This window comes from Primulina tabacum, chromosome 5 (genome assembly GCF_025594145.1).
Source record: "Primulina tabacum isolate GXHZ01 chromosome 5, ASM2559414v2, whole genome shotgun sequence".
Taxonomy (NCBI): domain Eukaryota; kingdom Viridiplantae; phylum Streptophyta; class Magnoliopsida; order Lamiales; family Gesneriaceae; genus Primulina; species Primulina tabacum.
The window spans coordinates 18,717,908-18,862,086 of NC_134554.1; the positions used below are offsets into that span (position 1 = coordinate 18,717,908).

At 35.8% G+C, this 144,179-nt stretch overlaps 6 protein-coding genes and 1 long non-coding RNA gene across 7 annotated transcripts; 5 read left to right on the forward strand and 2 right to left on the reverse strand.

Moving 5' to 3' along the window:
- The first annotated feature begins 14,352 nt into the window (after positions 1–14,352).
- LOC142547212 (uncharacterized) lies at positions 14,353–16,321 on the forward strand. The gene is made up of 2 exons (XR_012820623.1): positions 14,353–14,548; positions 15,780–16,321. It is a non-coding gene; the product is annotated as an uncharacterized LOC142547212 (long non-coding RNA).
- Positions 16,322–27,293: 10,972 nt separating this feature from the next.
- On the forward strand, positions 27,294–28,271 carry LOC142544219 (uncharacterized). Its single transcript, XM_075651278.1, has one exon. The coding sequence runs from the start codon at positions 27,294–27,296 to the stop codon at positions 28,269–28,271; it is 978 nt and encodes a 325-aa protein (XP_075507393.1).
- A 26,103-nt stretch (positions 28,272–54,374) lies between these two features.
- LOC142547214 (uncharacterized) lies at positions 54,375–55,629 on the forward strand. Its single transcript, XM_075655382.1, has 2 exons — positions 54,375–54,701; positions 55,018–55,629. The coding sequence occupies exons 1-2, from the start codon at positions 54,528–54,530 to the stop codon at positions 55,459–55,461; spliced, it is 618 nt and encodes a 205-aa protein (XP_075511497.1). The 5' UTR covers positions 54,375–54,527; the 3' UTR covers positions 55,462–55,629.
- A 385-nt stretch (positions 55,630–56,014) lies between these two features.
- LOC142547213 (succinate dehydrogenase subunit 5, mitochondrial) lies at positions 56,015–58,303 on the reverse strand. The gene is made up of 4 exons (XM_075655381.1): positions 58,078–58,303; positions 56,892–57,202; positions 56,620–56,805; positions 56,015–56,309 (listed from the first exon to the last, which is right to left on the reverse strand). Exons 1-4 carry the CDS (start codon positions 58,229–58,231, stop codon positions 56,253–56,255), a joined length of 708 nt encoding a protein of 235 aa, XP_075511496.1. The 5' UTR covers positions 58,232–58,303; the 3' UTR covers positions 56,015–56,252.
- A 5,666-nt stretch (positions 58,304–63,969) lies between these two features.
- LOC142544910 (putative carboxylesterase 2) lies at positions 63,970–65,179 on the forward strand. Its single transcript, XM_075651933.1, has one exon. It carries the CDS (start codon positions 63,978–63,980, stop codon positions 65,007–65,009), a length of 1,032 nt encoding a protein of 343 aa, XP_075508048.1. The 5' UTR covers positions 63,970–63,977; the 3' UTR covers positions 65,010–65,179.
- A 35,477-nt stretch (positions 65,180–100,656) lies between these two features.
- On the reverse strand, positions 100,657–104,400 carry LOC142547215 (26S proteasome non-ATPase regulatory subunit 14 homolog). The gene is made up of 6 exons (XM_075655383.1): positions 104,169–104,400; positions 103,779–103,956; positions 102,465–102,546; positions 101,921–102,097; positions 101,680–101,847; positions 100,657–101,155 (listed from the first exon to the last, which is right to left on the reverse strand). The coding sequence occupies exons 1-6, from the start codon at positions 104,308–104,310 to the stop codon at positions 100,964–100,966; spliced, it is 939 nt and encodes a 312-aa protein (XP_075511498.1). The 5' UTR covers positions 104,311–104,400; the 3' UTR covers positions 100,657–100,963.
- Positions 104,401–115,049: 10,649 nt separating this feature from the next.
- Positions 115,050–132,924, forward strand: LOC142547217 (putative inactive heme oxygenase 2, chloroplastic). The gene is made up of 4 exons (XM_075655384.1): positions 115,050–115,664; positions 116,086–116,309; positions 132,484–132,591; positions 132,677–132,924. Exons 1-4 carry the CDS (start codon positions 115,076–115,078, stop codon positions 132,767–132,769), a joined length of 1,014 nt encoding a protein of 337 aa, XP_075511499.1. The 5' UTR covers positions 115,050–115,075; the 3' UTR covers positions 132,770–132,924.
- The last annotated feature ends 11,255 nt before the right edge of the window (positions 132,925–144,179 follow it).

A 144,179-nucleotide genomic window follows, 5' to 3' on the forward strand; every position in this document is an offset into this window, starting at 1 on the left:
GATATTCACAATAAAAAGTAATACTCTTAGCATGAAAAAGTAACTTTTTTTCATGGATGACCCAAATAAAAAATATGTCTCACAAAATACGACTTCTGATACCGTCTCACACAAATTTTTATCTTTACACACCTACTATCGAAAGTTAAGTCTCTAAAATTTAGTCCCATTGGCTAAAACATATTATTGGATTTTTACACTGTTTCACGGCAAAATCAATTTTTTTTAAGTTTCACCTTTTTTTTTTCTCCCGATCGATATATGGGTAAAAATGACCAATTATTTAGTTAATATGGTGATAGTTGTAACGTACGTATACTAAATTTTCATATAATTGGACCTTATTATAAAAAAATTCTAAGCAACTATGGCAACACAATTGCATAAATCTTGTTATATGTACGATGGAGGATAAGTTGAACTAGTTGACTCCACGTACGATGAGCAAATCCTTTTCCGATCTCATTTTAAATGTGAAAGGAAATATTAGTCTTAGTCTAAATTTTGACTAGTGAACAAACTGATACATCAACCGTCTAGTTTGGTTAGAATAATCGGATTTTAATGTCCTTGTACATATATAGTAATCATATATATTTTATTTATTCCATGATTTATACTGATGCAAACTCTACATATATCTCATGGAGTAATGAAATAAACATATATTGCGACTTTAGTAGGTTCCTTGTGAGACGGTCTCACAGATATTTATCCGTAAAATTGGACAACTCTACACATATTTATGATAAGCAATACTTTTGGTACAAAAAATAATGTTTTTCATTGTTGATCCGAATAAGATATTTATCTCACAAAATTTCCTAATTTAATATTTAGTTTTTTTTTTATTTTTATTTCTTTTTCAAAAAAGAATGTTGAAATTTCTTCAATTAATTTATATCAGTCGTGTCTTTGACTAATGACAAGAGGATTGGGCCACACACACGTAAACATGATAGTGCTTGGCTTGGAAAGTAAAATCTCAATCATAGAAGCATTATTAGATCGATCTTCTCCACAGAACCAAGGTAAGATAAGCGTAAGGAAAAGGGATATTGCAAAGTTCTTGTCTTATGTCACGTTGCTGGCTGGCTGACTGTCCAGTCTTCCTAACACTTTTTTTGTCTTCAAGAATATAACAACGACAATTCAAGTCCCTAATTGGAAAATTAGTAGGAAACCGAAAATGATTTCCTGCCGAGGAATTACCAGGGGTTATACATCGTACCGTATCGAAAACAATATTACCGTATGCTGTACCGAAAATTATTGTATAAGAATATATACGTAGATATAGTTCTGAAACTTCTGTATGGTATCGATATATATGGCGTTTTATATCGAAAAACACTTTATATAATTTTTTAAATTTATAACTTTATTATTTAAAAATATCACGTATTTTTTAATTTATATATATTGTTTCGATATTTCGATATTTCAGTGTATATCGAAATTTTTCATATTTCGTATAGTTATCATATCGAAAATTTCGATAATTAGGTATTTTTCGATATAATAACGTCGGTATATAAAAAATTTCGGTATTTTTGCACCTTTGTCAACGACGTTTGGAGTTTTTCTTAAAAAAAAAGATCATGCGGAAAAATATTTAAATTTTTTTTTAAATAATTCAGATAAAATATGTGTCGGTACATCCTAATATCCTATGTTGATTTGCTTCTTTTAATTAGCGGCCTCCAGTGCCAAACGGAAAATAATTAAAGAAAATATATAGGAGGTCCGATGTGCACGTGCAGAAACGCACACGTGTTCACACATTCACAGGGGGTGGAAAAAGTGGGCACGGGGGGGTTAGCTAGCTAGCTAAGCTAGCTACGAGGATTTTCATACGGCTGTCCAGTTTGAAGTTTCCAGCAGAAACTTTACGTGTATTATCATTCAAAACACTAATTACAAATATTCTATACATTGAGATCCAACATAAGAATGTATTTGATTTTAAATCGTATATTAGATAGATAAGATAATTTAACTCGATCGTTACTACTTCTTAGGTGATACTATAATAAATTAAATTTAAAAGATGACGTCTGAATCGTTTCCTCTGTTGAACGCGACTGTACAATGACACTTAAGTTGTTACATGCTTAAACTGTTAGATCATCTCGGACAAAATTACTTTATTTTACTGCTGCCAAAATTGACTTCTTGAAATATTTCTACACCAATCACTAAGCACACCTACTTTCAAAAAGAACATTCCCAGAAGATTTCTTATTATTTCATTGATAACAGTTATTATATTTCATATCATATTTATTTGTAAGTTTATTGGTACAAATACAACATAACTACTTAAATATTTTACATGGAATATTCATTCAGATTTCCGTCCGTATTCCTCGTTTATTACCTTGCTCTATGTGAAAATCCAAAATTAACGTTACCGATATGTTAGGTTAGCCTTTTAGGTGGTTGATCCCAGCAAACTCCATTGATTGACCCATAATTGTTAGTGAAGTTGATGTGGGGCATAATGTTGTTCATCTCACTCAATGGTATGTTATCTTTAGAATAATATCACCGTCGTAGACAGAGGCAAAGGCATATAAAGCTCGGGTGGTTCAATTTTTTTTTAAAAAAATTTATATGTAAATTTTGTATACTTTTAGAATAATATGATAGTAGCCCGGGTAGATCAATTTAAAATATTAAAAGACTCTAGAGTTTAAAATTCTAGTTCGGGTAGAGCCATATGCCACTGATGGTAGATCTGAATTTTTTTTAAAATTTTACCATGTAAGAACCATACTTTGGATATAGATCTAGTCCTAATAGTAGATTGAACAAAAATAGATTTTCCATTAATATGTTGATATTCCAGATATGCATGCAAGAAACAAGAAAAAGGAGAGAGAATTTGGGAAATATAATATTGTAGGCAGCTAAGCCACCTGTATCTCTTATATTGCTATATGTATGTAAATACCTTGTAGCCACGCTTGTTTGGCTCTGCTTCGGCGTGTTAGGTTGATTAGGACGCACAATTGGATGAGTGACTAGTAGATTTGATCCATTTATGCATGTGCTGAAATACATAGGAGTTCTCCTCAAAACCAAAAATAAATAAAAAACCAAAAAAAATACAAAAAAAAAAAAACCATACATACATAATCCCAATAACCAGAAATCACTAAGAAATGGGGTAGGTGTTTATTGATGGAAATGTGAGTTATCGATGGTAAAATGAGGTTGTTTCACCGACTAGATTCCTAAGCACGCATAAAATCATAAACATGAACGATAAAAGAGGACTGTAGGTGACCTCCAGTATATCTCTTTTGTCGCTCAAGTCAAATACTTCAAAATTATATTGTTAATGGAATTAGAATAAAATCACTTACCTCCCAATCTTGATATTGGCATCCTGTTTGTAGAGACAGAGAATTCCAGCCCCTAAGAGAATTCTTATTTTGATTATTCATGAGGTCAACGCCCTAGATCGGGAATCTTGCCTCTCTTCAACCTAGTAAGTCAATCAACTTATGAGATTCTATCATAATGGAAACGGGATAGAGGTCGAACATTGAATAGCTAGACCGACATTAGTCTCACTCGAGCACTAAGCTTATCTTTGGTGTTTCGCCTACCTTCCTCGAGAATCAGCCTTTACTCCTGCTAGCTAGGGACACTCATAAAGTCGGTTTCACTTACGTCCAAATAGTACATGAAACCTTCGGAGGTACTCGGATCATCTCTTGCCCGGATTTTAGGAAGTCGGGAAGCCAGGGAAGTAAGGAAAGGCACCGGGCTCTTAGCTAAGCCCGGGAAGTATGAGCTCATGTAGTATAAATAGTACGCAGTGCTCCACGTTTCGATCATCCACCCAAGCACCCCGGAACAGATGTCACTTCCGAGTCCACATGTATGAGATCCCATGTCTCGATAATCATTGAAAGGTCTGTCAGCGCACGTAAGGAGTGATGCGATGGCCTACCTATCTCGCCATAAATAGCAACTAGGCACTGAAAACAAGGTCATCATTGAATTTTCTCCTATAAAACCAGGTTTGCTTTACATTAATTGATTTAGATATTCTTTCACAAAAGAAAATACACAATCATTATACATTCCTTCGCATAAACACTTGACTGATTTAAGCGTAAGAGTGATCATGCCGGAAAACCTTCTGGTGCCCTACTAACTTTCTTTGCTCCCTTAAGTGTGCAGACTCTTTGTCTCAGGTAATTCTTATCCCAATTCCAGTTTTCCCGAGCCAGAATCTACCTGATCATGTGTAACAGTCCACCAAACTCAACCCGATTCACTCGGTCGACATAAGCACATATTGAATTCCCCCTTCCTTTATAAGCTTATCAGGCACATAAGCTCTTGAAACTAAGCTGATACGCTGCCATTTTTAGTTAAACCTTTTCAAGATGGGACATGCTGACCTTAAGAGCTTTATATCGCGAACTTTGTCCTTCATAGTTTGGTATCATAAGCGCAGGTGAGCGGGCAATCTCCAAGCAACTCCCTTTCAACGGGTTATCATTATCCCACTACTAAAGCTAACTCAGATGGATGACCGATCGGCTTTGGGCCTTGTGGACTGGCTCTGCTTTTTTTGGTCTTGGCATTGTGGGCCGAACTAATCCTAGGATCACCAATCTCCCTCAAAAAATTCGAATTGGACCAAGAAAATCAGAGGGATGCAGCAGAGAAGTTGAGAGTGTTTTGTTTGAGGCACTTTATGGATAGCCTAAGACCCACCATTATGAGAGATGTGATGTTGATGAGACCAAGAGAGTATGTGGCATCCACTGCTTATGCTTTTCAGGCAGAGCAAAAACTGAGGGATATAGATGTGGAGATGCAGAGGAAGAGGTATCAGGCACAGCAGAGCTCACATCCTAGTAAGAGGCAGTTCACAGGACCTCCCAGACACCCGAGGTAGCAGAAGCCTCAAGGCCAGTTCAAAAAGCCGAGGCAGCAGAAGCCCCTTCAGAATTTAGGTGCCCAGAGATAGGAGGAGAGGCAGCCATGCAATCAATGCAACCGTTTTCATTACGGTAAGTGTATGTGGGGGACATTCAAATGTTTTATCTGCAAAGAGGAAGGACACAAGGCCGTCGATTGCCCAAGGAACAAGGGGCCTACTACTGGTAGGGCTTATGTCATGCATGCAGAGGAGGCAGAAGCAGATCCAGACTCGACATTGATCACCGGTAACCTATTTGCTTAACATTTTTTTAATTGCCTTGATAAATGTTAAGTTGGTTAGTGGAATTACTTTTGGGATCAAAGACTTTGATGTTAATAGGTTGTATGCTCTAATTAGATGGATTTAAGGGTTGAAATGATTAATTTAAGAATTTTGGTTGGTTAAAATGTGTAATTTCAAGAATTATTAAGGATTTAATTGGAGAATTTTCGAGAATTATGGATTTATCGATAGAATTTCTCGAATTTATGAGGCTTGAACAGACTTGATGGTATATTTTGTCGCATTAAGGATATTTATTTCAGGTGTAGCCACATATGCACTGCTAGATTTAAGAGCTACACATTCATTTATATCCGAGACTTATGTCAAGTGACCAGGAATTGTACCTAGAGGCCATGGATTTGGGAGTTTTGATTCCTTCCGGGGATCAGATGTCTACTTCGAGTATAGTAAAGAATTTGGAACTTCGTTTGCAGAAGAATGTTGTTCAGGCAGATCTGATTGTGCTACCGATGACTGAGTTTGACATCATTCTAGGCATGGACTGACTTTTGTCGAATGGAGCTTTGACATATTTTCGGCAGAGGTCAGTTTCTGTTCAACCGCCCAGTGGGAAATCTTTCATTTTTTAGGCAACTAAGGAACAAGCAGATGTCGCACATCATTTCTTGTATCTGTGCAAGGAAAACTATGAAGAGAGACTGCCAAGCATTTCTGGCTAGTATTGTGTCAGTATCTGAGCCAGCCGGTCAGAGACTAGAGGATGTCGAGATTGTCAGAGATTTTCCTAGCGTCTTTCCTGAAGACATTTCTGGCATTCCACCAGATAGAAAGGTGGATTTTTCTATTGAACTGATGTCGGGTACAATGCCAATTTCTAAGGCACCCTATCGTCTAGCACCTGCTGAGATGAAAGAGTTGAAATATCAAATTAAGGACTTGCTGGACAAGGGTTTTATCCGCCGAGCTTTTCTCCATGGGGCGCACCGGTTCTGTTTTTGAAGAAGAAGAACGGCAGTATACCACTCTGCATCAATTATAGAGAGTTGAACAGAGTCACCGTCAAGAATAAGTATCCCCTGCCTAGAATTGAGGACTTATTTGATCAGCTGAAGAGAGCATCAGTGTTCTCAAAGATAGATATTTGTTAGGGATATCACCAGCTGAAGATGAGAGAGTCATATGTGCAAAAGACGGTTTCTAGGACTCGATATGGGCACTACGAGTTTATGGTGATGCCGTGCAGGTTGACTAATGCACCAACGATTTTAATGGATCTCATGAATCGCGTATTTCAGTCATATTTGGATCAGTTCGTCATAGTCTTTATAGATGACATACTGATCCATTCAAAGAGTAGGGAGGAGCACAGTCAGTACTTGAGAACTGCATTGCAGACATCAAAAGACCTACATTTATATGTCAAGTTCAGCAAGTGTGAGTTATGGCTAGACAGAGTGGCGTTCTTGGGCCACATTATTTCCAGAGGGAGTCGAGATTGGGGCTGGTGAAGATTTGGAGAATTTAGATTTAAGTTTAAGCTTTTATTTCAGTTGTAACGTTTCTGCATTAAATTATGTCTTTTTTCGGTTATTAGGTTGTAAAGACATTGTTATTTCTTTGGAATTTCTGATATAAACTGGATTTGGTTTATGCCGTTCTACGAGGCTGGTTGTTTTCTATTGTGTGATTGTTAAACAAAGCAAGTGTCGACTAACCCCTGTCCCGGGGCATGAAAGATCTAGCCTCGACTGTAGATGAAAAAATTGAGGTTTGTTTATTTTTGAACAAAAAGATCAGCCTATCTCCAAGAAATTGATACGATCTACGGGTACTTTTTCTGTAAATCTTGCAACCTGCATAATCTACATCTGAATATGCAATCAAGTTAAATGTTGATCTTTGGGGTACCGAAGACCCACACAAGGAATGCCTTTTAAATTCTTAGTAATTTTTTATCTGTTATGTAATGTTGTTGTTTAGTATTAGCTTGAAATCTAGCACATTAACATATATCAAACATAATGTCTAGCCGAATATCAATCAAATATAATAGTGATCCGATTAAGTCTTGATACATTGTTACCTCGACTGAGATTTATCTTCATCTTTGTCTATTTTGATTGATGAGCTTATGGGAGTGGTGACAACAACAAAATTTTTCATTCCAAACTTCTTTATCAGTTTTTTTTTTTTTTTTTTGCACTCGTCCTGGTTCGTGAATGTGTCATTGTCTGGCTATTTGACTTTCAATCCAAGAAAGAAAGTTATTTTTCCCATCATGCTCATTTCAAGCTTATCCTGCATTATCTTGGAGAATTTCTCACATAGCTTTGGGTTAGTAGAACCAAAGATAACATCATCAACATAAATTTGAGAAAGTAAAGTATGATAACATTTTGTAAACTTGAATAAATTTCATCTACAGTCTCAATGACAAAATCATGATCAGGGTCGAAACTATGTCCTAACATAAATTAGACAATGCATCTTACCAAGCTCGAGGAGCTTGCTTTAAATCATATAAATTTTTATCTAGTTAAAACATAATCATGATTCACATGACTAATAAATCTAGGTGGTTATTCAACATATACTTTCGTCGTTTAATAAGCCATTAAGGAAGGAAGATTTCATATCCATTTGATATACTTTTAAATCATTAAAGGAAACAAATTCTAGAAATCTTCTAATAGCATCAATTCTAGCTAGAAGAAAAAATTATTGATCAAAATCTATATTATCTTCATGTCTATAATTTTGATCTTCTAGTCTAGCTTTATTTCTTACTTCAGAGTCACCTTTATCCAGTTTGTTTCTAAATACTCATATAGTTCCAATTATATGTTGATTAGTAGGTCTCGGAATTATGTGATAAACTTTGTTTCTCTCAAACTGGTCAAGTTCATTTTACATAGCATCTATCCAGTTTGAGTATACTAGAGCATCATCAATATTTTTAGAATTGAGTTTTTATATGAATGCAACATGTATAAACTCATTTAATATTTGTCTCTAGTTCTAAGAGGTGTTGTAGAGTTACCAATGATCAGCTCGAGTTGATGATTCTTATTCCATCAGAGACTAGGTTCGAAGGGATTTGGATCTTGCTATTGATGAGGTTAATCATTATTGGTATCAGCAAGATTTTATTCTTGAATTATTTCCGTCTAATTATCATCTACCAGCTCAACTTCTTCTGGAATTGGATTGGTTGGAGTATCCTCACGTGCATCTAGACTAGTCTCAAGCCAGGTACTTTTTCAAATATATCTCATAGTTACTATCATAATCAATATTGGTATCATCCCATCTATTATTTAGATCATGCATTTTATCATTTTTACCATCTTGACATACCAAAGATTCATCAAATAAATGTGTACATATCTTCAATATATAGAGTTCTATTATTGTTAACCATTTATGTTCTACTAACATGTGAATATTTTAGAAACACACCAACATCATATTTAGCATCAAAGGAAGTCAAGTTGTTTTACCATTGTCGTGAATATATCACCTACAGCCAATATGATATATCATGTATAGTGTCATTCCAGATCTCATGTGGAGTCTTATTATGCTTCTTATTTATAATTAATCGATTCTGAGAGTGTTTTGTTTGTAAATTTAGTGTCTGTATCACTTCTTATCTTATATATCACAATGAATTTCTTATTTTGAAGATATTTTAAAATATTGACCAGCTCGACACTTGTCTGGTTTTTGTACAACAAAAATATCATTCAAGTAAACCTGGAATAATCATCTACCATCACTAAAATATATCTAATTCCCTTAAACTCTTTATTGGTATAGGACCAAATAGATCCATATATTGTGAATCCAAGCATTTGGTTGAAGATTTATACCCTTTATTTTTAAAATTAAATATTACTTTCTTACCCAGTTGGCATGCAGTACAGATCTTATTTTCAGTAACATTCATTATAAGCAATCCAAGTATCATTTTTTTCTTACTCAGATTGGCAATAGACTTGAAGTTTAGGTGTAAGGTCCAAAATTAAGATGACGTAATCCAACTACATGCAAATCTAGGAAATGGAAAATGAGTAATTAAATGATTTTAATGGCATGAATTAATTTTGATATGCATGATTACATGTTAAAATAGTATTTTTCTACTATAATGCATTAAACTGTATTTTTAAAAGATTATTCGAAATACGATCGAGGAACGGAGACTGAGGGCTGAAAAATGGAAAAAATTTTATTAAATAATTGTTTTTAATTATTTAAAATAAGGTTGATGCTATATGATATTTTTAAGATTAAGGAGTTTTGAGGTGATTTTATACCGAGACGTAATTTTTAACGGTATTCGATTTGCGACTAAAATATGAAATTTCCGACAACTTGGCTAATATTTTCACGAACTTTCCTAAACAAAATATTTTAAATATGCACTAATGGGCCTAATGAGCCTAGTATACCATACTGATGGGCCCAAGCTTACTCTACACCTTTTAATTAAAATAAATAAGCCTAAAACTCCAACCCCAAAACCCTTAAAGCACACGCCCCATTTCCCTAAACCACACAAATTCTTTTCCATCAATAACAACACGACACACACGAATTCTTCAAGGGAAAAGCTTCAGTTTTTGCAAGGAAAATTTAGCCTAGGTTATACGTCGCCATTCTTCGAATCGTCACAATATTTTCGTGCGTAATATATGCAAATGCACGTCTTAACTATTTTTTTCTCATCTATCACACCATAATATTGTTTTGAATTACGTTTGCATAAAAAACATGATTTTCCTTATTAATATTTTCGTTTTTATGGTTGTGGTGTCATGAAAGCATGATTTTATGTTCCAAAAACTTATTTTATTATTGCGTGAATGGGCTGCCATGTTAAAGGATCATAGGGGAACATTTTTACACGAGTTTAAGGGCCACACGGTGCATAGTTAAGGCAGCGTACGAAACTAGACCAAGCTGGAACGAATTGTTGCATGTTTAAGCACTAGGGTTCAGTTAAGGGGAACCACGGCTCAGGGATCAGCCTGGTAGGACCAGGGTTCGGGCCAGGTGTGGTTGAGTGTGAGGAAGAGTCCTAGCCACTGCTAGGACTCAAGCACTGCGGCTGGGAAGGAGTCCTTGCATGATAGGACTCTTCCCGAGCCAAACACGTGTAGCTGCTGAGGGTAGGAGTCACGGCTCGGCCAGGGTGGTCAGGGCTGGATAGGTTAGGTCTGGTGATGGTTCACAGGGGGCTGGGCTCGGTAGTGGCTCAAGGGTAGGAGTCCTAGGCGCATGCATGGAGGGGCTCGCGCATGATCTTGTCTACGTGTAGGAACGTGCAGCAAGCTAGGGGCTGGTTCAAGGGGTCATGGCTGGTTAGTAGGGTCCATAAATGGTTTGGGAAGGGCTTGGCTCGGGCTTGGCTCGAAGAAAAAGTAAGATTGCTCGAGGGTTTGCTAGGGATGGTTCGGTTTTAGGGTTTAAATGGCTAAGGGTTGAACCGTGGGTCCACGTGGGTGGCTCATGGCCCATAAAGGTATTTTAGGCAATAAAAAGTCTATGTTTAAAATTTGGAAATTCAATAGTAAAATTTAAATTAATTCGGGATTAAAATGCACTACGATTTATAATTACAAAATAAATAAAAAGCCATGAATTTAAGCTAAATAAAAATGTAAGAAAGCTTAAATAATTATTTTTGGGATGGTCTAGTGTCAACGAAAGTAAGAAAAAGTCAAAATCAAGAAATTTTACGTCTAGGGGTAAAACAGTCATTTTACACCTGAAAATAGTAAACGTCATGACAGTGCCCTGAATGCTGTAAAATATGTTAATATTTTTATTTTAAACATTTATGAAATTTTATGATGAAACGTTAACGCTAAAAGATATGTTGCATGTTTGGTTTTAAAAAAATTGATTATTATATCCATGAATTTTATAAAGTGATGAAAATATGAAATGTTGAAGGAAGTGAAGTAATTGTGACTAATACGATGATATGAAAGGCCAAGGCTCAGTTGACGGGTGAGAGTGTCGCTGATGTCCCCGCCGCCCAGTACTCTGGTTATACGTAGATGGATCGCTCGACCTTCAGCTAATACGAAAGTCACAATTAATGATCTGAATTCAACGAAAAGGAAAACGTATACGTATATGATGAAAAGGTAATATGTTTATGAAAAAGGAAAATGTTTATGTTTATCCATGCTCATGAAACGTATGTTATGTAAAAGTATTTTGACTGTAGTATGTGATTGTATACATATTTCTCGTTTTCATGGTTATGATTTGCTGAATCAATAGACTCACTAGATGTGTTCGATGCAGGTGAGAATGATGTTGATGTTGTTGAGGACTTGATGGTTGATCTTATTGGACTGAAGGTACACATAACCCGATGTCCAGCGCTAGTTTTCCGCATTTATGATTTAAAGTTTACGTTATAGATTTTTAATATTTTTATGATTCTTTTTGAGTGGCTTTGGAGTGGGTGTTAGAGTTAGCTCTATTTCGAATTATTGCTAAGTTAGGTTTGGTAACGATTGACGATTTTATGTTTCGAATTATTTTCCTTTGGTTTTTCAAATATAGTTAGTTGTTTTATTTTTAAAATTGTACAAAGTTATTTTAAATATACATATATATATATATATGTGTGTGTGTGTGTGTGTGTGTGTGTGCGCGCGTGTGTGTGTGCGCGTGTGTGTGTGTGCGTGTGTGTGTGTGCGCGTGTGTGTGTGTGCGTGTGTGTGTGTTGGTTCATTCAGCCGAAATTATTAGATAGAAAAGAAAAAAATAGTATTTTTTAAGAAAAACGAGTAGTAGACGCTTCATTAGGTAATTCAATCGTATTTGCCACAAGTTCTTATTACCTTTAAAGCAATAAAACATGTAGGATCGTGTTTTTTTTATCTTAATATACTCAACAAGATATCACCATTAACATATTTGACAGTGCATGTGTGTTTTTGAAACTCAATAGAATATCAATTATCACATAACTGACTAATGTTGATCAAGTTTTAACAAAGATTTTCAACTAGCAGCACATCTGTAATGATAAACTTGTCATTGGTAATTTTACTCTTACCCAAAAATTTACCCTGTTAGAATCATTTCCAAAAGTGATTCTTGGTCATTTGCATCCAGTGACTGCTGAAAGCAGCTTGACATTGCCAATCATTTTTCCAGAATAGCCACTGTCTAGATACTAGATGGATTCTTTAATTAGTAGCTGCAATAATTGAAATAAACATTTGGTACCCAAATCTAGTTGGGTCCTGATCAGATTAACCCTTTTGAGAGCCACATTTGAATTAGCCTTTGGCCTACTCGAGTGTGTATCAAAAGAATGTGAGATTGTGCATAATCATGTGTAGTAGAATTATGTGTTCTATGTATCTCCATATTTTGTTAAGGCATTTCATCATTGCCATTCATTTTATATCTCTTTTGACCAACTGAGCCTTGTCTACATTTGAGCCATGTTCAGCTGGACTTGGAACTCTCAAGTTAGCCTATTCCTCTATTCCTAGCCTTGTTGTCATAAGATACAGTCTAAATGGTTTGTGCTTCAGGCTTATCATGTTCATATATCGTGTTGGACCTAACAAAGTGTATCATTTTAGACTTACCTTTATCCAGACAAGATTGAGTACTTGCTTAAGAGGAACTGCGTTTATTGTTGCTAAAACCCAAGACAGTTCTATCACCATCTGGTTTTTGCATCTCATGCATTTTCCCAATGGAAGCAGAAGACTTGTTCCAAGAATCATCTAGCTGATTTAATTGTTTATTTTCAATAATAGTTTCTTGGAACTCTCTTTTCAAGTCATTATTCTCAGTAGCTAGCAGATTGAGTTTACCTTAAAACTATCAAGCTCATTTGCTTCATACAGCTAAGTCACTAGACTTGTATGATAAGCTTTAACTCATATGCAATGCAGTGATAAGATATTCTCGTGTAAATTCACTAGATCTGAAATCAAATACCATGTCATCGACAGTATCTCGCTCAACATTTTCAATTTCCAACTCAACATCAGCCATCAAGCACTGGACTTGCTCTTCCTCACTCTCGCTGGATGAGATACTGAACTGGATGGATCTAAATATGAATTTTCCCATTTCTTTTCTTTCCTTAGCAACAAGTACATTCTAGTCCTTCTTCTTGAGTTATCTCTTGTCATCCCTGGACCTTCTGTTCCCAAACAAGTTCTTTTCATCTTTCTTTAGCATGTTAAAATCTGCAATGAAATGACCGTATTTTCCATATTTAAAAAAATCTTTACTATCATCATCTTTATCCATTTTAAGATAAGAATCAAACTTAGGTTGATTTGTTCTCATAAATATGCTGAATTTCTTAACAAAAAAAGATATAGCTTCATTTCTTATCTGGTCAACATATTTTCTGCTATATGCATGACTCTTCACCAGTTGTTGATGTGGGGACAGTAGCAACCAAAGCTTTGGTTGGTTGAGGGTCAAAGGTTCTTCTTCTGTCCGGATCCCCAGCTCGAATTCATAGGTTTTTATGTTTACTAATAGATCACGCAGCTCGAGCTTGTTGAGGCCTTTAGACTCTCTCATTGCCATTGTCTTCACATCTCATTTCATGAGCAATGCCCTCGTAACCTTTAAATCAAGTTTACAGTTATAATATTATTTGTCAAGTTAAGCAAGTTCAATAACAATGCTACTGAAACATTATTCATATTTATTTAATTTTTCGCCGACTTTCTCATAGAATTCTCAAATTTTTTTAATTGCAAGAGTGAGCTTATTTTTCTCATTCTGGTTCTTTCTTTCGCATAATTGAGTTAATTTTTTTGCATATCACTTTATCAGTTGTACACATTCTATCTTATAAAACATATTTTTATGAAGATTTTTGTAAAAAATATCCTTAGTCACATTTTCAAGATTGACTTTCTTTTTCTTTGTAGTGAACCACTCTTACCGGTGCTTTTCAACTATTTGAGGTGCACCTCAGAGACATCTGCAGTAGTATTGGATTTCAATATCTTCATTTGACCCTCAGGTATATATATATATATATATATATATATATAGTTTAGATGGAGATGGATAAAATCTTAAAAATTTCTATAAATTAGAGTTGATAGCAATAGTTTTCTACTGAAATTCAAATGGATTATTTTCTGCCAGCCTCTTAGGGTCACAATTTAAGTTTATAATAAATTTTTTTTTAAAAAAAAAGAAAGAGCATTTTTCCCCAAAAGAAAAGTATATGTATTTGTTTAGGAAAAAAGGTTATGTAATTTCCGGCAACTGTTTCGCACAACTCACCCGAGTCAGCTCCTTGCTACACTCCGATCGTCGTTTTTCTCAAAGGTTCTTTTTTCGCTCTTTTAGATTTCCATCGCTTAAGCTGCGATTAATTAAATAATCTAGTTCAATCAGTGTAATATATATTAAGTGATTTTGTAATTTGCATTCACCCAATTTGATCTCTTAATTGTTGATACTTTTATTTTTACACCAGCTCGAAAACACACTTTGTTTTTCATTCGCGTATCTGGAAACAAAGATAAATTCATCGTAAAGACCTGATTTGTCTGGTTATTTTTGACGGGTTTTATTTTTGGATTTCAAGATTCAAGTCGCCTGATGTAATTGGAGAAATCCATTTTCTTGCTTATGTGTTTTAGCTATTGATTTGCTTATTCTCTGTTACTTGTCATGAATGAAAATATTAACTGTCTCCTTACTCCGTACCAGAATGAAATTTATTTTTAAATGCTAAGATTAAAATTGAGATTCCATTTTCCATGTAAAATGCTCAAGTCCTTTACCTTTGCTTGTGTGTAGTTTCAATGGAGGGCTTCAAATGAAATAATGTCAGATATTGGTTGTATTTTCTCATTTGTTTACTTGTTCTTTTGACAAGATTTCTTACTTGAAGATTATGTTTCTTCATGTATAAAGGACTGTTTGCAATTATTTTTAAAAAGTGATTACTGGCTTTTGGTTTAAAAAATAAGTTATGGGGTTTCTTAAACTCGGATTTTGTGTTAGTTTATGCATGATTTAATAGAAATCCAGAAGTTGATGGAATTCTAATTCTGCTTTTACAAAAAATGATTCTTGTAAATTGTTAGTATTAGAATCACTTATTTGTGAAACGTTACCCACTTCTTCTTTTCAGTTTTTCAATTTTTTTTCAAATACTACCTACTTGTGATTTTTCTTTTATTTATTAATCTCTAAATTTAACCACTTCTTTAAAAATAGAAATTGTTGCAAACACTCCCTCGGTACTTTTGCAATATTCGAAATGGTAGAAAAAAAGCATGGCTTGTTGTAACTTTGTAAGCTTGGTGAGAAAGAGGTGTTTCATTTCTTGGAGACTGGCACTTAATTGGTTCTTCACATCAATTAACATGAGCCTATCGGTAACGCGGTTCTGCGTGTTTATTTCTTCTGATCAGTGGTAACATATTGTAAATTAAGTGTGTGAATAGTTAGAAAAATAAATTGTTTGGGAATCTACTGGATTTTGCATGGATGTTGGCCGTAACGAATTCTTGAATGCTCATTTGCATATTGGGAATTGGTTAATTAGCAAAAGCAGTATAAAGCATGAAAATGGGTTGTCGAGAGAAGTCACATTGGAGTGTATTTGATGGCGTGAAATCCATTTCCACATCTCCGGAGGCACTGATGGCTGATATCAACTCTGCACTCACATCTCTCGAGCATGCCCGTGCTAGTGCTTTTTTACAGTCACCTGAACCTGTTTCAAAGGACAAAAACATTAACAAGAGATCGAATTCTCAGTATGATGCTCGAATGGCTGATGAAGCATACAAGGCAGGTTTGGCATCCATGGCTGCAGGGAAGCTGGATGATGCTGTCAACTCCTTGAACAATGCCCTCTCCAAGTGCCCACCAGACAAGACTTCGGCTGTTGCTAAGCTTCAGTCTCTTATTTCTCTTACATCACAGCAGCTCCAAAAGTCTTCTGATTGATCCAAGTGGTACACATACTACTCAGTTTATTTTGATATCATAATGATTTCTTGTCGTACTTCTTCACAGAAATATTCTCTCCTTTTTCATCTACAATTTGTGAATGTTTCCTGTTAAGTGGAGCACTTTTTTTCATTCCCAATATGTCGGAGTAAATCGAAATCAGACGTTGTTTCACGATCACAAAATCATAAAACAACAAGTCTCGTAGTACAGTTTACAACCAAACTAGTCTTTTCATAAAAAATAAACATTGACGTTCGTTTCACGATCACAAAATCATAAAACAACAAGTCTCGTAGTACAGTTTACAACCAAACCAGTCTTTTCATAAAAAATAAACATTGTCTTTAAAATGATACAGAAATTAAATACAAACGGTGCGGAAGCGAATTGCAATCGAAATAAAGTAAATTAAAACAGAATTTCAGTATTTATCACAATCCCCAAAACATCTCTTGTTCCACATCGTCGAGTTTCTTCTCGTTCTTATTCGGGGGATGAGTAAGGGATAATATTTTGGGAAATAGTAAGTAAATGAGGATCAATCGATCATAATAATAACAACAAAAATAAATATATTTATATAATTCGAAGAATAACATGTCAAAATCAATGTTGAACAAAATGACACTGAAAACCATATCATTTTTCATAGTTTACTGATCAGTCCTCCCTAATTTTTAACCTTCTAAGAGGTGAGGTCATGCTCTCAGTTTTATATCACACCGGATCAGAGCCATAACAATTCAAATATCAAAGGTCGGAAATTCCTTTACCATTTCAAATGAAAATCATAACGACACCTTTAAATAATTTCAAACATGTTTTCGAATATAACTATTATATTGAAGTGAAATGAAGCAAAGAAATCATCTATCAATTTGAATGAACATATCATGTCGATCGAATTTTCAAAATATACATACATTTTAAAGCATAAGTTCACTAACAGTAATTGTTCAAATGTGAAAGAAGACTTGATGTTGGTTGCTCGAAAATAGCTGGAACTTGGACAAAATGTTATACGAATATGTTAAGATGTTCTAATAATTTTTTTCGGTGATTTCATTAGAAATGAAGGGCGTGAATTTGTAGACGGAAAAGGAATCTAAATTACGTCGCCTTATTCCATTATTTAATTATTGTTTCATCTCATTTAAAGCAGACTATCTTGATAATATAAATATATTATCACCTTTAACCTTTTCGATTTAACACGTTTGCATTACCTGATTTCAATTATTAAAGACAAATCATGTTGCAGTCTCTGAATTCTTATGTCTTAAACGAGTCTTCATCAAATGCAAAGTGTCTGTATTACTGTATATTCTCATTTATTACAATTCAGTGTATGAATTTATGACGTAGAAATTGGTCAATGTCCTCCAAAATTAAAGTAGCTTTAATTTTTCATGTAACAGGCTTTAATGCTAACTATGAAAATGTTGTGTAGTTTTTGTGGTCTTTACATTCTTCTCTCCTTTTTAGGAAGTTACTTCCTATCAAGAGCGGTCATGTTTCAAAAACATGAATTGTATAAGAAATTTAATTCCTCAATTGAGATACGTTAAATATATTATGAATCCTTGACATATCTATTGACAATGCTAGTCGGTATGTTAGTGTTCTCACTCTTTCTAAGATTTTGAAAAGTCTTACGTATCGGTGATTTAATTTCCCAGTTTTACTGAATCAGATAACTCCTTCCATTAAGGAACTTTTACGTAAGCATTTTCTCTAATTATGAACCCTACTGGTCTCCTCTTTAGGTCAACCCAATTGTTCTGTTGATCATGAGTGGCCTTGAGTCTTTCTTTGATGATTGCTACCTTGTCCACCATGTCTTGAACAAGTTCAGTCCCGGTGATGATTTTCTCTCCTAAGTCATCCTAGTATAGAGGCAATCGATACTTTCGTCCATACATGAAATAGTTGTTATTGTACGAGTATTCAAGTAAAGGTATATGTTTATTCCAATTACCACTTAATATTAAAACACATGCTGAAAACATATCTCCAAGGGTTTGTATTGTTCTTTCTTTTTTGCCATCAATTTGAGGGTGATAATCAGTACTGATAGTAACCTTAGTTCTCACAGCTTGTTGAAAACTTTTCCAAAAACCTTATACAAATTTTTGGATCCCTAAAAGACAAAATAATTACCGAAACTTCATGTAACCACTCATCCCAGTATAGAGGCAATCGATACTTTCGTCCGTACAGGACTTCGTATGGAGCAATTCAAATACTGCTATGATAGTTGTTGTTGTAAGAGTTCAAGTAAAGGTATATGTTCATTCCAATTACCACTTAATATTAAGACACATTCTCACAACACATATCTAAGGGTTTGTATTGTTCTTTTTGTTTGGTCATCAATTTGAGGGTGATAAGCAGTACTGAGAGTAACTTTAGTTCTCATATCTTGTTGAAAAAATTTCAAAAAACATTATACATATCGTTGGATCCCTATCAGACAAGATAATTACTGAAACTTCATGTGACCGCACAACATTGTCCATATACAGAATATTCAGCTTGTCAAAACTGTAGTTCATGTGGAGGATAGAAAGTGCACAAATTTTGTGAGTCTATCAAGGATTACCCATAACCCATCATGACTTTGTCCAAACTTGGTAAACATACTACAAAACCCATAGAGATATGCTCTCATTTCCATTTCGGAATTTCTACAGGTTTAAGAAGTCCTCCGAGTCGTTGGTGTTTGGCTTTGAGTTGCTGACATACTTGACACTCAGAGACGAACTCTACAACATTTTTCTTCATTTCACTCCACCATAAATTTTTTCTATAAGTCTATGTACATATGTGTACTATCAGGATGGACTAAAAATTTTGGCTTATGTTCTTCATAAATTACTTCTTGTTGAAGGTTATCGATGTCTTGTATCATAATCATTCCTTCATCCATAAAACTCATTTTCCATCTATTTGAAGGTCTTGCGACTTTCCTTATTTGACTTTATTTTAGTTTTGTCAAAGTGGTGTCTTGGTTTTGACTTATTTTGATTGTTTATCAAAAGCATGGTTTTGCAGAGAGTGAAACTAGGATCATCTTGCTCATATTTTTCCAACTTAATGAATCAACTACCTTATTTGTGTAACCATGGTGATAACTTATTGTTAAGTCATAATATTTTAATGTTCAATCAATTGTCTTTGTCTCATGTTTAGATCATTCTATGTGAACGGATACTTGAGGTTTTGATGGTCTGTGAAGATCTCACACATAGAGCCGTAAAGATAATGCCTCCAAATTTTTAAGGCAAAAACTACCGCAGCTAATTCAAGGTGGTGAGTAGGATAATTTTGCTCGTACGACTTTTGTTTTCTTGATGCATACGCGACTACTCTTCCTTCTTGCATGAATACATATCATAAACCTTCTTTTGATGTGCCACTGTAAATGGTAAAGCTTTTATCTTCAGTGGGTAGAAGTAATACTTGTTTAGACTCAAGCTTCTCTTTTAGCGTTTGGAATCTCTTTTCTCACTTTTCACTCTAGTTGAATTTGGATTTCTTTTGTGTGAGTTTTATAAGAGGTGTAGCTATTTAAGAGAAGCTTCAACAAATTTTGATAGTAACTGCCAACCCTAAAAAGCTTTGGATTTCAGTTACTTTCTTTGGCCTCAACTAGTCAGATATTGGTTCCACTTTCTTGGGGTCAACAGATATTCCTTTTTCTGAAATGATATGGCCCAAGAAATTCACGCTGCTCAGCCAAAATTCACATTTCTTGAACTTGGCATACAAGTCTTTTCTCTTAATGTTTGGAGATTTAGTCGGATGTGTTATTTGTGGTCTTATTCACTTAGTAAGTATATAAGGATATCATCGATAAACATTACCACAATTTTTTCGAGAAACGGCTTGTTCATGAGATCCAAGAATTCTGTTGAAATATTTGTCAATCCAAAAGGCATTACCGTGAACTCATAATGTCCATATCTTATCCTGGAGGCTATTTTTCAAATGTCTTCTGCTTTGACCTTTAGTTGATGATAACACGTTCTCAAATTAAGTTTGGAAAATATTGTAGCTCATTTGAGTTGACCAAAAATATTTCTATCCTTGGAAGATGATATTTGTTCTTGATTGTGGTCTTATTGAGTTCTCTATAATCGATACATAATCTCATACTTTCATCCTTCTTCTTTACAAATAAAACTGAAGTTCTTCATGGAGAGACACTTTTTTTATTTGTTTCTTGTATAACAACTCTTGGAATTTTTCTTTTAACTCATTAAGTTTTGTTGAAGCCATTCGGTGGGGTGCCTTTGACATTGGTGCATAACCTAGTACTAAATTTTTCTCGAACTCTACTTCGCGATTTGGAACCATTCCAAATAATTTTTCCGAAAAATTATCTGGAAATTCTTGCACAACTGTATATCTTCTATCTTGAGATCGATTTCAGTCTTTTACATCATTAACCATTGCTAGATAGACTTCCTCATCAGACTTCATGAATTTCCAGGTCTGGGAAGCAGAAATGAGGGATTTCCGGTCCATAGTATTGTCATGGTGTATGATTTCTTCTTGGTTTGGGGTTCGAAGTTTGACATTATTGTACCGAAAACCTATTATTAAATTATTTCTAGCTAACCAATCCATTCCCAGAATGGCGTCGAACTCCATCATGTAAATTTGAATAAACTCGACTTGGAATATATGTTCGTTGATACAAACTTTGCAGCTTTGATGGATCTTATGTGTTTCAATTATTTTACTAGTGGGAGTGGCTAGTCTAAAGGGTTGAACTAATATATCAGGTGTAAGCCCTTACTTCTTAGTGAATATTTTAGATATAAATTGAATGAGTGACACAACTATCAAACAATACATAAGCTGACAATTGGTTGATTAGAATGCTATCTGCCTCGACATCGTTTGTTCCGTCTGCCTCTTTTTGAGTTATGGCAAACATGTGATCATTTGGTTTATTCTCATTTGGCTTGTTGTTTGTAGCATCAATGCTTGATCATGTTCTTTTCTTTAACGGCTCAAGACAATCAGCTACACAATGTCCTAACTTTTCACAATTAAAGCATGCTCCAGTCTTCCTATGACATTCTCGAACATGAAGTGGGTGGAAAGTAGGGCATGGTTTTATTAGAATAAATATTAACCTAACGCTTCCCTTGTTAGGAAATAATCCCTTGAACAAGGGAGGTCCATAGGATAGTCATAATATAGTCTTTCACAATGCAATAAAGTTACGCATGTCCGTTTTTCTTTGCGAAAGGGGTATCTCTGGATCGTCCTCTTGACTGATTTGGTCGCTTGAACTTTTGTCCACCTTGAGAAAGTTGGCCATTTAAGGGGCGTTTGTTCTAGTTCTCCTTGTCCCGGCAATGGATGCTATTTGAATTTTTTCGTTTGTACATATCCAGGACCAATTGAATTCTACTGCTCAGAACTTCTTGTAGCAATGCATTTTCATGGTGTCGTTTCCCATGATAGTAGGTGCATAAATTCCGAGATCATTGAATTTTGAATTGTACTTCACCACCGACATGTTCGGAGTTTGTGTAAAGTTTTAAAACTCACTTAACTTTTGGAGTCGAAACTTAGCTGGATAATAATGCTTTAACAAGTTTTTTAGGAATTGTGGCCATGTAATTGGTCTAGCTTCTTCGATGGCTGGTGAAATTGTCTCCCACCATTTGCTTGCTTTATCCTCCAAGAATGACGTCACCACATCTTTCTTAAGTGCTTTTGGAACTTCAAGTAATCGGAGTTGTGTTTCAATAATCTTGAGCCAGTTTCGACCAACTTCTGGGTCAAGATTTCCGTCAAATTTTTGGACTTTGTTCCTCCAAATGGATCATAATGACATTTGGATTTGTTCGGTGGTAGAGGTGGCGGTGGCAGATTGGTATTAGGATTTACCAATCCTTGCAATGTTATTGCCACTATATGGCTATGACCATTAGATCTACTCGGTTAAAGATGAAAACTGGTGGTGGTGGCGATGGTCCATCCATGTCATTTTCATTGTTGTCGTCGCAAATATGAAATAAATCAATGGATAGATCAAACAAAACGTTATTGATTTCAAATAAAAAGGAAGAAATACAAATAAAAGTTGGACAATGATGACCGAGAAAAATGGATTGTAAATCCTTATTACAAGAGTCATGATACTATATATCTAATCTAGTCGTCTAAAACTTCTCCATCTCTTACTGCTTCTTCCGTGGTCTCTACTTCATGTTGTTCCTCGGGATCCTCTCCACATTGATAACAACCATCATTTGATGGTGCTCAATATGGTCTTTGTTGCATATTTTCCGCTCGCAAGCATACGGTTGTCAAGTTTTAATATAAGAGAGTAAAGTATCGTTCCCACGGGAAGTGTATATATAAAATTATATCAGTGTTTGTAATTAAAATAGTCACGACTTTATTTAGAAGAATCGATAAAAGTTTGGTCTATTTAACACAAATTAATTGCAAATAAATAGTAATCAAATCACCGAATTGAGAAAATATCAATGGGAGAAAATATCTAGAGGAGTGACTTCACTTAGTTTCCATAGTAACTATTCCCGATTGCCTTTATATTCATGAATTCCAGTTGTTTAATAGCCAAGAACACTTAATTATTTTATTCCTCATTTCCCAAGTGACGAATAAAGTGTATCATTCAGATTTCGATTCAAACATTCCTAATAAGAATCTAAGTTCATATGATATATATAAAAGATGATCTTACCAAAGCCTCGCTAAAGTTATATACCTTCCGAAGAATATAAATATTTAAGGATGTGTCCCTAAAAATCCATAATTCTATTCCATCTCCTGGGTTGTAGAATTAATTAGATAACAAACATTTTATGGCCAGTAAATTGAAAGCGATAAGAACTAGAAAACACAATTAAATCAAAAGAGAATTCAAACATATGAAAAACTGAGTCAAAATTATCGTGTCAACAAAGCTACGTCGTCATCTAGAATGTAAAAGTTAGTTCATGATGAAATCTAAACAAAAACAATACATGTTTGAAAGTTTAGACATTTCAACATGAGAAATATAAAAAAAGCGAAAGATTAAATAGCAAATCAGAAGTGGCATCTTTGTCCTCAGATTCGTCGTTCTTCGTCGTTGCGATCAATCCTTATGCTCCATATTGTCTCCAAGCGTGTGCTCTCGTCTCTCACGTTTTTGCAGTTTTTTCTCTGCAAAAACGGCTCTCTTCCTTTTTTATAGGTTTCTCTTCTTTTTATACACGATCGGCGGCTCTAAGTGTGTTTCTGCATGCCTCTTGCACGCGGGTGCATGTGATCCAGCGCTACCGTGCGCATGCTTCTGGAGTTGTGCGTTTGCCCTGCAAGCGCTAGTGAGCATGAACTGGCCGTGCCTTTCTACTGCAACTCTGCACGCGCGGGTGCGCGCGATCTGGCATGGGTGCACGGTAGCTCTGACCGCATAATTCTTCTCTGTGCGCACAGCTGCACGTGATCTGGCGTGGGTGCACGTGCTCTTCTGTATTTTCCTTGCATCATTGTGGCTTCATGTACATCTTTTTCTCCATCCCTGTATTGACATTCAAAATAACCCAAAAGCGCATAATTGCGTTCGAAACTAACACAATTAAAATTGATTCTCGTATAAATTGAGTGCAATTCTTGCACTTATCAGTTTTGCAGAACATCATAATGGTTTTTGAGTACCTCATTAGTGTTCTGTAATTCATGGATTGAATTTTAGTATGCTCACGATATTGGGTATGATGGTTCATGAATTGATCTTCATGATTTCTAAGTGACTGAATTTCCTTATTTAAGTTGTCTCAAAGGTCCGCGAGTTCGATGACTAACTTCTTGATATGCCTCAAATTCTTCCTTGGTCTTAATATACAGTTGTTCTGCCTCATGCAGGTAATAAGAAAATCCTCGAATTTGTTTTCTTTCCCTCTCTAATTCGAGTTTTTTTCTTCAATTCTTTGTATTTAAAATCTTTGCCTAAAATTTGATCTTGATATTTTTGTTTCTCTTTTTTCAAATTCTTGATAATCTCCAAGGGTTCCTCCTTCTCATCTTCTTCAATAGTGAGTTCCCACTCTAGGCCTTTTAATGATTTCATCATTGTCGATGGTAATGGCTCTCTGTTGCATAAAGATTGTGGTTTGTGCACGGGTATGAGGGACTGTCATTTCTTAAAATAATACAAAATAAAATGCTCAGAATATCTCATAATGATGATAGCAATAAACGAGAGGTAGTAATTAGATAGTTCAAGTAATTTAAACAAAGTAATAGGTCGAATGATATTTTGCGATGAAATTTTAAAAAATGTAAAGTTCGAAAATTTTGACATAGATGGAAAGTCTATGTCAATAGGTTTCCGGAATATTTTTCGGAATCGAATTCCAAGTTTTCTACCAAAGTTATGGATTTTACAATATTCAAAAAATTTGGTCGGAGTTTAGGCGGTGAGAATCCGGGAAGGTGGCGCTAAGGCACCGATGCTACGAATTTTCGATGCGGAGGTGACTTCTGATTGGCGCTAGGGCACCTGTTCTACACAGATTTGGGCTGAAATGGTGCTAAGGCATCTATCTAGGATATGAGATGCCTGTTTAATGTATTTGCCAAACAATTTTGGCACCTCAATATCATCTAGATTATTAACCTAGTGGCTATCACAACTGGATTATGAAATTGGTGGCTATCCCAACTGGATTATTAACGTGGTGACTAAACCAACCAGATTATGAATCTGGTGGGCTCTGGTACCACTTAAAAGTTCGCCATGAGATCGGAGTGAGTCGCCATCCAACGTTGTTTCACAATCACACAATCATAAACAACAAATCTCTTAGTATAATGTACCATCAAACCAATGTTTATCATAAAAAGTAAACATTGTCTTTGCAATGATACGAAAATTAATACAAACGGTGCGGAAACGAATTACAATCAAAATAAAGTAAATTAAAAGAGAACTTCGATATTTATCATCATCCCCAAAACATCTCATAATCCACATCGTCAAGTTTATCCTCATTCTTATCTGGAAAGGGTGAGTAAAGAATGAGTATTTTGAGAAATACTAGTAAATGGGTCGATAAATCATAATAATAACAAACGAGGCCTATTCTCATCCAGTTCTTAGTTTCTAAGCTACTGATAAATCTAACTATGAGGGATTCCTCATCTCATACAACAGGATCGAAATGAAAGAAATATATATATTTATATGATTCGAAGAATAGCATGTCAAAATCAAAGATGAACAAAACAATGATACTGAAAGTCATATTATTGTTCATTGTTTGCTGATCAGTCTCTAATTTTTAATCTTCTAAGGGACGAGTTCTTGTTATCGACTATTATATCTCACCGCATCAGGGTCATAACAAATCAAACACCAAAAGTTGGAAATTCATTTACCATTTCAAATGCAAATCATAACATCGACTTTAAATAATTTCAAGCATTCTTTAAAATATAACGATTATATTGAATCGAAACGAAATAAAGAAATCATGTATCAATTTGAATGAATATATAATGTTCACTGAATTTTCAAAAACTAAGCTCACTTACAGTAAATGATCAAACGTAAAAGAAAACTTGATGTTGGTTGCTCGAAAATAGCTGAAACTTGGACATAATGTTATTCAAATTTGTTGAGAGGTTTTGAGAATTTTCTTCGATGATTTCATTAGAAATGAATGACGTGAATTTATAGAGTGAAAAATAATCTAAATTATGATGTCTTATCCCATAATTTACGCTGAAATATTGTTTCGTCTCATTTAAAACTGGCTAACGTGCAGAGGAGGATTCACTGTAGGACCAGGCACTCCCAAATTTTTTTTTAAAAATTATTACTATATAAGATATATTTTATTATTTAGTATATATATTATTTGACCCATCAAAAAAATAAAGTATCTATAATTAGTCTAATGGTTAAAGACTTTCAAGGTTTACACATGTGATCCGCGTTCCATTCTTCTTAGGCGTTTTTTGAATTGCTCTGCAATTTTTTTTTTTTTTTGAAAACCTAAATAACAGGCCTTTGTACTTAAAACCTTCATAATTGGTTAACAAAAACACAATAAAAAAACTCATTTGAGGTAATAACCTAACCTTATGCAAAACATCTGCTATATTGCCGACTAAAGAGTGAATTATTGTGGGACGCGAGTTCGGAGACACGGGATGGAAAGACGGATTCTTGGAATTTTTTCTGGCGTTCGGGAATTGGGCAGTGGAGAGGTAAAATTGTTGCAAATTTTCTGCTTCATGTTTTATATGGTAAAAGATTTAAATGAAAAAAGGTTTTTAAATTTTAAAATCAATACATTATATCTTATGGGTAAGCTTTTCTTTCTCCTATTTTTTATCTCGAATTAACTGTGATTACATGGTTGAAGTACCTTATGGATAAGCTTTTCTTATGATTATTTTATACTATTATCTGTAATTCTTAATGATTTTGTTATATTATAGCATTTTGGTTATAAAAATGACTTTTGACTAATGTTAAAATTATATGAGAAAATGCACAAGACTTCTTCTGAAGCAAAGCACTGGGAAGAGGACATATACTGATTTTAGAATTATATGAGCACCTTGCAAGTTTGAATTTTATGAGCTTGAAAAGATTTTAATAGTTAAAATTCGACTATTTCATTGTCACAGGCTTCATATACTTCAATGGGAAAATCAGTTACAATTGATAAGTTTTTTCAAAGGAAGAGAATAAATGAATTAGATACAGCTACTATTTTGACCTCATCAACAAGTTCAAATAACAATGATCTTCAATCTGAATTTCTTCTAAAAGATTCAAAAATACATAAATTGAGGAGATTGATCAGTGATTCAGGATTGCGTCGAAACAAATTTGGGAATATCATCATAACCAACATGAAGAGATTCGTCGAACTTATTTGAATCTAAAGGCATATCAACCTATTCTTGGAGTATATCCACTAAATAAAAATATTAAGCACCCTCAAAGATTTCAGTCTGCTTGGTACGATAAATTTCCTTTGTTGGAGTATTCACCCGCTAAAGATAAGGTATATTGCTTTCCATGTTTTATCTTCAACAAGCCATCACGATGCTCAAATCAAAATGCATTTACTGTTATGGGTTTGATAATTGGAAGAAAGTTAGAAATGGAAAACCTTGTGCTTTCTTAGGTCATATAGGGAAAGACAATGTATCTTCACTCCATCGTAATGTTGAAAAGGCATGTGATGATTTGATGAACCAACCGCAACATATCTCAAGGAGATTCGACAATTTTAACGCTGAACAAGTTGCAACTAATCGTCTTCGGTTAAAAGCTCACATACATGTTGTAAGATTACTTGCACTTCAAGGAATTCCATTTAGAGATCATGATAAGAAATCTAGTTCGTCTAATCGTGGTAATTTTCTTGAATTCTTGGATGTCCTAACCATGTACAATGATGATCTTTCAAAGGCAATTGCGAGAGCTCCAAAGAATGCCAAGTATACAAGTCATGATATTAAAAAACAAATACTTCATGTGCTTTCAATGAGAGTGAAAAATGCAATTCGTAAACAAATTGGAGTTGTAAAGTATTGCATAATTGTTGATGAAGCCCGAGATGAGTCAAAAAGAGAGCAAATGTCTATAGTATTGAGGTTCGTGGATACTAATGGATTCATTCAAGAACGTTTTTTTGGACTTGTTCACGTATCTGATACTGCTACTTTGACTTTAAAGAATGCTGTATATACTGTTTTGGGTCACTACAATTTGGATGTTCAAAATATTAGAGGTCAAGGTTATGATGGTGCTAGTAATATGAGGGGTGAGTTTAATGGATTACAAGCTTTGATTGTAAAAGATTGTAAAAGTGCTTATTATGTTCATTGCTTTGGTCATCGGTCACAACTGGCTTTAGTTGCAGCATCAAAAAATGTGACATCTATTCGTCAATTTTTTGATAAATTAACTTTTATAGTTAATATTGTTGGTTCTTCATGTAAACGCAATGATGAATTGAAGAATGCTCATGCGGATGATATTGCACATTTGATTGCTATTAATGAACTTGAGACATGACGTGGACTTAATCAGATAGGTACTTTACAGCGAGCTACTGATACACGTTGGAGTTCTCATTTGAGATCACTAGCAGGCCTAATTAAGATGTTTAGTGCATCGTGTACGGTATTGCTTAATGTTATGGAGGATGGACTTCCTTCTCAACTAGCAGATGCTACATTTGTATATGATTAAATGACTTCTTTTGATTTTGCATTTATCTTGCATCTTATGAAAGAGATTATGGGGATCACAGATATCCTTTGTCAGGCTTTACAAAGTGAGACTGATATAATAAATGCAATGGCACTTGTAATATCCACCAAGAATTTACTTCAACATATGGGGATAACAAGTGGGATGATTTTCTGGGAAAAGTGAAGTCTTTTTGTGAAGTTCGAAATATTGATATTCTTGATTTCAGTGCTCCGTATATTGACAGACGAGTTTGAGTCCGTCTTCGTCAAGAAAATTTCACCATTGAGCATCATTATCAGGTAGACCTCTTTTATGGTGCGATATATTCAAGTTGCAAGAAATTAATAGGCGCTTTAGTGATGATGCTATGGAGTTGCTCATTCTGAGTAATGGCTTAAATCCTAAAAATACAGTAGAGTCTTTCAGAATTGCAAATATATGTAAATTAATTGAAAAATTTTATGCATAAGATTTTACAAGAGATGAAAAAGAGCAATTGGAGATTCAGTTGAAGCATTACGAGTATAATATCGTCAAAGGGTCTGACTATAAAAGTCTTTCAACCATTTCAGAGTTATGTCAATGGTTGAGGAAGACTAACAAGTCTGTGACATACCACCTCATTTTTCGAGTGATCGTACTTGTGCTTATTCTTCCGGTTTCCACTGCTACTACAGAACGATCATTTTCTGCGATGAATATTGTGAAAACAAGACTTCGAAGCAAATGGAGGATGATTTTCTCTCGGACGCATTAATGATATATATTGAGAAAGAAATTGCTAGAAATGTGAGCATACAAGATATCATTAAAGATTTTGAAATTTTAAAAGAACGTCGAATTCCTTTTAATTAAAAAATTGTACTTGATACTTAATTGAGTATATCTTTTAAGAAACTTTGGCTTCCATCTTTTTGTAATATGCTAATATTACTCTTTTAAATATTCTGTTTATTTTTTAATTATTGTATTCTTATTCAACGAATTATAGATAATTAATGATTTATATGATTTGAAAACAAAAAGACTTTTGCTTTTCTATAATATTTATATTATTTATAATTTTATATTTATATTATAAAAATTATTGTTTTAATCAATTAAATATCTTATCTTCAAACAACAACAAAAATAAGAAAGACTTTTTGATTTACATTCGTTGTTGTTTTATATTTTATTTTCCCAACTAAAAACTCTCGACTCTTCCACAATGCATTGAAATTATATGCAAACATATAATAATTATTTTCCTATTTTTGTATGTGTGGGATGGGCCGGCCCCCAAAATATAATCTTGGATCCGCCTCTGCTAACATGATAATATAAATTATCACCTTTCACTTTTTCAATTTAACACGTTTGTATTTTCTGATTTTAAATATTAAGACAAATCATGTTGTGGTCTCTGAATTATTTTGTCTTAAAGGAGTCGCGTCATCAGAATAAAGTGTCTGTGATGGGTAATAACTCAATTTAATTATTCAATTTATTATTGAGGCCCAAATTAATTATAAAAGCCCAAACCCACAATTAATTATAAAAAACCTAAGCCCATTATACACTCCAAAAAACTCTATAAATGGGAGATGATTGTTTTATGCTTAAACTTTTTAGCTCTCAATTAACATCTTTGAATTATTTTCTGACTTGAGCGTCAGAGTGTCTACGCCGAGCAAACCCCGGCGCCTCTAACGTTTGTTTGTGACGCACGTGATAAGCCACAAAGATTTTATCTGCACCAGCTACTTGGGCCCGTTTACGAACCAGCAGAATAATTCGAATAATCACAGTTTTTGGCTTCATCAGTCTGTATTATTGTATATCCTAATTTATTACAATTCAGTATATGAATTCACGACTTAAAAATTGGTCGATGTCCTCTAAAATTAAAATAACTTTAATTTCTCAGCTAACAGGCTTTAATGATAACGGTGAAATTGTTGGGTGGTTCTTCTGGATCTTCACACGATACGAAGCTTTTTTTCTCCGAGTTAATAGATTCTCGTGTATCCCAAGAATTATCTTGGATCAAGGAAATGTTTGGTAAAACGAAAGATGTTATCTTGGATGAAGCAGATGTTTTGTAAAACGAAAGCTGTTTTGGATCAAGGAGATGTTTTCAATATTTCAGCTTGCTTCGCAATTTTTTATCTGCATTGCCCTAGTATGATTCATGTTTTATTGTGATCGAGTGAATTCGTTTCTCACAGTGTTTCCTTTTCTTTTCATCTGATAACAAATCATTTGATTACCAAATTGCGAGGGAAAGGCTAATGAATCGTGATAAGTTTAAAACCAAAAATAAATAAGAAACAATAATTTAGTCTGGTTTGGAGCTACATTTTGTTAAAGAGGAATTGAATGGAATCATGGCAATCCTTGTGATACTTGTTTATGATTCTGATTTCAAATTGTACTACATGTTAGAGTAGATGTCCGGCAAGCCAACTTGTTGCTCGAGCTTTATTGACTCTAATGTAAAATAATTTTTATTTTAATAATATTTTACGATTTATTCGATTATGGCATTATACTTTATTCTCTATACACATGCAAGCTGCATAGATAAAGTCCTTGAATATACAATAGATACAATGAGGTCTGCCTCTCAACATAAGACCATGAAACTCATTAGGAAGTGTACCATTTATTCTAAAGAGGTTCCTAGTCGAATCAGCCGCCTAAAACAAGGATATAGATGATAATATGATGATGCACTGAACAACCCTCCCTCTAACTATCCAAGTGGTTCTCACTTATCGAGTGGAATAGTCCGTAGTTATGGTTGTACACCATTATTCCTTTGACCCGGGACAATGTAGAGGCTATACGTACTAGCATGCATTTGATCCGTTTACCGACTCCATTGAGGGTCATCAGGTGGCGAGGTTGGGTGTAATTTCGAATTACGTAGGAGTAAATGCATTGTTATCGGGGATTCACCGTTCACCTATGGGTGAAGATATCATATGTGATCTAATGAGTTAATAGTGCAAGGTGTCTCTGGCCAGAGCAAGAAATGTGCTTTAGGGAAATGTGTTTTCTAATTGCACATACCATGCCACTATTAATACTCAAAGATAAATCGAATCGTTATCGAATTCATATATAACTCTCGATATACCAATGGTTGCAGATTCAATCGGGATATATGTGTTGAAGGAACCGTACTGTACGCTAACCATAACTAAAGATTCTTGCGCGCACTATCAGTGATACCTAGAGGATCATGAGGCGATGCTACTAAACGCTCTTACCATGATCCGATGAGTGCAATCAGAAATGAGTTCTGAAATTCTTGATCAAATTGTTGAAAAGAATGTGGCTAACTAGGGTAAGCCCGGATAAGAATAAATGTTATCCTGAATCACATGAAGATGTGAACCCACGACTAGCTGTATCTCTGAACCATTGAGGGTCACACAAGTATCTGATTCTGTGTTCCTGTTGAGATAGTCAAATTTCAAGGAGTTGGAATTTGGCGACTATAATTTAATGGAGATCAAACAAGAAGCTTATAGAAGAGTTTATGAGCAGATTCCGTATGATGGAAGAAATAGAAGTTAGCATGATTGCTAAATAAGGAAATAGAGTGGAACTGCCTGTTTTGTGAATGAGTTCACTAAAACTGGCAGCTGCCATATATGATAACTACCATATATGGTAAGTTCTAAATTTGGTAAGTGAAAATTTTGATCTTCGAAATTTTCGATTTTCAATATATGAACAAGATTTGTATCCTTGGTATATCGGCGCTCTGAGATCGTCGATCGTGGTTATAATGAGTTCGAAATCATTTTTTTGTGAATTTGAAATTTACTAATAAATTGATTGTGCTGGTATGATGAAAAACTTAATTTTTGCACACAAAAGTCAAAAATTCCTTTGCTTTTCTCCCTTAAAAGTCATGGCCATCACCTTAAGGAAAATAGGAAGAAAATTTTGGAAAAGAGCAAATTAGATTTGCTTAATTATAAGAATCCATAATATTGATTAAGAATCAATAAGCACAAAATTAAATAAAAATTTTCCAATTTAAAAGGCAAAGCCACGGCCACCTTGTAGGGATTTTGTGTGTGAAAATTTCGGCCACTTTTTATCTTCCTCGCCGTGCCACTTCGTCTCCGGATTTTGGAAATTCGGAGCTACAGTCTCAACTCATAAATCGTTTGAATTTTTAGTGCAAACCAAACGAGGAAAACAGTCTTTGATTGTTGACCTAATTAGACGATCAAAGTTGAAGATCCGTTCGTAGGAAATTACAAAAAGTGCTATATCCGCCTAAACACCAGAATAGTTTGGAGTCAAGCGTTGAAAACACAAAGATATAATTTTAAACGCCCTATGAATGAAGTTTCTAAACACACGACGTCCAAGAACAAAAAATTTTAACTTTCGATGCGTCTTGGATGCGAGAATAAGATGTCCCAACACTACCAAGATATACTTCTATTATCCATTGTGTATTCATGAATTCAGTCAAAGTCTTAGGATTATGGGATATCTATCTGGGCAATAGATTTTTCTTTACAAGAACTTGTTCGAGACAATAGAAAAGAGCAATTGGAGATTCGTTGAAGCATTACGATGTAAAATATCGTCAAAGGGTCTGACTATAAAAGTCTTTCAACCATTTCAGAGTTATTGTCAATGGTTGAGGAAGACTAACAAGTCTGTGACATACCACCTCATTTTTCGAGTGATCGTACTGGCCTTACTCTTCGGTTTCCACTGCTACTACAGAACAGATCATTTTCTGCGATGAATATTGTGAAAACAAGACTTCGGAGCAAATGGAGGATGATTTCTCTCGGACGCATTAATGATATATATTGAGAAAGAAATTGCTAGAAATGTGAGCATACAAGATATCATTAAAGATTTTGAAATTTTAAAAGAACGTCGAATTCTTTTTAGTTAAAAAATTGTACTTGATACTTAATTGAGTATATCTTTTAAGAAACTTTGGCTTCCATCTTTTTGTAATATGCTAATATTACTCTTTTAAATATTCTGTTTATTTTTTTAATTATTGTATTCTTATTCAACGAATTATAGATAATTAATGATTTATATGATTTGAAAACAAAAAGACTTTTGCTTTTCTATAATATTTATATTATTTATAATTTTATATTTATATTATAAAAATTATTGTTTTAATCAATTAAATATCTTATCTTCAAACAACAACAAAAATAAGAAAGACTTTTTGATTTACATTCGTTGTTGTTTTATATTTTATTTTCCCAACTAAAACTCTCGACTCTTCCACAATGCATTGAAATTATATGCAAACATATAATAATTATTTTCCTATTTTTGTATGTGTGGGGTGGGCCGGCCCCCAAAATATAATCTTGGATCCGCCTCTGCTAACATGATAATATAAATTATCACCTTTCATTTTTTCAATTTAACACGTTTGTATTTTCTGATTTTAAATATTAAGACAAATCATGTTGTGGTCTCTGAATTATTTTGTCTTAAAGGAGTCGCGTCATCAGAATAAAGTGTCTGTGATGGGTAATAACTCAATTTAATTATTCAATTTATTATTGAGACCCAAATTAGTTATAAAAGCCCAAACCCACAATTAATTATAAAAAACCTAAGCCCATTATACACTCCAAAAAACTCTATAAATGGGAGATGATTGTTTTATGCTTAAACTTTTTATCTCTCAATTACATCTTTGAATTATTTTCTGACTTGAGCGTCAGAGTGTCTACGCCGAGCAAACCCCGGCGCCTCTAACGTTTGTTTGTGACGCACGTGATAAGCCACAAAGATTTTATCTGCACCAGCTACTTGGGCCCGTTTACGAACCAGCAGAATAATTCGAATAATCACAGTTTTTGGCTTCATCAGTCTGTATTATTGTATATCCTCATTTATTACAATTCAGTATATGAATTCACGACTTAAAAATTGGTCGATGTCCTCTAAAATTAAAATAACTTTAATTTCTCAGCTACAGGCTTTAATGATAACGGTGAAATTGTTGGGTGGTTCTTCTGGATCTTCACACGATACGAAGCTTTTTTTCTCCGAGTTAATAGATTCTCGTGTATCCCAAGAATTATCTTGGATCAAGGAAATGTTTGGTAAAACGAAAGATGTTATCTTGGATGAAGCAGATGTTTTGTAAAACGAAAGCTGTTTTGGATCAAGGAGATGTTTTTCAATATTTTCAGCTTGCTTCGCAATTTTTTATCTGCATTGCCCTAGTATGATTCATGTTTTATTGTGATCGAGTGAATTCGTTTCTCACAGTGTTTCCTTTTCTTTTCATCTGATAACAAATCATTTGATTACCAAATTGCGAGGGAAAGGCTAATGAATCGTGATAAGTTTAAAACCAAAAATAAATAAGAAACAATAATTTAGTCTGGTTTGGAGCTGCATTTTGTTAAAGAGGAATTGAATGGAATCATGGCAATCCTTGTGATACTTGTTTATGATTCTGATTTCAAATTGTACTACATGTTAGAGTAGATGTCCGGCAAGCCAACTTGTTGCTCGAGCTTTATTGACTCTAATGTAAAATAATTTTTATTTTAATAATATTTTACGATTTATTCGATTATGGCATTATACTTTATTCTCTATACACATGCAAGCTGCATAGATAAGTCCTTGAATATACAATAGATACAATGAGGTCTGCCTCTCAACATAAGACCATGAACTCATTAGGAAGTGTACCATTATTCTAAAGAGGTTCCTAGTCGAATCAGCCGCCTAAAACAAGGATATAGATGATAATATGATGATGCACTGAACAACCCTCCCTCGAACTATCCAAGCGGTTCTCACTTATCGAGTGGAATAGTCCGTAGTTATGGTTGTACACCATTATTCCTTTGACCCGGGACAATGTAGAGGCTATACGTACTAGCATGCATTTGATCCGTTTACCGACTCCATTGAGGGTCATCATGTGGCGAGGTTGGGTGTAATTTCGAATTACGTAGGAGTAAATGCATTGTTATCGGGGATTCACCGTTCACCTATGGGTGAAGATATCATATGTGATCTGATGAGTTAATAGTGCAAGGTGTCTCTGGCCAGAGCAAGAAATGTGCTTTAGGGAAATGTGTTTTCCTAATTGCACATACCATGCCACTATTAATACTCAAAGATAAATCGAATCGTTATCGAATTCATATATAACTCTCGATATACCAATGGTTGCAGATTCAATCGGGATATATGTGTTGAAGGAACCGTACTGTACGCTAACCATAACTAAAGATTCTTGCGCGCACTATCAGTGATACCTAGAGGATCATGAGGCGATGCTACTAAACGCTCTTACCATGATCCGATGGGTGCAATCAGAAATGAGTTCTGAAATTCTTGATCAAATTGTTGAAAAGAATGTGGCTAACTAGGGTAAGCCCGAATAAGAATAAATGTTATCCTGAATCACATGAAGATGTGAACCACGGCTAGCTGTATCTCTGAACCATTGAGGGTCACACAAGTATCTGATTCTGTGTTCCTGTTGAGATAGTCAATTTCAAGGAGTTGGAATTTGGCGACTATAATTTAATGGAGATCAAACAAGAAGCTTATAGAAGAGTTTATGAGCAGATTCCGTATGATGGAAGAAATAGAAGTTAGCATGATTGCTAAATAAGGAAATAGAGTGGAACTGCTTGTTTTGTGAATGAGTTCACTAAAACTGGCAGCTGTCATATATGATAACTACCATATATGGTAAGTTCTAAATTTGGTAAGTGAAAATTTGATCTTCGAAATTTTCGATTTTCAATATATGAACAAGATTTGTATCCTTGGTATATCGGCGCTCTGGGATCGTCGATCGTGGTTATAATGAGTTCGAAATCATTTTTTTGTGAATTTGAAATTTACTAATAAATTGATTGTGCTGGTATGATGAAAAACTTAATTTTTGCACACAAAAGTCAAAAATTCCTTTGCTTTCTCCCTTAAAAGTCATGGCCATCACCTTAAGGAAAATAGGAAGAAAATTTTGGAAAAGAGCAAATTAGATTTGCTTAATTATAAGAATCCATAATATTGATTAAGAATCAATAAGCACAAAATTAAATAAAAATTTTCCAATTTAAAAGGCAAAGCCACGGCCACCTTGTAGGGATTTTGTGTGTGAAAATTTCGGCCACTTTTTATCTTCCTCGCCGTGCCACTTCGTCTCCGGATTTTGGAAATTCGGAGCTACAGTCTCAACTCATAAATCGTTTGAATTTTTTAGTGCAAACCAAACGAGGAAAAAAGTCTTTGATTGTTGACCTAATTAGACGATCAAAGTTGAAGATCCGTTCGTAGGAAATTACAAAAAGTGCTATATCCGCCTAAACACCGGAATAGTTTGGAGTCAAGCGTTGAAAACACAAGATATAATTTTAAACGCCCTATGAATGAAGTTTCTAAACACACGACGTCCAAGAACAAAAAATTTTAACTTTCAATGCGTCTTGGATGCGAGAATAAGATGTCCCAACACTACCAAGATATACTTCTATTATCCATTGTGTATTCATGAATTCAGTCAAAGTCTTAGGATTATGGGATATCTATCTGGGCAATAGATTTTTTCTTTACAAGAACTTGTTCGAGACAATAGAAAAAGAGCAATTGGAGATTCAGTTGAAGCATTACGAGTAAAATATCGTCAAAGGGTCTGACTATAAAAGTCTTTCAACCATTTCAGAGTTATGTCAATGGTTGAGGAAGACTAACAAGTCTGTGACATACCACCTCATTTTTCGAGTGATCGTACTTGTGCTTACTCTTCCGGTTTCCACTGCTACTACAGAACGATCATTTTCTGCGATGAATATTGTGAAAACAAGACTTCGGAGCAAATGGAGGATGATTTTCTCTCGGACGCATTAATGATATATATTGAGAAAGAAATTGCTAGAAATGTGAGCATACAAGATATCATTAAAGATTTTGAAATTTTAAAAGAACGTCGAATTCTTTTTAGTTAAAAAATTGTACTTGATACTTAATTGAGTATATCTTTAAGAAACTTTGGCTTCCATCTTTTTGTAATATGCTAATATTACTCTTTTAAATATTCTGTTTATTTTTTTAATTATTGTATTCTTATTCAACGAATTATAGATAATTAATGATTTATATGATTTGAAAACAAAAAGACTTTTGCTTTTCTATAATATTTATATTATTTATAATTTTATATTTATATTATAAAAATTATTGTTTTAATCAATTAAATATCTTATCTTCAAACAACAACAAAAATAAGAAAGACTTTTTGATTTACATTCGTTGTTGTTTTATATTTTATTTTCCCAACTAAAAACTCTCGACTCTTCCACAATGCATTGAAATTATATGCAAACATATAATAATTATTTTCCTATTTTTGTATGTGTGGGGTGGGCCGGCCCCCAAAATATAATCTTGGATCCGCCTCTGCTAACATGATAATATAAATTATCACCTTTCATTTTTTCAATTTAACACGTTTGTATTTTCTGATTTTAAATATTAAGACAAATCATGTTGTGGTCTCTGAATTATTTTGTCTTAAAGGAGTCGCGTCATCAGAATAAAGTGTCTGTGATGGGTAATAACTCAATTTAATTATTCAATTTATTATTGAGACCCAAATTAGTTATAAAAGCCCAAACCCACAATTAATTATAAAAAACCTAAGCCCATTATACACTCCAAAAAACTCTATAAATGGGAGATGATTGTTTTATGCTTAAACTTTTTAGCTCTCAATTAACATCTTTGAATTATTTTCTGACTTGAGCGTCAGAGTGTCTACGCCGAGCAAACCCCGGCGCCTCTAACGTTTGTTTGTGACGCACGTGATAAGCCACAAAGATTTTATCTGCACCAGCTACTTGGGCCCGTTTACGAACCAGCAGAATAATTCGAATAATCACAGTTTTTGGCTTCATCAGTCTGTATTATTGTATATCCTCATTTATTACAATTCAGTATATGAATTCACGACTTAAAAATTGGTCGATGTCCTCTAAAATTAAAATAACTTTAATTTCTCAGCTAACAGGCTTTAATGATAACGGTGAAATTGTTGGGTGGTTCTTCTGGATCTTCACACGATACGAAGCTTTTTTCTCCGAGTTAATAGATTCTCGTGTATCCCAAGAATTATCTTGGATCAAGGAAATGTTTGGTAAAACGAAAGATGTTATCTTGGATGAAGCAGATGTTTTGTAAAACGAAAGCTGTTTTGGATCAAGGAGATGTTTTCAATATTTTCAGCTTGCTTCGCAATTTTTTATCTGCATTGCCCTAGTATGATTCATGTTTTATTGTGATCGAGTGAATTCGTTTCTCACAGTGTTTCCTTTTCTTTTCATCTGATAACAAATCATTTGATTACCAAATTGCGAGGGAAAGGCTAATGAATCGTGATAAGTTTAAAACCAAAAATAAATAAGAAACAATAATTTAGTCTGGTTTGGAGCTGCATTTTGTTAAAGAGGAATTGAATGGAATCATGGCAATCCTTGTGATACTTGTTTATGATTCTGATTTCAAATTGTACTACATGTTAGAGTAGATGTCCGGCAAGCAACTTGTTGCTCGAGCTTTATTGACTCTAATGTAAAATAATTTTTATTTTAATAATATTTTACGATTTATTCGATTATGGCATTATACTTTATTCTCTATACACATGCAAGCTGCATAGATAAAGTCCTTGAATATACAATAGATACAATGAGGTCTGCCTCTCAACATAAGACCATGAAACTCATTAGGAAGTGTACCATTTATTCTAAAGAGGTTCCTAGTCGAATCAGCCGCCTAAAACAAGGATATAGATGATAATATGATGATGCACTGAACAACCCTCCCTCGAACTATCCAAGCGGTTCTCACTTATCGAGTGGAATAGTCCGTAGTTATGGTTGTACACCATTATTCCTTTGACCCGGGACAATGTAGAGGCTATACGTACTAGCATGCATTTGATCCGTTTACCGACTCCATTGAGGGTCATCATGTGGCGAGGTTGGGTGTAATTTCGAATTACGTAGGAGTAAATGCATTGTTATCGGGGATTCACCGTTCACCTATGGGTGAAGATATCATATGTGATCTGATGAGTTAATAGTGCAAGGTGTCTCTGGCCAGAGCAAGAAATGTGCTTTAGGGAAATGTGTTTTCCTAATTGCACATACCATGCCACTATTAATACTCAAAGATAAATCGAATCGTTATCGAATTCATATATAACTCTCGATATACCAATGGTTGCAGATTCAATCGGGATATATGTGTTGAAGGAACCGTACTGTACGCTAACCATAACTAAAGATTCTTGCGCGCACTATCAGTGATACCTAGAGGATCATGAGGCGATGCTACTAAACGCTCTTACCATGATCCGATGGGTGCAATCAGAAATGAGTTCTGAAATTCTTGATCAAATTGTTGAAAAGAATGTGGCTAACTAGGGTAAGCCCGAATAAGAATAAATGTTATCCTGAATCACATGAAGATGTGAACCCACGGCTAGCTGTATCTCTGAACCATTGAGGGTCACACAAGTATCTGATTCTGTGTTCCTGTTGAGATAGTCAAATTTCAAGGAGTTGGAATTTGGCGACTATAATTTAATGGAGATCAAACAAGAAGCTTATAGAAGAGTTTATGAGCAGATTCCGTATGATGGAAGAAATAGAAGTTAGCATGATTGCTAAATAAGGAAATAGAGTGGAACTGCTTGTTTTGTGAATGAGTTCACTAAAACTGGCAGCTGTCATATATGATAACTACCATATATGGTAAGTTCTAAATTTGGTAAGTGAAAATTTTGATCTTCGAAATTTTCGATTTTCAATATATGAACAAGATTTGTATCCTTGGTATATCGGCGCTCTGGGATCGTCGATCGTGGTTATAATGAGTTTCGAAATCATTTTTTTTGTGAATTTGAAATTTACTAATAAATTGATTGTGCTGGTATGATGAAAAACTTAATTTTTGCACACAAAAGTCAAAAATTCCTTTGCTTTTCTCCCTTAAAAGTCATGGCCATCACCTTAAGGAAAATAGGAAGAAAATTTTGGAAAAGAGCAAATTAGATTTGCTTAATTATAAGAATCCATAATATTGATTAAGAATCAATAAGCACAAAATTAAATAAAATTTTCCAATTTAAAAGGCAAAGCCACGGCCACCTTGTAGGGATTTTGTGTGTGAAAATTTCGGCCACTTTTTATCTTCCTCGCCGTGCCACTTCGTCTCCGGATTTTGGAAATTCGGAGCTACAGTCTCAACTCATAAATCGTTTGAATTTTTAGTGCAAACCAAACGAGGAAAAAAGTCTTTGATTGTTGACCTAATTAGACGATCAAAGTTGAAGATCCGTTCGTAGGAAATTACAAAAAGTGCTATATCCGCCTAAACACCGGAATAGTTTGGAGTCAAGCGTTGAAAACACAAAGATATAATTTTAAACGCCCTATGAATGAAGTTTCTAAACACACGACGTCCAAGAACAAAAAATTTTAACTTTCAATGCGTCTTGGATGCGAGAATAAGATGTCCCAACACTACCAAGATATACTTCTATTATCCATTGTGTATTCATGAATTCAGTCAAAGTCTTAGGATTATGGGATATCTATCTGGGCAATAGATTTTTTCTTTACAAGAACTTGTTCGAGACAATAGAAAAAGAGCAATTGGAGATTCAGTTGAAGCATTACGAGTAAAATATCGTCAAAGGGTCTGACTATAAAAGTCTTTCAACCATTTCAGAGTTATGTCAATGGTTGAGGAAGACTAACAAGTCTGTGACATACCACCTCATTTTTCGAGTGATCGTACTTGTGCTTACTCTTCCGGTTTCCACTGCTACTACAGAACGATCATTTTCTGCGATGAATATTGTGAAAACAAGACTTCGGAGCAAATGGAGGATGATTTTCTCTCGGACGCATTAATGATATATATTGAGAAAGAAATTGCTAGAAATGTGAGCATACAAGATATCATTAAAGATTTTGAAATTTTAAAAGAACGTCGAATTCTTTTTAGTTAAAAAATTGTACTTGATACTTAATTGAGTATATCTTTTAAGAAACTTTGGCTTCCATCTTTTTGTAATATGCTAATATTACTCTTTTAAATATTCTGTTTATTTTTTTAATTATTGTATTCTTATTCAACGAATTATAGATAATTAATGATTTATATGATTTGAAAACAAAAGACTTTTGCTTTTCTATAATATTTATATTATTTATAATTTTATATTTATATTATAAAAATTATTGTTTTAATCAATTAAATATCTTATCTTCAAACAACAACAAAAATAAGAAAGACTTTTTGATTTACATTCGTTGTTGTTTTATATTTTATTTTCCCAACTAAAAACTCTCGACTCTTCCACAATGCATTGAAATTATATGCAAACATATAATAATTATTTTCCTATTTTTGTATGTGTGGGGTGGGCCGGCCCCCAAAATATAATCTTGGATCCGCCTCTGCTAACATGATAATATAAATTATCACCTTTCATTTTTTCAATTTAACACGTTTGTATTTTCTGATTTTAAATATTAAGACAAATCATGTTGTGGTCTCTGAATTATTTTGTCTTAAAGGAGTCGCGTCATCAGAATAAAGTGTCTGTGATGGGTAATAACTCAATTTAATTATTCAATTTATTATTGAGACCCAAATTAGTTATAAAAGCCCAAACCCACAATTAATTATAAAAAACCTAAGCCATTATACACTCCAAAAAACTCTATAAATGGGAGATGATTGTTTTATGCTTAAACTTTTTAGCTCTCAATTAACATCTTTGAATTATTTTCTGACTTGAGCGTCAGAGTGTCTACGCCGAGCAAACCCCGGCGCCTCTAACGTTTGTTTGTGACGCACGTGATAAGCCACAAAGATTTATCTGCACCAGCTACTTGGGCCCGTTTACGAACCAGCAGAATAATTCGAATAATCACAGTTTTTGGCTTCATCAGTCTGTATTATTGTATATCCTCATTTATTACAATTCAGTATATGAATTCACGACTTAAAAATTGGTCGATGTCCTCTAAAATTAAAATAACTTTAATTTCTCAGCTAACAGGCTTTAATGATAACGGTGAAATTGTTGGGTGGTTCTTCTGGATCTTCACACGATACGAAGCTTTTTTTCTCCGAGTTAATAGATTCTCGTGTATCCCAAGAATTATCTTGGATCAAGGAAATGTTTGGTAAAACGAAAGATGTTATCTTGGATGAAGCAGATGTTTTGTAAAACGAAAGCTGTTTTGGATCAAGGAGATGTTTTCAATATTTTCAGCTTGCTTCGCAATTTTTTATCTGCATTGCCCTAGTATGATTCATGTTTTATTGTGATCGAGTGAATTCGTTTCTCACAGTGTTTCCTTTTCTTTTCATCTGATAACAAATCATTTGATTACCAAATTGCGAGGGAAAGGCTAATGAATCGTGATAAGTTTAAAACCAAAAATAAATAAGAAACAATAATTTAGTCTGGTTTGGAGCTGCATTTTGTTAAAGAGGAATTGAATGGAATCATGGCAATCCTTGTGATACTTGTTTATGATTCTGATTTCAAATTGTACTACATGTTAGAGTAGATGTCCGGCAAGCCAACTTGTTGCTCGAGCTTTATTGACTCTAATGTAAAATAATTTTTATTTTAATAATATTTTACGATTTATTCGATTATGGCATTATACTTTATTCTCTATACACATGCAAGCTGCATAGATAAAGTCCTTGAATATACAATAGATACAATGAGGTCTGCCTCTCAACATAAGACCATGAAACTCATTAGGAAGTGTACCATTTATTCTAAAGAGGTTCCTAGTCGAATCAGCCGCCTAAAACAAGGATATAGATGATAATATGATGATGCACTGAACAACCCTCCCTCGAACTATCCAAGCGGTTCTCACTTATCGAGTGGAATAGTCCGTAGTTATGGTTGTACACCATTATTCCTTTGACCCGGGACAATGTAGAGGCTATACGTACTAGCATGCATTTGATCCGTTTACCGACTCCATTGAGGGTCATCATGTGGCGAGGTTGGGTGTAATTTCGAATTACGTAGGAGTAAATGCATTGTTATCGGGGATTCACCGTTCACCTATGGGTGAAGATATCATATGTGATCTGATGAGTTAATAGTGCAAGGTGTCTCTGGCCAGAGCAAGAAATGTGCTTTAGGGAAATGTGTTTTCCTAATTGCACATACCATGCCACTATTAATACTCAAAGATAATCGAATCGTTATCGAATTCATATATAACTCTCGATATACCAATGGTTGCAGATTCAATCGGGATATATGTGTTGAAGGAACCGTACTGTACGCTAACCATAACTAAAGATTCTTGCGCGCACTATCAGTGATACCTAGAGGATCATGAGGCGATGCTACTAAACGCTCTTACCATGATCCGATGGGTGCAATCAGAAATGAGTTCTGAAATTCTTGATCAAATTGTTGAAAAGAATGTGGCTAACTAGGGTAAGCCCGAATAAGAATAAATGTTATCCTGAATCACATGAAGATGTGAACCCACGGCTAGCTGTATCTCTGAACCATTGAGGGTCACACAAGTATCTGATTCTGTGTTCCTGTTGAGATAGTCAAATTTCAAGGAGTTGGAATTTGGCGACTATAATTTAATGGAGATCAAACAAGAAGCTTATAGAAGAGTTTATGAGCAGATTCCGTATGATGGAAGAAATAGAAGTTAGCATGATTGCTAAATAAGGAAATAGAGTGGAACTGCTTGTTTTGTGAATGAGTTCACTAAAACTGGCAGCTGTCATATATGATAACTACCATATATGGTAAGTTCTAAATTTGGTAAGTGAAAATTTTGATCTTCGAAATTTTCGATTTTCAATATATGAACAAGATTTGTATCCTTGGTATATCGGCGCTCTGGGATCGTCGATCGTGGTTATAATGAGTTTGAAATCATTTTTTTGTGAATTTGAAATTTACTAATAAATTGATTGTGCTGGTATGATGAAAAACTTAATTTTTGCACACAAAAGTCAAAAATTCCTTTGCTTTTCTCCCTTAAAAGTCATGGCCATCACCTTAAGGAAAATAGGAAGAAAATTTTGGAAAAGAGCAAATTAGATTTGCTTAATTATAAGAATCCATAATATTGATTAAGAATCAATAAGCACAAAATTAAATAAAAATTTTCCAATTTAAAAGGCAAAGCCACGGCCACCTTGTAGGGATTTTGTGTGTGAAAATTTCGGCCACTTTTTATCTTCCTCGCCGTGCCACTTCGTCTCCGGATTTTGGAAATTCGGAGCTACAGTCTCAACTCATAAATCGTTTGAATTTTTTAGTGCAAACCAAACGAGGAAAAAAGTCTTTGATTGTTGACCTAATTAGACGATCAAAGTTGAAGATCCGTTCGTAGGAAATTACAAAAAGTGCTATATCCGCCTAAACACCGGAATAGTTTGGAGTCAAGCGTTGAAAACACAAAGATATAATTTTAAACGCCCTATGAATGAAGTTTCTAAACACACGACGTCCAAGAACAAAAAATTTTAACTTTCAATGCGTCTTGGATGCGAGAATAAGATGTCCCAACACTACCAAGATATACTTCTATTATCCATTGTGTATTCATGAATTCAGTCAAAGTCTTAGGATTATGGGATATCTATCTGGGCAATAGATTTTTTCTTTACAAGAACTTGTTCGAGACAATAGAAAAAGAGCAATTGGAGATTCAGTTGAAGCATTACGAGTAAAATATCGTCAAAGGGTCTGACTATAAAAGTCTTTCAACCATTTCAGAGTTATGTCAATGGTTGAGGAAGACTAACAAGTCTGTGACATACCACCTCATTTTTCGAGTGATCGTACTTGTGCTTACTCTTCCGGTTTCCACTGCTACTACAGAACGATCATTTTCTGCGATGAATATTGTGAAAACAAGACTTCGGAGCAAATGGAGGATGATTTTCTCTCGGACGCATTAATGATATATATTGAGAAAGAAATTGCTAGAAATGTGAGCATACAAGATATCATTAAAGATTTTGAAATTTTAAAAGAACGTCGAATTCTTTTTAGTTAAAAAATTGTACTTGATACTTAATTGAGTATATCTTTTAAGAAACTTTGGCTTCCATCTTTTTGTAATATGCTAATATTACTCTTTTAAATATTCTGTTTATTTTTTTAATTATTGTATTCTTATTCAACGAATTATAGATAATTAATGATTTATATGATTTGAAAACAAAAAGACTTTTGCTTTTCTATAATATTTATATTATTTATAATTTTATATTTATATTATAAAAATTATTGTTTTAATCAATTAAATATCTTATCTTCAAACAACAACAAAAATAAGAAAGACTTTTTGATTTACATTCGTTGTTGTTTTATATTTTATTTTCCCAACTAAAAACTCTCGACTCTTCCACAATGCATTGAAATTATATGCAAACATATAATAATTATTTTCCTATTTTTGTATGTGTGGGGTGGGCCGGCCCCCAAAATATAATCTTGGATCCGCCTCTGCTAACATGATAATATAAATTATCACCTTTCATTTTTTCAATTTAACACGTTTGTATTTTCTGATTTTAAATATTAAGACAAATCATGTTGTGGTCTCTGAATTATTTTGTCTTAAAGGAGTCGCGTCATCAGAATAAAGTGTCTGTGATGGGTAATAACTCAATTTAATTATTCAATTTATTATTGAGACCCAAATTAGTTATAAAAGCCCAAACCCACAATTAATTATAAAAAACCTAAGCCCATTATACACTCCAAAAAACTCTATAAATGGGAGATGATTGTTTTATGCTTAAACTTTTTAGCTCTCAATTAACATCTTTGAATTATTTTCTGACTTGAGCGTCAGAGTGTCTACGCCGAGCAAACCCCGGCGCCTCTAACGTTTGTTTGTGACGCACGTGATAAGCCACAAAGATTTTATCTGCACCAGCTACTTGGGCCCGTTTACGAACCAGCAGAATAATTCGAATAATCACAGTTTTTGGCTTCATCAGTCTGTATTATTGTATATCCTCATTTATTACAATTCAGTATATGAATTCACGACTTAAAAATTGGTCGATGTCCTCTAAAATTAAAATAACTTTAATTTCTCAGCTAACAGGCTTTAATGATAACGGTGAAATTGTTGGGTGGTTCTTCTGGATCTTCACACGATACGAAGCTTTTTTTCTCCGAGTTAATAGATTCTCGTGTATCCCAAGAATTATCTTGGATCAAGGAAATGTTTGGTAAAACGAAAGATGTTATCTTGGATGAAGCAGATGTTTTGTAAAACGAAAGCTGTTTTGGATCAAGGAGATGTTTTCAATATTTTCAGCTTGCTTCGCAATTTTTTATCTGCATTGCCCTAGTATGATTCATGTTTTATTGTGATCGAGTGAATTCGTTTCTCACAGTGTTTCCTTTTCTTTTCATCTGATAACAAATCATTTGATTACCAAATTGCGAGGGAAAGGCTAATGAATCGTGATAAGTTTAAAACCAAAAATAAATAAGAAACAATAATTTAGTCTGGTTTGGAGCTGCATTTTGTTAAAGAGGAATTGAATGGAATCATGGCAATCCTTGTGATACTTGTTTATGATTCTGATTTCAAATTGTACTACATGTTAGAGTAGATGTCCGGCAAGCCAACTTGTTGCTCGAGCTTTATTGACTCTAATGTAAAATAATTTTTATTTTAATAATATTTTACGATTTATTCGATTATGGCATTATACTTTATTCTCTATACACATGCAAGCTGCATAGATAAAGTCCTTGAATATACAATAGATACAATGAGGTCTGCCTCTCAACATAAGACCATGAAACTCATTAGGAAGTGTACCATTTATTCTAAAGAGGTTCCTAGTCGAATCAGCCGCCTAAAACAAGGATATAGATGATAATATGATGATGCACTGAACAACCCTCCCTCGAACTATCCAAGCGGTTCTCACTTATCGAGTGGAATAGTCCGTAGTTATGGTTGTACACCATTATTCCTTTGACCCGGGACAATGTAGAGGCTATACGTACTAGCATGCATTTGATCCGTTTACCGACTCCATTGAGGGTCATCATGTGGCGAGGTTGGGTGTAATTTCGAATTACGTAGGAGTAAATGCATTGTTATCGGGGATTCACCGTTCACCTATGGGTGAAGATATCATATGTGATCTGATGAGTTAATAGTGCAAGGTGTCTCTGGCCAGAGCAAGAAATGTGCTTTAGGGAAATGTGTTTTCCTAATTGCACATACCATGCCACTATTAATACTCAAAGATAAATCGAATCGTTATCGAATTCATATATAACTCTCGATATACCAATGGTTGCAGATTCAATCGGGATATATGTGTTGAAGGAACCGTACTGTACGCTAACCATAACTAAAGATTCTTGCGCGCACTATCAGTGATACCTAGAGGATCATGAGGCGATGCTACTAAACGCTCTTACCATGATCCGATGGGTGCAATCAGAAATGAGTTCTGAAATTCTTGATCAAATTGTTGAAAAGAATGTGGCTAACTAGGGTAAGCCCGAATAAGAATAAATGTTATCCTGAATCACATGAAGATGTGAACCCACGGCTAGCTGTATCTCTGAACCATTGAGGGTCACACAAGTATCTGATTCTGTGTTCCTGTTGAGATAGTCAAATTTCAAGGAGTTGGAATTTGGCGACTATAATTTAATGGAGATCAAACAAGAAGCTTATAGAAGAGTTTATGAGCAGATTCCGTATGATGGAAGAAATAGAAGTTAGCATGATTGCTAAATAAGGAAATAGAGTGGAACTGCTTGTTTTGTGAATGAGTTCACTAAAACTGGCAGCTGTCATATATGATAACTACCATATATGGTAAGTTCTAAATTTGGTAAGTGAAAATTTTGATCTTCGAAATTTCGATTTTCAATATATGAACAAGATTTGTATCCTTGGTATATCGGCGCTCTGGGATCGTCGATCGTGGTTATAATGAGTTCGAAATCATTTTTTTGTGAATTTGAAATTTACTAATAAATTGATTGTGCTGGTATGATGAAAAACTTAATTTTTGCACACAAAAGTCAAAAATTCCTTTGCTTTTCTCCCTTAAAAGTCATGGCCATCACCTTAAGGAAAATAGGAAGAAAATTTTGGAAAAGAGCAAATTAGATTTGCTTAATTATAAGAATCCATAATATTGATTAAGAATCAATAAGCACAAAATTAAATAAAAATTTTCCAATTTAAAAGGCAAAGCCACGGCCACCTTGTAGGGATTTTGTGTGTGAAAATTTCGGCCACTTTTTATCTTCCTCGCCGTGCCACTTCGTCTCCGGATTTTGGAAATTCGGAGCTACAGTCTCAACTCATAAATCGTTTGAATTTTTTAGTGCAAACCAAACGAGGAAAAAAGTCTTTGATTGTTGACCTAATTAGACGATCAAAGTTGAAGATCCGTTCGTAGGAAATTACAAAAAGTGCTATATCCGCCTAAACACCGGAATAGTTTGGAGTCAAGCGTTGAAAACACAAAGATATAATTTTAAACGCCCTATGAATGAAGTTTCTAAACACACGACGTCCAAGAACAAAAAATTTTAACTTTCAATGCGTCTTGGATGCGAGAATAAGATGTCCCAACACTACCAAGATATACTTCTATTATCCATTGTGTATTCATGAATTCAGTCAAAGTCTTAGGATTATGGGATATCTATCTGGGCAATAGATTTTTTCTTTACAAGAACTTGTTCGAGACAATAGAAAAAGAGCAATTGGAGATTCAGTTGAAGCATTACGAGTAAAATATCGTCAAAGGGTCTGACTATAAAAGTCTTTCAACCATTTCAGAGTTATGTCAATGGTTGAGGAAGACTAACAAGTCTGTGACATACCACCTCATTTTTCGAGTGATCGTACTTGTGCTTACTCTTCCGGTTTCCACTGCTACTACAGAACGATCATTTTCTGCGATGAATATTGTGAAAACAAGACTTCGAGCAAATGGAGGATGATTTTCTCTCGGACGCATTAATGATATATATTGAGAAAGAAATTGCTAGAAATGTGAGCATACAAGATATCATTAAAGATTTTGAAATTTTAAAAGAACGTCGAATTCTTTTTAAGTTAAAAAATTGTACTTGATACTTAATTGAGTATATCTTTTAAGAAACTTTGGCTTCCATCTTTTTGTAATATGCTAATATTACTCTTTTAAATATTCTGTTTATTTTTTAATTATTGTATTCTTATTCAACGAATTATAGATAATTAATGATTTATATGATTTGAAAACAAAAAGACTTTTGCTTTTCTATAATATTTATATTATTTATAATTTTATATTTATATTATAAAAATTATTGTTTTAATCAATTAAATATCTTATCTTCAAACAACAACAAAAATAAGAAAGACTTTTTGATTTACATTCGTTGTTGTTTTATATTTTATTTTCCCAACTAAAAACTCTCGACTCTTCCACAATGCATTGAAATTATATGCAAACATATAATAATTATTTTCCTATTTTTGTATGTGTGGGGATGGGCCGGCCCCCAAAATATAATCTTGGATCCGCCTCTGCTAACATGATAATATAAATTATCACCTTTCACTTTTTCAATTTAACACGTTTGTATTTTCTGATTTTAAATATTAAGACAAATCATGTTGTGGTCTCTGAATTATTTTGTCTTAAAGGAGTCGCGTCATCAGAATAAAGTGTCTGTGATGGGTAATAACTCAATTTAATTATTCAATTTATTATTGAGACCCAAATTAGTTATAAAAGCCCAAACCCACAATTAATTATAAAAAACCTAAGCCCATTATACACTCCAAAAAACTCTATAAATGGGAGATGATTGTTTTATGCTTAAACTTTTTAGCTCTCAATTAACATCTTTGAATTATTTTCTGACTTGAGCGTCAGAGTGTCTACGCCGAGCAAACCCCGGCGCCTCTAACGTTTGTTTGTGACGCACGTGATAAGCCACAAAGATTTTATCTGCACCAGCTACTTGGGCCCGTTTACGAACCAGCAGAATAATTCGAATAATCACAGTTTTTGGCTTCATCAGTCTGTATTATTGTATATCCTCATTTATTACAATTCAGTATATGAATTCACGACTTAAAAATTGGTCGATGTCCTCTAAAATTAAAATAACTTTAATTTCTCAGCTAACAGGCTTTAATGATAACGGTGAAATTGTTGGGTGGTTCTTCTGGATCTTCACACGATACGAAGCTTTTTTTCTCCGAGTTAATAGATTCTCGTGTATCCCAAGAATTATCTTGGATCAAGGAAATGTTTGGTAAAACGAAAGATGTTATCTTGGATGAAGCAGATGTTTTGTAAAACGAAAGCTGTTTTGGATCAAGGAGATGTTTTCAATATTTTCAGCTTGCTTCGCAATTTTTTATCTGCATTGCCCTAGTATGATTCCTGTTTTATTGTGATCGAGTGAATTCGTTTCTCACAGTGTTTCCTTTTCTTTTCATCTGATAACAAATCATTTGATTACCAAATTGCGAGGGAAAGGCTAATGAATCGTGATAAGTTTAAAACCAAAAATAAATAAGAAACAATAATTTAGTCTGGTTTGGAGCTACATTTTGTTAAAGAGGAATTGAATGGAATCATGGCAATCCTTGTGATACTTGTTTATGATTCTGATTTCAAATTGTACTACATGTTAGAGTAGATGTCCGGCAAGCCAACTTGTTGCTCGAGCTTTATTGACTCTAATGTAAAATAATTTTTATTTTAATAATATTTTACGATTTATTCGATTATGGCATTATACTTTATTCTCTATACACATGCAAGCTGCATAGATAAAGTCCTTGAATATACAATAGATACAATGAGGTCTGCCTCTCAACATAAGACCATGAAACTCATTAGGAAGTGTACCATTTATTCTAAAGAGGTTCCTAGTCGAATCAGCCGCCTAAAACAAGGATATAGATGATAATATGATGATGCACTGAACAACCCTCCCTCTAACTATCCAAGCGGTTCTCACTTATCGAGTGGAATAGTCCGTAGTTATGGTTGTACACCATTATTCCTTTGACCCGGGACAATGTAGAGGCTATACGTACTAGCATGCATTTGATCCGTTTACCGACTCCATTGAGGGTCATCATGTGGCGAGGTTGGGTGTAATTTCGAATTACGTAGGAGTAAATGCATTGTTATCGGGGATTCACCGTTCACCTATGGGTGAAGATATCATATGTGATCTAATGAGTTAATAGTGCAAGGTGTCTCTGGCCAGAGCAAGAAATGTGCTTTAGGGAAATGTGTTTTCCTAATTGCACATACCATGCCACTATTAATACTCAAAGATAAATCGAATCGTTATCGAATTCATATATAACTCTCGATATACCAATGGTTGCAGATTCAATCGGGATATATGTGTTGAAGGAACCGTACTGTACGCTAACCATAACTAAAGATTCTTGCGCGCACTATCAGTGATACCTAGAGGATCATGAGGCGATGCTACTAAACGCTCTTACCATGATCCGATGAGTGCAATCAGAAATGAGTTCTGAAATTCTTGATCAAATTGTTGAAAAGAATGTGGCTAACTAGGGTAAGCCCGGATAAGAATAAATGTTATCCTGAATCACATGAAGATGTGAACCCACGGACTAGCTGTATCTCTGAACCATTGAGGGTCACACAAGTATCTGATTCTGTGTTCCTGTTGAGATAGTCAAATTTCAAGGAGTTGGAATTTGGCGACTATAATTTAATGGAGATCAAACAAGAAGCTTATAGAAGAGTTTATGAGCAGATTCCGTATGATGGAAGAAATAGAAGTTAGCATGATTGCTAAATAAGGAAATAGAGTGGAACTGCCTGTTTTGTGAATGAGTTCACTAAAACTGGCAGCTGTCATATATGATAACTACCATATATGGTAAGTTCTAAATTTGGTAAGTGAAAATTTTGATCTTCGAAATTTTCGATTTTCAATATATGAACAAGATTTGTATCCTTGGTATATCGGCGCTCTGAGATCGTCGATCGTGGTTATAATGAGTTCGAAATCATTTTTTTGTGAATTTGAAATTTACTAATAAATTGATTGTGCTGGTATGATGAAAAACTTAATTTTTGCACACAAAAGTCAAAAATTCCTTTGCTTTTCTCCCTTAAAAGTCATGGCCATCACCTTAAGGAAAATAGGAAGAAAATTTTGGAAAAGAGCAAATTAGATTTGCTTAATTATAAGAATCCATAATATTGATTAAGAATCAATAAGCACAAAATTAAATAAAAATTTTCCAATTTAAAAGGCAAAGCCACGGCCACCTTGTAGGGATTTTGTGTGTGAAAATTTCGGCCACTTTTTATCTTCCTCGCCGTGCCACTTCGTCTCCGGATTTTGGAAATTCGGAGCTACAGTCTCAACTCATAAATCGTTTGAATTTTTTAGTGCAAACCAAACGAGGAAAACAGTCTTTGATTGTTGACCTAATTAGACGATCAAAGTTGAAGATCCGTTCGTAGGAAATTACAAAAAGTGCTATATCCGCCTAAACACCAGAATAGTTTGGAGTCAAGCGTTGAAAACACAAAGATATAATTTTAAACGCCCTATGAATGAAGTTTCTAAACACACGACGTCCAAGAACAAAAAATTTTAACTTTCGATGCGTCTTGGATGCGAGAATAAGATGTCCCAACACTACCAAGATATACTTCTATTATCCATTGTGTATTCATGAATTCAGTCAAAGTCTTAGGATTATGGGATATCTATCTGGGCAATAGATTTTTTCTTTACAAGAACTTGTTCGAGACAATATAAATGTTTATTTCATTCTTCACAGATTTCTCATGGATCTTGGCGTCAAATCTCGAGAGATTTCTCAAGGAATTTTCAGTTCTTGCTCAATTTGTCATCAACCATACCTTTTCGGAAATTTAATTTGCCAAGCCAACGAGTTTCGTTACATGTTATCAAATACAGCTCAAAAGTCAATTATCAGTGATACTAGATATGTCAAGTTGGAGTAGATATTTGCTCCGGAATTCCTTATATTTTCGGCTTGCATTTTGGATCGCAGTAGGATGAAGGGCATGTGCAGAACTCGATTTCTACATCGACGACACTACATGATAGGTTTATTCAACATTGGATTCGAATCAATTAACCCCACCGTCCATCTTTTGTATAAGAACTTCTTAAACAAATGTTGTGATTGGATCTTTTGAGATTGGACATAGATGGATGGAATTCATCAATACAAAGTGATACAAATACCCACGGAAAAATACACTGTTTCAATAACTTCAAGTCCCTTTATTCTTTAAAAAGGTTGTTTCTTGATTGTAAAGTTGTGCTATCACGGACTATAGCCATGGTTTACTTAAGGCTGGGGCAATCAATATATGCATAAACACCCTCCTCCCCCCCCCCCCCCCCCCCCCCCCCCCCCCCCCCCGGGTATGTTTTGACAGTATTTTTCTAGTTAGGTACCATATCCTTTTTACCCTTATTTCCCGGATTAAGGTTGGAAATCAGAGCCCCTCTGTTGTGTAGTATAATTAAAAAAGTGACATAAATATTTATTATATCTCGTGGGCAACAATAACTTCGTATGTAAACATATTTTTTTAAAAAATACGTATTGTGAAATATGGCAGTCATAAGTGAATTCGACAAATTTACCCTTTTTGTTTTATTGTATTTTTGGATTGGTTTGTTATTTTAACAGCAAGATTTTGACATACAATGCCTCAAGTAATATAAATGCTAAAATATAATATCATCTGGTAAACCTTTTTGTCTACTTTTACCTTTGTCTTCACCCCAAAGAATTGCAAAGAACGTGGAATAGGATGAGAGGCCATTGTCACAAAAGGGGATTTAAATTAGAGCAAAACTCATAATATTACATTAACACAGTTGCCTTGTTCTCCACACCATATATATTTCTTTATCATTCAAACATAGCAAATTTCTCCAAAGTTTCCTTTCCCATGATGAGCATATTTTATCAAGAGGAAGAGACTTCAAATCCCTCCAACAAATGTAAATGCATTGCTTCTGCACTCAAGGATGCATTTGCCAAATGCCATTCTTCTCAAGGGAAGCTCTCTGTTTCGAGCCTCGAAACAGATCAAACGACTGGTGATTTCGATGAAGAAGATGAAGTAAATCATTTCATCTATCTCTTTAACAAAAATTTTAGCCAAAGTGGCTCTCTTTTGATTCGGCCCGTAATTACTTTTATTGCTCTGTGTCATAAGTACTAGTCTGTCCAATAAACAGATATTCCTCCTTTTTTTTATTTAAGTGGAATCACCCCCCATATAAAGTATTAATGAACGAATTATTCATGTATTTTATATTGGAAACTGAAACTCTCTGAATGAATGTAAAATAATATTAGTTATGTTTCTTTTCTTGATGGAGTTAAAATACACTTACCATTTATTTTCTTGAAATGATTTGACAAATTCTAAGCAGGTATTTGTTTCAGCGATCATAAGTAAATACATGGAGTCAAAATGCAAGAGAAAGTCTGCAGTTGGATTGGACAACATTTACTGGGCTGTGTCGCCAAGAACACTGCAGATACATGGTAATAACAACGGTGGTGTTGGCGGTGGTGAAGACACGGTTGACGACTTTTACTCGATTGAGAGTAGGCTATCCCCGTGTTCAAGTGCCACAAGCTTCGAGACCTTTGTTTCTGTCAGGAAATGGCTTTCAAGAAGCTCTAGTTTAAATCAGACCAATTTATGTGATTTTGGTAACAGGTCCATGATTATGGAGTTTTGTCACTACGAGGGTTGGCCGTTTGGACTTTGCCGGAAAGCAATGTTGCTACCTCCACTGCCAAAATCTCCGGCAGATTCTTGGTCGTGGAGGAAGAGTGGAAGAACTGTGAGGATACATGGATGTGTTTAGAATGTTCTGAAGTTATTTCTATGGAAGAAGAAAATATGATTAGATAAACACAGAATCATTCGTAGATGTGTATTTTGAATGAATTGAAAAAGGATGCTTAAGAGTATTTGGAACCTTAAAAAATACTGATAATGGATTTTTTCATCACAAAGGTTGCAAACAATCCTTAATATTCTAGAAATTCTCTTTTCTTTCCTTTTTTTTCCCCAAACCCTATGAGCAAATTACTGATTTTAAACCATACAACAAAGTTGTCACCATATCTTTATTATTATTTATTAGAAAAACAACCATACAGGACAGTAAAAGAAATTTTCACTCCTTAATAATTACCACCGTATAATTGCACCAAGTTGCAACTCATGTTCTAGGTTTCCGTAAGATCATATCAATTGAACGACCAAATACTTGAAGCAAAAACAATAACTAAAGGTAATGTCACAACTCTGATTTTTAAACCATATAGCAGTCTCATTGTTTAAATATTTGTGTCACATAGATAGCTAAATATGATAAGCGTGCGATTATTGCTCCCACATAATCCTGTTTCAAATTAAAGATCGACAAAAGAAGCTTTTCACATTCATGCCACAGAAAATTATGAAGAGTACCAATATCCAAAAACCCAGCCTCTCCAATTATGCCATTATTTTATTATAGTGACTCTGTTTCATGAAAATTGCAACAACAAAATCTCACAAGCAGGGCATGATAAGAAGCTTCCTTGGAACAGAAATTTTGTAGACAATGTCCTGCAAGTCGCGCAAGACTTTACGTCTATTTTTCCAAATTTATGCTCTGTGCTCTATATAAGATCCCGAGATTCCAGAAGTCCCGAGTACGGTAACCTGCAACAACAGAACACAATACACTTAAAGAAGATGCAAGATTTTGAACAATAACAACATCAGCTGCATGGAAGTACAAGCCAAGGATACCAAAAATCTCGGCGAAAATATTCCATTAAACAGAGAGTAATTATGAAACACTACGACGTTATACTACAATAATCAGACTGATAAAGATAAAAATCAAAGAAATAAGCGATTCTAAACAAGTAAAATCAAATTACATGTGCATCAATTATATACAATTGTCAAAGATTAGTTATCACATTTGCAGCGGTGAACATTGGATTTTGAACAAAAAAAACCATACCTTTCCCCAGTCAGCATCAAGACCGCTGCACCTCATTTTCAAGTATATCATCTTTGTTCCCAACTCGGTCTCAACTTTCTTCTTCAAATAGTTCTCCTCTGGTTCAAACGAGGCTAGATATGCAGCATATCTGTCAAAAAGTATTTGCATTGCCTTTGCATGTTCTTCTGGCAGGGGTTTCACATTCTATCAAATACACTAATCGTCAGACAGCCACAATACAAAATCTGGTGAAACGTATACCACTAAAATCCCATCCACATTTTCATTACCTCGCCACTCATACCAATTATGTCATCCATTTCCATTTTCAGTGACATGACAATTTCAGTAAACTCCTCAACTGCCTCAGCAGATCGGAAAACATTTTTTAGAAACTCTTGGGAAGCCTTATCCTCGGTATTCTTTGACAATGCCCTCTGTACATCCTCAACCACTGCAGGAGGAAGCTCATCCCAGTCCGTGGCCATTAAGTCTTTGAATGCACATTTGATGTCAGAGTCTTCTATAACTGGTATATCAGTAGCATCTTCACTAAAATAACGTATACCCCCAAAGCGAAAAACAAATGGCCGCAAGAAATCTAGAAGGTAATATAAAGACATAAGATTTCAAAGGTTAACCATGGAGTGAGCATTTGCCATTATACTAAAAGTTGTAACTTGGGGTAAACATGCAATAAAAAATGTTAAACTGCATATTAGCCAGAGCATTACTTCCATGTTTCTGTAGTTGTCATCCTAACGTTAACAATATGCACAAGCGAAAGAAAGCTTCCAATATAGATAAGAGGCCACCAAGGTAGACAGTAAACCAGCACATAAAGAAAGATACATTTTATGGCACAAAATAATGACGCCAACTTAACTAGCAATTGCACCAACAGGTATTCTCAGATAAATTTATAACAATAAATATCAGACAGCTATAATCGCCTCATTTTGGAGACTCAAAAGGACAAACGGTAATCAGCTTACGTTCATCCAAATAATCCAGTATTCAAAAGGAATAGATTGTTATGTACCATCAACAAGCGCATTATCAAAAAAAATTTGTGCTAAAGTTAATGATAAGAAAAACAATCTCTTTTTGACACAATAAACTTGGTACAGAAATTCTCACTTGTTTGGTGAAAACAGAAATTGAAGGAGCAATCTGAGCTCCTCTAAGAGAAGAAATGATTAAATTTCTAATAACTGAATATGAACGTGAAGATGATAATCATTTTCCATCAATTCAAGGGAATTTTCTCTCCAAAGTTCAGATTATTCATACACTCGCGCATCATATCGCATTCATAAAATATTTGTGATTTAAATCGTGTCAAAAGTTTATTTAGCCAACGACCATCTGTTAAGTCCATGGTAAAGCTAACTAAACAACACAACAATATCCATATGACAAATATTCTACTTTGGAGAACAAGATACACAATTTCAATACAGAAAAACAATTTACCGAAAGGGAGGGTTTTGGGAGAAGAGGCCGGGAACGAAGAAGAAGAGAAATGGAGGTGGCGGATGTGGTTTTCGACGGCGGCGGAGGAGGAGAAAGCTTGAGATCTGCGGCAAATTGTACGACAAAGCGATCTTAGCATCATCGCTTTCACCATTTTTCTCAATAATTTTCTGATGTTTGTTGCCCAATTGAATCGGAATTACACTGAGCTTCTTGTGAGTGGGGATATATAATTTCAACGATTCATGTGATTTCTTATTTATATTATTTTATTATATAATTAAAATGGTCTATTGTATTGTGAAATTGGTGTACTGAAAAATTATTCACTTTCCTTTTACTTTTAGTTATTTTTTAATTTATAATTCCGATTGTACCTTTTTACGTAGACATATAATAAAAGCAAAAACTTGTGTAAGACGGTTTCACAAATCATATTTTGTAAGACATATTTCTTATTTGGGTCATCCATCAAAAATTATTATTTTTTTATGTTAAGAATATTACTTTTTATTGTGAATATCGATAGGGTTGACTCGTCTCACAGATAAAGATTCGTGAGACTGTCTCACAAGAAACCTACCTACTCTATAATAAAAAGAGAAGGAGTGCATATATAAGAACTAGATAATTAGCAAATTAATTTTGATATTTTTTTTAAAAAAATAATAACTCTCTCAAATGTATTTGAATACGCTCGAATAAGTTTAAATAATATTATTTCTCAAAAACAATACATTTAAACATGGGCGAAGCTATGATTTATAATTATCTAGGGCTGGCTTCATCTTGTAAATTCGAACCGAATTTTCTAAAATCGAATTAAGCTAAATTTTTTCCGACAAACCGAACCGACCGAAGTTTACTACGAAAGAAAAACCGATTATTTCGGTCAGTAACATAATTAACTGAAATTTTAGAATTTTTTTAAATAATCGTGTTTTAAATTTTAAAAAAAAAAGCAATATAAAAAAATGGATTAAATATATTTTAATTTTATTTATTAAAAAAATATTTTTAAGGTATAATACGATTGTCTAATAAATTTTATTATAAATTGTAATATTTATATATTTATAAACTTTATTAGAAAATTTAGTAATATTAATTTTATTTATAAAAGTTTAGTTTGTTAGGTTAACCGAAGTTTTATATTAAAAACTGAAATCGTACCGAACTAACATATATTTTAAAAAATTTAAACGAACTTTCAAATAAATCGAATGTAGGACCATACACAATAATAATGAATTATGATTTTTGGGAGTTGTTTTATTTTTAATTTTTAAGTATAAGACTAAAAAATACTAAAAAGTGGAACTGATAAAAAATTTGTTCTATTTTTAATATGGATCGAAAAATTTAAATAAATATTAGGATTTTTTTAATATATAAAATTTTTTTGAAATTCGAAACCATCACCATCTATTTACTTTAATATTTAAAATATAAAATACATAAAAATCCGTAAATCGTTGATCAAAAAAGGTAAGTCGATTTAAAATAATCCAACAATTTCAGCTTCAAAATCAAACATAAAATTTCCATAAAATAATCCTCAAAATTTTTTTGAACTTTAAATACTAAGCTAATGCGAAAAATAGATATTTGTCCTTCGGGAGTGTACTGTCAGAGTCGATACACTCAAGCGTCAATGCTTTCCTCAATATTATCCTCACATGTAACTATTCAAATCTAGTGAATCTAATGATTCAGCACGTACAAACCGTAAATAACAAATAATACGTATACATGCACATGCATTTAAAAATCATATTTTTATTTAAAATAAGCTGTCATAAAACTTGTAAGGATCTTATTTTTTTATGCATAAAAATCATAATTTTATTTAAGATAAGCATGTCCAAACCGTAAATAAAAAGTAGTAGCCAGCGCTTTGACTGGTTGAGGGGCAGAAGGATCTTTTTTTTTACGCCGCCTAGATCAACTCATAGGCTTTAAGATCAGCAAACAAATCATGCATCTCGAGATTGTTGAGGACATTGGACTCCCTCATGGCTACTGTATTGACATCACATTTCTTGGGCAACGCTTTCATGACCTTCAAAGCAAGTTCATGGTTAGAATATTATTTGTCAAGAGCAGCAAGTTCAATAACAGTGATTATAAACTTTTCGTCAAATTCATTAAATGTTTTCCCATGTTTCATTTTAGGATTATCAAATTTTTGTAAGGCAAGAGTGAACTTGTTTTCCTTAGTTTGGTCATTTTTTTTACATAATTGAGTCAATTTTTCTCATATTTTTGTAGATGTGGAACACAACTTAATCATCCTAAACATATTCTTATTAATAGTTTTGTAAAAAATGTCCTTGGCCACATTGTTGAGATTGACTTTATTTTTTATTCGGTGGTCCACTCGAACCGAAGATTTTTCACCATTTGAGATGCAAATTCAGATACAACTATAGTGGAATTCGCTTTCACGATCTTCATTGGATCATCAGTGATGACATACCATATGTCATAATCATCCTTGGCAGTCAAATGTTCTTGTATACTAATTTTTTGGTCATCATAATATTCTTTGAAAAAGATTGGAATCTTGTTAAAGAATGTCATTAAGTATATGTTTATAAGAGGTCGAGAAAACCAACTTTAATACCACTTGTTATGATCATAAAATATTTAAAATTTGGGGTTAAATAAATTCTTTAAAATTTTCTTCTAAACTTGAGCTGATAAAACATTTGTTAGCTATTAGTGTATGTTTCTCGATCATCTAGAGACAACTTGACTACTGAAGAACAATCTTTCAAGTGCTGAAAGTTCTGACTATACTAGTGAATCAATGTATACTCACTTAAACAAACTTTTAACAAGATAACCAGACAGATAACAAAAACAAATAGAAGGTAAGCCATTGAAGTAAATAACACAAGATACATGAAAATTCGTAGTCAGTATCCATCTATGTCTCCTCTTCTTCCATTCAATGAAGAACTCATTAAAAGACTTTGGTTTTACAATAATCTTCCACTTCAGTTTGGACTTATCCATTGCATCTATTGAAACTCTTAATATATCTTCTACACAAATACAAACACAAACTGTCTTTTGAACCCTATGTCCATACAGATACAATTACGAATCTCTTGACAGAAAAACTTGAATAGGTAGAGCAACACAAATTGTTCATGAATTATCAGATTTAGAAGTAATCATGTGATGTGTGGAGCAACTTGATAATAGAAAGATAAAGAGTGCTCAAGATCTTGATTAAGGCATGTTGAAAGTCTCGTAGTCTCTTTAATCTTAATTCATGCTTTTATATAGTTGAATATCTTCAACGGTCAGATCTTTATGAACAAACACTTGTACTAATATCCGATATAAAGGAAAGTTATTTTTTGTTTTATTTCTCTTCATAGTATGTCGCAATAAATTCACCTTGATATGTATACATATATGACAGTTAACGGCCGGCTTCTGGAAAGTCGATTCATGAGATAGAAAAGTATGAACATATCTTAGTTTTTCAGGAGGCATTTTTATCAACTAAAGAGATTTGCTAATGTATATTGATTGGTCAAAAGATCCTGAATTGTCTAGTCTGTATACATATTCACTTAATGCACAAGTATACCAGCTATAAACCAATATACATGTCAGCTTGAGTCTTGAAAGCAGATTGATCTTACACGAATATGTGCAGCCTGACTTTTAGGATGGTTAGCTACAAGAATAAACAATCTAACTAGAGTTTTGAATGTTGGTATGTCCGGCATGATTTCATAGCATCCAATTTGAAAATCGTTACTACAACAAAATAATAGTTGGACCCCGAAAGAACTCGATGTTATTTATTTATTTTAGTCAATAAATAAAATCTATTATTATATTGTATCATTTTTACCAAACACTTTATTATTACGGTCTATTATTTTTTTAATAAAATCAAACTATTCACCACTTTTTAAATTATTATTTATTTATTTATGCTCCTGGACCTAAATATAAAAATCAATGATTGGAGGATGCCAAAATCACTAAGTCAAATTGCTTACTTTATACTTGGTACTCCTTGGATCGACCCAATTGATTTCAGATGCTGGCTCTATAATTGACAAGCCAACTAATTCTTACGAGCCATAAATTTAATGTCATACCAACCCATTTTTATAGATAATTTTTGCCTTGTTTCGTTATTTCACAAGAGAGAGACTAGGAGGTGACCGTTGGTGTAACCTTATAATATTTCAAAACGAGTATATGATGAACGATTATTGAGGATTATTTTTCTATTTTATAAGAATACACTTTTTTTTTTGGCTTGATTCCCACGTTTTAGAGTCCAAATTAATCCGAACTCGCAATATTTTAACTCCAATCGTAGACTTAAATTCGATGTATTGTTAAAAAGAATCAAGTTACATGATAACATCGAACCAACACCTATTGATATAGATTTTAAAAAAAAATTAGATGATTTGTTTCTTTTCTTTTCAATTTCATCTTCCATAAGTGAACTTCTTGTCTGTTAGTAGATTTATTTGATGCTACCATTGGGTTAGTTCTCCTATGTGTAGACCCAAAGGCTCAAATTACATGTGCATTTTCACGTGTATCAATATATTTTACATGAAAAATTATTGTGATTTTTTTTTTGACAAAAACTTGTGTTAGACGGTCTCACGGGTCGTATTTTGTGAGACGGATCTCTTATTTGTGTCATCCATGAAAAATTATTACTTTTTATGCTAAGAGTATTACTTTTTATTGTGAATATCGGTAGGGTTGACCCGTCTCTCAGATAAAGATTTGTGAGACCGTCTCACAAAATACCGACTTAATATTTTTATATGAAATATGAAACTAAAAAAATATAAAAAAAAACTGCCACCATTAAAGGGAAAAAAAAAATCCAAGAAGAAGAAGAAAATAAAAGTATATCTCCATTCTTCATCGCCGTGAGCTTTAGGTAAACGAAAATAAAGAAATAAATAAATAAAAAGTAGCCCAAACTTTGACCATGGAAAATTTGGGTGCTTTGTTTATAATCGGAGCTTCATCATATGTACAAGCAACATTTTCTTTGTTGGTTCCTCTCAATTTTAAACCCATAAATCATTTAATTAACCATTTGATTCCGTTTACTATCGTTTTTTGTTCACATTCAGAGGATTACTAACATTTTTTTTTCTTCAAATATTCAGTATTTTAAATAATAATCGTGGATTGTGTCCAAAATTTCTCCATTGCAAAAGATTTGCTTTCTCATTTAATAAAAGATTACATCTCACAATTACGTGGAGGCAAAAACTTGTGTGAGACGGTCTCACGGGTCGTATTTTGTAAGACATATCTCTTATTTGGGTAATCCATGAAAAAATATTATTTTTTATGCTAAGAGTATTACTTTTTATGCTGAATATCGATAGGATTGACCCGTCTCACATAAAGATTCGTGAGACCGTCTCACAAGAAACCTACTTTTATGTGGAAATAATTAATTAACTAAGACGAGGATAGCAATTTATTATGTATCTCTCTGAAGTCAATCTTTATATAGTTTTTGGTAAAACCGCAAGAGTTTGATTTCACAATTGATATAGAGTCAAAAGTGATATGTTCAATTCTCATTGATTGCAAAGAGTGATATTATAACGAGAGATTGTTGAGTTGAAATAACTGTCTCTGTTTATTAGAGTAATTTAAGCATATTTTTGATAAAATGACAAACACTCGATCCTACAATATTGATACAGTAATTTGATTTTCTGTAAGTTGAGTTTGAATCGTATGAATCGAAAGACAAATATTAAGTGAGCTTTTGATTTAAATTTAAATATGGATTAACAATATTTATCGTAAAAAAAGAAAATAAAGAAATCAGAAAAAACATAAAAGGCCTAACCTAATCCTCTCTCTATATATATATGTCCCCATTTTTCCATCTCGGCTGCAAATTGAAGTTTCTTCGTAGAAACAAACACGAAAACGAGATGGAAACCCCGACCGATACAAAGGTTGTGCTTCACGATGTTCCACCTTACCTAAAAGTCTACGAAGATGGAACCGTCGAAAGGCTTTTAGGAGTAGAAACTGTCCAACCAACTCTCGATTCCGACATCGGAGTCTCCTCCAAGGATGTCCTAATCCTGCCCGTACGTGGCGTCTCAGCCCGGCTCTACCGCCCTGCCAACCACCACAAGAAATACCCTTTAGTCGTCTACTTCCACGGCGGAGCTTTCTGCATATCAACTCCTGCTGATCCCAAGTACCACGACATGCTGAGCAAGCTAGTTAAAGAGGCTCAAATCATCCTTGTGTCAGTTGATTACCGAAGAGCCCCTGAAAACCCTCTTCCTATGGCGTACGAGGATTCGTGGGCAGCGCTACAATGGGTCGCTTCACACATGGAACATGGCAGCGAAAATTGGCTGAAAGAATGTGCTGATTTCGACAGAGTGTACTTAGCAGGAGACAGTGCAGGCGCCAATATCTCGCATCACCTAACTATCAAGGCAGGGTTACAATCACAAAATCCCAGCTTAGGGAAACTCAAGATTGTCGGGATTTTGATGGTACATCCATATTTCTGGGGAAAGGAACCGATCGGAGTGGAAGCGGAGAACCCGATGTTCAAATCAGTGGTTGACAAGTGGTGGGAATTCGTCTGCCCGTCGGATCTTGGTTGCGATGACCCGTGGATCAACCCGTTTGTCATCGGTGCTCCGAGTCTTGAGGGATTAGCGTGTGGCAAGATTCTTATTTGCGTTGCAGGGAATGATATTTTGAGGGAAAGAGGAAGATTGTACTACGAATCATTGGTGAAGAGTGCATGGAAAGGGCAAGCCCAGTTTCTTGAAACAGAAGGGGAGGATCATGTTTTTCACATCATTGATTCTGGTTCGGAAAAAGCATTGGAACTTATCAAGAAATGTGCTGAATTCTTGAACAAGGGTTAGTGTGGAATTTGAGGTAAGCAATCTTTCTAAAAAAAAAATAAAAGAATGGCCCCAGCAAAGTTTAGTTGTCTTTCATTGGTTTCTGTCCTGTCTGCAACTGTTGAAGCTCATTCTTGTATTTCGACTGCTTTGACTATAAAAAAAAAATTGTACTTTTTCTTTCTTTTTTCCGATGGGTAAATATCTGTCCCGTTCTTGATTATAAGACCATCTGTCATCGCGACAACCGAACACTCAATAATTTCCTTGACACTTTTGCTTCTTGTTATTTCATGGATTTGTTTTTTTTTTTATCTTCAACCGAAAAGATTAAAAAATGATGATGTAATTCAATCCAATGAAATAGGAAAAAATATATTTATATATTTCATCAATTTGAGAAAATCATGGATAAACAATTTTCCTTCTAAATCTGATATTTTAATGAGCAATAATTGCCTAGTCTGTCCACTATGGCAGCAAGGCTTTATTAAGCAATGACAAAAACAAAGAAAACGAAAAGATTAAATTAATAGTGTACTTACTTCTTTTAAAATATGAATTTGGATTTGGATTTGGATTTGGATTTGGATTTGAAAATTCAAGTATTTGAAATTTCATATGGTGTTTGGCTTAAAATTTAAAAATGATATTTATAAATCCATTTCTTGTTTGGAGAAAAAAATATTCGAATTTGGAATTTTAAAATTTTACTAAACTACCATTAGAAATCATCTAAACATAAATAACCCAAAGAAGTTTAGAAATTAATAATTCTTCTCCATTATTTGTGTATGTAAATTCAAAAATTAATTTTTATTAATCATAGTGAACATAAAATAATAATTAAAAAATATCAAACAAATTCAAAATATGAAAATTTAAATCCAGAAAAATTATCAATAAAGAAACCAAAACAATCTAAAACATCAATAAATTCATTAACGAATCTAATGCATAATCAAATTCATATTTTATCCTAAAATGAGTTGTTCATTTTCCAATTCAACCAGCGAAGACGAGCATGATGTGGAATCCCCAAGAAAAAATCAGCTGCAGTTGGATTTGACATAAGATAATCATTTGCTGAAAAAACAAAAACTTCATCTACTCCACTAAGTTTTGTCAGTTCAGTGTATACCTTTTCACATCGACGCTTGCTCTTTTCATTGACATCCATCGCCTTAGCCATTTGTGAGATCGTGTTATTCAAAGTGCCAAATCTCTCATTCATTTCATCAAATTTTGACACTTTTTTCTTGCCAACTTTAGAATTATTATTTGTGGACGATGAATGAGGAACAAATGATTGTTGAACATTCTCCTCCTAAAAATCATCCAAAATTTCTAAATGGATATGTTGCTCGGCTACCAACCGATCAATCTCTTCTATTCTTGAAGATTCTCCATAGCTCAGCTCTTTCCCCTCTCTTGCCCAACGACGTGTCTTCTCTTTTCCAGTTTCTGCTCCTTTTCTAGTACGATATATTAACTCCTTCCTAACTACATTAACTTCTTCCTAACTACATCTCTTTTTGAATCTTTTTCTGATATGATGCTACTTATGTAACTCTTATTTTTATGAAATAACATATTCAAGTAAGCAACACAAGCTACTATTGTGTTGGGGATCGATATAGAGTTTAGAGGGGGGTGAATAAACTCGTTCCTTTGACGGTCGTTTTTGCAATGGGTGCTAGAATCCTGTTAGAGATTATAGATAATCTTGTTCATGAGTAAGTCCAGCAGATCACAATAAATAGTGCGGAAACGATCCGATGGAATACGGTGAAACGCAATAAAACAGTAGGCAGTAGACAATGGTTGTTTATGGAAGTTAAAGATAAAATCTTCTACGTCTTCCCTTTTTCTGTTTCCAGAAGGTATCACTAAAAGACTTTGGTTTTTACAGTACAACACTTGTACACACCCACTTCAGCAGGACTTATCCTTTAGCTACTGAAACTCTTAGTTTCACAACACAATAAAATGAATACAACAAAGTTCTGGAAAAGACTCTTTTCCAGATTACAAACTCTTCTCAAAGATATAGTAATGTGAATATGATTGTAGAGAGAGTCAGAAACAGTCAGCACAATATGATCTCAAAAGATCAGATAACTAATATGAAGCGTGTGTTGCTTTTCTGTATATTGAGCTTGAAGAAGATAAGTGGTTCTGAGTGCTCAAATCAACGTTCGTATGTTAGAGAATATAATCGTTGTTTATAGTGTTGGGGTGAGCTATATACGTCGTTGATCTTGTGTATTTATAGAAGTCTTGAATCCAACGTCTATAAACAAAACGGCTTCTTTGACTTCTCTGATAGGTTCAGCTTTATTACCTAAAAAGGTTCCTGCAAAAAGCTTCAGAACAATCAGTCTTGTTTCATACCACATTTGGTAAAGCGTATTCAATGACTTTGTTCAGCATTAATGATGCATTTAATACTTGTACTTGATAAAGTAACGGTAACATTTAATATAAGATCGATAGGTTCTGTTTTAGCAAAAGTCAAGTTCTGCTTCTGTTTATCTAAGTTGATAAGTACTCGAAGAGTACTGCTTTGTTAAGACGACACGAGAACTTCTACTTTTATACTATCTTCTGTTTTTACTAATGCGATCTACTGGTTTTGACTAACATCACCACGATTAAATTAAGTCTACAATTTCCCCCTTTGCGGTGATGCCAAAACCTAGAAGTTAGTATGATGAAGAAAACAGTTAAATAAAAAAAAACAGATAGCAATAATAACCAAATAATTGAAAGTAAATAAAAAGTAAAGTAGAGTTCAAAAGAGTATTAATCATAAAGATCAATCATCAGTCCCAATATCCTTAAATAGTGCATCATCATCATCATCCTGAGGATCTTGGCTTCTGAAGGATGATTCTGCTTGATGATGTCCTCCTGATCTACCTTCCTTTGTCCTTTCATATGTTCTCCGTTCTACCCGTTCTATTGCTTCCCCCTTTTTGGCATCAATGCGAGTAAGCAGTTCATCCATTCGTCCAGAAAGATTGATAATGCTATCATTCATCATCTCCAAGAATGGGACCTGATTCGAAACGCGATCATTTAGGGCCTGAAGAGATTGAGACTGGGACTCAATCTTGGCATCAATGGATTCCAGTTTCAAATCAGTAGCCTCCACTTGAGTTGAAAGCGTAGAGACGACTCATGATCAGCGACTAGTTCGAATAACATCTGATTGACTGAGCATGATGTTAGCATGACTGGACAAAACATTCTTCCTGAATAGGCTTGAGTCAACTTCAAGCTTTGCCAAAGATTCAGCCGTGTTAAAGACTTGTTTTGAAATGCGTTCATGGAAAAAGTTGGTGGCACTGACTTCACCAGCATGATCGTAGGACAATCGTTTGACGATCTCTGAAACTCTTTCAATATTTCGTCTCAGAGTATCAATCTCAGACTGAATATCGAAGTGCTCTTCTTCTGGTGATGGAGTTCTTGCAAGTAAGCATTCTGAGATTTCAGCAAGATGCGCAACATGATCAATGCGAGATGGTGAATCATTAGGACGGACAACTAAGACAGTAGAAGAAACAAGATCTGTTGGAGCAGTAAAAACAGCAGTAGTTGATCCAGCAGAAGATCCTTCAGCAGCAGCAGAGGGTTCGGGAAGTGTTCTTTCTTCTGGTTGCTCGGCTTCCATGGCCTCCGGTTGTTCAGCTGCTGGAATTTGATCATTCAAGATGGCTACCATTTCTGCTTGATGTTCAACAGAGAAAATCTCTAAATTTGGCAATGATTGAGATGGGGCAGACGAGGGTCTGAAGGTCGGAGCAGTAGAAGAGGTGGTAGCAGAAGTGGTTGCTGGCTTAGTGACCAGAGCAGATACTTGCAAACAAGACGTGGCATCTGGAAACACTTGTCTCAACGGGACAGTGTCTAAATCAGCAATGGCTGCTGTTTTCTTAATGCGAAGCACCGGGCGAGCCTTCTTCTTGCTGGGGGTGGCAGGGACATATGCTTGTGTAGGAGCAGCAAACTCCTCAGAAAGTATTTTATCAGAATCAGTGGAGATAACAACTCTTTTTATTTTGATCTTCTTCTGAAGCCCTTGAACCTCAGTCTGAGCATCTCCAATTTCCCTTTTTAGAGCAACAAATTCCGCCACATATGTTTTTGGCCTCAAGGCGAGCACATTATCAGCATCGGCCATTGTCACATAAGAAGTATCATGTTCAGTAGTGAAAGGAAAACCAGCATCCTTAAGCATTTTGCTGATCTGAACAACAAAACCAGAACTCTTCCTCAGAACCATATCCTTCAGTATTCTAAACAAGAATCAACTCCAATCCACTTTAAATTCAGAAGTGATGGCCAACATCACTTGAAATTTCTCCTTAGTCAATTTGTCACAAGTACCAGCTTTGACCAACAGTGCTTTTGCAACAATATCAGCAAGTAATTGGTATTCCATCTTCAGTAGCTTCTTGAAGCAAGAAAGAGAGAGTTCCTCTCCATAAGCTGAGAAAGTAACGAGGGCAGCCGACATCTCCTCCTTAGAAGTGTCAGAAAAGTCAGAGATACCTAAGCATGGGAGAAAGAAGGTCGATCCCAATAAGGCAGCGTCAATTGAAATAATACATCTCCTTGGGAATAGACGATTTTTCCTTCGTCAACCTTAGCTTTGGCATAAAATTCCAGGAAAGCAGTCTTATAGATAACTGCTGGTGCTTCCAAAAACCTTCTGAGACCAGATTTCTCGATGGCTTTGAACATGTTGACCAGATTTTCATCCTTGATTGTCAACACTGAAGCAAAATTAACTTGATAAGCATTGAGTGTGAAAGCTCCAGCCATTTTTCTGCAAGTAGAAATGAGTTCGAAGTAGATTTTGCAGTAGAATGTGAATACGAGAGAAAACAGTAGCAAGTATGCGAAAGATCTGAAAGCGTAAAGGTGAAATGACTGAGAAAAGATGGTTAAAGTCTAGAATGTACAGCCGTCAGTGAAACATAAGGACACGTGTCAATATGTTTATGGTTGAATTTGAAAAGTTGAGCAGAGAGTTTCAGATACGCCAAAATTTTGAAAAGTAACTAAAATAGGCGGGCTGTCCAAAGCGGTTACTAAAAGATCATAAGAGAGTTTGTCGTCTTATGATAATATCTACTGGAAGTTATGAAGTGCTGAAATATTTTCAGCATCTTGACAAAAACCAATAGACACATTGTTTTATCGAAAAGACAAACCTTCTTCTGCTTCTGATAAAGGACGGAAAAGGAAAAGACAGAATAAAATAATATTCTCCCTTAATTAGTGCAACTAATAAATGCAAAAGATACGATATCTGAAGGAATGATAGATGACTCTTGAAATTCGTGCAAGATGTGACCGGTTGGACGTCTCTTTAGCTTCCCAATACTTTATATAAGTACCTGCAATCTCACAAATAAGGTTATGTACACAAATAATAACAAATCACAGATGGATGATGCAAAAATGCTCTCGGAGTCTTCTCCAGAGACTGATTCAGCAGAGGAATTGCAAGGAACATTTTCAGCTTCTCGTAAGATTATGTCTGAAGACATCCTTTTTCAAGATATGAAGAGTTGGAAGAAATTTATTGGCCTGTAATATGAATAATCAGTTAGATTGTTCCTTCTTAGAAGGACTAAGCTGCGGAATCATCCCTTTCACAAACCATGATCACGTGAAAAGAGGGGATTCCAGCAGAGTTTAGTTAGGTTCCTGCTGAAGTACTTTGCAGTACTTCAAACTGCTGATATCAACAAAATTTAATAGATAGGACAATGTAATGCATCTGGTTTTATGAATGAAATATTCCATTTTTTCATATATCTGTTTATCTACTGCTTTTTACTTAATGCAAATAAATAAATAAACAAACAAATAACAAGAGAAAAACAGAAGAAAGATGAGAAAAATGTAGTCTGAATAATTTAAGGTTCGATGACTCTTCGTCTTCCTCAAGTCTTGTCTATAAATGAAGATAACTTCTGGTCGTAATGACATTTGTATTCCAAAGGATTGTGAAAGCAGCACTCATGTTCCTCATCCTTCATGGACACCTCAAATTTTGCAAGAATTAAAACGAGGTGCAAAAGACTTCATCTTTCCGGAGGTTATGTCCATTTGGACTACTGCTCATGACCTCCAATCAATCAATACCGGAGAATTTCCTGCTTCTGCTAAACAGAGGTCACTTGCAAGAAGATTCAAGAGGCTTGCTCGAGTTGATCACATATCCGAGCTGATCAAGGATGATGTGCTGAACCACATGCTGCTGTCAAGATAGTGGGAGTTGCTGGATATAATTGCTAATTCCAACAACTTACGGAATATTAGAAGTCATGATTTGAACAACTGGTTTAGAATGTGGCAATATGCTGTAGAAAGAAGTTTGAATCAAGTATTAAGACGTCGATTCTATTATTAATAAAATATCAGTAGTTGCCACAAGATGTCTCCTTTTACTTATAATCAAACTGATATTAGTTGAGTAACAAGCAAGTGATAATAATCAACAAACTGAAAGCAAAAATATACTCAAGTTAAATCAATTAAACCAAGAACATTGCGAAAATAAGAAAACTTATTCTCAGGCAGAGGTTTTGTAAAGATATCTGCTGCTTGTTGATCAGTAGAAACGTATTCCAAACGAACGTCCTTCTTCTGCACATGATTTCTAATGAAATGATGTCTGATATCTATGTGCTTTGTTCTGAAATTAAGTACTGGATTTTGCGTGATTGCTATAGCACTGGTATTGTCACAGAAGATGGGTGATTCAGAAGCTTGAACTCCATAGTCTTTAAGTTGTTGTTGTATCCAAAGAATTTGAGAGCAGCAACTTCCAGTAGCAAGATATTCTGCTTCTGCAGTAGACGTAGCTATGGAAGTCTGTTTTTTACTAAACCAGGAGATTAGCCTATCACTAAGAAATTGACAAAAACCACTTGTGCTTTTTCTGTCTAATTTGCAACCTGCATAATCAGCATCTTAATATCCAATAAGTTTGAAAGATGAATCATTGGAATACCATAAGCCGACATTTTGAGTGCCCTTCAAATATTTCAGTATGCGCTTAGCAGCAATGTAATGTGACTGCTTAGGGCTAGATTGAAATCTTGCACAAATACAGACATCAAACATAATATCAGGTCTACTGGCAGTAAGATATAACAGTGAACCAATAAGACCACGATACTGAGTTATCTCTACTGAAATTCCATTCTCATCCTTGTCAAGTTTAGTAGATGAGCTCATAGGAGTAGAAGCAGCAGAGCATGTTTCCATGACAAACTTTTTCAGTAGCTCCTTAGTATACTTAGCTTGATTTAAGAAGATTCCAGTATCAAGTTGCTTGATTTGTAGTCCTAGGAAGAATGTTAATTCTCCCATCATGCTCATTTCAAATTGTTCCTGCATTAATTTGGAAAACTTTGCACATAATTTGGGGTTAGTTGACCCAAAGATAATGTCATCAACATAAATTTGTACTAACAAAATGTGTTTATTCTTAACTAAAGTGAACAGAGTTTTATCTACTGTGCCGATAGTAAAATCATGATTGACTAGAAATTGTGAGAGCGTGTCATACCAAGCTCGAGGTGTCTGTTTTAAATCATACAGGGCTTTGTGTAATTTAAATACATGATTTGGTAAGAAATGATCGATAAAACCTGGAGGTTGTTCAACGTAGACCTCTTCTTGCAGTAGACCATAGGAAGGCGCTTTTCACGTCCATCTGATAAACTTTGATATTTTTGAAAGCAGCAAAGGCTAAAAATATTCTGATCGCTTCAAGCCTTGCTACTGGTGCATAGGTTTCATCATAATCTATTCATTCTTCTTGTCTGAAATCCCGAGCCATCAGTCTTGCTTTGTTTCTGACCACAGTGCCTTCTTCATTTAGTTTGTTTCTAAACACCCCACCATGTTCCAATTACAGCTTGATGAGTTGGTCTAGGTACAAGAAACCAAACTTCACTTTTTTTAAGTTGATTCAGCTCTTCTTGCATAGCTTCGATCCAACTGGGATCCAGAAGAGCTTCTTCAATTTTCTTTGGTTCATCCTGAGATATAAAAGCAGCATGCATATATTCATTAATCATTTTCCTTCTGGTTCTTAATGGAGCTGCAGGATTACCAATAATCAAAGATGGAGGATGTGATTTCCTCAACACAAAAGGGTTTAAAGAAATTTCTTCCTGATTTGATAGATTCGAATCAGGCTCAGCTAAAGCAGTAGTAGGTTCTGGAATGTTCACTTCTAGTTCTGGTAAATCCTGTGTCTGAACAATTGGTTCTACCAGCGGAATGTCTGGTTCTAGATTTTGAGCATCTTTAACACTAGGTTCTGCATTATCTTCACTATCCAGTTCCAGATGAATCCTGTCTAACCTGTTACTTAGATTTGACACGTTAGAAATTCCAGGAGCACTGCTATTTTCATCAAAGACAACATGAATAGATTCTTCAACATTAAGAGTTCTATTATTGAAAATTCTAGAAGCTTTGCTTACTGCTGAATATCCAAGAAATAGTCTAGCTTCTGATTTAGAATTAAATGCAAACAAATAATTTTTACCATTATTGTGAACAAAACATCTGCAACCATATATATGAAAATAAGATACATTAGGTTTACTCCCTTTCCATATCTCATACGGAGTCTGATTGTGCCTTTTGTTGATCATTGTTCTGTTTCGTGTATAGCATGTTGTGTTGATTGCTTCTGCACAGAAGCGCTGAGAGATGTCTACATCTGCTAGCATTGTTCTAACATCTTCTTTAAGAGTTCTGTTTCTCCTCTCAGCTACTCCATTATGTTGAGGAGTTCTGGCAGCTGAATATTCATGATGAATGCCTTGTTCATCCAAGTATATCTCAAGAATCTTGTTAGTAAATTCAGTTCCCCGATCACTTCTGATTTTAATAATAGAAATAGATTTTTCATTTTGAATCTTTTTCAGAAGCTTGATCAGGAGGCTACTGGTTTGATCTTTTCCAGCAAGAAATATTACCCAAGTAAATATAGAAAAGTCATCAACAACAACAAGTGTATATTTCATTCCCCCTAAGCTCATGATAGGGATTGGATCAAATAAGTCCATATGCAATAATTCCAAACACCTTGAAGTTGATATACTACCTTTATTCTTGAAGCTAGATCTGACTTGCTTACCAAGTTGACATGCAGAACAGATATGATTCTTAACGAAGTTTATATCAGGCAAACCATCAATTATGTTCTGCTTCTTGAGATTATTGATTGATTTGAAATTCAGGTGATTCAATCTCTTATGTCATAGCCAATGTTTATTACTAAGAGAGGCAACTAAACATGTAGGAAAATTATCATGATCTATATTCCATGAAACTTTGTATGTGTTGTCTTCTCTTTTTCCAGTTAATACAGTAGACTCATCAGAATTTTTAACTGTGCATGTGTGCTTCTGAAAAGCCACAGAGTAACCATTATCACACATTTGGCTAATGCTAATCAAGTTGTAACAAAGATTTTCAACTAATAGTACATCATTGATATTGATGTTACTATGGATAATCTTACCCTTACCCACGATTTTAATTTTTGAGTTATCCCCAAATGTTATCTTTGGTCCAGTACAACTCATTACTTCTGATAGTAGATTTTTCTGTCCAATCATATGTCTGGAACATCCACTGTCCAGATACCATGTGTAGCTGCTGATTTTGGCTTTCCTCTCCTGTTCTTGCAAACACAAATTTTAGTATCTGGTACCCAATCTATTTGGGTCCAATCCTTATCAGTTCTTTAGGAACCTACATTTGTACAATTCTAGGTGACCTTGTACTTCGGTATACAAAGCGGTGTGTGCAACAGAAGGTCTACTATTTCTAATAGAATGCATCTTAGAATGTTGTTATTCCCTTCTGTTTTTGTTTTCCGGTCTGTATCTCTTCTGAACAGGTCTAGAATTATAGTGCTGGTAGTTTTTAACCTTCATAGAGGATTTTCCTCCTGAGTTGAATCCTCTGCTGGATCCAGAACTCTGGTGAACTCTTCCCTTCGGTTCAACATAACCCATACCATAATGCTTCCTTCTGTTTGTATGATCTACAGTCTTTTCAACTCGAACAGTTGGTACTTCAGGTTCATATACCACACTGGATATGAAAAAGTGAATGAATTTCTCTTTGCCTTTATCCAGCTCTGGCTTAGTACTTGTTTCAGAAGTGCTTTCATTATTGCTGAATCCGAGACCACTCCTGTCACCGGATTGCTTCTGCAATTCTTGCATCTTCTATAAGGAAACAGAAGACTTGTTCCATGCATTTACCAAAACAGATAGCTTCTGATTTTCAGACCTCATTGTTTGGTAAACTGCATTCACTGTTTTATTCTCAGTTCTTAACTTACTCATCTCAACTTTTAAATCATTGCAGCTATTCTCTTGCAAGCAACTGAACTTACTGACTTGATTTTTTAAGTCTTGATTTTCAATCTTAACTTCCTCGAATGATTGAGAAAGTCTTGAGTACTCTTCCACCATGTCATGCAGTGCTTTAATGAAATCAGTTCGTGTAAATTCGTCAGAGTCAAAGTCAAGTACCTCTCCAGATGTCGAGGTTGGTTCAATATCTGCCATGAGACATTTGATCTCTTCTGCATCACTTTCGCTAGAATGACTTTCTGAGTCAGAAGACTCAGAACTAGAATCCGCCCATTTAGATTTGCTTTTCCTCAGCAATCATCGCTTTGCGGTCTCTTCTGAATTTCTTGTCATTCCTCTTGTATTCCTTTTTCTTCTGGTCATCCTTCTTGGGCTTTGGACAATCAGCAATAAAGTGACCGATCTTTCCACAGTTAAAGTACGCCATGTCACCAGGTGGTGAATCATTCTTGAAGTTCCGGTTAGGACTTTGGTAAGCTCGGTGATTCTTTTTCATGAATCTGGAAAATTTCTTCACAAAGATAGACATAGCATCATTGCTGATCTTTTTAGCAGTCTTTTCAGAAGTGATCTCAATGATGGTAGCCGGTAATACCTATGGAACAACTACAGCAGCAGCAGCAGCAGCAGCAGTAGTAGCAGTAGCAGAAAGAGCCTTTGTAGGTAGATTTTTTGAGGGCTCTTCTCCGCTTCTCACTTCCAGTTCGAACTCATAGGCTTTTAAGTAAGCAAACAAGTCATGTACATCCAACTTGTTAAGATCTTTAGAGACTCTCATAGCCATTGTTTTAACGTCTCATTCATTGGGTAGAGCTCTTATCACCTTGAGTGCTATTTCTCTGTTGCCATACTCTTTCCCAAGAGCCGCTAGTTCATTAACCAGGCTACTGAAACGTTAATCAAACTCATTTAGAGTTTCTTCAGCTTTCATTTTGAGATTCTCAAATTTTTGCATTGCTACAGACAGTTTATTCTCCTTCGTCTGCTCATTTCCTTCATAGATTTGGATGATTTTTTCCCAACTCTCTTTGGCAGTAGAACACATTTTGATTTTGCTGAAGGTATTTTTGTCGAAGGTTTTGTAAAGAATGTCCTTCGCAACATTATCAAGATTGGCTTTCTTTTTATCTTCGCCAGTCCATTCACTTCAGTGCTTCTCAACCATCCGGGGTGCTCCCTCAGTAACAGCAACATCAATGTTAGATTTTAAGATCTTCAAAGGATCATCTGTGATGACAAACCACATGTCATCGTCTTGAGCTGCAAGATGAGCTTGCATCCGGATCTTCCAGTCATCAAAGTCTTCTTTTGAGAACATAGGAACCTTGCTGAAGTGTGCCATATCTTCCAGTCATCAAACTTCAAACTTTAACATGAAATTAATTATTAAACATAAAAAGAGGCTTTGGTAATTACTATAATTTTTATTATATTAATCAGTAAATAACACACGAAGCTTATAAAATTTAAATGAAAGCTTTCAACTTCTAAAAAAAGTAAAAAGGAAAAAAGTCTAACAATGTAGAAACTTTTGGTGGAGAAAGTTGACTGATGAGAATGATGTGTTGGTGAAAAATGTTGAAGAAAAGAAACAAGATTTCTATATAAGTTCTCAAAAATAAAAACGAAAACATAATATATATATATATATATATATATATATATAAATATATATATAAACAATTCAATCAATCAGTGGACAATATAAATAAGGGATAAATATATTATTTTTTAAGGGTAATTAACTATTTTAAAAATATTGAAATTCGGAATCATAAGTTTCTTGAATTTTCAAAAAAAAAAATAACGAGAGAGAGGCCTGGTGGTAGAGCAAAGAAGCATATTAACAAAACCACCGAAAGTGCAGTGAAGTTTGCATGAATCATGCTGACTTCATCAAATCAATTTCATTTGGATAAAAAAGTAATTGTATGTTTTTAAAATTCAAATCCCACCAAATCTTATTAAATTTGATGAGATTTGGATATACTCGTTGAAATCTCATGAAATCCCATAAAATTCTAAACAAATCCGAATTTTTTTTAATCACCTTGACAAACAGTAAAAATATGATTTTGAAATCCAAATCCCATGAAATCCTCCCAAATCCTGGTTGCCAAACACACTGTAAGGGTTTGGATTACATATCTTTCTGGTAAAGTGAGATGCCATGTCCATGCGACCCCAATGAAGGAAAGATATGAGATAAATTAATTTTTTTGAGTAAATTTGTGAAAAATCTTTTAGTCAATGTTTGAAGGAAAAAACTTATGTGAGACGGTCTCACGGGTCGTATTTTGTGAGACGTATCTCTTATTTGGATCATCCATGAAAAAGTATTATTTTTTATCATAAGAGTATTTTTTTTTTGTGAATATCGGTAGAGTTGACCCGTCTCACAGATAAAGATTCGTAAGACCGTCTCATAAGAGACCTACTCATGTTTGAATTAAGATTCTGTACCTAGCCACATTTTTTTAAAAAATTAGTACCTAACAATGTTACAATTTTAGTTTTAAATCCACTGCACACCCAAATTTACATTTTTGTCTTTTTATTATTTAAATAAATATGTTATTTTATTTACAAAAATTACACGTATATTCTCCATCTGAAATATAATTTTTTAAAAAAATATTGTTTCTCAATTATCATGGAATAAGAGTAAATACTTATTTTGACATATAAAATACTTATTATGGAGTTTCAGATACTTGATTTTGCTTTTTGAATACTCCAAATATATAAGTAAATATTATATTTTCGAGTAATTACCACAAATTCAGTCATTGTTGGTATTTTCATGAAAAATGCATTAAGGTGACTTATTCATGTCATTTTATTTTTAAAAGAAAACATACTTATAACTCACTATGAAATAAGATTAAGTATTTATTTTGACCTACAAAGTACCTATTTTGAAGTTTCAGATGCTTGATTTGACTCTTTGAATACTCGAAATGTGTAAGAAGATACTGGATCTTCAAACGATCACCATAAATTGAGTAATTGTGTTAGGATCATTTCATCTAATTTTTGAAAAAGCACAGTTTCTCACTCATCATGGAATTAGAAAAATTATGAAACGTCCACTACTCGTGTTTCTTAAAAATACTAGAATTTTTTTCCTTTTATTAATCGGCCGAAACTACTATAAATATAAATATACTTTTAAAATAACCTTGCATCATTTTTTTAAAAATAAAACAACCAACTATCGTTTGAAAATTCAACGGAACTCAATTCATAACGAGAATCGTAAATCGTCAATCAACCTAAACTAACAACATTTCAAAATATAAACTAATTCTAGCATCCTCTCAAAAACCTCTCAAAAGCATCATAAAAGTCGTATAAATCTTTAGCGTAACATAAATCATAAACTTAATCTAATTTTGCGGAAAACTAGCGCTGATCCTCGTGTTATGTGCACCTTCAGTCCAGCAAGATCAATCATCAAGTCCCTCAACCACATCACTATCATGATCACCTTCATCGATCACACCTAGTGAGTCTAATGACTCAGCAAACCATAATCTTGGTAACAAGTAATACATATACAATCACATGCAACAATGAAAATACTTTTACTTAAAATAAAATTTAATGAACATGCATAAACTTAAACATTCCTCTTTCATCTACATATACATTTTCCTTTTCATTGAATTCAGTTCGTTAATTGTGACTTTTGTATCAGCTGAAGGTCGATAAATCCATCTACGTGTAACTACAGTACTGGGCGACGGGGACATCAGCGACACTCTCACCCATCAACTGAGCATCGGTCTTACATATCATCATAATCATCGTATGATCGTATTAGTCACCATCACTTTCCCCTTCTTCAACTTTTCGTATTTTCATTACTTATAAAAATTTATACATATCTAAATCATTTTTCTTTCAAACCAAGCATGCAACATGTCTTTTAACATTAACGTTTCATCATATAATTTCATAAGCATTTAAAATAAACATTTTAACATATTTTATAGCATTCAGGGCACTACCAGGACGTTTAACAATTTTAGATATAAAATGACCGTTTTACTCGTAGAAGCATATTTTTCCGTAATTATCCCTAAACGTAATATTTATCGATTTTGATTTTTTCTTACTTTCGTTGATACTAGACCATCTCAAATAATTATTTAAACTTAAATTAAATTTCTTATATTTTTATTTAGCCGAAATTCATGGCTTTTGATTTAATATCATAATTATTAATTCGTAGAGCGTTTTAATCCCGAATTAATTCAAACTTTAATATTAAATTCTCAAATTTTAAACATAGACTTTTATTCCCTAATTTACTCCTGTGAACCATGAACCACCCCCGTGGACGCACGGTTCAAGCCTTAACCTTTTAAAACCTAATATTCGAACCATAATGCTAACCCTCGAGCCATCTCTTGTTTTCTTCGAGCCACACCCGAGCCACCCCAAGCCAGTCCCTGACAAGCCCCTCTAGGGACCCTCTTGAACCCCCTGGACTCAACCTAACCCGCTGCAGCCCCAGGAGCGATGCACAGAAGCTGCACGATCCTAGCATCATAACCTAGGACTCTTCGAAACTTTGGCTAGGACTCCTACCCTCAAGCCACCACCGAGCTCTCATCCTCTGGATCCTTATTAGACCCTGGCAGACCTATCATGGACCTTGTCCAAGCCGCGATCAACCCTGCACCCGCTGTTATTCTCGGTTGACTTGGGAAGAGTCTTAGCTGGCTTGGACTCTTCCCTAGCCGCCGTACTCGCTAGGACTCCTTCTCACACCCAACCACGTCCAGGCCCAGCCTTGGTCAAGCCTTGGCTGAGCCATGTGACGGTTCCCCCCTCAACCGAACCCTTGAGAACCATACCAGCAATAATTCATTCAAGCCTTGTTCCTCACTTGTGCTGCTGTGGTGTGTGCTTTTCTAGGCCCTTATACCCTTCTGACTTGACCCTTTTGGTTTCTCTATGATGGCAGCCCCTTCATGCATTAATCTTTCAAGTTTTGAAGCACAACCATACAGGTATTTGGCACACACAAGCATAAAAAACGAAAATATTCATAAGGAAATCATGTTTTTCATGCAAACAATAATCAAACATGTAATAGGGTGTGATAGATGAGAAAAAGAGATTTACGACGTGCCTTTGCGTATATTACGCACGAAAACGTTTTGGCGGCGCGAAGAACGGCGACGTAGAAACTTAGGCTGATTTTTCCACTCAAAGTTGTGGCTATCCCTACTAAAAATCTCGTGTGTGCGTGTGTTTCTTGGCTGCTAGGAGTCTTGTGTTTGTTGTGTGTGTGTTGGGCGTGTGTATGAGGTTTAATTTTAAGTGTTTAGGGCTTATTTATTTGATATATACACAAGTGCGCAAGCTTGGGCCATTAGCATGGATTACTAGGCCCATTAAGCCCATTTGTGCAAACTTAAAATATTTCTTTTGGGAAAGTTCGTGAAAACATTAGCCGAGTTCTCGAAAAATTCATATTTTAGTCGAAAATCGAATACTGTTAAAAATTACGTCTCGGCGTATAAAATCACCTCAAAACACCTTATTTTTGAAAATATCATTTAGCATCAACCTTATTTTAAATAATTAAAAACAATAATTTAATAAAAATATTTTCCCTTTTTCAACCCTCGGTCTTCATTCCTCGATCGCATATTGAATAACCTTTAAAAATAAAGTTTACATGCATTCGTGTAGAAAGTACATTTTATGTATGCAACCATGCACATCATATTCAATTTATGCAATTAAAACTATTTAATTAGCTATTTTACATTTCCCCCAGATTTGCATGCAGTTGGATTACGTCATTTTAAATTTTGAACCTTACAAATTACTTATTTTGACAGATAAAGTACCTATTTTGAGGTTCCATATATTTGATTTGGCTATATGAATTGTAAGGTCCAAAATACGATAATGTAATCCAACAGCATGCAAATGTAAGAAAAATTAAAAATGCTTAATTAAATCATTTTAATTCCATTGATTAAATATGGTAGACATGTTTATATGTTTAAAAATGTGGTTTTCTATTAGAATGCATAAAACGGTGTTTTCAAGAGTTATTCGAGATGCGACCTAGGAACGGAGACTAGGGACTGTAAAAAAAAATATTTTTATTAAATGATTATTTTTAATTATTTAATATATGACAAATTTAATATGTGATTTTCGAAAATGATGTTTTTACATGTCGAGTCGTATTTTAAACAGATAATCGATTTTTGAAGAAAACAAGGACTTTTTGGAAGCTTTTATTTTAAAAAACTTTCCTAAACGAAATATTTTTTCCTACATTATAATGGGCCTAATTGGCCTATTATACCAAGGTTATTGGGCTTAGCTTTCACCCAATTATTTATATCAAAATATGGAGTTTCTAAACCACAAAACACTTTATATCACACAAGAAACCTAGGGCTTTTTCTCTACCAACACACGCACACACACCTTGTCAAGGCCCGTATTTCGTATTCATAATTTTGCTGAATTATTAAAATTTTTCTAAATAAATAAATAATTTGCTCAATTTATAAAATAAACATGTAAATAATTTTAACTTTAAAATAACAGCGGAAGCAAATATTGTTTTTCAACCAACAATTTAAAAATAATCCAACAGTAAACATCAACTTAAAAATACTCCAACGTGTTAAAACTGAGTTTGAATAATAAAAGGTGCACAAACTAAATCATGAGGTACCCGGGTTTACTACCGCTGTCCCAAGATCGCTCACTGGTCTCCGTCCGCGGTCTCGACCTCATCAATACCTACAACAATCAAGTCTAGTGAGTCTAAAGACTCAACATGTATATATCGTGAATAACAAGTAAGTATATCATAAAATCGCATGCAGCGTAAAAATAAAGTATCGTAAAGCGTACGGTGAAAAGCGTATCATGAATAATTATAAATACGTGCATATCTGAAAATCATACGTAAAAGCTTTGCTCAACAGAGCTCTGTCATAACATATCATAATTTTCTGGTAGAGATAATGTTTCTAAGCTAGTGGCCCATAACATAGCGTAAGCGCCTGATCAGACTAAACCACAGTATACTGGGCGGTAGAGATCAATCACAGCCCTTGGACTGGATGTCTGTACCCATACATAATCATAAACCGGTCGTAAGTCACCGGGCGGAGAGGTCCTCGGTTGCGCCTACCGACTTCCAAATCCATAAGCATAAGGTGGCCACAAGACATATAGCATATATCTCAAAAATAAACATTTTGTATTTTTATGCACGTAATATAATTATAACCTTATTTTTACCGGATGAGTTGGATCGCTCCCAGGTTTGCTGCGACTTACTACTAATATGTGACACATGCAATAAATCTTAACTTGACAAAAAAAAAAACTTAACAATAGAACCATAAACGAGACGATTAGAGCCAATAACTTGATTTTTAACCATGGCTTCGTACCAACCCGAACCAACATTAAACCGACGTTTAACCATGATTAAAATACCCCAAACATACTGAAAAATATGCATAATAACTGTAAAACACGAAAATAGGTGAAAGGAATCCAAAAACATAAAACACTCTTTCGAGAGTCATTTTGGCACCTTTCACCGTAAATTCTCGTACGACCTCTAAACTCGACCAAATCACGAACGGCCAAAAACACGACTTTCCTAACTCATTAAGGTATTGTCCAATCCAAGGCCATGGGCTAAAAGCCAACCAAGAACTCAAACCAACCTCAAAACCAAAGATGAAAGTTGCTGTCAAAAAAAAAAACCAGCAGTGGCAACTTGTGCGTTTGTGGTGTAAACTCTGAAATTTATTGACCAATGGCTTGAACCACCTCCCAAGAACTCTTACCAACATCCTAAGGCATGGCTTGAACCATGGCTAAGGGCTAAGAGCCAACCACAATCCAAACCACACTCCAAAACCGAAGACACACTAATACAGGAAATGAAAAATTCGAACTATGCACTTGTGTTGTTGTTTTAAAAATTTTGAGGGAACCATGAACCAAACCTTGAAATGACACCTTGGTCACGTCCTAGACATGGTATGGAAGGGTTCTAACCATGGCTACAGTCCCTAGGACAGCCATGATTCGAACTTTCACCTTAAACCACCAAATGATAAAACCTTGGACTCAAATTTTGTACTTAAGGAAAAGTTGTTGTCACTACTTTGTTGGTGTGTGTATGGATGTAAACCAATGAACCAATAACACTCTAACACACTCTAATTCATGCCTAGTAGAAGCCATGTGTGCCTGGAACCGAGCAACTCCCTGTAAGCAACCAAAACACACCAAACCGTGATGTGGAAAAACAAGAGAGCCAAGAAATTTTGTGCAGATTTTTGCTTAAATGTTGCTGTCATTTTCGTGATGCTTCTTGATTCATGAACATATACTGCTTAAAATTATCTAATATGACTTGATTGAAGAGCAAAGAAACAATATATACATGCTTGGAAATTGTTTTGACACGAAAACAAACCAATACGACGAATACGAGCGACGGAGTCGGAGTTGAGAATTCCTTCTTGTTCTTGTGCTGTTATTCTCGATTTTTAGCTGCTGTTCTCTTCTGTAAATTTCGAAATTATGGATGAAGGGCTGCTAGGTAATGAGTATGAAGGTTACAAGGGGTGATAAAGGAGTCTTGAAGTGCATTTAGTTGGAGGTTACAAGTCAAGAAGTTGAATGGATATGAATTGTTTTTCCTCCTCTAGTGTTGTTGTTCCTACCCTCTCCTCCTTGCTGCTAATTCACGATTTTGCTCAGATGTTTCCTACTGATTTTTTTGAGCATATGAATGTAGGACATGTAGGTAAGGAAGATGAATGTTAATAATGGTGTTAAAGGGTCCATAATATACATTAAAATGAGAGTTACAAGTGAAGGAGGTGAAGGGTTTTGAATTGTTTCTTAATCCCCTCATTGCCGTTGGTTTGTTCCTTATTTCCTACTGCATTTACACGGTTTTGTTGTCTAATAGGTTGAGTAGAAATGAGGTATGTTATTGCATTTAAATTTACTACCCATTAGATAATTAAAATGAGAATTGAATACCCCATGAATTGTAATTAGGAATTGTTGGAATGGAGAGTTATCCACCTTTGAATATTTTAAATGTTGGACCCAAAATTATTACTTATTTGCATGGTGTTTTATTGTTTACATCTTGTATGCTAATTGCTTAAGGTTTTAAATACTCATTCTACATTTTAATGAATTTACACCTTAATTTATAATGACCTCTTGCATGTCATTGCATGGATTTAAATTTAAGCATTTAAATACTATGTTTAATTTCTTGAATACTTTATACTTAGATTAATTCATTCTCTCTTGTTTACATATTTTAATTTAAGCTTTAATTAAATATTGAACCTAAAAGAATTTATTTACCAACTTAGTTCTAATTAATTAAATAAATTCTAAAACATTCTATTTCTTTAAATTAAATTATTCCTTGACTTAAATTAAATTTAAGAATGTCTTTCTTATTATTAATCTTATCTTTAATCTTCAAACTCCGGTCCGTCCTCGGTATTTAACTGAAAAGATAAAACTAAACTTTTGCATTTAAAATAAATAGTTATGACTTGTCAAATATCAAAATGAATTAGACCCTTCATATATATATATAAATCATTTTTAAATTTAAATAGTAATAATTATGCATGGCTTATACATAGTCTGATTTTCGGGTCGTTACAATCTTCCCCCCTTAAATTGAATTTCGTCCCCGAAATTCCCTAATCCTCGATAATCCAAAAGTTTAGATTCTTAATTCTATTATCCCAACAACCACGCTACCGCTGCGCTACTCTGATAAAAATTAAGTCATATGCTGTCCTTACGTTTCTTCAATCCTAATTAGATTGGCTACCAAAAATCTCATTTGCGAATCGCAACTTAAAACGACGTATGGTAACTTAGCTTTACTTTACTATGACCTCGAATTCTGATTTTTCTCATCGTTCCCAATATTAGAATTGGTGGTTCAAACTTATCATGTCTTACCTTCCTTATACTATACCCGTAATGTTCAACGACCTATTACATTAGCATTTACGCAGTTCAAATTAAAGACTCTTAGCACCAAAGGTTACTGATCAACTTATATCCTCGGTGATAGACTTAAAAGTTAAATCTTATCTCAGCTCCATAACAAAATTAGTCTAAGATCCTTGAATCGAATCTTTATCTTACAGCCCAAACTTATATAACTTAACTATTTACGAGTATACCCCAAATATAAAATTGTTGCAAATCTTAAACCTCAACTAACGTTAATCCATAAAACCCAATTATACAACATCGACCTTCTACCAATATTTTAAAGCCCTTCAAGTCTCAATTTTATGCTTAAACCATTTTCTTTCCAATTACAATATAGTTGAGGCCTAAGACTCTGGACTTTTCTCATTGAAACAAATGTCGCATTCTTAAGTATCATCAATGCTTAATTAAGTCTAGTGTATAAAACTTAATAAGTTATCTCATGTTAGCGATAAACTTACTCTAATAATTCAACTTCGCTCATATCACCCATAGAGTTCTAAAATTCCCATATCAAGATTTCGGATTTCTTACTCAATTAAAATCTTAATGTTAGTTCATTAGTACTTTATGTTGAACGCCTCTAATTCTTTTTTTTTTTTCACCCAAAACTTATGTATGAACACCTATCTTATAAATCTTGAAATTCAAGCTTATGCAACCCAAATAATATTAGATAGTATAACTCCAGCCCACATATCCGCTTAGTCCCAAATTTCTTAATGACTTTCAAAATTCCTCAAGATAAGGTGTCTAATTCAATTCTTACATGCGTCTATCGAGTAACCTAACCATCCATCATACTCAACTTTCTAGAAAAATCAAATTCCCCCAAAGGTATAATTCTAACTGTTAAGATCCTGGTTAAAACTTACGACACATCAAACTTAAATTCCCAAAAAAAATTTCTAACTCAATGTTTATCCTTATAACTTAACTAACCGATCAAATTTTACCTTAAATCGGCATCACTTTAAATCCTTAATTTGCCACAACATGATTTTACTAACGCTTAAATTTTCATGCCTAAGATTGATTCATCCTACAATGTCCTTGGTTACCATTCATTATAACATTATAATCCAAATATCTAAATATTCTATATTTCCTCCGAGCCTAATAACCGAAAATTCCTACCATTTAAACCGTTCAATTTTCACTTACTACTAGATAAGTTCTCAAGTTTCTTAAAATTGTAAAAACAATTCTTACTTTCCTCGAATATCATCCAATTTTTTTTTTCTAAATCTCGAAAATTCCACAATTACCCATGAGTACTCAGTATTTCCAATTTCATTTTATAGATTTCCCGTATCATAAGGTTCAATAGTCTTAAGTTTATTAAACCCAAAATTAATTCCCATAACACGTCTTACATTTCTATAAATACTTATAATCCCAAGTGTTCCTCAAAAGTTCGCATTTAATCCTTAAAATTTTGAAAATTGCAACCTGACCCTTACAGTTCTCCAAATTTACATTTTGGCCCTACAACTCTTCCAAATTTGCATCATTGTCCCCATAAAATTTTCCATCTTTACCTCATTAAACTTTTAGATTCTCGAACTCAAAATTTAATCCCCAAAATTTGGTAAATTCGAAAATAGTCCCTTAGAATTTTTTTCCACTTAGGTCCTCAAATTATTAGTTATTATAATTAGGTCCCTAAAATTCTCAATTCATGCAATTCCATCCTTAAATCTAACTAGGTAGAGCATGTATCCTAAATAAATTCTCATAATTAATCTTACATTTCCATAGATACTTAAATTCCTCAAATTGTACATTTATAATCCTAAAGATTGTCGTAGTATTCGAATCGCTATTGCTTATATGAAATCCTCAAAAATTTACTCGACTAGCAACCAAGAACCATCAATAATTTCTTAGAATTTCTACAAGTCCCAAAAGCATTCATAATTTTCAAGATTAACTTATGACCCATAATGAGGACATCAACACTATTGACCTAAAAATTAATATAGTCAAATCATTTTCAACATCTCCTAAAGCCCAATATTCGAATTCTTAGACATGTCCAATTCCAAACGTACCCAACATGCATAATTCCATAATTTATATTTTTAATTTAAATAAACACTGAACAATTAAAATCTAAACGCAAAAACATTTCATGAAAACATGCTGTTAAAATAATTCATGCTTTAAATAAAATGCGTAAATGTAAAACTTACATACCGAAGACGTGACTTCATGAGCTTCTCGAGAGCAGTAGTAGTACAACCCTTTACAAGATCATAGGCTCTGATACCAACTGTCAAGGCCCGTATTTCGTATTCATAATTTTGCTGAATTATTAAAATTTTTCTAAATAAATAAATAATTTGCCCAATTTATAAAATAAACATGTAAATAATTTTAACTTTAAAATAACAGCGGAAGAAAATATTGTTTTTCAACCAACAATTTAAAAATAATCCAACGTAAACATCAACTTAAAAATACTCCAACGTGTTAAAACTGAGTTTGAATAATAAAAGGTGCATAAACTAAATCATGAGGTCCTCGGGTTTACTACCGCTGTCCCAAGATCGCTCACTGGTCTCCTGTCCGCGGTCTCGACCTCATCAATACCTACAACAATCAAGTCTAGTGAGTCTAAAGACTCAACATGTATATATCGTGAATAACAAGTAAATATATCATAAAATCGCATGCAGCGTAAAAATAAAGTATCGTAAAGCGTACGGTGAAAAGCGTATCATGAATAATTATAAATACGTGCATATCTGAAAATCATACGTAAAAGCTTTGCTCAACAGAGCTCTGTCATAACATATCATAATTTTCTGGTAGAGATAATGTTTCTAAGCTAGTGGCCCATAACATAGCGTAAGCGCCTGATCAGACTAAACCACAGTATACTGGGCGGTAGAGATCAATCACAGCCCTTGGACTGGATGTCTGTACCCATACATAATCATAAACCGGTCGTAAGTCATCGGGCGGAGAGGTCCTCGGTTGAGCCTACCGACTTCCAAACCCATAAGCATAAGGTGGCCACAAGACATATAGCATATATCTCAAAAATAAACATTTTGTATTTTTATGCACGTAATATAATTATAACCTTATTTTTACCGGATGAGTTGGATCGCTCCCAGGTTTGCTGCGACTTACTACTAATATGTGACACATGCAATAAATCTTAACTTGACAAAAAAAAAAACTTAACAATAGAACCAAAAACGAGACGATTAGAGCCAATAACTTGATTTTTAACCATGGCTTCGTACCAACCCGAACCAACATTAAACCGACGTTTAACCATGATTAAAATACCCCAAACATACTGAAAAATATGCATAATAACTGTAAAACACGAAAATAGGTGAAAGGAATCCAAAAACATAAAACACTCTTTCGAGAGTCATTTTGGCACCTTTCACCGTAAGTTCTCGTACGACCTCTAAACTCGACCAAATCACGAACGGCCAAAAACATGACTTTCCTAACTCATTAAGGTAGTTTCCAGTCCAAGGCCATGGGCTAAAAGCCAACCAAGAACTCAAATCAACCTCAAAACCGAAGATGAAAGTTGCTGTCAAAAAAAAAAAACCAGCAGTGGCAACTTGTGCGTTTGTGGTGTAAACTCTGAAATTTATTGACCAATGGCTTGAACCACCTCTCAAGAACTCTTACCAACATCCTAAGGCATGGCTTGAACCATGGATAAGGGCTAAGAGCCAACCACAATCCAAACCACACTCCAAAACCGAAGACACACTAATACAGGAAATGGAAAATTCGAACTATGCACTTGTGTTGTTGTTTTAAAAATTTTGAGGGAACCATGAACCAAACCTTGAAAGGACACCTTTGTCACGTCCTAGACATGGTATGGAAGGGTTCTAACCATGGCTACAGTCCCTAGGACAGCCATGATTCGAACTTTCACCTTAAACCACCAAATGATAAAACCTTGGACTCAAATTCTGTACTTAAGGAAAAGTTGCTGTCACTACTTTGTTGGTGTGTGTATGGATGTAAACCAATGAACCAATAACACTCTAACACACTCTAATTCATGCCTAGTAGCAGCCATGTGTGCCTGGAACCGAGCAACTCCATGTAAGCAACCAAAACACACCAAACCGTGATGTGGAAAAACAAGAGAGCCAAGAAATTTTGTGCAGATTTTTGCTTAAATGTTGCTGTCATTTTCGTGATGTTGCTTGATTCATGAACATATACTGCTTAAAATTATCTAATATGACTTGATTGAAGAGCAAAAAAACAATATATACATGCTTGGAAATTGTTTTGACACGAAAACAAACCAATACGACGAATACGAGCGACGGAGTCGGAGTTGAGAATTCCTTCTTGTTCTTGTGCTGTTATTCTCGATTTTTAGCTGATGTTCTCTTCTGTAAATTTCGAAATTATGGATGAAGGGCTGCTAGGTAATGAGTATGAAGGTTACAAGGGGTGATAAAGGAGTCTTGAAGTGCATTTAGTTGGAGGTTACAAGTCAAGAAGTTGAATGGATATGAATTGTTTTTCCTCCTCTAGTGTTGTTGTTCCTACCCTCTCCTCCTTGCTGCTAATTCACGATTTTTCTCAGATGTTTCCTACTGATTTTTTTTAGCATATGAATGTAGGACATGTAGATAAGGAAGAGGAATGTTAATAATGGTGTTAAAGGGTCCATAATATACATTAAAATGAGAGTTACAAGTGAAGGAGGTGAAGGGTTTTGAATTGTTTCTTAATCCCCTCATTGCCGTTGGTTTGTTCCTTATTTCCTACTGCATTTACATGGTTTTGTTGTCTAATAGGTTGAGTAGAAATGAGGTATGTTATTGCATTTAAATTTACTACCCATTAGATAATTAAAATGAGAATTGAATACCCCATGAATTGTAATTAGGAATTGTTGGAATGGAGAGTTATCCACCTTTGAATATTTTAAATGTTGGACCCAAAATTATTACTTATTTGCATGGTGTTTTATTGTTTACATCTTGTATGTTAATTGCTTAAGGTTTTAAATACCCATTCTACATTTTAATGAATTTACACCTTAATTTATAATGACCTCTTGCATGGCATTGCATGGATTTAACTTTAAGCATTTAAATACTATGTTTAATTTCTTGAATACTTCATACTTAGATTAATTCATTCTCTCTTGTTACATATTTTAATTTAAGCTTTAATTAAATATTGAACCTAAAAGAATTTATTTACCAACTTAGTTCTAATTAATTAAATAAATTCTAAAACATTCTATTTCTTTAAATTAAATTATTCCTTGACTTAAATTAAATTTAGGAATGTCTTTCTTATTATTAATCTTATCTTTAATCTTCAAACTCCGGTCCGTCCTCGCGTATTTAACTGAAAAGATAAAACTAAACTTTTGCATTTAAAATAAATAGTTATGACTTGTCAAATATCAAAATGAATTAGACCCTTCATATATATATATAAATCATTTTTAAATTTAAATAGTAATAATTATGCATGGCTTATACGTAGTCTGATTTTCGGGTCGTTACACACCTCATGTTCAAGGAGCCTTTTCACATCACTTTTTAAAGGAAAAATGCAGCAAGGTTTTCCCCGTCTCTCCGCCAACGTTCTTCACATCTAGAATTGATGTCCTGAATGCAGTAACGAAGTTTAAAATGTATATTTTGAAAGGTTGTGGAGTTTTTCTGGCGAAAATTGTAAAATATTAAAGAATAAGTTGCATGATTGGTTTCAAGAAAATGTCATATGCATGAAATTTATAAGTGATAGATATGATAAAATGTTTTGAAGGAGGTGGTTTGATTGTGAATAATATGAACCCGAATACAAATATGAAATGATACTGATGACATGTAAGGCCAATGCTCAATTGATGGGTGAGAGTGTCGCTGATGTTCTCGCCGCATGTTACCATGGTAATAGTAAGATTGATCAATCGACAAACATCTGATACGAAAGTCACAATTAATGAACTGTATTCATCTAAGGAGAACACGTATATGATGACAGGAAATGAATATGTTTACGTTTATGAAAGATCATGAAAGTTATGTTACTTAAAAGTATTTTCACTGTTGCATGTTTATGTATACGTATTACTTGTTATTATGGTTAAGGATTTCTTAGTCAATAGACTCACTAAGTGTGAATGATGCATGTGAGGATTTTGATGTTGAGACAGGAGGGTTGAATGAATGAACCAGTTGGGCGGATTGTGAACTAACACGATGACCTATGCATTGCTGGTTTTCCGCACAGTTATGATTTTTCTTTACTCTAAAAATTTTGTTAACTTTTGGTAGTAAGAGTTAGGCATGCATATTGGTTCCATCGAACCGTTTTCGGACCGGTTTCTACCGGTTCTGGGCCCGATGAGTTCGGAACCTAACCAGTTCCGATTCCAAGTTATAATACTTGAAATCAATCCAAACCCAAGACCGGTTCGATTGTTAATAAATCATTTTCGGTTCGGGTCGAACCGGTTCCGAACTCTAATTTATTATATTTTAATATATAATTAAAATTAGTAATATTAATGGACAATTTTTTATTTAGTATTTTGATTGCAAATAATTGTGATTACATAAAAAAATCTATAACAAAATAATTAAACACTTATTTTTAAAATTAAACATCTAAAATTCATCACGATTTACTAAAATATATTTTGAATACTCTGGATCTTCGTCGGAGCTTGAGCTTTGAAATTCGTCAATCGCTCTAGCGGTCCTATTCTTTTTCTGCTGCAAACCAATCTCATAGGCATGTTAGCATGTTAATTAAGTGTTTCTGGCTTAAAATTAGTTCTTTGTTCCCCGATAATTCTTCCACATATTGAAAATGCTGATTCAGAAGCAACTTGAACTTTGAACGGCTAGGACATCTCTTGCAATTGTCGCTAACACTGGATACATTTGAGAATTTACTTTCCGCCAATCTTAAACATCAAAATTCTATGTAGTCTCAATATATTGGCTTAGGAAAATTTGGATCTAATTGTAATTTGTCGTTGTCACTGATTTACCTTTGAACTTTTGTCGTTTTAAACTTTGAAAAAAGTTTAGTGCTCTAATTTTTCCTATCTCTGTGGGTGTCTCCTCTGGCTGTGGACTTGGTTCACACTGTTCACTAGCATACAAGTCAAACAATTCTTGAAGAGAACACATTATTGACTTCTTTTGATCGTCAACATTCTTCTCCAAAAATTTAGAGTAATATTCAAAAAACATGTCTAACCCACCTTGACTTTGACTAGGATCAATTAATATTACTATACCATGCACAAGTGGGATTTTCTCCTAATATTTTAAAAATTTGTTTTCCATATTTGAAACAAAGTCATGCATAACAACATTACCACGAAATTCAATAAATCTATAAACTGTACGAAAAATTAAAGGTAGAAACATGGTTGAAGTATGATAGTTAATACCAGAAAATTTTTCAGTTGCTTCTTTAAAAATTTCTAACAAAGAAACACATGTACTCAAAATATTTCAATCATCATCTGTCAACATTAAAGACTCTACCAAAATATTATTATAATATGGAGTAACTAAATGAAATGATATAATGAATTCCATCTAGTTTCAACAGAGAGAGGAAATTTTTAAAATTTAATCCCATTTGTTTCGACTAGTGTTTTCCAACCATGTCCATGTTTTCTTTCACGTAATAATTTTCCGCATACTTTGAATTTTTCTATTACAATAGTCATTTGTTCATCACATGCACATTTTACACATAAATTAATAATATGACATGCACATCTAATATGAAGCAAATTACCATCTAAAATTGGTTTTAATGAACCTTTAAGTTATTTAATCGCAAGAGTATTGGCGCTAGCATTATCTAATGTGATCGACATTATTTTATTTTGTATCTCATAAATCTTAACAACATTTAACACATATCTAGCTATAGTGTATGCGTTGTGTGTTGATTCTAAATGATCTAACGCTAAAATTCATTTTTGCATAGTCCAAGTTTCATCTATCCAATGACATGTAACAACAAGATAAGATTCATATTTCAAATTAGTCCAAATATCAGTTGTTAAACTAACTCTACAAAAAATATTTGAAGATGTGATATTAGTATTTCTTTATATTCCTTATACAATATTTCGTAACAAATTTAACGATAATGCTAGTCGAGATATTTCTTTTGTAATCGTGAAAGCTTTACCAGATGAAAGATTATTTTGTTGTTGAGTTGTTTCTCTACCGAATGCTTGTAGAGTATCAAGGTCAAGCTTATGTACCTTAACTAAATATTTTTTCAAAGTGTCGGTACTACTGGAACCACCACATATTTTATAAGAATATCTATTTTTGCAAATTCTACACATAGCAAAAGAGTCGTCTGTACCCGGTTTTTTTTCAATGTCGAAGTGATCCCAAATTTTGCTTCACTTTGCTCGACCCGTCGTCGTGCTTGTCAGAATGTTGCTTCCATCGGCAGACGATGATGATCGAAAATTCCCACCACCTTCGTTGGGAAGTTCCGCATCGGATATATGAATATTTTTTTTTTATTTTTTTTTATTTTTTTAGCCAACGAACATAACATTTTGCATTTTTTTTTTGTTTTATATTATTTTTTTAAAACAATTCGAACCAAAACCGGATCCGGTTTCGGTTCGGATTTCCCTAATTTGGTCGGTATTTTTTAATTGAACCGGTCAACTCCAGTTTATATGCGGTTTTGGACCGGTTCTAGAACCAGTTCAGACAAACCGGATTCGGTTTTTTCGGATCGGTTCCGGGTCGAACCAACCCAATAAGCATGCCTAGTAAGAGTGGTTTTTGAGAGGAGTTTGACGTTTATGCTATTTTTGAAAAATATGCTAGTTTTAGGTTAGTTGGATGTTTACGATTTTATAATTTTCACTGCACTTCGGGATTTTTGAGTAAAATAAATTTTGAGTTTATTTTAATAGTGCAAAAATATATATGTATATATAGGCCATGAGCTATAAGATAAGAAAACAATATTCTAGTATATTTTAAAGAAAACGAGTTAAAGACGTTTCGTGAATACTTTAAATCTGTAAGAAAATACCCGAGTTTCAAGTAATATTAAGTGACTTTGATGGTATCATTTGTGAAGTTAAAAGGTGATACTAAATTGATACAAAAAATATCTAATTAGATTCTACAAATACATGATTTTACTTCCTAAATACTCATACCCTATTATTTGGGGATGCCAACATATAGTTTGAAATTAATATTGAGTGACATTGATATAACATTCGTAAAGAAAAATGTGATACCTAAATTAATACAAATGAGACATAATTCGAGTCCACAAATACTTGATTTTACCATTTAAATACTCAAATTCGATTATTTGAGGATGTCAAAATATATAGTTTGAAGTTAATATTGAGTGGTCTTTGATGATAATATTTGTGAATTAAAAATATAGTACATAAATTAGTACAAATATTACATAATTCGATCTCACATATACTTGATTTTACTCTTTAAGACTCAATTTTGATTATTTTGGGATATAAAAAATATAATTTCAAGTAATATTGAATGGCTTTTGATGTTTCATTTGTGAAATTAAAATGTGATACCTAAATTAATATAAAAAATATTTAATTCGAGTTTATAAATACTTGATTTTACTCTCTAAATACTAAAATTCAATTAATTTTTTATGTCAAGAAAATAGTTTGAAGGTAATATTGAGTGGTATTTGATGATGACATTTGTGAAGTAAAAATATCATATCTAAATTAATATAAATAATATATAATTCGAGTCCAGAGATATTTGATTTTACACTTTAAAAACTCAAATTTGATTATTTGATGATGTCAAAAAATATAGTTTGAAGTTAATATTTTTCTATGGTGTCATCCGTGAGGTAAAAATGTAATACCTAAATTTGTACAAGGAAAACTGTTAAGAAATCATTATTACCCAAGAATTTTGGTGTTTGACAAAATAAAAAAAGCACTTCACTGTTTCAGGGAACAGCTGTATTTCGTATGTGTAACAGGTATCTGCTCAACCACCCAGCTCAGCAATTGGAATATATTTCAACCGGCTAAAGCTCAAGAGGCATAAGAAAACTAACCACTTGAATTTCAAACCGCCTACAAACTCAACCGTTTGGATAAAAAGAAATGTGGACTTGAATGATCTTTCTCAAAACTGGATCATTAAAGAGAGTTATTTATTGCTCAATTATTGAAAGACATTCTCTGATCGGTTCTAGACATTCAAAGTATTACACCGCCTCAAAAATCAACTTATCTCTACACCAGTCCCAAGAATGATCTGCATTTATTTCAAAATCCCAAAAAGGGAGATCAAGTATAGACTACAAATTTTTGATGCTGAAAAAACTTGCCATAAAAGGGAACTCCTCAAGAGATATGATTCAGAACTATGCTGAGCAAAAATAACATTAAATGCATCGATTAAAAGAACAATTATGCTCTTAAAGATGACAATGACACATCTGTTCAGGGGCTCAGGTTAACGTTGTTTGTCCTTCCCGACCATTAGAACAATCGGCTATATTAACATAGAAGTAGCAAGAGAGAAAGTGGACACTTAATTTCACAGCTGTAAAATTATCATATGCTTACATACTTTGAAGATTCAGAGCGCACTCAAAGCTTACTTGACTCATCGCTCAATCAACACGTATTGTGGGGACCCGGACGCTAATCATGTTCTTAATCATCATTGGGACAATTTAATCGATTATAATAAACAGGGTCTATTTTTTTTTTTAAAATACAGTAGTAAATGCGGAACGTAATGTAATACATTCTAATATACATGTCAGTATTAAAGTACAAGTTTTGTACTATATACAATCATTCAAACTAAGGTTTAACAAATAAATATCAAGTGTCCAAACCCTATCTCTAATCATGGTCCGTAGTCTCCACTCTAATCACGATCTCTCTTCATCTCCTCGACCCCGATCCTGTCCCACATGTTGCCATGCACACATACAAACACGACAACAGCCGGATAACTCCGGTGAGAAATATATCCCAGTATAAATCAACGAAACATGCAATCATATAAACAATGAAAAAGCATGTAACAGATATCAGTAACATGTATCAAAATCTGAAACATAACCAATATAAAATCGTAAATGAACTCATGACTTCGTATCTCAGACTAGACTCATTCCTAGTCTAGGGATCCCGGTTTACAGACGTTGGTATTCTATATCGAACATTAGTAATAGAAGACACTTCAATTCTATCCACTTCGATATAACCAAACATCCGGTGTCTTGACCTATCCGTCACAGACTTTGGCATTCTCGCCAAACCCCTGTCTTGTAACAAGGTGCAATGTGCCAGTGACGATTCCATCACTATCGGCACTTATGTCACAAGATCACTCGTCTAATACTCGTCTAATACATGCTTTCTATAAATCAATAGAACAAGCATATCAATTCAAATCAATGCACATAATAACAATAAGTATGTGATTTAGGGAACTCAAGTATATCGTACTCGAGTCGTTCTCCCGGTACCACATTGACTTATACCTTTCTTTTATTGCAGTTCTGACGACGTTCCTGTCTGGAATTCAAAGTCTGTCAATACTCTATATGACAATGACAATATCAAGAAGTACAATATCAATATACTTCTCAAATCAATACCGAATATGATCAATCTGGATTTAACTCAAAATCAACGGCATAACGGCACAATCCCGATATCCCCGTCAATACAATATCAACAGATATAAATTACAAATCATAACCAATATCTGTTACAATCCAGAATCAGTCAATAATCCAAATCTGTTCAATTTTCAATTAATATAATCAGAAAATCATAACAATTCCAAAATCAATCTGTTCTTCGATCTGACTTCGATTCTACGAAGTCTAGTATTCCCAGAACACATAATATATATCAAATCATAATTCCTCTAATACATGAATTTCAACTCATGTTAGAAGTCGATGAAACTTACATCCTTGTGTAGCCCTTGACAAGAGGAGCACGGAAATATGTTCAGATCAAAATTCTGATAACCGGGTACTGCACAATCAAATTTTGAAACCAAAATGAAGCTTGAGGAATTTAGCTATGAACTCTCGGTCTTCTCTCTTGCTGGAAATCTGAAGGAAATACATTATATACATGGTTCCATGCATGGCAAGACAAGTGTCCCACTCAACTTTCATTAATTGCACTTTAGCCCCTGAAATATTCACTATTTGCAATTTGGTCCTGACAACTCTTTTTAATTCAATTTCAATCCTATGGAATTGTAAAACCATGGAATATGACTCAACATTCCAAAATTCATAAATTAAATAATCTTGGATTAAAATGATAAAATCTCAGGCCTTACACGTATTGAACAGAAAGATACTCGATCATTCAAGGATCATTTTCGTGCTACTTAAATCAGATTATTCATATCAATAACCTTTTGGTTATTTGGTTAAGTTGTGGTGTCTGGTGAACTAAGTTTTCTTAAAATCCAGACGTGTAAAGTGATCACTAAGAGTTCCAAAACGGGCAGTGTGATAAGTCCTGATTGGAGTGGGCTGTTGCAAAAAGTTTGTAAAGTCAAAGTCTTTTAGTGGAATCCTTCTTGAAGAGGAAGAAGGGGTGACATATGAGTATTCAATCTCCGAACATCCATAAAAACCTTTGTCATTTATTTCTTGCAAGCACATACTTTTCCAGCTTCATATTGTTGTAAAGCTTATCAACGTTTTTAAGCTGTCATTGGAAATTGTGAACCATTTTTTGCACTTAATAGTGGTTCATATTTCCAACCGTTTAAAAAAAATTTCAGCCGCCTCAAAAACGGTTGAAATCAAAGTTTTAAAAGCAAAAATTTGAAAGAGCTCATTCAATCCCCCCTTCTAAACTCTTTCCCGATCCTAACAAAAACCTAATTCGAGTTAGAAATAATTGATTTTACCCCCTAAATACTCATGTCCGATTATTTGGGATGTTAAAATATATAGTTTGAATTTAATATAGAGTGTTATTTTATAATTACATTCGTGAAGTAAAAATGTGATACCTAATTTAATAATAATAATATCTAATTCGACTCCATGGATATTATCAAGTGGTCTTTGGTAATCGCACCAACAAAAGTTATTAACTTCAAACTATATTCTTTTTACATTGGTGAAATAAAAATGTTATACCTAAAGATATGACATATTATTTATTTTATAATGACATTCGTGAATTATAAATGTGATACAAAAAAATGTGACATTAAAAATGTTTTTGACATCCCCAAATAATCAAATATGAGTATTTATGAGATAAATCAATTATTTGTATATTGAATTAGGTTTTCCTTATACCAATTTTTGTATAACAATTTTACCTCATAGAAGACACAATAGAGACTATTAATTTCAAACTATATTTTTTGACATCATCAAATAAAAAAATTTGAGTTTTTAAAGGGTAAAATCAAGTATTTCTGTATTCGAATTAGGTATTATATGTATTAATTTAGGAATAACATTTTTACTTCACGAATATCATCATCAAAGGCCACTCAATATTACCTTTAAATTACATATTTTGACATAAAAAATTAATTGAATTTTAGTATTTAGTGAATAAAATCAAGTATTTATAGACTCGAATTAAATATTTTTTATATCAATTTAGGTGCCAAATTTTAATTTCACAAAAGTCACTCAATATTACTTGGAATTATATTTTTTTATACCAAAAAATAATCAAAATTGAGTCTTAAAAGGGTAAAATTAAGTATATGTGGGATCGAATTATGTATTATTTGTATCAATTTATTTACCATATTTTTTAATTCACAAATCTCACCATCAAAGATCACTCAATATTAACTTCAAACTATATATTTTGACATCCTCAAATAATTGAATTTGAATATTTAAAGGGTAAAATCGATAATTTGTGGACTTGAATTATGTCTATTTGTATTAATTTAGGTATAAAATTTTTACTTCACGAATCTAATCATTAGTGTCACTCAATATTAACTTCAAACTATATTTTGGGATCCCCAAATAATTGAATATGAGTATTTAGGAAGTAAAATCATGTATTTGTATACTCTAATTAGATATTTTTTTGTACAAATTTAGGTATCACATTTTAACTTCACAAATGACACATCAAAAGTCATTTAATATTGCTTAAAACTCGAGTATTTTCTTACACATTTAAATTATTTAAATAGCCAAGTCAAAGATTTGGAACCCAAAATAGATAATTTATCGGTCAAAATAAGTACTTTTTCTAATTTCATGATGAGTGAGAAACTGTGTTTTTTCAAAAATTAGATGACATGATATTAACGTATTTTCAATGAAAAGATCAATAATTACTGAATTTATGGTGATCGCTTCCAAAATAAGTACTTTGTAAGTTAAATAAATACTTAATCTTATTTCATGATGAGTGATGAAGTATGTTTTTTTGTAAAATAAAATGACACGAATAAGTCAATCTGATGTATTTTTCTTATACATTTGGAATATTAAACAACAAAATCAAGTATCTGAAATCTCAAAAGTATATGAAATCTCATAATAGATATTTTATATATCAAAATAAGTATTTACTCTTATTTCATGATCGTTGAGAAACAATATTTTTTTAAATTATATTTTAGATGGAGAAAAGACGTGTAATTTTTGTGAATAAAATAATTTATTTATTTTAATAATAAAGGGCGAAAATGTAAATTTGGATGTGTTGGGAGTAAAAACTAAAATTTTAATATAATCAGGTACTGATTCTTAAAAAATTGTGACCATATATTGAATCTTAATTCAAACATTGAAAAAAAAAATTCACAAATTTAGCATTTTTTTATGGAGAGATGGGAGATCCCACGTGGAATGTGAAATTTGACATTTACTCGGTCAATTTTTACTGTGGTTTAATAAGTATCCAAAGTTTTTTGAAGCAATTCTGACATAGAATAACATAAATGTTGGTATTCAACAACATATGTCGTGCCCATCACGAGTAAATCATACGGTATTGGTAACAAATACGTTATTCTTTGAGATTAACCTCTATTCTCATATATAAAAAAAATTATATTTGATTATCTATTTATTTAATCGGATAAAAGAAATCTTTTCATAGATCGGATATCGATTCTCCTCAAATTCAGAGAAAATTACCATCCATAATTATAACATCGAACGGATTCCCAATCCCAGCGTATTCTCGAAAATAACACAAACATTACATAAAGGCTGCGAATTTCCAATGCAAAACTACAGATTGGTCCCTGCAAATACTAGTTTATATCAATTTCATATAGATAGAATGGGGAATACCGTCACCAAGTAAAACCTAAAATCAAGACTTAAAACAGTTGCTCTCTCATAGGATAAAAAAGAGCTGATCAAGGATAGGGGACAAATTAAGAGCCAAGAACAGTTTTGATAATCGGCATTTTTACTAATCTCAAACTCCGACATCTAGAAGACAACAGTATCGAGCATTGTACCCAATGTCTGAACTATATTTGAAGACATCAGGTTCGAGACATGTTCCTCAAGATGTTTCTTTGCGTCCTGTCTTCCCACATTAGCAATGGCTAGTTTTTCGGGTGGCAACTCGTCTTCTTCCTGAACGGCTTTATTATATTTGATCCCTAGATTCAGCATCTCCTGTACAATCAGGGGGTAAATTTTTTTTGGTGAGTTAGTACAGGAGAGTGGAACCATAACCATATCAAGGGTGAAATGGCATGCTAAAACACATATATATGGCAGCACTTGATACACTGAAAATCATAATCAAATTATACCTCTGAAGTGTTAATATCACAAACATGTCGAGAAAGAATCAACGTCATCTGATTATTTCTACCACCAAAACCTGTTAGTATTTCTTATTGCAAGGTAACCAAAAAACGATACTTTATTGTCTCATGACCTAACGCTCACAAAATCACAACAGTAAGACAACTGCCTGACACATAGTCTCAGCATTGACCGATTCAGTATTTTAACCAAGAAATTATCATTTTCAGATTTCCTGTAAAAACCAGCCTGAAAGTAGATATGTAAGTGTCAAATCTGGTGACTGGACTTAAAAGCCTAGATCACAGAACCACTATATTTGTAAAATTACTTGATTCATGATTATCAGCTTGAAATTAAAAAAAAGAAAGAAAAGAAAATGAAAGTACCTGGACTGTCTGCTGATTCGTTTTGGAGTGAGCATCGAACCGCTGAAGGGTCAATCCATCTGTCCATTTCTTTTTGTGAAGATTCAGGAGCATCTTTTCCTCCAATTCATTCTTTCTATAATTTATGGCTATGGAGTAATAATGCCTGTTCAAACCATGAATTAGAGCCTGCAATAAATCAACTCATTAGAAACAGAGTAAACACACTGAAATAAAATAAACCAAAGGATTGCTCCATTACTTGGATAGATGGTTTATTAAGATGGCCCAAATTGGAAGTTGTCTGTCGTGGCTCTTGACCCAGCATCATGGTTTGGGGATTAATCAGTCGAAAGGCATCTATTACCACCTTCCCTTTAACACTCTGAATTGGATCCACCACCACCGCAACCGCCCTTTGATTTAAAGCTTCAAAACTCTTAAGTGATGCAACAGAAAAAGGAAAACTTTGAATGCTCAAAGGTATGCGATTAAAATGAAATTGGCTCAATTAATCATCGTATATAAGCAAGCAAACAGTTTATACTGTGTGTCACAAATACTATAACAAAAAGTACTGCAGGCAAAAAGTCAGACAGCAAAATATAATGTCCCACCCTACACAGATAGGACCAGAGTACAATAAGTACAATGCAAGAATGATATAAAGTACGAATAAAGGGCCAGGGATCTTTAATGAATATCCAATATCTTAAACAACACGTGTACATGAATAATATAGCATCATTCACCACTAAACTCCAAATGACTGGTCCATGAAGCAACAAATAAAGAAGAGCATATACCTGCTGTGTGTTAATGTCAACACCAGAAAGCCAACACCCAAAACCAGGATGTGAATGGTACCAACCCACCACCATCTCAGGCCTGAGACAAGGAAAAGATCAATGTTCAAATGTACTCATCACGAACAAAAATGTACAATGCAAAATCTAAATGAATCTTTTAAAAACAATCCAGAAACCTTTATATTGAATAAAAAGAAGACTTGTAAGATACAATTCGTCCAGAATCTTATATGAAATGTAAATCAAAGTTAATAATTTGAAACAATTAAACAACAGTATCCATCAATATCAATCAGTTTTATTGGCAATAAATCCTTCATTTAGGTCAATATAAAATCAAAACATAACACTGACGTTGGAAAATGAGTAAATCATATAAACTTCGGTGCCTAAAAATGTTCTCATGCCAATGAACCCGGTTCGCAGTCAAGGTGGAACCAAAAAACCAAAAACACACCATAGATCGGTGACAGTTGGCACACTTACCAGGAAGTAGTCTTTTCAAGAAAATGCTAGACACCTATCACTAAAAGTATTCTGTTTGTGATTTGATGAATGTCTTCGGGTTGACTTATAGCACTGTAATATATTCTATATCAATAAAAAATTTACTTTTGCTCGTAATATCAAACATAAAGTTTGACTTTAGCCAAAATCATTTGTAACAATCATATTATTTCACACCTTCGAATTCACTGTAATGTAATGCAAGAAAAAAATATGGTTCCTATGTGGAAGACTAAAACGATAGAATTCTTAATTGCATAAGAGTTTTCTATATTGGGTTCAAGCTAAGCCACTGTGCTGTTATTGTTAGTCATGCTGCTGTCAGGAGGTGGCCGCATGCCCCCAGGTAAGCAAATAGATCCTTTCCATATAAAGAACTGAACAGGGTTCCTGATGTGGACGAAAGGTAGAAATTAGCTGTAAAGAAAACTACTTTTGAGTTCCTATCTAGTGAATCAAAATGAACAATTCTGAGGTAAGAACCTGGCAGTGCTGCTGATTAATCAATCTTATTCACAAATTTTCCCATTTCATCTACCTGCGTCAGTGACAGTGACCTGGGATTCCAAACGCATTTGTGAACCAAAATGCTGATTGCTTGAAATTATTATACACATTTTTCTTCTCATTCACCCGATCCAACAAACAACAGTAGGTTACTATATCCTACAGCTTAAAGTAGATTTCTTCCACTTCTAAAACAACCCAGTCTCCTTCCAATTGCCAAAACAACAGAGCAATGCTCCAACATAACAAAATCTAAAAAGCAACATTGAAAATTTGTGATATCATTATTTTGGTAACCTTCCAGTTTGCTTGAGCATGTCCAGCATATTAGTCTGAAACACATGATCCACCGCTTCGACGCTAACCCCAGTTCCACTTTGGGGCATTGCAAAAACGTCAACAACACGCACCGTATACTCGTCCACAAACTCACCCAGCATCAGCCCCATCACTTCCATCGGCACCCCTGCCCTACCTATAATCAATGAAAAACACACCCAAAAAACCTCGATAGCATCAATACAAGAAATTCTTCAATGATAACCGTAGAATAAATAATCATTCATAACAAAATAGCAAGATTTACCCTGCTTGTCAACTCAGCCGGCGGCAAAGGGATAATTAATAGGTATTCGTAATAAAACCCTATAATCTGCTCAAAAATGATAAACAAAAACTTAGATTTACCGTGTTTAAGCATTTTGAGTAGCGCCAGCGACGAGATGTAGACTTGTTCGGATGAATCGAGTGTGGGTGAGTCCGGCGGCGGATGACCCAGGGCTCCACCGGCTCCAGCGAACATTCTTTGAAGTCTCTCCATTCCCGACATCGCCGCTCTTCCCCTTCTCGCTTTTCTGTAGGTGTTAATATACTATTTGGGTAGTCAGCTGAACTAGAGTTAGAAATTAGAATGGCTTGGAGAGAAAACAAGAGAGACGCAGAAGATATCAAAATTCCAAATAAGACCTCTATATTCAACCTAATTCAATTTACCACCTCTTTATCCCTGTGATGCACGTAATTTTATTTTATATGATTATTGATTAAAATTAATAAAATATGAGTATTTAAATATTATTTTAAAATTATTAATATTATAAAAATATATTATTATATAAAAAAATTTATAATATTTTAGATAATATTCAAATGAATATAATAATCATATGTTGTCAAACTGACTTATTTACCATTGCATTTTTATATTAGTTAAATTAAATGTAACTGTTATTAATAATAAAAAAAACATTTACAAAATCATATATTATTTTATCTATCAAAATTTCAAAGAACAAATAAATATTTTAAAAAATAAAAAACTTTGAAAAAGCTTTTTCTTCCTATAGTAGCTTCTTTTTATGTGAAAATGTTCATCTTCTTCAATGATCAATCATCCAAATTTTGTCATGTTTTCTTCAATTTCACCTTCATGGGGGAAGACAAATCTGATATTTTCTTGGCACTTTTTGTTCCTCACGAGTTCTCAACTCTGAACATTACATCTATTTATGACTCTTTAATCCAGAATATAACGACTCCATAATATTTAAGCAACTCTTTGACCTTTGTAGGATGGATCTCTGGGGTATCCTTGATTCTCATTTGTTGAAAATTATTTCATGTGTCTATTGCTCATATTCTTTATCAGTTTTTTTGACTTATATGGTCCCAAATATGATAACTTCTTTTAGTACAGATGCATCCTTGATCCTTAGGGAGATGATTCCTCATGGTATGTTTAACCTTTTCATTAACAAACTGATTACTTGGATTTGAAATCATGGTTCTTTTTTAGAAGTATTGGTTCTTTGGCTTAAAGTTCATGGACTCTTCCACTTCTCTTGAGTAACTTCCCTTGTTCTGGTATTGATTTCTCCAATTCTAGTAAGTCAACCTCGAGTTTATTGGTCAAAAGTGAGAAGACTCCCGATGCGCAAATGATGACTCCGAACAGCGTAAATAACTATTGGGGCCCCTGGTAAGCCGACTCCCCTGAGTATCCTTGACTCCTCTTATTTTGGTTAGGTGATCTAGCAATAATTTCTTGTCTCATTAGCTCTGAATTCTTCATCTTCTTTGAGAAGTGTTGGTTACTCGATATTCTCATGTGAGAATGGCTCACTAAACCTCTGTGAAACAACTCCCCAAGATACAGTTGACTCTTTGGATTGATTCCCCTGATAGAATCTTCTTTTATATAATTTTTCTTCACATCATCGACATGATCAAACCTTCCTTTCACTTCAAATATCTTTTCTTTAGAGATCCAACGTTTCTTTATTTTTATTCTTGGAGTTACATGCTCCACATTTCCTATTTCATCCGACGATGCCACAAAATCTGTAACAATTATGCCCACGGAAGCTACAGAGGGAAATGGACCTTCATCGATGGACGTTGCTTCTTTCTCTTTGGGAACTTGAGTATTCAATCGTTGATTTTCTCCTGCAAAATATTTTTCAAAGTACAACAAACTTTAGTGGAATGAAACTTACAGTATTTATTTGTCTTTCGTATCCACTCTGGACGTTTTAGCCTGCCGATCATATGCTCCAGTACTTACTCCTTAAAAGCCATACATGGTCGCATCTTAAAACTTTCCAGGATGCATTAAAACTCCCTGAACTTTTTTTTGGATCCTTGATTTAGTTAATCCCTTGATTCATCTTTTTGTCATTGGTTTTCTTATCATCTTTGACAGAAACATTTTAGCTTTTCAGTAAAGCTTTCACGCGAGCGCAAATAGCATCATATAAGGCCTTAGATGCATCCATTAGTTGTTGTCTTGCCATCAACTCCTCATTCATGTTTTTATGCTGAACCTATTTGTTAGGATCGAGAAAGAGTTTAGAGTTTAAAATTTGTTTTCAAATCGTTTTTAGGCGGTTGAAAGTTTTTACCTCGAACGGTTATAAATATGAACAATTTGAAAAGTGCGAAAAACGGTTCAAAATTTCTAATGATAGTCGCAACTGGTTGGTTGGCTTGTTAACATGAAACAGTTTAAAATGTAAGTGCTTGCAGAAAGTAAAGACACGAGATTTTTATGGATGTTCGGAGATAAAACTCCTACATCACCCCTTCTTCCTCTTTAGGAAGGATTCCACTAAAAGACTTTGGCTTTACAAACTGTTGCAACAGCCCATTCCAATCAGGACTTGTCACATTGCTTGTTTTGAAACTCCTAATGATCATTTTATACTTCTGGATATTTAAGAATCCTCGGTTCACCAGAAAACTTAGTAAATCAAATAACCAAAGGTTACTGATGTAAAGAAATAATATGTTTTAGCAAGAAGTTGATTCTTGAATGATCATATATCTTTCTGTTAAATGCGTGCTTGACGAACGATGATGTAGATAAACTTTAGGTGCGCTCAAAATCTTGAAGTTTGCAAGCTTAATGGTGTTTCAATTGTGTGGTTGAAGAGCTTGTATTATCTTAATTGATCTATCTCCTTCTGTAGTCTTCAACTCTTCTTATATAGGCTACCATTCCAACGGTCGACAAAAGACGTGTAACGTAAACCTGTAGCGTTGGAATGATGTGTCACTATCATCTGCAACAACATTAAATGTCTCTTCAGTAAACATTTAATGTTCTATTTGCTTGTGCAACTTTGAATCTCGTTCTTTTGAAGAGTTGCTGCTGAGCATCATTTTGTAGTAAACGTTAGCTCCATCAGAACTTGTAGGATATTTAAGCAATCTATCTGTTTTGAGATAGTGACATAAATGAAGATCTTTATCAGGAGTGATGCAAGACATGGTTGACTTGTAGCGATGCAAAACCATTGAATGTCCTGAGCTGGTCGGAGAATGTCTTTCATTAAGTGGACAATGAATAGCTCTTTAATGAAGCAGTTGAAGTATTTGAACAGACGGTTAGAAAGCTTCTAACGGTTGAAACTCTTCTGCTGAAGTGGTTGAAATCCAAGTGATTAGTTGTTCCTGTTATACAAGATAGATAGCAGCTGTATCCGGAAACAATTAGATGTTGTTTTTATTTTATCAATCACCAAAACTTTAGGGTAATAATAATTTCTTAACAATTTCTCCTTTTTTGGTGATAACAAAACACAGCTCAGTAATATACAACAATTTACAGATACTTAAGAAAGTGTAACAAGAGAAAAGATCGTATTTCATTGAGTGAATGAAATTACAAGCTTCACAAAGTACAAATAATTTCATTAACCTTTCAACCCGATGTTTTAACCTTTCTTTTCTGCTTAACTCTTCTTCTGTTCTTCAAGTTGTTTTTGTATTAAGGCTTCATCTGCTTTGGCACGCTCTGCATCCCTTTTTCTTATAGCTTCTTCAGCTTTATGAGCTTCCATCTGCCTCTTTATTTCCCCCTTTTTGACATCACCATTCATAAGAAATTGCATAATTTCTGTCAGTTGAGCTCCTTGGGCATCCATACGCTGATCAGCATGTGCTTGAAGTCTAGACGTTTGCCCCCAAAGCTTGGTGCACATGTTGATGTGCGAGGAATTGTGTCGTTCTTGTCGGAGGAAAATACTTGTATTAATGATGAGAAATTCTTTGGAGATGTCAGATTTCATAGAGTGAAAAGCTTCTTTGAGATCAAATTGTTTCCAATTGAGAGCAAAAATTGAGTGATCCATGGTCTTTAGACGGTCCAAAATCTCATTCTGGTTGTCTTCTTCCCCAAATTCTTCCTTGGGTTCAGAGAGATCTGATGAAGAAAGTATTCTAGCCTTGATGGAGGCCAGTTGAGAAGAAGATGCCTTTCCGGTTGACTTGGAAGGCTATGGTGCATCTATTTCGGAAGATAGAACATCAACCGCTTTGTCATAAGCAACAGAAGAAATAGGAATTGCTTCGTAGAAGACTTCTTGTGCTGCAAGACTTGTCGATGGATCCTCAGAAATAACAGAGATTATTGAGACGTAAGTAACCACGACATAGTCATTTTTAGGTGCATTAGATGAAGATACTAATGGTTTGTGGAGAATGCCTTGAGCAGGATCAGCAGATGCAGACTTTGAAGGAGAAGAGATTTCCATGTGAGTTGTGCCCTGATCAAATTCCGAAAAAGATTGCACAATATCTTCGGCAGAGATAAGAGGGACTTCTGAAAAACTGATGTGCACCGAGAGGGAGGCACAACTAATTCAGACTCTTGTATAGGTGTATCGTCCTCATGGATTTCTTTATGTACTGCCATGGAACCGGGTTCATCTTGTTCATAGGATGTCTTAGTGATTGGATCAACCTTTGTCATGATCATTTCGACGGTTGGAAGGATGTGATCCGCATAAATGGTCACAACGGTTTTTTCAACCGGTGCCTCGGAAACAATAGAAGTGACAAGTTTTTTTGCTTGCGCCTATTAATTTGGACCAAACTAAATTTAGATCATATAATTCAACATTTAATAGGCTTGTGATATTGGGTCAAAAACTTATTTTTAGTGCAAACACACACTTATCAACCATGTATGCACTTGTTTGCATGAAAATATCTATAATTTTTCTCCGACATGCGGGAATCAATGCCCACATATATCACCAAAAACCACCCAAAGTCTACAGGCTTAATGAGGAAGAAGCCTATATTTCCATCAGAAACTTGTTTGGTCAATTCGCAGAAAGCGACTAAAGTCCACAGAATGATGGTTGTTTGTTAGAAGAATAAACATAAAGGGTATGTGAAAGGAAATGTATCTTTCCATGCTAAACACAAATTTATCTCTTAAATTATTTTCCTTTTGATAAGATTTTTCATTAGAATTTTGTCTTTCTATATATTGAGTTTCTTAAACTCTAGATTTGATCTTTATTATTTGAAATAAATTTTTCCTTATGAAAGACTATTTTTCTTATTTTGTAAGAATCTATCCAAGCTTATCAAGATCAAAATAAAGTCTATATATAATGAAGAATAATCAACGCGAGAGTATGGTTGAAGGTGCTAGAGAGGCGAGACAAACCATACACAAGAGAATTTTATGAAGAACTCGCAAAGACGAAGCATCGTTGTTTTCCTGTGTTGCCGTGACATGTTGGAGATATTTGAATACAACATACGTAAAAAGTGTTGATCGAAGAATTATTTAGTTGCTCTAAATTTCGGACACACAGATTTGGATTCTTGTATTTTGGCTATTTTGTTATTAATATTTTATGATGCAATTTACTTTATTGAATTGTTAAGGAAGATAATTTTTCATTCTTTTACTAGTATTGATTTTGTAAACTCAATTTTTTTAGTGATTATTTTGTCATGAGACATCGCACAAGTAAGTTCACTTGTACATAAATATTTCAGTATTATTTAATTATTTTTGTGTTATATTATTCTGCTTCATGTTGTCGCAAAGTGTTACAACATCTGAGAGACAACATTTATCTGATACACACAATCCTTACCGTTATGTTAAATATGATACTTTCACTTGGTATCAGAGCCAACTCTTGACGTTATGATTCTGATTATTTTTGTTTAATTGGTAAAATTCAATGGACGTGTTACTTGCCAACGTCGTACTATGATTTCGTGTATTGGATGGATCAAGCTACGCTTTTTGGAAAGTCAAAATAAGATTTTATATTAAGTACATAGATGAAAGAGCATAGCAGCGTGTTGTCAATGGTTGGACTCCACCAAAAAGAGTTGATGAAAATGGTGACAGTCTGACCAAACCAGAAAGTGATTGGCCAACTGACGAAGTTCAAATTTCGAACTACAATTCAAAGGCATTGAATGTCATATTCACATCAGTTGATATAAGCATGTTCAGCATGATCATCAACTATTTTTATGCTAAGGATGTATGGGAAATCCTTCAAAAACATTATGAATGATATGAAAATATACGAAAAATAAAGTTAAGAATGCTAACCTCTAAATTTGAAAGTTTGATTGTAGAAGAAACTGAGACAATCCTTGAGTATGATCGTCGCTTGATAGAGATATCCAATGAAGCATTCAGCCTTGGTGATCCAATTTCAAATGAAAGATTGGTCATTAAAGAAATATGATCACTTCCTGAGCGTTTCAATATCAAGATCTGTGTAATTGATGAAGCACGAGATAAAAATCAGCTCGCATTAGTTCCCTTTGTACTTTCGAGATGAACATAGACTTACAAAAGAAAGAAAAGATAAGATTATTGCTTTCCAAGTTTTTAATGACTCCTACAACGACCTTCTTCAATTGTCACTAGAAGTCAATGATTCGGACCTATGTGAAGAATCTATCTCTTTCATCACAAAGAAATTTGGAGATTATTTGAAAAAGAATAGAGAAAAATAAATCTAGACAACAATCTAAGTTTCCATGTCTAACTGATCCTGAAAAAACTCGAAGGTTTTCATCCTCTCAAGGACAATTTTGGCAAATGAATGAAGGTAAGAAAAAATATTATCCTAAAAGGTTTGATTTCGTGCAATGTAAAGAGTGTAATGATTTTGGACATTATGCGAATGAATGTGAGAATAGGCTTGACAAAGACGAATGACTGAATGTTTATTTAAGTGATGGGGAATATGATGAAGAGCAAAAATATAACCGCACTTTTTGATGTTGGTTGCAAATCAATCCACTAGGTGTTGCCTCTGGTGTTGCAACATCTGGCCGGAGCATCACTCAAAATTCAGTATGTCTCAATGCTACAACTCTTGGAAATTCAAGTGATCATGAAGATCTGAAAGTTGATGGAAATCACATTGGAAATTGTACAAAAATTTTATGAAAAGTTCTATGCTAATTGGACCATGAGAAATAAATTGAACACAACTCTCTCAAAGGAAAATACTGAGCTAAAGGGTGTTGTGGCCAAACTTGAAATAATCCTAAGTCAGAAGGATTTGGAATTGTGCAAAATCAAGGGCGAACTTGAAGCAACAACTCAATTTCTTGCTTAGTTTAACATAAACACAACCAAACTTGACTATATAATGATGATGAGAAAGGATAGTAAGGATGATCTACGTTTCAACAACAATGTGTTTGAAGTTAGAGAATCAACAAAACCAACCGTATTTTCGTAAGAGAAAGCAGTAACACATCAAGTACACCTACAATCACTCCTAATGCCAAAGTTTTCCCACCAAAGAAGTAAGTCTCCACTCAGAAGATGAAGCAAAGGAAACACCACTTGCGAAGACTATGATTTGAGCAAATCCTTCTCAACTAAGTTCTACACTAAAAAATCTCTGGCATCTATGGCTCAGTGGTCTGTGTATGCCAACCGAGATTTCTTGATGAGAAGAACGTGGACACAAATGCCTTTTATAGGCCGGTGACTTTCTCCAACTCCACAGGCTATTTTCGACGGCTTCTGTAGTCGTGTCGTACTGTTGTAACCCTGTTCTTGAGTCTTATACAAATTTCTCATCCGGTATCGGTGATGAAAAGTTAGGAAAATTATGGAAAGTTTTTGTTCACAATAGAGACTATGAGTTCAGTCCCCATAATCATCAACAATCTCTACCATACTCTAGTTGATGCAGAAGAAGGCCTCCAACCAGATATTCATGAGGTTGCTTCAATATTAACCAGGGGTTTGATCAATCAATTTCCAGCACATCCAAACCGTCTTTCTGCAACAAACCTGACGTCTTTTTACTATGCTCTTCATAAAATTGCAATACGCAATTGGACTCCTATAGTAGACTCTACAATAGTAACGAGACCACAAGCTTTAGTTCTATCTTGCATTGGTGCTCAGGGTGCCTTTAATTTTGGGAAATTGGTCTTCAAAACAATGCTCCAATTTGCTGAGAGATGATTCAAATAATCTAAATTACCTTTTCCCTCACTGATTAATAGAATCCTTGAGTCTCAAGGATTCATTAAAGACATTGATGAGCAGCTATCTGATGTAAGTGATCTGCTGAAGATTGCCCCTACCTTGTTTAAGGGTAATCAGAAGATAGACCTATCCTGGTTTGAATCACGTGTTGCCCAAAATATTGGCACTATGGCCTCAAGACATGACTTCTTAATGATAACTGCAACACTTCTCCAGGCCCAAATTGACTTTTTCCTCGAACAAATTATTCAAGCCAAGGAATTGATCATTCACTATGATGAAGATCAAGTGGCCCAATACATACTTTTCATGGATGTTGTTGTCCATTCTGAACAAAAAAGGAGAGATAGTGCACAGCATTTTCGGGCGCTGGACCATCAAGAACGAAACACGGTGATGCAACTGAAGAAGAAGCCGTTAACACTGATAATGATCAGTGATCACGATTTTTTTATATCGTTTTATCCGCTCCGAGTTTGTTTAGTGTTTAATTCATTATGTGCTAATTTTTTTAATGCTATATTTTGATTTAGTTTGTTGAATGTCTTTGTCTCGTGTTCATAATCCAATTCAGGGGGAGATATGTTCTCAACAAGGGGAGCTAAATGGAGTTGCATCAACTTAGAAAGCTGTATTTGTGAAAGTTTTGTTTAGAAAAGCAAAAAATGGGAGATTGAAAGGAAAAATACTTTTTGGATTCTAAGATACAATTTATTTTTTAAAATTATCTTTTCCTTATTGATAAGATTTTGTTAAATAATTGATTAAGAGTTTTGTCTTTCTTGACTTTTATAGAAATTTACTCTACATGTGATTTGATACACATAAGGTTATTTATTTCCTTATAAACTCTATCTTACCATGATTTATAGGTATCTAATCAATGAAACAATTATAGAGAAAAACAACATGTCTATAAATATGAGAATCCTTTGCTACGCATAAATAAGAGAGAGAGCGCGGAGAGATAAAGAGAAATTCTCAGAGAGAAGAATTAAGTTTTAGAGCCATGTCTTTTGAAGAATACGATTATTTACAATTGTGTAGCCGTGGTTGTTAGAGACATATGAAGACAACACTTGTGAAAGTGCAATATTTGAGACAACATTAATATCTAATACACACAACGTTTTTACTGTTCATCTGAAACAAAATCTCTTAACATAATTTTCAAGATCAAAGGGCTTGATATCTTTAGCGGCATAAATAGGGGCCCTTATTCTCGGTTCGGAGCAGCTAACATGGCAGCCACTAGACCGTCGATGCTTGTTCTGGCAATCATGCCGAAGTAGTCGGCCATTCTCGCATCTTCTCCATCTAGCTCCTGAAAAAGAATTACAAATGAAATAGTTTGTTGATAATTTTGTCAAGAATTGATACTAAAATAGCAATTGTTTCCAATTAAAGTCATTCATGGTTAATTAGGAAGTGGTACGACACATTCATTCATAATATATCATGAGGGCACGTAGATGTAGATAATTTATGATCTAATCACGTAAATATCTTTTATGTTTATTGAGTAAGTCTCTTTTGAGACGGTCTCACGAATCTTTATCTGAGACGGGTCAACCCTATCGATATTCACAATAAAAGTAATACTCTTAGCATAAAAAGTAATATTTTTTCATGGATGACCCAAATAAGAGATTCGTCTCACAAAATACGACCCGAAAGACCGTCTCACACAAGTATTTGTCTTGTTTATTTTGTGCTATGATTCATTGATTTTTTAGGCTTGCATGGTATAGAGAACGTCTAGGTTTATGCATTCAAAGTTCTGAACGTTAGCATCGGGAATCAACAATATAACATATATATCGTATTGGTTCATACAACAACGGTCTTGGGTGTTCTTAGCGAAGCTTTAGAATATCATATACAAGTAATATATCCAGCAATTTCTATGAAATAAGAATTGAAACACATGTTGAATTAAATATTTCACTCATTTAGATGGATTTTAATTGTAAGTATTATATGTATACAATTATTGTTGATATTATGTAAGCATTTTACAACTTTAAAATATAATGTAATAAAATAATAAGAGGTAAGATATTCAAATAAATATAACAATATAAAACATGCTTTTGAGAAAGAAATCAAAGGTTCATTTACCTGTAGGCAGGCTGCAAGAAGTACTTTTTGAATCATCTGGTAATTCTTAATGACCAGGCAAGATGGATCATTTGATTTTTGGTTAAAAGTAGTATTTCTTGTTTACTAATTAAGTCATATATATAATATCTTACAATTAATCCAACTCAAACATTCATTTAAAATCCAGATAATTTTCTGTGTTTTGACTTAGGCAAAAACTTGTGTGAGACGATCTCACGGATCGTATTTTGTGAGACAGATATTTTATTTGGGTCATCTATGAAAAAATATTATTTTTTATGCTAAGAGTATTACTTTTTATTGTGAATATCGGTAAGATTGACCCGTCTCACAGATAAATATTCGTGATACCGTCTCACAAGAGACCTATTCTTTTACTTATGCTGAGTGTGTTAGGTTGAATAAGTGAGTTAAAATCATTTATTTTTTAAAAGAAGATTTTTTAAAAATAAAATAAAATATCGATTAATATTTGTTTTAAAAAAACATTTAAATAATTATTTTTTTAAATGCCAATTTTTTTTACGTCTTTTTAAATGTTTTTTTTTTAAAAAACTAATGCTTCTTGGGTCTCTAAATTGATCCATAAGTTCTAATTTTGTAGCCCAACAAAAGCTGGTGAGCTAGGCCCGGCCCAATACAAAACGTTAATAAAAACACGTGTGACTTGTCAAGCTGGGTAGAAATGGACTACTTCACTCCCACAACGACGCTAAAACCTTCTACTCCATTGCTACTGAAAAATTCAGCACCCAAAATCCCTCTCGCCCCCAAAACCATTCCTATATCAATTTTCAATATCAGCAAAAAAAATTCAAGAAGTGATCAAATCTATGAAAATTGGGCAAATTTGAGCAGGCCCACCTTTGTGTCCAGAAAAGAGACTGAATTTGAAACAGGAGAAGTGTACCATTCTACAGAAGAATACGAAGGGCAGGCACTAAAATTTATGGAAGATGGGGGGCCTCCGGGGAACCGGCAGCGAGAGCGTAGGCGGTATCGGAAGAAGTATCCCGGTGAAGTGAAGGGTATTACTGAAGAGATGAGGTTTGTGACAATGAAACTGAGAACCGATGGAAAAAGGAATAGTAAAGATAATTCTGCTGGGAGTGATGCGGAAGAATTGGGAATTGAGGGGAAACAGGAGGAGGGTTTGGAAAATAATGGTAAGTCGTGGGAGCCTAGCATGGAGGGGTTCTTGAAGTATTTGGCGGACAGTAAGCTGGTTTTTTATACAATTGAGCACATTGTTGATGAGTCCAGTGATGTTTCCTGTAAGCTCCTCTTTTTTCCCAATTTTTTACGTTTATTTTATTTTTATCTTTCTATTGTGTGTATTATTTTCTCAATTTCATCTATTTACGTTTCATTTACTTCTTTCTGTATTGATTATCATGTCTTTCATTTTTTAATCCTCCCTCTTAGTCTGTTTAATCTGATCTGATAGCTACTTGTTTGGGTTTGTTTCAAAAAAAAAAAAACTTTTGCTTAGTTTTGGTTTTCTGCTGTTTTTCATTTTTCGAAAATTTAATATCGGCCTGTTGCTGTTGGAATATGAATAATGGAAAGTTTTATTCATCTTCCATGCTGTAAAAAACCAATTGCTATCTGTTCTCATGAGGCTTTGATCTTTTGATGTGGCAGCAGTAATCTGTATCATAGTTTTGTGAAATTTCTTGGCCTTCCTCAATGCAGATGTTTATTTTCGAAAGACTGGATTAGAGAGGTCCGATGGCCTTTCCAAGGATTTAGAGTGGTTGAGGTTGCAGGGAAATGTAATTCCACAACCTAGCTATCCTGGGACTATGTATGCTCAATATTTGAAAGAACTTTCCGAGAAGAGCCGCCCACTGTTTCTTTCACATTTCTACAATATTTATTTCTCTCACATAGCTGGTGGGCAAGTGATAGCGAAACAGGTACTACTTGGTTCTTCAATGATTTGCTCGTTTATAGCTTATGGTGTTCTTATGCTGATGTTACTTTAAATTAGCAAATGAGTTATTTTATTGTTTCGAATTTCGTTTTGAATAGTGATGTAACCCGGGCGAAACGGACGAGTCGGGTCGGGAATTTTGCCGGGTAAACTACCAAGATATTGAAGGAAATAGGAGTTAGACGCTGGACTTGGATTGTAACTTCTCGAGCTCCTTGAAGGATCTGTGAACAAGAAAATAACCACGTGAATGGGCGTCCGGAGGGGAGTCCGACGTGGCCACTCCGATGCTTAAGTCAGCAGGGTACTCAAGCAATAAAACCTATGTAGGCAAGTGATGGCTGTGATGATTGGTGTGTAGTAAATGAGAGTATTAAATGTGAATTAATATCTGAAAGATAGTAAATGCAAGTAAAGAACCTGATATTTATAGTAGAGGATACAATGATGACCTCGTTTTTCGTGTGAGAGTATTAATTATAATATGGTGGCTGATTATACCCTATTGTTCTGACATTTCAAATCGCACACTTGTCACATCCAGGCCACTTGATTTATTGGCCACTTGTAATAATGTCAGAGATAAATCGGCTGTAAACACTGTTTATCGGCGGCATTAAATACTTCACTCATATCGAAGTGGTCAGGGTGAGGTATTCCTCGGGATTCCTTATAAGAACATAAGTGTATAACTTCTCAGGGAGATTATGTTTCGGGTGCTCTCGTGGCCTGGCCTCTGATTGACCGGCCCTTCCGTGGGTTCTTCCAGCCATCCTCTCGTTATCCCGGGTAATTTCATGACTCGGGTGCCGATCCATCCGATTACTTTATTGGTATGGTCAGAACCTTTTATTCTCATGACCCGGGCACTAACCATGGATATTATCCATGACCCGGGAAGTCCTAGGGTTTATCTATGACCCGGGATATCTCGGGGCATCATCACTCCTTCCTTAATTAGTCGGGCTAGAGTCCACTCGCTGTCCCGATTAGTCTCGTGTGCCCGGTCAGGAAAATTGTTTGCTTACTCGCTTATTATTATTATTTTTTTTAGGCTGATCGTAGTATATGGACACGTGGATTATAGCTGACACAGGCCGTAGGATTTGTCAGAGACTTTTCTTTTTCCAAGAAAATGAATCATTATGACGCATTGATTCCTGGACCTGTCTTTTCGAATATCTTCTCGCCTATATGAATAACTTTGCACTATTTCCGATGGAGATCTGAGCCGTTGGGTCCATTATGGATTAATGGTGTAGATTGGCTTCACTCTCCTATATATATAACAACCCTTCCTTTGTTCAATGACACCAACACACTTATCTTCTAAAGAATACAATGGCAGGTGCAAGCGGTTCCAAGACTCCTGATATGGCGGAAGAATTAATGAAAACAGCCCGGGAGAAACGAAAGCTGGAACTGGAGGATGAAGTCTTCCATAAAATTATCCACTACTGGGAAAAGCTTCAGAGATTGAAGTTTCTCTACGAGACTGGGGAAGCTAATACTCCTAGACTGGTGGTAAAGCTGAAGGAGTATCGGGAACGCCTGCACGTTTCTGAGACAGCTGATCTCTTCAAGGACGATTATGTATACGAGCTGATGCTCTACAAGGAAAGGAAAATTCTGACGGACATCGTCAAATCCGACAGCTTCCTCAAAACGTCTACTGGAGAAGTAAAGGGCTGGATGACCCTGTGGATGATGTTTGTAGAGGAAGCATATTATGATGTAGTCCGCAAGAATTTCTTTTTCTGAATAAAAGTTATTTTTGTTTTATATCTCGTTACTTTCCCAGCACCCTTTCCGGAATAAAAATGCTTGTCCATTTCTAATTCTGTCGAGAATTTCAGTTTTACCAGATATTGTATTTGTATTAGGAACTGAATAAAATAAATCTCCCTAACTGAGATGCCGGGAGCTGAAATTCCTCGTGCTATAAAATAAGATACCGGGGCCTCAAATTTCCCCGGTTTTTAAGATAAAATGCCGGGACCTCAAACCTCCCGGGCTATAAGATGCCGGGGCCTCAAACTTCCCGGGCTACGATGTAGAATCATAATGACGCATGTATCAATATTAAATTCCTGCCGAAAAACGTTCCATATTTCGAGATGGATAAAATGATGATTCGATAACCGTGAATGTCCTCTCGTCTACCTGATACCATTTACGAGGTGCATCCATTAAATGTCATGTGCCTATAAATAAGAGGATAGAAATGAAAGGTGAATATCAGTTCAACATGTCTTCAAGTGACTCCACTAATTGCAGCAGCACACACGTCTTAGTAACCAACGCAATGCGTCATCATCTGGAGGAATTGAAGAAGACGATTGAAGAATTAATCTGGGTGAAGGTCATGTCTACCTGGTACAAGGTTCAAGACCTGAATGATACCTACCGGAACGGTTTGGCTCCTACTCGAGCACAAAGAACAGTGGCGAGGAAATATAGGCGAGAGCTTGAAATAGCTCGAACTGCAGACTTAGCCACCGACCAAGCTCTGTTGCATGCTATGCTGTGGAAGGAGTGGCATCATTTGAACAAGATTTCAATCGCCGAGTCCTTCACCAATCTCTACTTTCAAGAGTTGACTGATTGGATGAATGAATGGCAAGATTATGTATCTTCTAGAATAGCTGTAATACGATGCCGACCATTTCCTTAATGAAAATTTTAACGTATCTTGCTACTTTATATCTTTTGTGAACAAGCCGGCATAGATTAAGAATCAATAAACAAGAAAACCATAAGCTATTAATTGATCGCTGGGCTTCGTACCACCCGGGCTTAGGATAATAGGCCGGGGCTTCGCACCACCCGGGCTTAGGATAATACGCCGGGGCTTCGCACCACCCGGGCTTAGGATAATACGCCGGGGCTTCGCACCACCCGGGCTTAGGATAATACGCCGGGGCTTCGCACAACCCGGGCTTAGGATAATACGCCGGGGCTTCGCACAACCCGGGCTTAGGATAATACGCCGGGGCTTCGCACCACCCGGGCTTAGGATAATACGCCGGGGCTTCGCACCACCCGGGCTTAGGATAATATGCTTGGGCTTCGCCTTCCCTGATCATTTAATGCGATGTCAGAACGACGCGTCCCCCTCTGACAAGCTGTCAGGAACTGTCCGTATTCTAGCAAGTGAATGATTATGTTTCCTCGATTTGTGCACACGTCTTTTCAAATATCCCGCCCAATGATGCCGCTCAATTTCTGAGGCTGATCTGGTCCGTTCGATCTGCTTTAGATCAACGGTATAGATCACCCTCTTCCCCTATATATAGTATATGACTGGTTTTTAAAATTCACTTGCAAATTCCCTTGTAGCGAAACTCTGCCAAATTCTTCTCTCGAGCTTTTCCGTCACGCGGGTGTTATTCCGGCGATCTTTCCGTTCATCGGCAACCGGTCACCATCTCCATTTCTTCCTAGTAAGTCTCCTTTCCTCATTTACCTTTTCATTATGTCAAACTCCACATCTTCCACGTCTGGAAAAAATGTCAGGGGCCGATTGGAGGATAACTCCCCGACCCCTTCTGAGACCTCCGTTCGCCTTCCAGTAGGCATTCCCATTCCCCATTCTCGACCCCTTAAAAAATCCAAAGCTTCTTCTTCTCGGCCTCGTGGTACCCAGGGCAAGGGAAAAGAGAAGGCCACAGGTCCCCCGTGGTTTTCCACTGTGACTTCTACCCTTCGCCCAGGTAGTATAGAGGAGTTGAAATCTTTGGGCTCCATCCCTTCTACTTATGACATCAAAATTCCCGGACCGAACGATCACCCAGATACCCCTCCCCCCGGCTATCATGCTTTCTTTCTTGAGCAGCTCAAGAGTGGTCTCCGCTTCCCGGTACACCACTTCTTTGAAGGAGTTGCCCGATTTTTCAACCTTCCCCTCAACCACCTCCACCCTAACGCTTTTCGTATTATGACTGCTACTTTTGTACTGTTCCGTATGAAACAACTTCCCATCAATTCTTCAATTTTTCATTATTTTTATTCTTGCCGGTTTAATGATGGGGTCTTTTCTTTTATGGCCCGGATGCATTACTGGTTCTTGACTGATATCCCTTCCTCTCTGAATGGATGGAAGACAAAATTTTTCTTTCTTCAATTTCCGACTCTCCCTACCAGTGCCTTGGGCTTTCTTTCTGCTATGCCCTCCCAACCCGAGCTTCCCCGGGATTACAAACTCCTCCCTCCTTTTATCCAAGCCTGGGGGGCCCTAGAAAAACAATCTTATCTTTCCTCTGTATTGATCGGGGGGGACAACTTGATTCATTATGGGATTGGGTCCCGGCCTGAAGACCCCGTGGACCAGATAATAGATGAGTTCAATCACCCCGGGTCGCAGGCTGGTAAAGTATTATCTTACCATTATTTCCCTTAATGTATCCTTCACATGCTTGGTCATCTGACATGCTGTTTTTGTAATGCAGCCGAGGACATGATCAGGGCGAGTTTCCAGGAGGCCGCGGCCAAGAGAAAGGCCGAACAAAAGAAAGCCCGGGCTGAGAAAAAAGCTCGGGAAACTCAAGAAGAGGAAGAACGCCAAGCCCGGGCGTTGGCTGAAGCTCGGGAAACTGAAGGACAGGGGGACGAAACATGAATGATGGTTCGGGAGGAACCTATTCTTCCCCAGGAAGAATCCACCGTTCCAGCTACCGAAGAGGATCCAGCTCCTCTTAATCAGCGAAAGAGGAAGGCCATCCAGGAGCCGGTGGTGGTAGTAGAGGATGAAGTCGAGGAGGTCGTCCGGTCTCCTCCTATGACATGTTCTTCTACCGGGCCCTCTGGGGGAAGGCCTTGGGTTATCCCCAACATCTTTGGGGAAGATATCAGCGCGGACCTTCTTAAAATGATCCGGGGCCTTCTTCGTCCTGACGAGGTGGCACACCTTCAGGGACTCCATCCCAACATGCTTCTCTGCGAAGGAACGTCCCGGGTTTTTTCTGTAAATTCAGGAAATTGTAACCCCTCCCCCCCCTTTTTTCTTTTCTCTCGTTGTAAGCTTTGTAGCTTTATCCCCAAGTTTGAACAATATTTTCAGGGCCTGCAGATGCTCGTACATTCTTACGAGCGAGTAGCTAACGTAGCTAAAGGGGCCAATGCTCGGGCTACCTCGGCCCAGGAGACGCATGCTAAACTCCGAGAGGAGGTGGGCCGTTTGAGCGAGCTTCACGAGCATGTGTTGGCTCGGGAGAGGGCTGTCTGGGAGCAACAAATGGATCTGATACGGGCGGAGCTGGCAGTGGCTCGAGCAGAGACACAAGCGTTAAGGGAGGAAGCCGAGTCCTCCCGTGCTCGAGCTGATGGTCTCCAGGCTGCCGTATCCCTTCTTAAGACTGCTCAGGAGGAGCAGATGACCAACTTTTTAAAATCTCTTGAGTTTAAGCTGATGTTGGCTAAGAAGGCCTTCCCGTACTTGAACAGGGCTTCAAACATTTCGAGGAGGCGGGTTTGGTTCCAGCTGACCGGGAAGATTTTCCAGATTTAGAGAAGGCAGCAGCCTCTCTCCCAGACGAGGAGGAGGAGCAGAACAAGGAGCAGGATCCCAAATAAACCTAGTTTTTTTTTTTTTTACTCCCGGGTTCCGGGCACTTTGTAAATATCTTCTTTGTTAATGAGATCTCTTCATCGCATTTGATAACGGCTTCCCCGATATTCCCCGCATTATCACAAACTTTGTATTAACTCTGAATTTCATCAATCATTAACCGATAATTTTCTTTTTCCAAAACAAAAACCTGCGGGACCGATACAACATTAATCTTTACTAAGGTCGATAGGCGACCAGGTTACGGGTTTCTGGACTTGGCAGATAACCGGGGTACGGGTCCCTGGGCCAGGGTATAGGTCCCTGGACTTGAAAGTATAACCGGGGTACGGGTCCCTGGATTTGAAAGTATAACCGGGGTACGGGTCCCTGGACTTGAAAGTATAACCGGGGTACGGGTCCACCGAGCCAGGGTACGGGTCCCTGGATTTGAAAGTATGACCGGGGTACGGGTCCACCGGGCCAGGGTACGGGTCCCTGGATTTGAAAGTATGACCGGGGTACGGGTCCACCGGGCCAGGGTATAGGTCCCTGGACTTGAAAGTATAACCGGGGTACGGGTCCACCGGGCCAGGGTACGGGTCCCTGGATTTGAAAGTATAACCGGGGTACGGGTCCACCGGGCCAGGGTACGGGTTCCTGGACTTGAAAGTATAACCGGGGTACGGGTCCACCGGGCCAGGGTACGGGTCCCTGGATTTGAAAGTATAACCGGGGTACGGGTCCACCGGGCCAAGGGTACGGGTCCCTGGACTTGGAAAAAAGGATAGCTCTGGTGAGCAGATCGAGAGATGAATCGGGACAAAGCAGCAATCCTCCCGGTCAATTTCTGTACATCCCGAGTAGATTGAGGGGAGGGCATGTCAATCACAGCTTTTATCTTTTCCGGGTTGACTTCAATTCCTCTGTCTGTAACCATGAAACCCAGAAACTTTCCACTCTTGACCCCGAACACACATTTGGCCGGGTTGAGCTTAATCTCATACTTTTCCAACGTGGCAAAAGTCTCTGTCAAATCATCAATAAAACAAGACATTTCTCGAGTCTTAATCAAGATATCATCCACATATACCTCGATATTCCTGCCTATCTGCTTTTGGAAGACTTGACTCATTAGGCGTTGGTATGTGGCCCCGGCATTCTTTAATCCAAATGGCATGACCACATAGCAAAAGGTGCCCCCAGAAGTGATGAAGCTGGCCTTATCTTGATCTTCTCGGGCCATGGGGATTTGGTGATAACCCTGATATGCATCCATGAAACTTAGTAACTCAAAGCCGGAAGTTGAATCCACCAACTGATCGATTCGAGGAAGTGGGTAACAATCCTTCGGGCAAGCTTTGTTCAGATCCCGGAAATCTACACACATCCTCCACTTCCCTGTGGCTTTAGGAACAAGGACCACATTAGAGAGCCATGTGGGAAATTGGGCTTCCCTGATGTGGCCGGCTCCCAACATTTCCTTCACCTGCTCTTCTATGATTTTGTCTTTTTCGGGCCCGAAGTGCCTTTTCTTCTGTTTTATAGGTCGGGATCCAGGGATGATGTTTAATTTGTGCTCGGCTACTTTGGGTGATATTCCCACAAGTTCCTGTTGGGACCATGCAAAAATAGAGATATTAGCTCTTAAACAGGCTAGGAGTTTTACCTGGGTGGAGTCGTCCAGGTCTCGGGCCACTCGAATACTTTTTCCTGGTTTTATTTCGACCACCTCTTGCTCGTCCTCTACAACAAAATTTACTTCATTCCCTTCTACCTCCTTTGCTCCCTGAGCCACTTTCTTTCCCCTGTCCTCCCTTCTCGCCCTTTTCTGATCTACTCGGATTGTTTCACCATAGCATTTCCGGGAGGAGGGTTGGTCTTCCTTAACCTCTCCCACCTGCCCTCGTATCGGGAACTTGATCTTCTGGTGATAAGTGGAGAGGCTACAGCTCTCATCTCGTTCATAGCTGGCCTTCCAAGGATTACGTTATACGAAGATGAGGCATATACTATGGTGAAAACTGTCATAACTGTCTTCCTCAAATCTCCACTTCCAAGTGTTAGGGGTAGAGTGATTTCCCCTTCAGGGTATACAGCATGACCGGCAAAGCCGAACAGAGCAGTCGCAGATATTCATGTAAATCCATCTGGACCAGGGCTTCCTTGAAAATAACATTAACAGAACTCCCATTATCCACAAAAACTCTCAACACGTCATAATTAGCGACTCGGGCCTGAATGACCAGAGCATCATTATGAGGTAGGCTGACTCCTCTGAGGTCTTTCGGGCCAAAACTAATAATCGGCTCACTTCGATCCCTCCCATCAACTTCTAAGCACACTCTTCTACCCCTTGCTTTCCTGGCTCGGTTGGAATCACCATCAGTAGATCCTCCCGAAATCAATTTGATCACTCCCCGGATAGGGGGAAGGTCTTTTCGTTCCACTTGTCTGCTTTTTTCTTCCCGAGAATTCCCTTATGTTCTCCTGCTTCCTACTGGGGATGTCAGCCGATCTCCTAGGAACATTCGGTCCAGGTCGTCGCGATACCCAGGGCGGCGACCTGGGCTCCTCCCGAGTAGGGCGAGATTCCGGCTCAGTATGCTTTTTAAATCCCTTCCTTAGGGATCGGCATTCATTCGTGTTGTGGGAGCACTCTTTATGTAGGGTGCAATATCCGACCTTCTCTGATCGGACCGGCCGGACTGTGAGATTAGGGAGTGGGGCCACATCCGAGCTGCATTCTTGAACCTCCATACCCCGGGCATTTCTCAGGGGAACATGAGAAAGATGCCCGGAACCATTCCTCTTGTTACTTCTTTCCTCAGGCCTGACAGCCCGGTCTCCCCTTGCTCTCTTCAATGCTTCTCTTTTCTGGTGCTGGGCTTCTTCCATATTGATGTACTTTTCTGCCCGGGACAAAAGATCTTCGAAATCTCCGGGCAGTTTTTTGGTGAGGGAGCGGAAGAAATCCCCTTCTAGCAATCCTTGCGTGAAAGCAGTAGTTTTCGTCTCGGGCGCGCAAGCAGGACACGTCTAAGGCTACTCGGTTGAATCTTTTGATATAATCTCTTAGAGTTTCCTCTGGGCGCTGCTTTACCTCGAATAGGCTAAAGGTGGTTCTTTTATATTTCTTGCTACTGCTGAACTGATGTAAGAACACCTTCTGAAAATCTTCGAAAGAAAGAATACTCTGAGGAGCTAAACCCTCGAACCACCTTTGAGCCGAGTCAATCAGAGTGGTTAGAAACACTTTGCATTTAATTTGGTCCCCATAACAATGCAACATAGCCATGTTTTCGAAAGGAGCGAGGTGCTCTTCGGGGTCAGAACTCTCATCGTAGTCCTTGATTTTTGCCGACTTGAAATGCCCGGGTAATGGTTCCCGAACAATGATGTCAGAAAATGGGCAACCTTTTGCAACTGGAGCGCTGCCTTTAGAACCAACATGCCCCTCTAACACTTTCACTTTTTTCCTCAATTCTTCCAATTCTTCCGCAACAGTGGGAGACTTAGAACCCGCACTTGATTCCCCCTCCTCTTCCCTTCTCTCTTCCCTTCGCGGCTGTTCACGTTGTTGCTCGGGATGACTGGCATGGTGAGAAGTGGCCTTCTTTGCCGTGGCCATCTTAACAGCATCAGTTATAATCTTCTGTAACTCCTCAGGGGTTAAATGAATGGTAGGCTGAGGACCATTAGGACGAGAACCACCAGCACCAGAGATACGAGTGTTGTTTTCTCCCTGAACATGAGTGTTGTTTTTTCCCTGAACTCGGGAAGTGTCTTGATTTGCTGTTCTTCTGGTAGGAGCCATATCAACGTCTTAGAACTCAGAATTTCCCACAGACGGCGCCAATGATGTAACTCGGGCGAAACGGACGAGTCGGGTCAGGAACTCTGCCGGGTAAACTACCAAGATATTGAAGGAAATATGAGTTAGACGCTGGACTTGGATTGTAACTTCTCGAGCTCCTTGAAGGATCTGTGAACATGAAAATAACCACGTGAATGGGCGCCGCAAGGGTGTCCGGCGTGGCCACTCCGATGCTTAAGTCAGCAGGGTACTCAAGCAATAAAACCAATGTAGCCAAGTGATGGCTGTGATGATTGGTGTGTAGTAAATGAGAGTATTAAATGTGAATTAATATCTGAAAGATAGTAAATGCAAGTAAAGAACCTGATATTTATAGTAGAGGATACGATGATGACCTCGTTTTTCGTGTGAGAGCATTAATTATAATAGGGTGGCTGATTATACCCTATTGTTCTGACATGTCAAATCGCACACTTGTCACATCCAGGCCACTTGATTTATTGGCCACTTGTAATAATGTCAGAGATGAATCGATAAACACTGTTTATCGGCGGCATTAAATACTTCACTCATATCGAAGTGGTCAGGGTGAGGTATTCCTCGGGAATCCTTATAAGAACATAAGTGTATAACTTCTCAGGAAGGTTATGTTTCGGGTGCTCTCGTGGCCTGGCCTCTGATTGACCGGCCCTTCCGTGGTTCTTCCAGCCATCCTCTCGTTATCCCGGGTAATTTCATGACTCGGGTGCCGATCCATCCGATTACTTTATTGGTATGGTCAGAATCTTTTATTCTCCTGACCCGGGCACTAACCATGGATATTACCCATGACCCGGGAAGTCCCAGGGTTTATCTATGACCCGGGATATCTCGGGGCACTGCCAGCTCTGCCCGTATCAGATCCATTTGTTGCTCCCAGACAGTCCTCTCCCGAGCCAACACATGCTCGTGAAGCTCGCTCAAACGGCCCACCTCCTCTCGGAGTTTAGCATGCGTCTCCTGGGCCGAGGTAGCCCGAGCATTGGCCCCTTTAGCTACGTTAGCTACTCGCTCGTAAGAATGTACGAGCATCTGCATGCCCTGAAAATATTGTTCAAACTTGGGGATAAAGCTACAAAACTTACAAAAAAAAAAAAGAGAAAGAAGGGGAGAGAAAAGAAAAAAGGGGGGGGGGTTACAATTTCCTGAACTTACAGAAAAAACCCGGGACGTTCCTTCGTAGAGAAGCCTGTTGGGATGGAGTCCCTGAAGGTGTGCCACCTCGTCAGGACGAAGAAGGCCCCGGATCATTTTAAGAAGGTCCGCGCTGATATCTTCCCCAAAAATGTTGGGGATAACCCAAGGCCTTCCCCCAGAGGGCCCGGTAGAAGAACCTGTCATAGGAGGAGACCGGACGACCTCCTCGACTTCATCCTCTACTACCACCACCGGCTCCTGGATGGCCTTCCTCTTTCGCTGATTAAGAGGAGCTGGATCCTCTTCGGTAGCTGGAACGGTGGATTCTTCCTGGGGAAGAATAGGTTCCTCCCGAACCATCATTCATGTTTCGTCCCCCTGTCCTTCAGTTTCCCGAGCTTCAGCCAACGCCCGGGCTTGGCGTTCTTCCTCCTCTTGAGTTTCCCGAGCTTTTTTCTCAGCCCGGGCTTTCTTTTGTTCGGCCTTTCTCTTGGCCGCGGCCTCCTGGAAACTCGCCCTGATCATGTCCTCAGCTGCATTACAAAAACAGCATGTCAGATGACCAAGCATGTGAAGGATACATTAAGGGAAATAATGGTAAGATAATACTTTACCAGCCTGCGACCCGGGGTGATTGAACTCATCTATTATCTGGTCCACGGGGTCTTCAGGCCGGGACCCAATCCCATAATGAATCAAGTTGTCCCCCCCGATCAATACAGAGGAAAGATAAGATTGTTTTTCTAGGGCCCCCCGGGCTTGGATAAAAGGAGGGAGGAGTTTGTAATCCCGGGGAAGCTCGGGTTGGGAGGGCATAGCAGAAAGAAAGCCGAAGGCACTGGTAGGGAGAGTCGGAAATTGAAGAAAGAAAAATTTGTCTTTCATCCCTTCAGAGAGGAAGGGATATCAGTCAAGAACCAGTAATGCATCCGGGCTATAAAAGAAAAGACCCCATCATTAAACCGGCAAGAATAAAAATAATGAAAACTTGAAGAATTGATGGGAAGTTGTTTCATACGGAACAGTACAAAAGTAGCAGCCATAATACGAAAAGCGTTAGGGTGGAGGTGGTTGAGGGGAAGGTTGAAAAATCGGGCAACTCCTTCAAAGAAGTGTTGTACCGGGAAGCGGAGACCACTCTTGAGCTGCTCAAGAAAGAAAGCATGATAGCCGGGGGGAGGGGTATCTGGGTGATCGTTCGGTCCGGGAATTTTGATGTCATAAGTAGAAGGGATGGAGCCCAAAGATTTCAACTCCTCTATACTACCCGGGCGAAGGGTAGAAGTCACAGTGGAAAACCATGGGGGACCTGTGGCCTTCTCTTTTCCCTTGCCCTGGGTACCAGGAGGCCGAGAAGAAGAAGCTTTGGATTTTTTAAGGGGTCGAGATTGGGGAATGGGAATGCCTACTGGAAGGCGAACGGAGGTCTCAGAAGGGGTCGGGGAGTTATCCTCCGATCGGCCCCTGACATTTTTTCCGGACGTGGAAGATGTGGAGTTTGACATAATGAAAAGGGTAAATGAGGAAAGGAGACTTACTAGGAAGAAATGGAGATGGTGACCGGTTGTCGATGAACGGAAAGATCGCCGAAATAACACCCGCGTGACGGAAAAGCTCGAGAGAAAAATTTGGCAGAGCTTCGCTACAAGGGAATTTGATAGTGAATTTTGAAAACCAGTCATATACTATATATAGGGGAAGAGGGTGATCTATACCGTTGATCTAAAGCAGATCGAACGGACCAGATCAGCCTCGAAAATTGAGCGGCATCATTGGGCGGGATATTTGAAATGACGTGTGCACAAATGGAGGAACCATAATCATTCACTTGCTCGGAATACGGACAGTTCCTGACAGCTTGTCAGAGGGGGACGCGTCGTTCTGACATCGCATTAAATGATCAGGGAAGGCTAAGCCCCGGCAGATTATCCTAAGCCCGGGTGGTGCGAAGCCTCAGCATATTATCCTAAGCCCGGGTGGTGCGATGCCCCGGCCTATTATCCTAAGCCCGGGTGGTACGAAGCCCCGGCGTATTATCCTAAGCCCGGGTGGTGCGAAGCCCCGGCCTATTATCCTAAGCCCGGGTGGTGCGAAGCCCCGGCGTATTATCCTAAGCCCGGGTGGTGCGAAGCCCCGGCGTATTATCCTAAGCCCGGGTGGTGCGAAGCCCCGGCGTATTATCCTAAGCCCTGGTGGTACGAAGCCCCGGCGTATTATCCTAAGCCCGTAAGCCCGGGTGGTACGAGGACCCAGCGATCAATTAATAACTTATGGTTTTCTTGTTTATTGATTCTTAATCTATGCCGGCTTGTTCACAAAAGATATAAAGTAGCAAGATACGTTAAAATTTTCATTAAGGAAATGGTCGGCGTCGTATTACAGCTATTCTAGAAGATACATAATCTTGCCATTCATTCATCCAATCAGTCAACTCTTGAAAGTAGAGATTGGTGAAGGACTCGGCGGTTGAAATCTTGTTCAAATGATGCCACTCCTTCCACAGCATAGCATGCAACAGAGCTTGGTCGGTGGCTAGGTCTGCAGTTCGAGCTATTTCAAGCTGTCGCCTATATTTCCTCGCCACTGCTCTTTGTGCTCGAGTAGGAGCCAAACCGTTCCGGTAGGTATCATTCAGGTCTTGAACCTTGTACCAGGTAGACATGACCTTCACCCAGATTAATTCTTCAATCATCTTCTTCAATTCCTCCAGATGAGGACGCATTGCGTTGGTTACTAAGACGTGTGTGCTGCTGCAATTAGTGGAGTCACTTGAAGACATGTTGAACTGATATTCACCTTTCATTTCTATCCTCTTATTTATAGGCACATGACATTTAATAGATGCACCTCGTAAATGGTATCAGGTAGACGAGAGGACATTCACGGTTATCGAATCATCATTCTTATCCATCTCGAAATATGGAACGTTTTTCGGCACGAATTTAATATTGATACATGCGTCATTATGATTCTACATCATAGCTCGGGAAGTTTGAGGCCCCGGCATCTTATAGCCCGGGAGGTTTGAGGTCCCGGCATCTTATCTTAAAAACCGGGGAAATTTGAGGCCCCGGTATCTTATTTTATAGCACGAGGAATTTCAGCTCCCGGCATCTCATTTAGGGAGATTTATTTTATTCAGTTCCTAATACAAATACAATATCTGGTAAAACTGAAATTTTCGACAGAATTAGAAATGGACAAGCATTTTTATTCCGGAAAGGGTGCTGGGAAAGTAACGGAGATATAAAACAAAAATAACTTTTACTCAGAAAAAGAAATTCTTGCGGACTACATCATAATATGCTTCCTCTACAAACATCATCCACAGGGTCATCCAGCCCTTTACTTCTCCAGTAGACGTTTTGAGGAAGCTGTCGGATTTGACGATGTCCGTCAGAATTTTCCTTTCCTTGTAGAGCATCAGCTCGTATACATAATCGTCCCTGAAGAGATCAGCTATCTCAGAAACGTGCAGGCGTTCCCGATACTCCTTCAGCTTTACCACCAGTCTAGGAGTATTAGCTTCCCCAGTCTCGTAGAGAAACTTCAATCTCTGAAGCTTTTCCCAGTAGTGGATAATTTTATGGAAGACTTCATCCTCCAGTTCCAGCTTTCGTTTCTCCCGGGCTGTTTTCATGAATTCTTCCGCCATATCAGGAGTCTTGGAACCGCTTGCACCTGCCATTGTATTTTTTAGAAGATAAGTGTGTTGGTGTCATTGAACAAAGGAAGGGTTGTTATATATATAGGAGAGTGAAGCCAATCTACACCATTAATCCATAATGGACCCAACGGCTCAGATCTCCATCGGAAATAGTGCAAAGTTATTCATATAGGCGAGAAGATATTCGAAAAGACAGGTCCAGGAATCAATGCGTCATAATGATTCATTTTCTTGGAAAAAGAAGAGTCTCTGACAAATCCTACGGCCTGTGTCAGCTATAATCCACGTGTCCATATACTACGATCAGCCTAAAAAAAATAATAATAATAAGCGAGTAAGCAAACAATTTTCCTGACCGGGCACACGAGACTAATCGGGACAGCGAGTGGACTCTAGCCCGACTAATTAAGGAAGGAGTGATGATGCCCCGAGATATCCCGGGTCATAGATAAACCCTGGGACTTCCCGGGTCATGGATAATATCCATGGTTAGAGCCCGGGTCAGGAGAATAAAAGGTTCTGATCATACCAATAAAGTAATCGGATGGATCGGCACCCGAGTCATGAAATTACCCGGGATAACGAGAGGATGGCTGGAAGAACCCACGGAAGGGCCGGTCAATCAGAGGCCAGGCCACGAGAGCACCCGAAACATAACCTCCCTGAGAAGTTATACACTTATGTTCTTATAAGGAATCCCGAGGAATACCTCACCCTGACCACTTCGATATGAGTGAAGTATTTAATGCCGCCGATAAACAGTGTTTATAGCCGATTTATCTCTGACATTATTACAAGTGGCCAATAAATCAAGTAGCCTGGATGTGACAAGTGTGCGATTTGACATGTCAGAACAATAGGGTATAATCAGCCACCCTATTATAATTAATGCTCTCACACGAAAAACGAGGTCATATTGTATCCTCTACTATAAATATCAGGTTCTTTACTTGCATTTACTATCTTTCAGATATTAATTCACATTTAATACTCTCATTTACTACACACCAATCATCACAGCCATCACTTGGCTACATTGGTTTTATTGCTTAGTACCCTGCTGACTTAAGCATCGGAGTGGCCACGTCGAACTCCCCTCCGGCGCCCATTCACGTGGTTATTTTCTTGTTCACAGATCCTTCAAGGAGCTCGAGAAGTTACAATCCAAGTCCAGCGTCTAACTCCTATTTCCTTCAATATCTTGGTAGTTTACCCGGCAGAGTTCCTGACCCAACTCGTCCGTTTCGCCCGGGTTACATCAAATAGCATGGTTTTGGGTCTAGTTCTCCTTCTCCAGTACCCATGACATATTCTGAAACTCCAATCTTGCTTTCTGGACCGAAATTGTTCAAAACCAGTGGCAGAAGCAGATAAAGATGGGGGGAGGGGGGGTGGCAGGGGAGCATAAATTATGGAGGGGTGAATCTGATTTTTGTCTAGATGCGCACAAAAATTGTTGGATTGTATTTGATGTAATTCGGAATGAGAATAATAGTTTGGAAAAAGAATCGGTTTGAACTTGATTCAAGAGTCAGATTCTTTGATCTTAGGACAAAATTGACTAGATTTTGTTTGAAAAATTTCCTATAGAAATAGTAACATACATAGATGCATGAAAATATAACACAGATATGAGTGTCACCCCTGCGGCCACCTCACTGTCTCCTTCTACCAATGCTCAAAACTTCCAAAGGTGTACCCGTTGAGACATCAGAATACATGGTATAATTATGATAATGTGTATGTTACAAGCTATGAGTGTATGTCTGGAATTCTCGAGCCTCGACTTGTTCACTAGGCTTGAATCAAAACTCAAAGCTACCATGGATTAAATAGACCAGTTTCAAAATGTTCAAAACTTGTGTCAGCATCATGTTTTGCACACCTTCCCGATTTGCACGCGTAGTTATATCGAATTCCATATTTTAAAAGCTTAAAATTTCTACAACTAGGTCTCCGAGAGGCTCTTAGAAGGAAGAGAGCTTGAGTTCTACAGATGGGAGGGGGATGCAGAAGAGTTATTGAGAGGTGTTCGTGAGAAACTCAATGCTCTAGGAGAGGTAAAGTAGCTGTCTATGCTCTTATTCTTGATTGTCGTTAACAGACACTTGGCTTAAAATTTTAGTTTTAACTTGGTTTTTGCAGCACTGGTCTAGGGATGAGAAAAACAGATGCCTGAGGGAAACAACCAAAACTTTTCGTTTCCTGGGGCAGATAGTACGGTTGATCATTTTGTAAACCAAGCGTTTCTTTTGGGTAACCCAATTATCCGTGCATGTTTTGGCGAAAAGTGTAAGCAATATGTATGGATCCCTCTTCAGATTTCTACCTGAAATAAAAATTTCAATGAAGCTCTATGTGCCAAATGAAATTGTTTTATTCATTGAGGAATACTTATCTGTGCACTCTCTTCACTTTCTTGTATAAATTGTATTTGAAAGGGGAGGTCCATTTATACTGTGATCCAGGGGAAAATTGCAATTTTAATCCAGTAAATTGGACTATTTTTTGTTTTAATCATATAACTAATCAATATTTGGTTTTCATCTGCTAACTTAGTTTGTTTTTTTAGTTTCGGTCCTCATTCACCCGAAACTATTAACCACTTCTATTAAATATTGTTTACTTGGAACCAATATTTTCCTATGTGACTCAAAAACTTATATTATAAACATTAAAATCTATCAAAGTAATTGGATGTCGTTTTATTTTATTTTTTTCCCTTTGTTTTTGTTTAGTTTGAGATGTGTAATATAAGTTTATTCTCGTTACATGAGCTACATAAAAGGTTATTGATGTTAGATAAACAATTTGCGAAGGAGTTAATGACTTTTGGTAAAAAATGACTCCAAAAGAAATATAAGTTAATGGATGAAAATTAAACATTGACAAGTTACATGATTAAAATTTTTAAAAAATTAAGTTACAAGATTAAAATTGTAATTTTTTCTGGTGATCCTGTACAAGTATTCATCTAAGGCGTATTTTTGAGTAATTTATATTGAAATCATTTTTTAAATTAAATATATTGTATGTCAAGATACAATATTATTTACATCTGGTTTTTTTTTTTCCTGATGTGCAGTTTATTTTATTTTATGGTAAATCGAGTGATAGATTTATCTGGTAATTTGGTTAATTATATTGAATAAGGCTTATATCATATACGCTATATATCAAATCACAATTTTCTTATCATTGTAAAACAGCATATAAAGAAAGTTTGTAAATTTCATACTGCATTTTTATTTACTTCAACAAATACAATATCTAGTTAAAAATATTCATTATCGTGTGGTAATTTGGTCGATATATTAAATAAGGCTTATATCCTATAGGCTATATATAATTTCCTTAACATTATAATGTTAAATCTCAGTTTTCTCGTGCCCAAACGCAACGGAAGTTTTTTTAAAAAAATTAGATCTTGACATTCAAGATATTTTTGAGCACTCGTATGATTTTAATAAATATAAACATACTTAGGAGGTTTAAAACTTTTACCTTAGTGAACAATTTTCATTTGGCTCCAGCTATGCCGGTATAAGCAAATATAGCTCTTGTTGTAAATCTCACGTACGTTCTTCGAGGCTCCTTTCTTCAATCTTCTAATTAGGTCTACGGCCGGATTACTTGTTCCTCTTCCAACTTGTACTAGAAAGTATAAAAAGATTTTTCGTTTGAGATTAAAAACGAGAGGTAGCTCAATGGAGGCCGAAAATTGAGAGAAAGGGAGGATTTTCGAAAACCTTGGCTTGGAGGCTAAGGTTTTAAAATTTGCATGGGTTAATTGTTTTTAACCCTAAGCCTAATACATATATATAAGCTTATGACCCAATTAAATACTTAATGAGCTTAATCAATTAATTATTCTAGTCCAACTAGTTTATTTAATAATTAATCTTTTAAAGTCTAATTAAGAACCATAATAATATGTATGTTGGTCTTGTACTCCTACAAGTCCATTATACATATATTCATTACATTTAATTTAAATCTTTTATAAATTCAACATTTGATTTTAATATTTAAATTATAAATTCAACTCCTTGAATTTATCACCTCCTAAATTTAATAGTCATAAATTCAACTCCTTGAATTTATTCTCTCCAAATTTTAAAAATTATGAATTTAACTCCTTGAATTTATTCTCTCAAAATTTAATTATCATAATTTTATATATAAATTCAACTACTTGAATTTATTATCTCAGTGTTTTCTATAAATTCAACTCCTTGAATTTATTATCTCAATGTTTTCTATAAATTCAACTCCTTGAATTTTATATCTCAACGGAGACAAAATAATACAGTACTTGTGTGACCATCAATGGTTCAGGGATACAGCTAGCAGTTGACTCACAACTCTTTGTGATTCACGACAAAATCCTTTATTCGGGCTTACCCTAATTTGTCTCATTCTATGTATCAACAATTGATCATGAGAATGTCAGAAATCATATTTCTGGTAAAATCCATCGAATTATGGTAAGAGCGTCTAGTAGCATCACCTCATGATTCCCTAGGTATCACTGATAGTTCCTGCAAAAATCAGTCGGTTATGATTAACGTATAGTACGGTCCCTTCATCTCATATATCCCGATCGAATCTGCAACAATTGGTTCATTGAAGGTTGCATAATAATTTGATAACCATGTGACATATTTTTGAGAATAAATAATGACATCGCATGTACAATTGGAGAACTCATTCTCTAACGTATATCTCATACTCTGGCCAGGGATTTAATGCACTATTATTTCATCAGATCACATAGGATATCCTGTGATGGCCCGTATTTCGTATTCATAATTTTACGGAATTATTAAAAATTTTCTCTTTAAATAAATAAACTTGCAACGTATAAAAACTTTCGTAAAATAACTCAACGGTTTAACATAAACATAGCAGCGAAAACTGAATAATGTTTTAAACAATAACTTAAAATATATAAAAGTTATAACAAGAGTTTGAACATAAAATAAATAATTAAACGTGAGGTCCTCGGGTTCATACTACCGCTGATCCGAGCTAACTCACTGGTCCCCGCCCTCAGCTTCTGCATCGTCAGTACCTACATCAATCAAGTCTAGTGAGTCTAAAGACCCAACATGCATATATCGTGAATAACAAGTAAATATATCATAAAATCGCATGCAACGTAAAAATATCGTATCGTAAAGCGTAACATAAAAATCGTATCGTGAGTAATTATATATACGTGCATATATGAAAATCATACGTAAAAGCTTTGCTCGATAGAGCTCTGTCATAACATATCATATCGTAATTTTTGGTAGAGATAATGTTTCTACGCAAGTGGCCCATAACATAACATGCACATCTGATCAGACTAAACCACAGTACAGCCCTTGGACTGGATATCCGTACCCATACATAATCGTAAACCGGTCGTAAGTCACCGGGTGAAGCAATCCCATAAGCTTAAGGTGGCCACAAGACATATCGCATATATCTCAAAAATAAACAATTTATATTTTTATGCACGTAATATAATTATTATCCTGTTTTAATTTACCAATTGAGTTGGATCGTTCCCAGGCTCGCTGCGACCTAATTCTAACATGAGACACATGCAAATAATCTCAACTTGACCAACATCTCATAATCGAACTAAAACCGAGACAATTACGCCCAACAAACTTAGTATCTAACCATGACTCCGTACCAACCCAAACCAACATCGAACAATCGTTTAGTCATGATTAAAATACAGCTAAAATACTGGAAAATATAAACCAAGGGCTGTAATACACGAAAATTTTTCATGAAGGCCAAAATCATGAAACGCTCTTTCGAGAGTCATTTTGACACATTGCACCGTAAATTCTCGTACGACCTCTAAACTTAACCAAATCAAAAACGGCCAAAAACATGACCTTCCTAACTCAATAAGGTAATGTCCAGTCCAAGGCCATAGGCTAAAAGCCAACTAAGAACTCGAAACAAGCCTCTTGAACCGAAGCCAAAGTTGCTGTCAACAAAAATGCAGCAGCGGCTGCTGTGAATCCTTGGCTTCGTTTTCGAGGCTATTGGCCATTGGGGCTTGAACCACTGACCATAATCTCTTACCAACATCCTAAGGTGTGGCTTGAACCATGTCTAAGGGCCCTAAGCCAACCACAATTCAAGCAACCACCCAAAACAATCCAAAGCTTCACCCGAGAACACATATGCTGTACCGTGGGGAGTGTTGCTTGTTCTTTATGTCATGTATCATTCCAGTGGCCATATGATAGACCATGGCATGATCTAAACATCATGAGGTATTGTGTGAACCATGGCTAAGGGCTAGAAGCCAAACAAGATCCACCCCCAACCTCAAAACCGAAACTACTCACACAAAACAGAAATGAAAACCGAAGGGGCACTTGTCTTGTTTATTTTAAAAACCGATGAGACCATGAACCAAGCCATGAAAGGTCATCTTGGTCACATTCTCGAAATGCTAAGGAAGTATTCTAACCATGGCTAGAGCCCCTAGGACAGCCATGGTTGGAACACATACCTTAGACAATAAACCAAGAAAATCGAGACTCAAATCTGCACTATGGAGAGTTGCTGTCCATTCAGTTGCTGAGGGGGGGGGGGGGGGGGGGGGGCTTTAACCAACGGACTAAAACCTTCCTAGCACACCCTATATCATGTCTATAAGCAGCCTTGAGCCCCTGGAAATCGAGCCAACCCTGAAACCATAAAAATATCAAAACCGTGAGGTGCACAAGTGAAGAGTCGAAAAATCTGCACAATGTTTTTCGAAAGTTCTTGACATGATTTCGGTTTTGTCATAGATCAAGCACATGTAATGGTTTAAAAATAGATATATAACTTGATTGAAGAGCAAAGAAATAATATAGACATGCCTTAAGTTGTTTTTACAATAAACAACACAATACGTCGGATCGGGAGACACGGCAACGGAAATGAAGACACCTTGCTATTGTTGCTGTCTTGGGTGAGAATGGAAGCTTCTTAACCAACGGACTAACACCTTCCTAGAACACCCTATATCATGTCTATAAGCAGCCTTGAGCCCCTGGAAATCGAGTCAACCCTGAAACCAAAAAAACATCAAAACCGTGAGGTGCACAAGTGAAGAGTCGAAAAATCTGCACAATGTTTTTCGAAAGTTCTTGACATGATTTCGGTTTTGTCATAGAACAAGCACATGTAATGGTTTAAAAATAGATATATAACTTGATTGAAGAGCAAAGAAATAATATAGACATGCCTTAAGTTGTTTTTACAATAAACAACACAATACGTCGGATCGGGAGACACGGCAACGGAAATGAAGACACCTTGCTATTGTTGCTGTCTTGGGTGAGAATGGAAGCTTCTAAATCTCTAATATTTCATGCTAGGGAGAATGAGGAAGGTGGTGAAGGCTTGTGGTCAAATAAGGTGGTGCATGAGTGAGTAATTGATGTCAAGTTGGGGGGGACATGCATGTTGAATGGTTGTCATTTGTTTTTCTTGTTGTTGGGGGAGTTAAATGGTGTCAAGTTGGGATTGTGTGGAGTAGAATATGACCGAGAGTAGGCTGTCAATTAGTGTAGGATTTGTTTAAGTTTTGCTAAGTAGAATCCTAGGCTAGATAAGCTTGATTAAAAGGTTAATTAAGCATAATCTTGATGAATTAAGAAGCCTACAATTAAATTGGTGATTAATTAATTAAAGTAGACTTAAATCCACTTGATTTCATTAAAATAAATTATTTCTTAGCTCGGAATAAATTTAGGAATATTTTTGGATCATAAAATTCATCTCCGATTTCCTATCTCCGCTCCGTTCTCGCTTATATATCTAAAAAGCTAAAATTTGAAATACGCGATTTAAAATCCTTAAAAATAACGTAAATTATTTAAATGCAATTAAATCAACAATTTCTTAAAATAATAACAATTTAAAATTAAATAATAGAAATTAAGCACATATCTACGCATATTGGTTTTTAGGGTACTACAACACTCCTCCCTTAAATAAAATTTCGTTCTCGAAATTAGAACTCACCGAATAAATCTGGAAAGCGACTCCTCATCTCTGACTCTGACTCCCAAGTAGCTTCCTCATCGGAATGATTAAGCCACTTGACTTTCACTGATTTGATCACCTTGTTTCGAAGCTTCTTCTCCTTACTGTCTAAGATCTGCACTGGTCTCTCTTCATAAGACAAGTTCGGAGAAAGCTGCAACGGCTCAAAGTTCAACACATGAGAAGGGTTCGCTAAATACTTCCTCAACATCGACACATGGAACACATTGTGTACTCCGGCCAGATTCGGCGGAAGAGCAACACGATATGCTAATGTCCCAACTCTGTCGAGGATCTCAAATGGTCCGATGAACCTCGGACTAAGCTTCCCCTTCTTTTCGAATCTCATGACATCCTTCATCGGTGCTATCTTCACGAAACCATGGTCGCCAACGGCAAACTCTAGATCTCTCCTCCTCCGGTCGGCATAACTCTTCTGTCGACTCTGAGCAGTCCTCATCCTGTCACGGATTACGACTACTAGATCAGCAGTCTGCTGAACGATCTCTGGTCCTAACTCTGATCTCTTGCCTAATTCATCCCAATGAATAAGCGATATACACTTCCTTCCGTAAATTGCTTCATAAGGAGCCATACCTATAGACGACTGAAAGCTGTTGTTATAGGTAAACTCCACTAATAGCAACTTCGATTCCCAGCTCTCTGAGAAATCAATGACACAAGCACGGAGAAGATCCTCCAAGATCTGAATAACTCTCTCTGATTGACCATCTGTCTGAGGGTGAAAAGCTGTGCTAAACAACAACTTCGTACCCATAGCTGAATGCAGACTCTTCCAAAATGAGGAAGTGAATCTTGGATCTCTGTCAGAAACAATAGAGACTGGGATACCGTGCAATCGGACTATCTCACGGATATATAACTCGGCATACTGAATCATGGAGAAAGTCGTCTTAATAGGCAAGAAATGCGCTGACTTGGTAAGACGATCAACAATCACCCATATAACATTCGAACCTCTAGCCGACTTCGGTAAACCAACAACGAAATCCATGTTAATGTTCTCGCACTTCCACTCGAGAATGGGAAGTGGCTTGAGTAAGCCGGCTGGTCTCTGATGTTCAGCTTTCACAAATTGACAAGTCAAACACTCGGATACAAATCTCCGGATCTCTCTCTTCATACCGGGCCACCAATATAATATCTGCAGATCCTTGTACATCTTCGTACTCCCAGGATGAATAGAGTACGGGGACATATGGGCCTCAACTAATATGTCTGTTCGAATAGAATCGCTGCTAGGAACCCATATCCTATCTCAATAACGAACAATGTCATCACTCACTGTGTACAAAGCACTGCCCTTCGCCTCATCTCTCTGCCTCCACTTCGCCAACTGCTCATCAGATGACTGACTGCTGCAAATACGGTCTAAAAATGAAGACTTAATCGTCAAGGTAGATAGACGGGGAACTCTACCTCGAGTATAAATCTCTAGATCAAACCTCTGAATCTCACTCTGAAGAGGCCTTTGAACTGTCAAATGAGCCATCACTGCGACTTTTCCGGCTCAAAGCATCCGCTACTACATTAGCTTTACCAGGATGGTAGCTAATGTCACAGTCATAATCCTTGACTAACTCTAACCAACGCCTCTGACGCATATTCAACTCTTTCTGCGTAAAGAAGTACTTGAGGCTCTTGTGGTCGGTAAAGATCTGACACTTCTCTCCGTATAGATAATGCCTCCAAATCTTCAAGGCAAATACTACAGCAGCTAACTCAAGATCATGAGTAGGGTAGTTCTTCTCGTGGATCTTCAACTGACGAGAAGCATACGCTATTACTTTCCCATACTGCATCAACACTGCTCCTAGACCGAGCTTCGAAGCATCGGTATACAATACAAAATCTCCGGGCCCAGAAGGCATGGACAAGATCGGCGCTGAAATAAGAGCTTGCTTCAAAGAATCGAAGCTCTTCTGGCACTCATCGCTCCACACGTACTTAGCATTCTTCTTAGTCAATGACGTGAGTGGAACTACGATAGAGGAGAAACCCTGAATAAACTTCCGATAGTATCCTGCTAGACCAAGGAAACTACGGGTCTCTGATGCACTCTGCTGGCACCTCCCAATCTCTGACTGTCGCAACCTTCGCTGGGTCTACCTCAATGCCACTGCTAGATATGATGTGGCCTAGGAACGCCACTTTCTCCAACCAGAACTCGCACTTGCTGAACTTAGCGAATAGCTTGTGCCTCTGCAACGTCTGCAATACTGCGGTCAGATGCCTGTTGTGATCCTCTTGACTCTTTGAGTAGACGAGAATGTCGTCTATGAATACAATAACGAACTGATCAAGATACGGCTGAAATACACGATTCATGAGATCCATGAAGATCGCCGACGCATTCGTCAGACCGAACGGCATTACTAGGAACTCGAAGTGCCCATAACGAGTCCTAAAAGCAGTCTTAAAAGTATCGGCGTCTTTCACCCTCAACTGGTGATATCCGGAACGCAGATCTATCTTGGAGAATACTGAGGCTCCCTGCAACTGATCAAACAAATCCTCGATCCTCGGAAGTGAGTATTTATTCTTCACTGTAACCCTGTTCAATTCCCAGTAGTCAATGCAAAGCCTCATAGATCCGTCTTTCTTCTTCACGAATAAGACAGGCGCGCCCCATGGAGAGAAACTCGGGCGAATAAACTCCTTGTCAAGAAGCTCCTGAATCTGTTTCTTGAGCTCAACCATCTCTGATGGTGCTAAACTGTATGGCGCCTTAGAGATAGGCGCGGTACCTGGCATAAGATCGATCGAAAACTCAACCTCTCGTACCGGTGGTCTACCAGAGACGTCATCGGGAAAAATGTCTGAAAAGTCCCTGACAACTATGACATCTGCAACTGACTGTCTGGGGACCTCGGGAACAGATATAATGGTTGCAATGAATGCCCGACAAACCCCATGTATGAGCTTCCTAGCCTGAATACAAGATATCATGATAGGTAAATTAAAGTACCTGTCAGGCTCAAATAGGAACTGCTCCCTTCCAAGCGGTCGGACTAGAACAGATCTTCGCTGAAAATCAATAAGTACTCTGTTCTTGTGCAGCCAATCCATCCCAAGAATAATATCGAACTCTGGCATTGGCAGCACGATCAAATCCGCATAGACAAGATTTCCATGAAGCTCGAGGTCTATGTCTCGTACTACGCTAGTCGCTGCCATCTCCTCGCCTGATGGAATAACCACAGAATACGCCACATCCAATCCAATCGTCTTGACCTCGATGGAATTCGCAAAGGTCTCAGATATGAATGAATGAGTGGCCCCTGAATCAATCAAGCGTTCGTAGAAGCTCCGCCTATAAATATTCTTCCTGAAAGGTTGGAACAACTATCTAAACCCAATAATTTACCAGAATTAATCTTATAAACATGCAAAAGGTCAAAGTTCTTCTAACTTAGATTCCCATAACGACCCGAATAGAACATGCAATCTTATCACAATTTCTAAGTTCAAATATTATAACCCAATAATTCAAAGCAATTAATCCCAAAACGCTGAATTAAATATGCTAAAATTTTCCCAAATATAAACTTAAAGATTTAATATACCTATCAAGAGCATAGTCCCTGGGTTCGCCTCCGCTGCATGGAGTGCAAACACTCTGCCTTGAGTAGGCAATGTCCCTTGAGGACAATCCTTAAGCAAATGGCCAGTACCGCCACACTTGAAACACTTCCCAGAGCCATACATGCAAACTCCGGTATGGCGGCGTGTGTACCTGGCACAGACCGGGTACTCCTGCCTCCTCGGGACCACACGTCCCTGCTGCTGCTGCTCTCTGCTCCTCGATGGGCCATGGAAAGGCCTCTTATGCTGCTGCTGCTGCCTGCTGCTGAGGAGGGCGGTGGGGCACCTGAAATGGCTGCTTACTCTGGCGGTCATTCTCGATATCTCTCTGATCCTGCTCTGCAGTAAGAGCTCTAGAGACAGCGACCTCATATGTCGTAGGGCCAGCAACCCTAACATCACGGCACAAGATCGACCGCAATCCATCCATGAAGTGTCTAAGTCTGGCACCCTCGTCGTTCGCGATCAGGGGTACAAAGTGACAACCCCTCTCGAACTTACGGATAAAATCCGTAACAATCATGTCACCCTGTCTCAGGGTCATAAACTTCCTGGTCAATCTCGAACGCACGTCATCAATAAAATACTTAGAGAAGAATACCTCTCTAAAGCGCGTCCAACTGAGAGTAGCTAGATCCAGAGCTACAGATGCGCCATCCCACCACAGACGGACGTCTCCTCCAAAAAGATAGGTCGCACAGTGGACCCTGTCAACATCCGTCCAGCTCCATAAATCTGAAAGTAACCTCTAGGGACTTAATCCATCCTTCAGCAACCATGGGATCAGACGTCCCAGTGAACTCCTTCGGTTTCATCCTCATTAATCGCTCACATATAGCCTCGGGTCTAGGCGGCCTAACTACCGCTGCAGCATTGTTTCCCGCGAACTGTGCGAAGAACTGAGTCATACCCGCCATCATCTGGGTATGCATATCAGGTGGTGGAGGAGGTGGCGGTGAAACTCTATCCTCATAACGGTTCTGAGTCTCATCAGCCTCGCTTTCAGCACCCCTCGGGCGGTCAATAGCTCGTCTAGGAGGCATACTGTACCATGTATAGTCCTTACGTAACCAACATGCAATATTTCTACTATTTTTCTTGAAATTTAAATATATAATTGCTAAAACATAATCTTAACACAAAATATTTTTCATGAGAACATGCTGATAAAATATTTCATGAGAGCATGCTGATAAAATATTTCATGAGAACATGCTGGTAAATTATTTCATGCTCAAAAAATGTAATACGTGAAAGTAGGACTTACAGACTGAAGACGTGACTTCGTGATCTTCTCTAGATCAGTAGTAAGTACAACCCTTTTCAAGAAACATCGCTCTGATACCAACTGTGACGGCCCGTATTTCATATTCATAATTTTACGGAATTATTAAAAATTTTCTCTTTAAATAAATAAACTTGCAACGTATAAAAAATTTCGTAAAATAACTCAACGGTTTAACATAAACATAGCAGCGAAAACTGAATAATGTTTTAAACAATAACTTAAAATATATAAAAGTTATAACAAGAGTTTGAACATAAAACTGAATAATTAAACGTGAGGTCATCGGGTTCGTACTACCGCTGATCCGAGCTAACTCACTGGTCCCCGCCCTCAGCCTCTGCATCGTTAGTACCTACATCAATCAAGTCTAGTGAGTCTAAAGACCCAGCATGCATATATCGTGAATAACAAGTAAATATATCATAAAATCGCATGCAACGTAAAAATATCGTATCGTAAAGCGTAACGTAAAAATCGTATCGTGAGTAATTATAAATACGTGCATATCTGAAAATCATACGTAAAAGCTTTGCTCGATAGAGCTCTGTCATAACATATCATATCATAATTTTTGGTAGAGATAATGTTTCTACGTAAGTGGCCCATAACATAACATGCACGTCTGATCAGACTAAACCACAGTATACTGGGCGGTAGTGATCATCACAGCCCTTGGACTGGATATCCGTACCCATACAT

What these genes read in the sequence shown, in the direction of transcription:
- LOC142544219 (XM_075651278.1), top strand. Translation starts at nt 27,294, where the DNA reads ATGCTCAAATCAAAATGCATTTACTGTTATGGGTTTGATAATTGGAAG.
- LOC142547214 (XM_075655382.1), top strand. Translation starts at nt 54,528, where the DNA reads ATGATGAGCATATTTTATCAAGAGGAAGAGACTTCAAATCCCTCCAAC. An exon ending in ATTTCGATGAAGAAGATGAA is followed by an intron (nt 54,702 to 55,017) that starts GTAAATCATTTC and finishes AATTCTAAGCAG; the next exon opens with GTATTTGTTTCAGCGATCAT.
- LOC142547213 (XM_075655381.1), bottom strand. Translation starts at nt 58,231, where the DNA reads ATGGTGAAAGCGATGATGCTAAGATCGCTTTGTCGTACAATTTGCCGC. An exon ending in TCCCAAAACCCTCCCTTTCG is followed by an intron (nt 57,203 to 58,077) that starts GTAAATTGTTTT and finishes ATTACCTTCTAG; the next exon opens with ATTTCTTGCGGCCATTTGTT. An exon ending in TTGATGCTGACTGGGGAAAG is followed by an intron (nt 56,310 to 56,619) that starts GTATGGTTTTTT and finishes CTGTTGTTGCAG; the next exon opens with GTTACCGTACTCGGGACTTC.
- LOC142544910 (XM_075651933.1), top strand. Translation starts at nt 63,978, where the DNA reads ATGTCCCCATTTTTCCATCTCGGCTGCAAATTGAAGTTTCTTCGTAGA.
- LOC142547215 (XM_075655383.1), bottom strand. Translation starts at nt 104,310, where the DNA reads ATGTCGGGAATGGAGAGACTTCAAAGAATGTTCGCTGGAGCCGGTGGA. An exon ending in ATGCTCAAGCAAACTGGAAG is followed by an intron (nt 102,547 to 103,778) that starts GTTACCAAAATA and finishes TCCTTGTCTCAG; the next exon opens with GCCTGAGATGGTGGTGGGTT. An exon ending in TTAATAAACCATCTATCCAA is followed by an intron (nt 101,848 to 101,920) that starts GTAATGGAGCAA and finishes GATTTATTGCAG; the next exon opens with GCTCTAATTCATGGTTTGAA.
- LOC142547217 (XM_075655384.1), top strand. Translation starts at nt 115,076, where the DNA reads ATGGACTACTTCACTCCCACAACGACGCTAAAACCTTCTACTCCATTG. An exon ending in GGCAAGTGATAGCGAAACAG is followed by an intron (nt 116,310 to 132,483) that starts GTACTACTTGGT and finishes TTCTACAACTAG; the next exon opens with GTCTCCGAGAGGCTCTTAGA. An exon ending in AACTCAATGCTCTAGGAGAG is followed by an intron (nt 132,592 to 132,676) that starts GTAAAGTAGCTG and finishes TGGTTTTTGCAG; the next exon opens with CACTGGTCTAGGGATGAGAA.